The sequence below is a fragment of the Aulonocara sp. 'chitande type north' Nkhata Bay genome, linkage group LG7 (genome assembly GCF_057382095.1).
Source record: "Aulonocara sp. 'chitande type north' Nkhata Bay isolate Kocher_YH1m ecotype deep benthic linkage group LG7, A_spYH_male_GT1.1, whole genome shotgun sequence".
Taxonomy (NCBI): Eukaryota; Metazoa; Chordata; class Actinopteri; order Cichliformes; family Cichlidae; genus Aulonocara; species Aulonocara sp. 'chitande type north' Nkhata Bay.
Genome location: NC_141350.1, coordinates 53,565,975 through 53,673,704, shown reverse-complemented (window position 1 = coordinate 53,673,704; position 107,730 = coordinate 53,565,975). Strand labels below are relative to the sequence as shown.

Genomic DNA, 107,730 nt, shown 5'->3' with positions numbered 1-107,730 from the left:
TTGGTATCAGACTGATGGTTTGTTTCTGTGCTCCAAGTTCAATATTTAGCCCATTGAACTGTATTATATATTTTTTTATTCTTTTGGCAGTGAAAAAACCCCATCAAACACGCTATGAAAATTGTCTGAACCCTTTCGTGTTGATTGCCACATCTATTTTATTAAATCATGACACATTGCTCTCCTCTACATAAACTGCCTTTATAGACGGCAAGACTGTCCCTGTATGTACTTCGCATGAGATTGATAACAAACTTGCAGCATCGCACAGCATTTACGTGAGCAGTGCAGGTCAATTTAGAGACTTGGGGCTATTTAAGTTTTATTAGATGTCTTCTTTCATTGAGAACATTGTACTATAGTTTAAATGCAGTTATTCCATGTTACACACCTTGACTGAATAGCTTGTATAACCACTCTTAGCAGCAATAACTTGAAGCAATCTTTTTCTTATGACTTTATCATTCGCTCATGTTGTTGTGGAGGCATTTTGGCCCACTCTTCTTTACGACCTTGCTTCCGTTCAGCGAGATTTGTAGACATTTACTTACATTTATTCACAGTTCTCTTAACGCCTCTCAACAGCATCGCAGTCAGGTTGCGGTCTGGACTTTGACTGGGCCATTGCAGCACCTTGATTCTTTCCTGTTTCAATAATTGTACTGCTGAGCTTGGGATCATCATCTGGCTGCACAGCCTCACATATTACTCCAGAATACTTCAGTATTCAGGGATGTTCTTGGTCAACTCAATGACTGGAAGGTGCCCAGGTCCTGTGCTGAAAAACAGCCACAAGACCAGGGCACCTTGATAAAGAGTAAAGTGTGTCTTATTGGATAAAACACATATTGGCAAAGGAAGTGATAAATTGCAGTACACTTTACTGCAATACTATTATTGCTATTGCACAATAATGGTGCCATGTGATTTAAACATTTCAGAAACTCAAAATACCTAACCGGGAAAGTTTCATTTTGATAATAGTTGGGTTTCTTTTATTTTCTTAAAGACAGACACACACAGACACGAAAAGCAGCATAAAGCAGTTTAAAAAAAAAGGAAAAAAAGAAAAAAGGTTACAACTGTACTTGAGTACAGTACTTTATTAAATGCTTTACTCTGATCACCAGTAGCGCTGAGCTCACAGTACATAATGAACATACAAGTTTTTCAAAGAGTCAAGCCCACCTTTATTTGCCTTATAAACAGCATAAATCAATTCAGTAGCATTGAAAACCCCTACCAAGCCTTTATTTACAGACAATTCACCAATTACTTCAGTCGAGGAGGAAAAACCGTAGGCAACAGGCTATGTTTCGGGCATTTCATAAGGATGAGATGCTTGCAGGATGACCGATATTCTATTACATTTTCAGATATCTGGTGAGCAGTAACATTCATCATAATAAGCTAAGTAAGTTGGAAATGAGAAGATACTGAACAATCAAAACAAACAAGATTTTAATATCCAAAGAAAGGGAGAAGGAAGCAGCCTCTAAAAGGTATAAATGCACTCGTTTAACCAAAAACTATCACTCCATGCTTACTGAATCTTCCAAGACGTGTCTAACTCTCAGTATTTACACATGTGCGTTTATAAGTGTTATACCTCTGACAAATTTCAGATATAAAATATTCATGTCACCGTTCATTTTTTTTTTTTGTTTGTTTTTTTTAACTTAACCTGACAGAGAAGCACTTCTGTATGCATCCTTCACCCAAACAGAAGACCTATAAAGAAATCTCAATATTGGATATAAAGTATGAATGAGCCAACTGGCATCCCCTTTTAGTGTCGTGTCAATTATTGCATAGTCAAAAACTACACTTTGCGATTGGAGAAAGGTACATGAATCTCCTCTTCGAATCACCACAACAACAAACCAGTCAAGAAAGAAAGCAATAAGAAGTCTCACTTGTGCCTTTCAGCTGATTTAAGAGGGAGTTAAATGAAATAAACTATGGTCAGTCACATGGTACAGCTTCTCCCAAAGCACAGCCAATCCATGTGGGGGTGGGGCATGGGGCAAGGAGGAAGAAAACATTCAAAAAATAGAGATCAGAAACACTGTTCAAAGTGCTTTACAGCCAGTATGATAACAAGGGATTCTGCTGTATCCAATTCATAATGCTAGCATGTCTCAAACAGTGGAGTCTAAACACAGATTTCTACATCTATTTCCCTACAATTTCGGGTTTTTCATCCCTTCAAAGTTCTTCTAAAACCTGTTACTATTTCAAAGTTTTTGAAGGGGAAAAACTAGTACACAGGGACATGTTACTAGACCATGCTACAAGATTCGTCATTTCTTAGTCCCTGCTACAGCATAACATCATTCTAGCTTCACTTCTATGTCCTTCACAACACATTCATGTATCATAGCCTGCACATTATAAAACTTGGCCAAAAGACTTTATAACTAAATAAAGTCGACGAGGAGCAGAAGAAATAAAGAAATAATTCTGAGCCAAGTTACAGGACACATAGGAAAAAAAAAATAGGGGTGGGGGTGTAAGAAGCACAAACTTAAAAGGGACGTGGTGAGGAAAATTGAATGAATCAATCACATCAGTGTTATATGGCCTTTGATATACTAGGGCAATTATGAGCCATGCTAGGCACTTAGGATTCTTTTGTGACTGATGTTATGATATTACAGATGTGGACAGTAGCAAACCTAGATCAAATCAAATCAAGATCCTTCTATGTTAAAATAAACCAATAATATTCAGTTATTTATCACACCACCCTATGATACAGCATCTCTGCTTAATCGCTACTCTCTTCTATGATGGAGCTGGAACCTAATAGTATGTTATCTTAAATTCAAGTGGGACAAAAACAAAACATCTGTGCAGTCAGGTAGAAAATTAATAAACATATATCCATCTTATCTTAAAGTAAGCCGTGATAGAATATAAGGGAAATTTCTTTTTTTCCCCCCATACAGCTAATGTTAATCTGTGGTTTGCTCAATTAACTTAATCCCTGATAGCATTAGTCCTGGTGCCTTTAACCTAACAACACCCTTCCTTCTTCCTGGCCTTATTAAAAACATTTCCCCAAATGGAAATAGTACATACTGCATACATATAGCCAGGGTGGGGGTGGGTGGGTATCTGTGCAAAAACTAGAAGAGCAATAAAATAAGGATTACAGGGCTGTTTATCTATCCTTGGTTGTCAGTTTTTCAATCAGCTCCTGTAGTGGGACCAGCTCTTTCCTGTCAATGAGGTTGAACTCCTGTGAAAGACAAAAGAAAAAGGAGCAAGCATTACCCCATGACTCGACACGCTACAGCCCTTGTTAGCAACGTGCCGCATTAGTCAGATATCAGGGATTCTTTACCTGAACAAAAAAGATGAAGTGTTTGAATGATGTGTTGAGGTGGGCCTCCTCTTGCAGCTGCATGACGGAGTCAAAGTGCTGGTGGTAGATGTGGGCGTAGACCCTGAACAGACGCTTCAGAATGGTCTTCGCCACAGACATAAAATTACGCTTAAAGGGCACGCCTTGGGAACAAAAGAAAGAGAAGGAAAGTGTTTCGAAAAAACACCAGAGAGCTCGACATGCAGCTACATTACAGTCTGCCTGTGAAAATGCTGCAGTCTGCACAGGCAGGCCACAGCATGATCTTAGGGAAGCACAAAGAGTGATGAAAGCAACACAGCAACACCTCATGTTCACTGTGCCGAGGATTCATCTGCAGGAAAGAAAGTTTTAGTTTCAACAATAAACACTAAACTAAACTGCTGCAGAGCACAGAGGCTTCTACAGAGAGCCACCTACCGTACAAGTCAATATAGACACTAGGACGAGTAAATTAAAGCTTCAGATGCTGAACAAATGAATGCACGCTTATTGAGCCCCGAATTGATTTTAACATGTGTGCAATGGGTACTTCATCACAACACACACCTCCAAGGAACCTTGAAGATGCTGGCAGGTTTTGAGGTTATTTCTGGCCAAGTGAACAACAGATCATAGGCAATGGAGTGAATTGTGTACCTCCAGGGCAGCACACTCACCACTTCTACTAATATGTACTGGGTCTATCAGACTGCAGTTTATGCTGGCTGCCATTCAATAGCAATAAAACTCCACCTTAGACTGCACACGCCACAACTAGTTATGAGGCTGATAACTGTAGGTATGCAAATACTACCACTTAACAATCCTGTACACTGTCATCCAGGAAGATCTCTAAATGTGTTAGGTTATTACATAAAATTAAAAAAGACAAATGCACCGCTACATTTAAATAAGGAAAACTTGAAAAGTTCACATTTCTGCTAAGTTCATCATTTCTATTACTTGCATGCATTCATTTTGCGTGGGAGCTGGATTTCTCTGGTAATAAAAAAGGCTGTGCATGTATTCTGAATCTCCACACACCTTATTGTTTGATGTACGACATGTGCATTAAAACGATAACTGAAGGTGAAGGCTGGTAGAAACTACAAAGTGAATCATACCGATCTTTGAAGGGAAAAGCGTCTCATCGTCGAGCTGGTCTTGCACCCAAGTCATGAGGTAATCAATATACTTGGGAGCAGAGCATTTGATGGGCTTCTTGATGTTGGTTCCATCAGCCCAGTGGTACTCATACCTACAGGAAATAACAATGAAAAACACACTGAGCACATTTATACCAAGAGGAATTTTTGGCTGACTCAAAAGAGAAGGAAGAAAATCCCGAGTGTTATAACAAAAGCTTAATTGAGCATAATGAATATTCATGTTAATCAAATTCTCAGAAACAGGAGAAAAATGATTTCTGCACATCTAATGCACACATAATCGTGTGTTTTGTTTGTTAATAGGTGGATCTTTAAACGTAAACTTCTGTATATTAAATGAAAGGTATGTTATCATGCGATTGTTTTATTAGTATGGCCCAGCTGAGATCAAACTGGCCTGTGTGGCTCAGTAACTACAAGCACTAATCACGCTTATGCGAGCAGTCCCTAGCCAGAGGCCCATTCTGAGCAAGGAAAAACCCCGTTATGGTCTCCATCTGGACTTATTCAACACTGATGTAATCAACTGTAGCAAAGTGGTCTTTCTCAATAAGCAGATAATATACAAGTGGTCCTGGTTCGAGTAAGAGTTGATGCTAGTCACCAAACATTTTCTAATAGGCGTTTTTTCCTTTGTAGAATTAAATCTAAATTTTTATCAGCACATAAAAGACATCTGCTGCAAATCTACCGTGACAGCGGGAGTCCAAAACAAAAAGATCTATGTCACAGGGTGTATACGATTATGAAGACAAGTGCATTTTCCAAATCCTGACCCTGCTCAGTCTCGTCACACAACAAAGACTGAAGAATAGCCCATGGGCTAGTTTTATGAGTTTTAATCACTTACTTAGGACCAGCAGACATGACTGGACAGCTTTCCTCAGTGCAAAAATCTGTGATGGTGCCATACAGCATGTTGATCTGGTTGAAGAAGTCCACAGCTGGAAAAATGTGAAATAAAGAAAAACATTAAAATTGTGTTTAGGCAGCTTGTTTTCATTTCTAGTGCATCACACACTCCTGTGTTAGTGATTTGCAGAAGGCCTCCTTTCACCTCTACTCTGTAGTTATAATAGTGAACCAACCACTCACATGTGCACACTTGCTAAACAAACTTGATACCCCCAAATATAATTTTCAGAGTCTAAACTTAACCAGCATGTGAAAGTGGGAGGCAAAAAACTGAAAACAGAACAGAACACAAAACTCCCATTTGGACACAAACCATGGTCAAACAGTGTGGGGACTACCTCCTTGGTGTTAAGGCACAGACATGAAAGGACACTTTCACACCTCCTTCAGCAGTATACTGCTTGTACTACTCCCTTTCATTACTTTTAACTTTTGGCAATATATTTTTCTGTTCCCACAATGGTTCCAGCTTTTTGGTAATGGCACTATTATGATTATGATGATTATTATTATTGTGGGTGGAAAAATTTGCAGGACAAGTTATAAATTGGGCACCAATAGTGCGTCAGTGAAAAGGGTTACTTGAGGACATTTCTGCAAGGACAATATTTGCTAACAGAAAGGCAGTTTCTGGCCCTGGGGATGAAAAAGTGTTGCTATATGACACCAACTGTAGTGTTTGCCAGCACCGATTGCTGGCATCAGATTACCCCACAGCACTGTGCCTATCCCTATTTCACCACCCAGGCCAAAACTGTAGACCAGTGCACAGTCCAGTTATCTGGCACAAACTGTGCTACAACTCATTCCCAGTGGCATACAGCCAACTTTGGCTTCCCATCAGTTGGGGAGATCCATTTTAAGCACTGGCAGCATTTGGGTTGAGAGTGTAACTTAAAAATCCCATTGAAAAAACAAAACGCACACAAAAAAAAAAAACCCATACTGACCAGTTGTCATGGCATGTGGTTTGTCAGGTTCACTTTGAGATCCCTTTAAAAACAAAAAACTGTCCAATCATAGTTGACAGAATATTTTTGTATGCTGCTGTACAAAGCCAATAGTCCAAATTCCTGTTTATGCCACCAAACATACTGATGTGATTACAGCCTAGAAATGAATATTCCAGCGTAGAGCAGGGCGATATGACCATGCCCCGACAATCCATCAAGCGGTGCAGGTTTGTAGCTTAGCAAAGTCGTACTAAAACACCTGACAGATTTACGAGTGCCGTGTACCACATAAAATCTTTTCCAGGTCAGTAAACACAACCAGAATTCATACATAAGGCACACGGGATTATAAGGGGCATTGTTGATTTTCAGAAAAATCAAAGGATTGATTTTAAGTGTGCCATAGAGCTAGCATGCTCTACCAAAAATAGTGCTTTGTTGTTTATTGAACGGACGAAAGCTAAACCAGTTCAACACCACTGAAGTTGCAGCATTTTTACAAACCAATTCTGGTTCATCTGTTTCATTCGACGATCCGCTTTCGCCCTCCTCATTCTCCGTCGCAGCAATGCTTTTTCCGCCATGTACATATGAAAACAAAGGCACTGCGCATGCGCATTTTACCCATATTCTATCATGATATTTCATTCTCTTATCGTTGCCCAACATTATACTGGTATTACCGTGAACGATATGATATGATCCAGCCCTATACCAGTGAGAGAAAGCAGAATTATCTTAATGATATAAAATAGACTAAAAATTCAGGAGCCAAAATCCGTCTGGGGAATACCTGATGCTAAGCTCTAACAGATGAACCTCAAACCTTTTTTCTGTTTTCATTCATAAAGCTAATAAGAACCCTAAAATGATGTAACAGTCAGTGATAAAACGCTATCTCTTCCTGTGGTCCTTTATTTTCCTGTAATCTTGCTTCAGCCTCTTTATTTTCACCCACATTGCTTCACTGTGTCACGCATACCCAACAGCAATTTGAGGGGGAAATCCTAGCAAAGATTTCAATGTAATGCTTGGGCGAGGCAAAACTGCATTGCATTTCCTTGTCCCACTCAAAGACTCAAAGACACGACTTCACTGTCAACTCATTTCTCCATGCATGGTTCCACTTTCAGGGCTAATGTTAAGAGTTGCTGTAGCCAATGTTTGACCAACATTAGCGCTTTTCTGTCGACTGTGTTACTCACTGTTCCTCTTATGTTTGGAAAAGGTCTCAAAAGGATCACAATAACGCATTTCTAAGTGAAGACACTGGAGAAGAGAGGGTACTACCTCCAACAGTTACTATGAAATAGTTCCTAAAGGGAACAGATGGGTATCCAGCTAGGCAATTGGTTAAGATACTGGTCAGATTATTTCCCCATGTTCAATTGTACCTGGAGACCTTTTACTGCATGCCAGTAACTTCTCCTTCTACTGTCACTATCCATCCATTCATCCATCCATCCATCTGGGGTTGAACAGCTGCCACAGGACTGTGTTGCTATCCAGTACATGCAAAACAATCTTAAAAACATGAAGTGGACGGCTTCTCGTGAACACAGATCATGTGAAAAGTCATTTGTGCTTGGTGGTGGGAGAAGTTATTGCTCACAGCACTTTTATTCTGACTTCACTCATTGTGCAAGCTGCAACAGCTTGTGCAATACTAGCCAACCTTGCTTCTACCCCTCTGTGAATCTGGAGAGCACAAATATTAGGAGTGCAGCAGCGGTGGCGGCAGCAATTCAGAGGTGCAGTTAACAAAGCTAGAAATTGGGCACGCCTAAAATTTTTTCTTAAGAAAGCATCTGACAGACAATCACGTGTTAAAAGGCTGGGCTCATGATTGTCTCCAACCCTGAAGGCTTTTTGACGCATGAGGATTTAAGCATCCACTGACCATTTGTCTCCTTTTAGAGGAAAGTAAACAAGGCGCTCACAGCACAGACAATAAAGTCTATTTAACATTCACGGTGGCTGCTCTGGCATGAATGCACATGGTCTTTGGAAGCAATGCCAAGATCTTACAGCTTGATAGTTCGCTCGCAACTGACTCATGATTTGGACTAATTAAGAGTCAGGAACAAGACTTGAAGATATTAAATGTTTTTCAGAAGTGTGCTGAGCCCCTTTAGCCAGGAATCTAAACCTAAAATAAAAGGGTGTATCAAGAGAGAAGAAAAATAAATAAAACTCAGTGCTTACTGTTGACTGCGACCCACTCATTTAAGTCTTCACCCTCAGGCAACATGACTGCCATGCGCAGGTTTCCACTCCCCAGAGTAGCCTCTGCATGTTTCAGCAGCTCATACTGATGAGAACCCTCCGGGATGTTCTTCTTGGGCTTGAATGTTTTGGATGAACGATTTCCACTGTGTGAGTCACACATAAAACCGGAAGACAAAAGGTAGAATAAACAAAAAGACAGAAAGATATGATAAGAAATCATGAGGTCCCCGAACACTAATGTGAGGTGACCTTTCAAAAAAAAGTTGTGACTTTCTTAAAAAGATGTCAAAGGGAGCTTAAGCTCGTTTGAGTTTAGCAGAATGTAAGTGGGTGTGTGTGAACAGTGTGGCCCCTCTCTGTATAATGAGGCTATTTGTAGAGGTACTGTATTCAGTTGATCTCACTGCCCCATTAAACAAGAATTTGTGAGTCCTCACAGCATGGGTTGGACACACAAAATAAATGTTTAATTAGAGCATCCTCTAATGGCAAGATCCGACCCAAAATATCCTGTAGCATTTCTGTAATTCAAAATAAGTATGTGCCATTATCAGGATACTGTTGTTCTTCATTAGCCATTTCCTTCGAGCCTCCCCATATATACCAAGTACACAAAAATTAAGATGACAACAACAATAGTAAATCTAGACCTCATCTTCTTCAATCTAACTACAAACTATCAGAGTAGGTGTGTCTGACGTTTCTCAGCTTACCTCAAACAGACATTATTTTAATAGCTGGCTAAATATCGACGACATACTGTGGTGTTACTTTGCTGCGTTTAGCGGTAGCAGTGCTGTGTTAGATTAGCCGGTGGCATCAAAGTGTTTACACCAGCAAATATCCAAGTCACAATCAAAACCCTCCATCTCTCTCGAGGCAATTTGTCAGTGGACCTGTTCTAAGTAGGTGAAATTTCTCTTTTGGTCAACTGTAACCACTAGCCTTAAAGTACCGATGAATATGCGATTAGTATTGATTACAATTTGAAAGTGTAGTGAAAGCTACAGAAAATAAGGCGAATCAGTAGCAGTCCGAGGTACGTCCAGGAAATAGTCTAAGCCCTTGAAACGCTACGGCTAGCTAACTTTCTAGCTGTTGCAGCAAAGCTGGCATTTCCCAAACACGAAGCTAAATGGCGAGACAAAATAAGCGTGTATCGAAAGGTTGTAACTCACAAAAGAAAGCTCATGTTTCCTCGGGTCGCCGAAAAAAAATCCCTTCTTGGAAAACAGCCGATAATAAAAGCAGAGTAAAGGCAGCCCAAAAGGATTGCCAAAAACTCTAAAGCCTCGCACTTCCTCGGTTCTTCTCGGGCTTAGTCGTGTGGTCCTTGTTAAACATCCGAAAAAATATAAATATTAACAGAAATAACTACCCACTAGTTTTTAAAAAGGGGGGAAACAGATGTATTTTAAAGACAGACCAATCTACTAGCTGCTGTACGCTGGGAGGCAGCAGCGCACTGACTGCAATACTCACTTCTTCATCTAACCTTGAAGGCAGAGAAGACGCAGTTCTACTGTGTGCTGCCATCTAGTGGAACAAATGGTTCAGAACTACTGTTCTTTCCTTTGAATAGGAACATTTTAAGCAAACATGTAGGCTACTTTCTATATATTATATTGAAGAATAAAGTAATATATTTTACGAAACTGGCGTATGCTTCAGTATTTATGTTTTTTATGTTTTCTTCATTAATTATTAATTCACTGATATTTATAACGGCCTAGGCTACATGTCTTTGTTTGTTTTTTTATTTAACTGTGATTCAAAAATTATTATAACTGATGCTGCTAGCTAAGTTAAAATTACAGGGTAAATGCTGTTGAATTTGTTCGATAAAAAATATAGCCTGAAGATGGAGCTGTTTTCTTGAAATATAAAATGGAAATTTCATAGCCAGTGTCACGATCTGTGCTGCCTTCATGTCCGTTGGAAATCTAGGAAAAGCGTCGGCATTTCCCAGATTTTTCAGTATAGTTTCCCTCTTACAGCGTCTCTTTACCTTCTCTGAACAAAGGGCAACCTCGTATTGTCTTTAATGATAAGACTAAATAGATATATGTAAACATGTTTGGTCCTTCTAATTATCTTCCTCCTGTAAAAAAGCATCTTTAGTTAGACTATTTAGGCTTAAAAAAACTTGTGGCGCACTAGGACCCTCCAGCTCCGTGTCAGCTGACTATGTAGCCAGTTATATGCGACGCCAGACCGTAGCCCGAAGGTTTTTTTCAGCTTGGGTTGGGAGAAAACGGGTCGACTCGCCGTGTAAGGCCCATGTCTGAAAACCCAAACAGACGTTCACATTTCAGCAGAAAGTCGACTGCACAGCACGGCAAAGCCAGAACAGGTAAAAGCCTTTTTTCCCTATCCAAAATCACTCCGCCTCGTAGGGAGCAGCATTAGTGAGGCGTACGATGACAAGTCCTCTGTCTGAGCTTATGTTATTTCTTTATCCGCAGCAGCAAGATGGAGTGTGAGTGGAAACCAGACGAGCAAGGACTTCAACAAATTTTACAGCTGCTGAAGGAGTCTCAGTCGCCTGATACGTCCACACAGAGATCCGTCCAGCAAGTATCCTTTTTGAGCCAGATATGGATGATATAATCTGTTAGTGATTTAATAACAAAACAGACTCAACAGGCTAACGATAGCTAATACTAGCCTGGGTGGTTACAGTTACAAGCAGGTACGCTCGTGCCTTTTTTTTGTCTCGCTTGCACGCGCTACAAACGGAGCAGGTCGTGCTAACATCATTTGACATTAAAAATGCTATAAATTGTCTTGCTTGGTTAATACAATAACCAACGGTAGCTTCTAATTGCTCCTCCTGTACACCTTTACCTTGCATATTTCTTCGGCAGAACATCATAATAAAACATGTCTAAAGCCCCGGTATATCATCTGCAACTTAATCCTCAATTAAAGCTAAGCTTACCGGAAACATGCTACTAATTTAAGTTAACATTCGAATTAGAAATTCTGTGCATAATATAATGATGTAATGGTGATTGTGTTAATTGTGACAGTAGTGTATGCAATGCACGAAATTGCTGGATTTTACTAGTGCAACAGAATCTGAAATCTCCTGTTCTAAAACAGGAGTTAATGGAGTTAATGGAGTGGAATAAGAAGCCATCATTATTCAAGCATTTTCGCTGTGACATTTTACTCTGTCACTTTTCCAAAGGGTGCCAGGGATTATCAAACAAAACCGTATTAAGGTGACCTCTTCCGGCTAGATTAAATGGCAAGCACTAAAGGGTAGGTTTAACATGTAAGTGCTTTATTAGCTTTACTCTGTAGCTTGGGCACTGTATTGTCACACAACACTGTGCTAGTGTTGTGTGACAATGCAGTTGAGGAGCAATCATCTGCTGCTCAGAGCTGCTGGTCCTTATGTTTTTGTCTGGTTTCATGCAGGTCCTTAATAAATTTCTTATGTAACCCTTCATACAGACTGTCTCATTAACTCATAGACTAGCTGCTGTCATAGCCCTAAAGATGCCATCTGCCAGTACAGTCATGCCAAATGACACATTTATGACCCCCTTACAAGCATACATCCAGTCCACTCACACACACTGACATACGCTCCCATCATTATGCTGTTAGATTAGACCACTCCTCCTCTTTATATGGGGAGGAGGAAAAAAAACTCTTTTTGGCTTTATTGTTGTTATCAGATTACAGAATGCAGTGATGTTCTTTCAGCCTTTTAACATGCTCTTCGTACATTTGTAACCCTTAACCATTTCTCCCAGAGACTCGAGCAGCTGAATCAGTATCCAGACTTTAACAACTATTTGATATTTGTTTTGACAAAGTTGAAATCAGAAGGTAAGCTGTCCGCCCTTCTCCTTCGCTCTGTCATTTTGTGTCTGTGGTGTGTTCCTAGATCGTCTAATAGCACCTGGGCAGCTGTCGTTTTTATGTAACTGCTTATTGACAGGTCAGCCCGGCTGAGACTTGGGTGACCTGATGGCATCTTTGTTGCAAATGATGTGCCACACAGAATATGGGCCACTCTAATTTTAAAGCTAAATCCTGGCACTGCTCAACTTTTGGCTTGACTGTCTGCACAGCAGATGACCCAAATGTTAAGTGGTGTTAAGACCTTTTCGGTTGCATGACGACCTTAGCTCAGATGCAACAAGCCACAAGTGTTTAAACAAAAAAAATGACCGAATTTATTACTTACCCATTTTAAGCAAACAGTAAAATAGTTTCTGTCCACAATGTTAGTATAAATGTCTGAACATAATTTCTGTAATACTCTGCTTGTGAAAAATGAAAGGAAAGCAATTTAATGTCTGAGTCACCAGCCTTCATTTTGATCACAGCTAGAGTGGAATTTTCACATTTCCTTCCTTGGCCTTTTCTCTCCCAAGATGAACCGACCCGATCCTTGAGCGGGCTGATACTGAAGAACAATGTGAAAGCTCACTATCAGAACTTCCCTAATGGCGTGTCTGATTTCATCAAGAGTGAGTGCCTCCAAAACATCGGAGACTCATCTCCTCTGATTCGGGCCACTGTTGGTAAGTCCCCTCTCTGTCTTCTGATTGTAATGTTGTCCTTAGCATCCATGCATACCTTTTTATGTTTAAATGTTTTCTGTTGTTATGTACGTTGCTTTGTTGTTCCTGTAAATAACTTCCTTATTTGTTTAAACTACATGCTGAAATATAAAACCTACAGCTCACTATATTGGGAACATAATCAGCATTTGCAGACAAAGCAGGGAAATAAATGACAATGAATATTTACACAACACCTTATTATTGGTTGTGATGGTTGTATATTATTTACACTAATTAAACCGATGAAAGGGATTTGGGATAGTAGCTCATTTATTTTCTTATTTTTAGGGATATGTAGAGCTGGGCGATATGAGATTTTTTCATATCACGATATGTTTTTTTCATTTCAGGCGATAACGATATCTATCACGATATAAGCCAAATAACTTGTAAGAATTTGTAAGATTTAAATGTGCTGTTGCTCACAAGTAAAATGTGAAATAATCAGCAGCTTGTTTTTATTTAAATATTTATTTCCCATAATAAGTTCAACAGGGTAGATGTACTTAAGGAACATGAGACTTTTTCAGATAAATAAAGGCAAATATTGCAAACTACACAAAAGGCAGCCGCTAAAGCGTTTAAGTTTCAAAATAGAACAAACGAAACAGACTAAATTGTCAATTCCACTTAGAAACAAAATATTAATTCTAAAAATAAATCTTAGTTTGTTTTACAGAAGAACAGACAAAACTGACTAACTTTTGTCAATATCAAATAAACTGAGAACTAAAAGGAAATTCTCAATCTCTCCTTGTTGTATAGCTGAGCTTTTCAAACAGTTTTAACAGTTACTTTAGTCTGACAAAAGCCGAATGACGAATTAGCGCTTCCAGTCAGAGACTGAGGCTACGTCCACACGTACACGGGTATTTTTGAAAACAGAGATTTTCCGTTTTAAAAAATAATCCCGTCCACACATAAAGGCAGAAATGAAGGAAAACGCTGCTATGAACATGCCAAAGCAGCAGGTGGCGCTAGATTCCTAACCGTGCAGAAATGTTGGCCAATCAGAAGTCTAGAAGCCTCGGTGGGAAAAAGTAAACAAAGCTGGGGCATAGAAGCAGAACAGAGTCGTATGTGTGGAGGGACAGTAACTGTGTGTATATGTGAGCATTTAAACACTGCAGAGAGTAGAATTAACAGTAACAGTATTGTAGAAATTCATTTCACCGAAACAATAACGTGGCGCACAGTGTGACGCATGCACCAGTTTATTGTATTTCCAGACTTGTTTTCGGCACAATTTACAGTGCACGCTACTCTGTTTTTTGTCAGACTTGAAATAGTCGAAATACCTTCACACTACGGAACTTCTATGGCTCTTCCGTTCGACAATCTCTCCGGCATTGGAACCATCATCTGTTTTCTCTTCGGTCACACTCGGTTGATTTTTCTAGTCGGCACACTCATTTCCTCCATTACGCGCTGGCTCCATTACCCGCTGGCTGCTTCCCAAACAAACACACGTGCGGCTTGGCACTTGTGCTGTACTAACAAGTCACGCGACGTGACGCTGCGGCTGTGATTGGTTCAGCTCTGCGCTACTTAATTTGGATTGGCTGACCTTTTTTTTTTTTTTTAAGAGGACAAGAGCGGCGAGGTCTATCGCGATAGCTTAATTTCTCTATCGAGTAAAAGTTATATCGCGATACATATCGTTATCGTTCTATCGCCCAGCTCTAGGGATATGGTTATGTTTTTAGTAGAAAATGAGTCTGCTTTTCTGTGTTGTTTATATTTCTTTATTTATCTAGTGGGCAGAAATCTATGAAAAAACCCTTAGAAATAAAACTCCTGCAGTTCTCCTCTCTCCATTCTTAACCCCTCCCACCAGATTAGCGTGGACACATAGACTTGCTGTCAAAAGCGTGCTATTGCTGACTTTTGACTTCAGGCACTCAGAGTTTGCTCTCTCAGGTTTTCACCGCTGCTTGGCTAATCTGGCCTAACGGACCTGTAACTGGCTCAAGATTGTGAAGCCTGAAAACAGAGCTTAGAGGCGGTGCAGTTATCTCTCAGACCTTGTCAGTTACAGTATGATTGAAGGCTACTGTGAATTTCTTTTTAATCTATTTCTTTTTAATCCAGTGAGAGCAAAGCCCTACACTGGCTTTAAATGCCTCTAAATAGTCTTCCTTAACTCAATAGGCTACTGTATCAGAATGTTAAAGGCCAGCTTTTAAATGCTGGTTTGGTCTCCCAAGCATTCCCTGCTATTATTGCAGAATCTTGATATTAACATTTGCATAATTAGGGGTCATCCTGCTGTTTAAGCTAACTTGAAGCTATTTATGTGCTGCATTTCTGTTATTTCTATTCACATGGATTATAAACAGAAGCGCTTTATAATATTAAATGTCTGTTTCATTATATCCTGTGCATGATTTTGGTTTAATCAACTAACTCAACCCACTCTGACAACAGGCATCCTCATCACTACAATTGCCTCCAAGGGAGAACTACAAAACTGGCCGGAGCTGTTACCCAAACTCTGCCTGCTGCTGGATTCTGAGGATTATAACACATGTGAAGTGAGGACAAACAAATCAGAAGCTTATAAATTAATTTCTTTTAGGCACTAAGCTGATGTTTGCTGGTGGTGTCACAAATGTGTTGATACGGGTGAAAGATGTGAAAACTATTTCTTAAGGGTTCTACAGATGATGTTTCCTGTAATAATCCACTAACACCGTGTTTCCACAGAAATGTATGTACTAACCCAATTACAAATGAGCAAACTATATATGAACAGGAAATCACTTAGATCATTTCAAAAGTTCTTAAAAATCTAAAATTATCTTGTAACACACTGAACTGAAAATGCATCATACAAATACAATGTGGCTCTAAAATCTTCTGCAGTAATCAAAAATATGAGATTGATTTTAATAAAATGTCTTCTGACGAAACTGACTTGGTTAAGATGGACTCAAATGTTGCAGCTGAGTAGCCATGATGTATTCATGTTTCAGTCACTCTGTAGCACATGAATAGTGCTCCGCAGGAAAGTGTCAAAATTCGACATTTCATTACTAAAAAAAAATCACACAAAGAGTCCCGAACCAGCTTAAAGAATCCAACCTGAAATGCAGTGGGCTCAGCGTTAATATGGCAGCAGCCATTACTTTGCTTGATATGGACATGACGCTAATGTCATTTTGTAATATTATCATCTGCCAATGACTCAGATTTCTTCCTCTTTAATTACCGTGCTTTCAACTCATCAGAAGTTTAACAAAAGCGTGTGTGTGAGTATGAGAATGAGAGGCCGCTTTTTGCCATAGCTGTGTTGGAGATGGGTGGGGAGTGCTGAGATTAAGCGTGCACATATTTCTGACTGTATATTACAGCCCATGTGTGCTGTAATTAAGCATGTTTCCCTGTCTGGGCACACAGACAGTTGTGCGTGTACTGTTTATTTGTTTATTAATTAATTTATTGTGGAAAGAAAAGCTGGCTCAGCTATAAAGCAGCATCTGGATGGTATCCTGCTGGCCAGATGAGCTAAAGACATTCTCACAGCTGGAGCAGCCGCTGCAGACTGCAGATTATTCAGCTCTGACTCAATTATTCTCTCTTGTTTTTGATCATCGTCCAAATATGCTTTACTTTTCAAAACGCCGATAACTACATGCTGTTGGGTCATATTTCATCTTTACAGGCCACCATGATCCACTCTGTTTTTTTTTTTTTTTTTTTAATATCTTTAATTTTTCTGAATGTTCTGCAGAATAAAACTCAAGTGCTTGTTCTTCTAAATGCTCCATTGCAGCAGCCACGAAAATGACAGTACAGTTGTTTGTTGTGACTGTTAGATCATCTGATTTGTGTAACCATATTCAAGCTCATATAAACTCCCAGGTCATTAGTATTCTGTCAGCTGGATTTGCCCATGACATCAGAATTAATAAATTAAACAGCATGTTAAAGTGTCGTGGTAAATTCAGCTGTGTCTTAGGGCAATAAAAATACATGCTGACAGGATTATTACTTGTCGATGTGATTTAAAGTAATTTAAGGAATAGGTGTGACATAAAAAAATAAATCTTTGTGTAGCACCGCTGCTAGCCTCCTTTGTAAAGCTTGTTCAGAAGCTGAGATTTAGGTCAGGTAGTTACTGCAGACCATCTTGAAGTGTGTGTGCGTGCGTGCGTGCGTGCGTGCAAGAGGCTTAACACTCAAGCAACCAAATGTAGAAACTCCTTATAAGACCAGCTATGTTTTTTGAAAAGAAGCTTGAGGGTTGGAAAGCTTCTTAATGTTTCTTGTTGAAGATGGTCAAGTTGCTGCACTGTGAATAACTAGGAAGCAAACAAATAATCATTACTATATCTCTTTCCTCCCAAAGCACAACATTTGATGACCTCCCTTCTAACCTTGATGAGTTTTGACACCTCAGTATATATCAATGAAGATGTGGTTTGACAACCATTAGAATAGTTTCCAGGTTTTTCCAAGGTTAGCTGCATCAGAAGAGACCATCCCCACCAACTTCTAGTGCACACCCAGTTATTTTATGTTTATATAAGCAGGCCAAAGTTTGAAATAAAAACCTCAGTGTAGCCAGTCAGAAGAGATGCTGTCATACATATGTCAGGATGTCAGTGGGTAGTTTGAGCTCTCGTTGGCAGAGTTGAGGCCAATTTGAGGATAACTTCAGAGAACCGTGACCCAGAGCAGCATCTAGCTGTGTGTCTGAGGTAAAATACGATTATTTTACTATTTCAACGTCATTGTATATTTAGCTTAGTGCATTTTTTGAGCTACGAACGCAGTTGTTTCCAAATTAAGTGCTCTGAATGGTCAGATCTGTTTATTTCCATGCAAAATATCAGAAAAATCAAGCTTGATTCAGGGGGGGGGAATGAAGGTTTAAAATTTGTCCTGTGATATTACGCAGTTGGTTTGAAGGGCTGCATGTAAAAATAGGCAAGTTCAAAAAATATTAACACTAAATATTTGCCCGAATTGTATACATCTGGTGTGTAAAGAGTTTAAGTGTGAGATAGATGGGGGCTATTGGGAAAAGTGAATCAGCTAGTCTAGAGTCCAAGATTTAAATATTGAGCTGAAAATGAGTAAATAAGTACACTTTAAAGGGTCAGTATTTCTTCTTGTTGCTGATGTTGATGTTATTTTTTGTTGCTGTAGTATCTGGCACCTTCTTCACTTTAGGATAGAGCTGTTGGTAGTCTTGATTAGCCATATAGTACTCTTTAAGAACTGAGCATCCACTGCCTCCCCAAAATAATCCACTATTTCTATCAGCATGACTTTGATATCTATTTTGGGAGTATATTTAGTGACTGCCAGTGTACAGTTTCCGATCTGTAATCTACGCTTTGAGAAACGTGTAAATGCATGTTGGCCTTGGGCCATTTGATCAATATATGTTGTGCATGTACAGTATCTGTGCAAGATGATCCTCGTGACTCTCCCAGTGAATCATCCTCCCTCTGATTGCTCAACAGTCCCACGCTGAGACCTAATGTCTGCTGACGCTGTGTATAAAGACAAGCTTCTGTATATGGTGAAACTGCAGCATGCTGTTTTTAGCTTTAAATCATCTGTTCTCAAGTAATGATGTCATAGATTTTTTTTAAGCTTAGTATGAACATAACAAAACGCAGAAAAATCAAAACACATTTGTTTTGGTAACATAAGGAGCTGCTGCCTTACCAGTGAGTCCTGCCTTTTTTGTGGTTTAAGACTAGTGGTTGCTGGAAGAGCTCCTCGTGTCACCACGCTGTGCTCTTCTCTGCATGCTCTATATAAAGAAACAAGCAGGTGTGTCAGATGCCAAGTTTAATGCTGGTGGACGGCTTAATATAGGTTATGGCTATGTTTTGATTAATGGAGGTTGACAAGTGGCTATAACGGTGTTGATACCACTCGAAGGGGAAAACGATCACCTATGATAATGCTCTGCCACCTCAGTGCTCATTTGTAGCATTATTCACATTTCAAGGGCAGGATTCTGAAGGAGCCGTTTAGTCGACTACAGGTGTATTATTATTTTTCTTCTTTGCCGTGGCTCACAGCCATCTGCGTGAATTGCATTCTCACAGTGAACGACCTTCAGTAGCAGGACTTGAAAGGAAGATTACACTTTAGATACTTGCATATCATTGAAACACTTGCAGGCCACTCCCATTACTTTGCACTTCTCTCTTGACACACACAAATGCCTGTATTATGTTTTGACGTCACTGTGTGCAGCGCTGGAGCACAGTTGTGCGTAATATGAAATATTTGTTTGGGTTCCCACGCAGGTTCGCAACCAACAATTGCATTATCAGTTAGTCTGGTCATTATTCTTGATTAGTCGTGATGTGTGTTAACATATCATGCCATGCCAGCATTTAAACCCCAGTGATCTTGAATACATATGGATAGGAGGGGGAAAAAGGAAGTCTTTCTTCTAAATAGCTCATTAGTAACCCAGTCATGTTTTTCAACATTAAGATAAATCTGACATTTTGGGGGTTGTCATGAGATTTTTATATCATGGCTTATGTATATGACATCTGTTTACTTTTTTTTTTTTTTTTTTTTTGTTTGTTTGGATTTCCAATTCTTAGCTTAAACAGCAGCATGTCTTATACAATTAAAGGAACTGTCTCCTTTCGTCTGTTTCTAGGTGCCATTAGCAGTTCTCTCAATGTCATCTCCAAATTCCAAAAGGAAATTTCCACTGCTGTCTCCGATTACCTGCTGGCATCAAGATTCAGTCTGATGAAAGAAATGCCTTTTTCCCCCTTCATAAATTTCCTTTGTCCCTTCTTGTTTGTGACCTTGATTTAACCTTAGCCTCCTCGTCTTGTGTCACCCCTGTGGTTCTGAGCATATTTTCCCCTCTTTTTTTTTTTTTTCTCTTGTGGAGATGGCTCTGTATCTGTCCTCTAAAAGGAATGCCGACATGGGAGTGGTTTCCATAGAAACACATTTCAGACAGCGTTGGTGTCAGTGCTGTGCCGTTTCTTGTATCTGCCTCTCAGGCTGCAATGTTTTTATTTATTTATTTATTTTTGTGAGAGAGACTGAAGTCTGCAGCATATCGTGAGCATGCATACTAACCATCTGTCAAGCAGCTTGTGTGCGTGTGTGTGCGTGTGTATGTGTGCGCCAACTGTTTGAAGGTTATTAGAGCAGAAGTGGATGAATCCTATTGAACATCATGGATGAGAAGGTGGAATGTATTATTTAGTGCTTTCACTGTGCAAATACTAGCACTATGATCCTCCATGTCTCATATGTTACAGAGCTTATACACAGTATGTGGATTTATAGAACCAGGGTGATTTTTGTTTTGGGCTTGGGTTTAAATATGCGTGATTGTAATATGACTATAGTGTACCATACGGGCAATTTATTTATTTCACTGTGTGGCCTCTTACATTGTACCTGTCATATTTGGCTCTTAAGCATGTAAAGCCTTTGGCTCTTATGCGTGCTTCCGATTGCAGACTTTATTCTTACTATGCAATGAAGCAAATTATGTTATTATACAGTAAATTTTGCCTCAATGTTAGATGAGAATCAGGCAAATAAGACCAGTTCCAAATACGTTTTATTCCTACTGTCTACTTCAGTGTCTCAGTATTTTGGGGTTAACTTCCTGATAAATTAGCAGAAAAATTCAATCTTCCATCATGTCTCTTTCTTTCTCATTGTTTACTTTGCTGTCTTTTCCTTATGCCATTTTTTTCCTTTGTTTTCAGGGAGCTTTCGGAGCTCTTCAGAAGATCTGCGAGGACTCTGCTGAGATCCTGGACAGTGACATGCTGGACCGTCCTCTGAACATCATGATCCCCAAGTTCTTGCAGTTTTTCAAACACAGCAGTCCTAAGATTAGGTATCATAATACTTCTTTTTTTCCAATTTTGCTGACTGAAGTTGATTTTAAGTTACACTGTCCTTTGAACCTTTCACTTACACATGGATGTTTTATTATTTGAAATGACCTAGTCTGTTACACTCTTTTAGAATGTGCATGGCATTGCATTTAAATTGTCTGTGAATGCTGTTTATTATACCTGTTTAGTGACGGTGCATACTTTTCAGTTAAAACTACTTTAAGCAAATGAAGATGGTTCCTTTCCTCCTCAGTAATTTAAAATTGATGAAAAACTTCTACTGGGACTTACTTGACATTCCAGCTGATATCAGCTGGTGTACCAAAACTGTGACTTTGTGTCTTGCCTGAACTATTCTCCATTTGTTGGATACAATAAAATGTCTAGTCTAAATCTGAATACACAGCCAGTATGTACATTTTCAGTCTGTCTTATGTTTCTTAGAGACGACACACAACGAGTGTCTGTTGCAGTGTAAAACTCCTGTAGAGAGAGAGCTTTCTCATATTTGGAGGTTAGATTGGAGGAGATGGGGCAAATAATAATACAGAGGCTACATTCACAGTGTGCAACATGTGAGGAAAACATGTCGGTGTGACTCTAATGTGGTTGTTACTCTGTTGCAGGTCTCATGCCATCGCCTGCGTCAATCAGTTCATCATCAGCAGGACTCAGGCTCTTATGCTTCACATCGATCCTTTCATTGAGGCAAGTCAGACTCTAATGCTCCTTTATATTATCTATTATGCTTTGTTTTTTTTGTTTTTTAAGTGTATCTATATGCAAAACAAATCATTGGCCCCAAAAGAAAGAAACAGAAGCTACTAAAGGGTCACTTCAATAAGGCGAGCTATTCCTCTGACAGTTTGGGATTTACCTCTCCAGTTTGTGGCTTTCTGCAATCAGTCGCCGCATATGCCAAGCCTCATGCAAATTATTGCAAATTATATTATGTTTAGGGCTTGGGAGAAGAGATTAATAATAAGAAAATTGAAGTCAGATATTTGGCAGAGGCTGAAGCACAAAAAAAACTGAATAGTTAGTAGCAATTAATAGTTTAAAAGTGTAATAAATGAACTAAAGCCGTCATAAATCGAACAGCTATGACTTTATGTCCGAAACATTTGTGTACTGTGCTGAAGACAACTCAACTGAAGTCAAGCTGGGGCCTTTCTGTAATGCCAGTTTGTACCGTAAGATGGTGCAGCACCTCAATGTATGTCTTTCTTTGTTATGTCTTTTAAAGATATGGGGTATATATTTAACAGTTTTGATATAGTAAACTGGACATTTAAAGCAAATGGCTACAGATTATACATACAGCAAATCGCAGAACTGTGTACATTCACAAACATCTAAAACACTGGTACATTATCTGTAATGTTCTGCATTACTGTATTGACTATTCCCCTCTCAATCATATTTATTCTTATGTTATTGCCAACAGTGGTATTAACTTTAAGCTGTCGCCCTGCCCTCTGTAGAATCTCTTTGCACTGGCAACAGATGATGAGCCAGAAGTGAGGAAGAATGTTTGTAGAGCTCTTGTTATGTTGCTTGAGGTTCGCCTCGATCGTCTCCTGCCACACATGCATAACATCATAGAGGTGAGTGTATTGTAAAGATGAAGAATGACTATATTAACTAAAAGGGAGGCGCCTAAAAGCTGATAATCGGGGAATCGGTGCAGTATTGAAATGGGTTTTCAAGGTTTAGAGAGGTGGTATAGATTCTCCCTGTGTTCTGCAGTGTTTTTTCAATAGCATTTGGGGAAGGCAGGCACCTCAGACAAAATACTACTATGTGAGAGAGCAGGCCAACCTTAGCCTGCACCCGAATGCACACTCCTCCACACAGCTCCCTCTACAGTCTTTGAATTATATTAAGTCAGCATTTCAGATGGTCAAATGTCAAGCTTGACAGAACATTTTTGGATTATATAGTAACATAAATGGACTATCATTTATTTGGCACGTACTATAGTCCATTTAACCATTGAATGGGCATTGCAGCACAAGCCATGTTTACACACACACACACACACACACACACACACACACACACACACACACACACACACAGTACCTTTTATACATATACTTAAAACACTTTACCCAAAGCCCTTTTGGCATGCATACCTGAAGAGCCAGGATTGAATCACTTACATTAGTGAGTCAGCTAGTGGAGAAGCCACGACCACCCTAATGTATTCATGTAAAAAGGAAATGGGGGGGGATAACAGTGTGCTCTTCAAAATGAAACTTGCATGTTAGATACCTAAAAAATCATGTAGCTTGTTGTTAAATTCAGGGTCTTTTTTTCTTTTTTTTTTTCTCAATAAACCTCAGGAGTGTGGATAAATATGACATTTTGAAATGGAAAATGTGGATGAACCCTGAGTAAATATGACATATGACATAAACCTCTATTAATAACACAGCAGTAAGCAACTCTGTTGTACTGGAGGTCGTTTTATGTCATTCTGATGAACATGGCCGAATAAAGTAGGGCTGTGTTTTTTTTTTTTTTTTTGTTTGTTTGTTTGTTTGTTTGTTTTAATTTATTTTTCCCCCCAATTTTGCAAACATGACTTTGCTGAATAATTATTTGTTTGCCCACTAAATCTATAAAATGATAGTTTCTCATAAAGAGTTATTGCTTACTCTTTATCAGCCCATTTGCTTTTCTCTGATGGGTTTGGTTTAAACAATAGACATGCACGGGTAGCTTTTAGTTGTGTTACTGGCTTCACTTTCTTTACTCATGTATTAAAATACAAACACTTTTTGTGAATTTATCATTTTATTTTTATATTCATTATATCATAGTAGTCAGATGTTCAAAAGCACCAAACAAACAAATTAGAAATACTTTTTCTTTCTTCTTCTTCCTTGTGAGTTATTCATTATAGAAGACAAAGTAACCAGTTACAGTTACTCACATCACTGCTTGATTTAGACTCTTGCAAATCTTTGGCCCTTATAAAACATATATGCAACGTGTACTGAACTCATGAACGTTAAAGATGAGGACAATTCACAGGCACGCACTGATGTACTATAATGTTGTGGTTCGTTTTTAGATCAGCTTATACACTTATATTATCTGTGAGGTAAAAATTATTTCCAAAAGCTGTATAGATGTTGATGATCCTGGTACTATAAGAATTTATGTAGTAAGTTTGATATAGATTGTCTGTTCCCCAACTCCTCTTAGAGGCATTGATCAAACATACACCATGGTCATTATAATAAGACAAAAATGAAATGAACTATTCTCTGAACAGATTCATAGTAGTGCGTCGCAGGTTTTAGATTTGGTTGCATTCCTTCCTTTGGGATGAAATATTCAGATTTGTACGTGAAAATGTCTTTGTTTATTTGTATGTTTTGTTTTGTTTTTTAAATTCAGTACATGCTACAGAGGACTCAGGACCATGACGAGAATGTTGCCTTAGAGGCCTGTGAGTTCTGGCTGACACTGGCCGAGCAGCCGGTGTGTAAGGAAGTGCTGTGTGGCCACCTCTCCCAGTAAGAAAATACACACACACACACACACACACACACAGAGCCAGATGTAATGTACAGACTTATGCTGGTTTTGAAAGTAGCTGATTCATAGCAGCCTTGGCAGCAAGTCAGCGAAGACCTTGTACTAGGGTGTTATTTTTCCTCACCTCACGGTGGCTGATTAAGAGTTGACCTCAGGTTTAACATCTGTCACCAAATTGTCACATTAAACTGTGTCCACAGCAGGGACCAAATGTGAGTAATTGCCTGTGAGTTCTGCCCTAACCTTGCCCTTTGTTCTCATCATTTTTCCCGCCGCTGCTCCAGGCTCACTCCGGTGCTTGTCAACGGGATGAAGTACTCTGAGATTGACATCATTCTGCTCAAGGTCAGTTTGTACTGCCTAATATGTTTACGTGACGGTACAATGATAAACTGCTCCAGGAGTCAAGCTGACATGCAGTTAAGTTGTTTGTGATGTACAAACAAATTAGAGTTGTATACATTTTACAACACAAAATGCATAGCTAATTTCTGGTTTCAGCTGACTGAACTCTCATGCTAATGCCTACACGCTGAAGAATTTTTATACCATACGTTCATTTTCAGGGAGACATTGAAGAGGATGAGGCCATTCCAGACAACGAGCAAGACATCAGACCACGCTTCCATCGCTCCCGCACTGTTGCCCAACAGCATGAGGGTGATGGAATTGAGGATGAGGAGGATGAAGATGACGAACTAGATGATGATGATACTATCTCTGACTGGAACCTGCGTGAGTTCAGTGCATATCTAAATTGAACTGTCTAGATTGCTCTGTGATGGTTGTTTCAAAATAATTCATAGTGGCTCTTTATCCATGAACTCCACTGAAAGGAGCCCTGCATTGTCTTGTAGTCCAAACGGCTAATAGAGAAGAGGAAGATCTCATTTTTCTTAGGTTTTATGTAACTTTATAATCAGTAGAACAAACATGCCACATCGTGCACCTTTTTAACAGTCCCAAAAAGCAGATGGTGTACTAATTGTCTTCTGCTTGTTTGTATTATGCTTGTTACATCTGTATGATCTTTGTTTCTGTGTATGTGTGTGCTGTTAGGCAAGTGTTCAGCAGCAGCGCTCGACGTGTTGGCCAACGTGTTCAGGGAAGATCTGTTGATGCACATCCTGCCTCTTCTCAAAGAGCTGCTTTTCCATCCAGAGTGGGTAGTTAAAGAGTCTGGAATCCTAGTGCTGGGGGCTATAGCTGAAGGTAAGAAGGGGGAAATGAAGAGAAATTGAAGAGAGGGAGGTCCCTCTTTGAATATAAAATCAGAAGAAGTACCACTTTGAAACAATACTTTTGTTATCCTTTTTCTCCAGGCTGCATGCAAGGAATGATCCCATACCTGCCTGAGCTCATCCCTCATCTCATCCAGTGTTTGTCTGACACAAAAGCCCTGGTGCGTTCTATCACCTGTTGGACACTGAGCCGCTATGCACACTGGGTTGTCAGCCAGCCTCCGGATGTTTACCTGAAGCCTTTAATGACAGAGCTGCTCAAACGCATTTTGGATAGCAACAAGCGTGTGCAGGAGGCTGCTTGCAGGTGAGTGAGATGATAAAGCCATGTCTCTCATTTTACAGCACATTAACTCTGACTTTTTTTCTTCTTTTTTTTTTTTTGCATCTGTGTTTCCCACATATTCCCCTGAAGGATTCAGGTGCATCCAAATTTCAGAGTAGTTACTTTCACACATTGCTTTAACCCCCCATTTTTAATCTTTCCCTGCCAGTGCCTTTGCCACTTTGGAGGAGGAGGCTTGTACAGAGCTGGTGCCCTACCTGGCATTCATCCTGGACACACTGGTGTTTGCTTTCAGCAAGTACCAACATAAAAATCTGCTAATTCTTTATGATGCAATAGGAACACTTGCAGATTCAGTGGGCCACCATCTCAATAAACCGGTATGCAAAACAGAAGCATTTGCTGGATTTCACTTCACATTTCTATGCAAATCTAACATTAATACTGCTGTTGTCATGTACTTATTTTTGTAAAATATCAAAAAAGCTGTATTTGTTTGAATGTAAAATAGAATACATTGGCAGCCATTGTTATCGGTGCATTCAATGTGTGATATGTATTAGGAGTACATCCAGATGTTGATGCCACCCTTGATCCAGAAATGGAACCAACTAAAAGATGAAGACAAAGATCTTTTCCCTTTGTTAGAAGTGAGTTTCTCATGCACACTTAAAGGTGTCAAATTTTTGCATAATATCCATGATTTTTGTATCTAACCCACAATTCCTACCTTCCTCAGTGTCTGTCATCTGTAGCCACAGCACTGCAGAGTGGCTTCCTGCCCTACTGTGAGCCCGTGTACCAACGCTGTGTCAACCTCGTTCAAAAGACCCTTGCTCAGTCCATGGTGAGAATGTCTAGAATGGACAACTTAAAGACTTTCTGTGCATTTTCTATTATCTATTTATTCAAAATGAAAACATTTAAACCTGCTGGAGACTCTGGGTAGTCAAGTGGAACTCGATGTAAAGCAAAACAACAACAAAAATGGTGATTTTTATTGTGTTTTTTTTAAAGTTAACAATCTGTTAGTATTGTTTACAATTTGCTGCACTGGCCCCAAGTGGTAAACAAGGTATTTAGTGGACGTTTAACCACTACCACAGTGGGGTGGATCCATAGATGGAAGCCATATAACTTATTATTTAATATTTATTACTGTTAAATTAAGTCATGTTATATTTTCTAGCTTCATCAGTCCCAACCAGAACAGTATGAGGCCCCTGACAAAGACTTCATGATTGTGGCTTTGGATCTTCTTAGTGGACTGGCAGAAGGATTGGGAGGCACCATTGAGCAGCTGGTGGCTCGTAGCAATATCCTCACCCTCATGTACCAGTGCATGCAGGTAAGGCCCTGTAAAAGTATTTAACATGAAAAAAAACAAACAAACGTAAACTGACTTGCATGTCTCACCTTGTGCTCTCTTTTTTTTCTCTAACTGTTCAGGACAAAATGCCAGAAGTTCGTCAGAGTTCATTTGCTCTGCTAGGGGATCTCACCAAGGCTTGTTTCCAGCATGTCAAACCATGCATCGGTACGTTCGGTGTACTTGACTCTGAAGCACCAGTGACAATAAATTCCAAGTAATTTTCTAAGATATTAATTTTCCTCCTTTCAGCTGATTTCATGCCCATACTGGGTACAAATTTAAACCCAGAGTTAATATCAGTGTGCAACAATGCAACATGGGCAATTGGAGAGATATCTATACAAATGGGTGAGTGCCTTTCTTTTAAGACGATGTACAGTGACACATTTAAAATCTGAATTAACTTAAGTTCTTATACCTACACTCTTAGGGCCTGAAATGCAACCATACATTGCGATGGTGCTGCACCAACTGGTGGAGATCATTAACAGGCCCAATACCCCAAAGACACTACTGGAGAACACAGGTACCACTCGGTGGTAGTGCTGAGCCCGTCAGCCAGCCAGGTTGCCACACACACACACACAAACACAGAGAGAGGGAGGTGTATACACTTATACACACACTCACTCACTCAGGTCCACTTAGCCAGGATTAACTATACTTATTAGACTGCGTGTCTTTCCCTTTTAATTTCAGCCTTTCCCAAGGTATGAGCCTTACTAGTTTTGCTTGTTTCACCAAAGTATGCTGAATATTTCAGGTATTGATTTGCAGCCTGGCACAGTGGCCTGTAAGTTGAAATAAAATTAAAATGAAGCCTTGAGCAAGCCCTGGTGTGAAATTCTTAACACTCTTCAACTGAGCAAACCGTGTAAGAGCCCTGCCTTGGAATGAACTAATGTCGACTGACTTTGCTCTATGAGGTGAAGTACAATATTGTAATGAAACCAAATGCAAAGCTTACACAGAATTATAGATAGATGACTGCATAGCCTCACATAGTTACTGATCAGCTAAACAACTAATCCCAAATGACACCTAAACTGACTAAAAGTAGGGCACCTAGCTGAGATTATTTTTAGGTTGCACACTCTACTCTTGTTTGAACCAAATGCATTGGAGATTTGAATTGGATGAGTCAAGTGAACATTGCATCAAAATTATGCATGCAAGGGTGAAGTGTGACCTGCCAAAATAAAAGGAAATAAAACTAGGGACTCTATAGATGTGTTCCTGTTTGTTTGCTGTCAGTTTATTTGTTGCTTTTATTTACTGTTCTTTAAATGTGGATGCATATCTGCCAATAGATGTTAAATGTTGTTAAGAATGGCCAATGTTTGATGCAGGATACATGATAATCAATAACCATGTCTTAACAATTGGGCATCATACAACTTCAATTTTTGAAGTATCAGATCATTAACCTTTCCACTAACAGTTTCTTGCATGTTATCGATCTATAAATTGACAACGCCACAGTGAATCAAACCTTAGCAAACATAGCCATGTGTAAATTCCGTTAACATGGATGTTTCCACGAGAGCCAGCGTACCACTGGAACTATTTTTAAACTAGGTCACATAATACCACAGTTTAAGGTGGCTGTAAATTCTCGGCTCGCACAGCGGCACTCTTCAGTTTGCCTCTGATCAGCTGATCCTGCACTGAACTCTACTCTAATGAGCATACCATCTGCTTTCTGCATGTGTCATTGGACTGTTCATAAATGCCTGTTTGTTAATGAGAATGTTGCATAGTTTTGTGTCTTCTTAAACTTAGGTCCTCCCTCCTCTCTGCCTCATAAGAACCTGCTGTGCTGGATACTAGTCTCCCTCCATGTAGTTGGCTTGGAGTAATCTGTCATTTCTTTTCCAAAAGAAAAACAAAACAAAAAACATTTCTGTTTCTTATGAAAATTAACATTTGTGAGTTTAAGGGAGAAATCGCTAAGAGGGGGAAAAAAAATCCCACTGAACTGCTCTTGTTTTACGCCATACATGCTACACCTTTTATTAGCATGTGTCTTGGCACGTACAGTTTCATCAAATTGATCAATTTAAATAGCTTTTTTTTTTTTTTTTTTTTTTTAAATCCATGTAATTCCTGGAAGCAGATGCCATTGTTTGCCTTTTCTATGAATGTCCTGTCAGAGTTGTCAATGTGTTCTCCCTTAAACGTGTTGTATGTCTTTTTTTAGAGTGTCATATTTTTACATTCCTCCCTTTTGACTTGAAGGGGCAGTAATAATCAACGCTAGTGAAATCTTCTGTTTATTATCATACACAGATTCTGTTGATTTCTGTCTCTGAGTTGTTTGTTTTTTCTTTATTTTTTTCTCCTCCCCCCTCCTCATTGCTCATGTCTTGGTTGGCGTTTGGTGGTGTGTAACCGTGATTGCGTTACCTTAGCAATAACAATTGGTCGTCTTGGTTACGTTTGTCCTCAAGAGGTGGCACCCATGCTACAGCAGTTTATAAGACCCTGGTGTGTATTATTCAATCTTTTATTTAATTCATCTTCTCTCTGCTTTCCTCTGATCTTCTCGTCTGTCGCCTGTTCTTCCCTTTTTCTCCCCTGTAGCTCTCCTCCTCTTCCCCTTCTCACTCTCCTTTCTCAAAAGCGTTTTGGGTTTTTTTTTTTTTCTTTTCAGTTTTTTTGGTTTTTTGTTTGTTTTTTTCCTATCAGTTTGTAATCATTGCCAACCGTGTGACTAACCCTGTCCTCTTTTAGGTCCTACTTGTGATTTGTTTTTGCCTCAGTAGCACCTTCATGTGTTTTTTATACATTAATTTGTTTAATTTCTAGTTTTTTTTTGGTCATTGTAAACTGTCGCTAACAACCTAAAAGATGCATGGGATCAGATTTTTCTTTTTTTTGTCACATGCCTGCTGGTTCAACAACAGAGAAAGGATGCAGTCTTTTAATGAGAAAGAGCATTCTTAAATTCCTTTCTCATTTAGTAGTCACCCAGCTGCATGTGCCTGTCCCAAAACGACCCCAAACCTTCTTTAGTAGATCTTCGAAAACAAAACAAAAAAGTAATGTTATATTCAAGGTGCTATAGATGAGGTTTTGCTGAACACACTGCTCAAAGACATCAGTGAAGATATTAGAAGAGTTTCTGAGTTTTAAATATTTTAAAATGCTTGATTTGTTTTACTTGAATCTCTTTTGTGTGCATGCTTCATGTGTTGTAAATCGGGAAACAATTTCATATTTAGATAAATGTGCAAAGTGATCAAAAAGTTCTGTGGATTTAAAAAAACCCAAACAAATCATGGCAAACTTGACCAATCGCCTCTTTAGCATTGCTTCCTAGTGCACCTCTAGAAAGCTTTCAAGAGCTGCTGATCCTTTAAATCATTCCGTTTATGCTCTTTTTTTCTTTTCTTTTTTCACTTGCACACGTGCAATGACTCACAGATCTCCTTGGTGAAATGAAAAAAGTAGGGAAAGTTATTTTTTTTTAAAGAGATATATTTCAGTCATTATCAATTTCTTTTTAAACTCTTCCTGATCAGTCTGAGTGGAGAACCAACAGGCTTACAAAGGTTTTAAGCATCATTGCAACAGTTCCCAGGGACTTATGTGTATGGCAGCTGCACCGCGCTTCACTTTACCATACATTACTGTGCAAATGTCAGGAAAATATGCTAGCATTGATTAAAAGTGCAGGTTTGGAGGTGTCAGCAGTGTTACTGGAAGCAGTTCAGAGGCATACGAGGAGAAAACACTGAAGTTGAACCTTGATCAGATGCAAATTGGGAGTGGCTCTTCATTTTTGTGGGTTAGTTGTTGCAGGACATTTTGATCACATTTGAAAAATGTAATTTGTCTTTAGAGTATATGAAGAAAAGGATTGATAATGAAAACACATTTGTGTCAAAGGAGGTAATTGGCTTCATTCAAAGTTGGCATTATAAACATGCATGTCAGTTTAGTAACATGTACTGAATGCATCCGAGTTTCTGTACTAGTTATTCATAGTTGCAGATTTATGCTGGTTTCTGTTGTTGCTCAAGTATTCTTAAGATAAGCGTGGTGTTAAATGTGGCCGTCCCTGTTGTCAGGTGCACCTGTCTGCGAAATATAAGGGACAACGAGGAGAAGGATTCCGCATTCAGAGGAATTTGCACTATGATTAGTGTAAATCCAGGAGGTGTAGTGCAGGTGAGATGCAGTAGAGAGATGACTGTGTGGCCACTTTGTTTTTAATAACTCTGGAAGCTGAAGCATCGCCTTATTTATTTTCTCTGGAACAGGATTTTATATTCTTCTGTGATGCAGTGGCTTCCTGGGTCAATCCAAAGGATGACCTCAGAGACATGTTCTACAAGGTAAAAGCTGAAAAACACTAACAATAAAAATCGCTGAATAAATTCTGTCAGTTTTGCCTGGTTTCAGAGTTTGCACTCAGGCTTTAACCCATTTATTGCTTATCAACAGTTATTGCTGCTCCCTAGTGACCAAATTCAGGAATGGCAGCTTTTGCAGTTGACCCTTTAAAATGCACAGGATTTATTTTGAAAAGCACTCCTCAGTATAAACATCTCGTGGTGTTTAATTTCAGATCCTTCATGGGTTTAAGAACCAGGTGGGAGACGACAACTGGAGACGCTTCGCAGATCAGTTTCCAATGCCACTGAAGGAACGGTTGGCAACCTTTTATGGGGTGTAACTGTTTCCACAGCACGTGCCTCATCGTTGGGGTTGGTACCACTCTGAAAATAATTTTTATTATTTAACCCAAAATGTTGTATTCTAATCAGGGTTTTCTCTATATACAGGTCATTCACTATGGGAGACAATATCGGGAACCATCCCAGGGAGCATGTTACCCTTTACTGGGGGGAAGGATCTGCCTGCTGAGGGAAGGGGAAGGGGTGCTGACCCCCCTCCTTGACCTGGTGGATGGGGTGGGAGGGAGATGATAGCTACAGTTCTCAGTGCCCCTATGCACAGACAAAGGGGCAAAAGGGACTGGCAGGACAACCTTATCACTGGAGGAAAATTCATCTAATATCTGAATCAGAAGTTGTAGTTTGTTGGGGGGGGTTTTTTGTTGTTGTTTTTTTGTTTTTTGGGTTTTTTTTTGCTTTTTCCCTCTCCATTTATTCTCCAAACATCTTGTTTTCTGGACTACTGAGAAGAAATGAATGTGGAAAAAATTGAGAAATCTTTACAAAACCCTGTACTTTTTGTTAGACAAGGAGAAATGTAGGTCTTCTGCTCAGATATGCGTTTATAAGAGTAAACGAGAAGTATTATGAAGTAAAGCTGAAGGTTCTTTGAGACACATTTCCTGTAAGTACAGAGATGGTTTAAAGTTCCTACAGAAAAAGCTGTTTTGTCACAAGGGAGCACATAGTTTTTGTTTTTTAAATGAGCAGCTTTTCTGAAAATGGGTAGCATGTGTATATCATTGTGGAAAAGCTGTAGTGAAATGTGTTGACAGCTGTTGTTGAGCTTTGATAAGGTTCTTTTTTTTGGGTCTTGTATTTACAGTACTCATGTTTTCTTCTACTGGAGATTTACGGCAATCAGCTGTAATGTAGCATGACGGGCTTTACACACACTGACTTAGAAAAATGTGTAAAATCTTGGCTGTGGCGTGATGTCCGAGTGAATCATTGTTTGGTCTTGTGGCGTGAATGTGACATGGACATCTATCTGCAGGCATATCAAAGCTTTAGATGCTTACTTTATCCTTTTATATTGTCTGAGCCTCGGAAAGGACAAATGAAGGAGAAGCATGCAGGATAACAAGATCCTGTTTGCTGATTATTGTGTCATTGTGTTTTGGACGTAAATGTCACAATGGCACAAATACTGTCTCAGTGATTTGTTTTTTTTGCTTTTTTGCTTTTGCTTTTTTTTGTGACTTTGGTTGTCAGAACCATATAAACCATCAAATCAATGTTAACTATGTTAATTTCTCAATGTACTGATGTTTTTGTTATTGGTTGTTGGAATTTTTGTGCTAAAAGCATGATCTTGAGGATGACTTTCTAATGTTTTGGGTGGTTGTCACTGTGGGGTACTTTCATCTTTTGCATGTTGGTGGCCCCTTACACCCCAACTTAAAGTGGGAAGGTTGCAGGAGCTTCAATCAAGTTTTGGTTTTATTTATTTTTTTTGTATAGCAACCATTTATGTTCAGCATCACTGTGACTTTTAAAGACTTCACAGTAATCTTGCTAGAGTGTTCTCTTCTTCACCTTTCACCTATAGTTGGATATGTAGATTTTAAATACTGTGAAATTACATGTTGTCTTCTTGTGTTGCAGTGTTATTATTATTATTTTTTTTTTTTAAATCTATATGTTTAAGTTGCAGATGGCCTGAATGTATTCCATGATGGATTTTTATTTTATTTTTTTTTTATATTATTGTTTTGTTTAATTTTAATTTTTTACGCCCATCCATTCTTCCTCTGCTGGCCAGAGTAATAATTGCAGTATTTAAATCCTTTGTGATGCACCTAAAATGTACTTACTTACTTACCTACTTACTTAGCAAGTGCTTAAAATGAATGATGTAGCCAAACACTTTAGAATATGACCTGACAGGTCATTGAGCATTGCTGCTAAAATGTGTGGACCTTAATGCATTAAGCATCTTGATCCAATTGGGATATTAGAGTGTAGAAGTAGTTTAATGTGTTAGCTCAACTGCCACATTAAGAAATGTATTACTAATCTTAGATTAAACATTTTTTGAGGACATACACGGTGAATGCAGGTTATAATGCATCATGGAATACAGAGGCAAATACTCGTATGTGTCACATCATTATGTGTTTAGAAGTGATTTTTGTCTTGTCACATTCCAGCTCGCGGCTTGCAAAAATATGAAGTAATCGCAGCTTGACGGGGTGGATGTGCACACACTTCTGTTCTTTCTTCAAAAGATAGTAGTTCTACAAAACACACAACAATCCCAATTACTACTGTGCTATAATTTTGACGTAACTGCTGCTATACATTGTACTTGTTTCACTATATGAATATGTTTTTGTGTTTACCTCAGGGTGTGTGTGTGTGTGTGTGTGTGTGTGTTTCTGTGTTTGTGTTTCTATTTGTTTTGGGGGGTTTTTTTTTTGGTTTTTTTTGTTTGTTTGTTTGTTTTTTATCGATTTCCTCATGTCTCCACCTTTCCACATCTCTTCAAACAAGAAAGATTGGTTTAAAAAGCCACCCATCATCAGTGGGTGTTACTTCACATTAGCATTAATACATACAACACTGCTAGCTGAACAGTGGGATTACAGTTGGAAACCAGGAAGTAGGAACGATTCCTACTTCTACATCCTTATTGTCAAACGTGATTGTTATCAGGCTTAGGTAAATGGTGTAATCTCTGCACAATGCCTTTAATGCAAATACTTTGAGGATTTTTGCTGGGGTTTTGCAATAGAAGTACAGTACACTGTATGTAGAGATGCAGGTGAAAGCTGATTTAAAAGCAATTGCATATGTTGACAACTCTGCAAATATAGGTTTGACTTTATGAAGCTTTATTGAAAAATTTGTATTTTATAAAGCACCCATCAATATTAAGGAATGTCTAGTCAAGGAGCTCTAGTAGTCTAGTTTAATTAGCCTTTAAACTTGATTAGATTATCTGCCTTCATCCTTTTGCTAATGAAAGTGAAAACATCATTCTCATAGACATGTTTTGATTTTTCTTTTTTTTTTTTATAAGCTGCTGAATTTTAAAAATAAGTAATACTTTTGGGGCCACCAAATATTTTGGATCATGCAAAGACTCTATATTGTACTGTAGTAATTTTGTAATATTTGTAAGATGATATAGTGGGTGTGACTGGTTACCATAGCTTGAATCTGTACATTGTTCCAATAAATTGTTTACATTATTGTGGGCATTTATCATGTATTTTCTCCAAGTCTTTTTTTTTTTTTTTTTTTTTTTTTTGGCAATGTCACTGGTACTTTATCAGGCTTTGTGAAATTGGAATTACACAAATAGCAGACTCTGTCCACTGTGCCGACTGTAAATGGGCCTTTAAATACAATGTTTATTTATTTATAAAGCACTTTAAAACAGCCACAGCAGATGTAAAGTGGTTGTACACAAAAGTGAATAAGTAGAGTGAAAGCAATCATTTACAAAAACAACTATCGTACAACAAAAACAAGTAAGATCAATGTCTCACACTGGGTAGAAGGCCAGGCAGCATACAGGTGTTTAAGACAAGATTTAAAAATTAACAATGTAACTGTCTAACGTGGAAAGACGATTTATTCCAAAACCTAGATGCTTGTTGCCCAACAGATGATTAGTTGCAAAACCTTGAAAAGTGGCATACTGCTAAATCTATAAATCAGTTTAAATAAATGTAAAGGCTTATTCATAGACTTGGTGTTGGAAGACCTTTTCTTATGCTTTAAATAAACCACAACCGTAACAAGAGTATTTGCTTTTGCAATATTGGTAGAACGTGTGTTGACTAAACAATCCCACTGGGAAAAGGACGTTTAAACGGGTATGAATAATCTTTACCCACTAGTGCACAACAAATCGGCACATAGATTTATTAAACAGGGAGACATATCTGTAGATGCTGAATTCATAAGTAATGCTAACTAAAACAAACAGTGATATAGCTAATAATATCTTACTATTTATTTTTATATACTATTATTTTCACATAGCTGCGTTATGGTTTATCTGTATTTTAGTCAATCTCGGCCTTCTATGTGGGGAATTTTCGTAAAGCATGTGAAGGCAGCATTTCATCCGGCGACTGTAGTGTCTCTCTTCGCCATTGATAGCGCTGTTTCACCCACTGAACGTCTACATTTCTACGGGAATAAACCATAGGGGAGAGACGCCGGGTGGAGGTGGAGTCTGTAGGTGGGGAGGGAGAAGAAAGGGGAGAGGAGGAAAACGGGGAAAGGCAGATACAAGAGAAACGGGGGGAGGACGGTGGATGATATACGCTTCAAAAGTTGCATTACAACAAACTGAAGAGTTGTGGCGAAGAGTAATAAAGCAAGATGATAACGCCGTACTTCCTAGAGAATTTCTGGGTAGGTGGTGCTTTTTTATTCACGGTGTTTACACCGGTGCTATTATCATGCTATGTTCCCTCCTTATCATGTTCATGCCAATCAGGAATCAAGTGTTATTCGTTTTGCAGAGGAAGTCGTCTAGCTCACAAGCTTAGTTCCCTCTGAAGTCGCAGTGTCCTGGTCAGCAACCCCGCGGCCACCGCTAATTTCCTTCGGCAAATATTTTGCTACCCCGGGGTTTGGGCCTCTGTGAACCAATCTAACTTGAAACGTCGAAGCGTCCACCCCTGTTTTCTGTCAATTGGCTCGGTCAGGATCGCTTGGAACGTATATGGTCAGTTCCCTGAATGCTATTGGACGCCTCGGCTGTCAGTCATAGCCGTTGGTCGTACGCGTCATTTTCTTCCGTGACAAAGTTTCAGTGAGATACCAGATGTTAGTAAGTTAGAATAGATTTTAAAGCCTCAATACCAACCTAAATAGCGATACTTTATTTCGTACAGCGGGTGCCGCAGAGCACTGGCTGTGTTAAGCTGAGCTCAGCGCTTTCTGCGTACTGCCTAAAGGTCATTTTTCTCCCGATAATAATTTGACGTGGCTGTGTCAAAGCAGGTGGGAAAGTAGAAGTCTACCGTTACTACTTGTTGCACTACACTGAAGTCACAAAGATAGTGCCATTAGAAGTGAAACTCGAACAGTATTGGCCTTATTAGGGCTACTCCTCCATGTCAAGACGGTGTATGTATTGCACTATAACACTACGGCAAGTATTGGTTATGCGTCATAGCTAAAATGTTACAAATTCTTACAGCGACATAGTTTTGAATAAAACCCATGGGTAAATTTGTACCTAACTGTTGTAACTTCCCCCTTTCTTTTTCTGTTCTTTAAAAAAAAAAAAATCTGTTACTCATTTATATATAATACAACAGGACTCTCAGCTTGAAACAACCAATCAGAATCTGTTCTTGTCTTCTTTAAGGTGGACAAACACATCCTTAAGTTTTAGCCTTAGTTGAACTCTGGAGGTGATCCAGGGCTTATAAAGGGGCTGTAATGAATATTTGTGGAAAACTACATTAAGCTAAGTGCTTGAAGTAATTACCAATAACACTGCTGTTACCCACTAACGCCTTTTTTGTTCCTAAATGAGAGTTCATCAATATCTAAAAGGCAAAAAGAGGAGCAATCAGAGACACTCCTGACTCTTCAATCTGCCCTTTGTGCCCTGCTGTGAGCCACAAGAGAATCCAGTGATGGTCGCGATCAGCTGTGTGTTTAACATGCAGGACACACATGAGCGCACATACTTGGCACTGGGAGGAGATGCATCCATTTCCCTTTTGACTTGACTACAAATCATCATCATCTTTATCAGACGTATTGAGTTTTTCAGTTTGTTTGTTATATTGCTAAGCAGAGAGGCTTTCCCCATTCACATCCCATGCTCTTTCACTTTTTTTCGATGTTTTCATTGGGGGTTTTTTTCCTCCCTTTTTTGTCATCTATACAAAATGGATCTCCTCAGCTGAATATACAAGTTCTTTAGGAATTCAGGCAGTGCTGTTTATCTGTCATAGTTGCAGCACTGGACTGGTCACCAGCTGTAACATTTCTACTCCTTGGATTTATTTGCAGGCTTTGTTTCATTTCCTTTTTCTCTCTCTGTACGAAATCTAAGCAAGAGTTTGGTTTCTCGATGGAAGTTCTGGCGCAAAAGTGCAAGATGTGGCCTATGTGCTGAAATGCCTGAGTCATTGGATTGTTGTAGCAAAACTATGATGACCTTATGTTTAACATGGAGTCTCAACAGAGCACTAGCACTGACTAGGCAGTATAGAGACAGCTAATATGTTATCTTATATATTGTCCCACACTTCACACGCAGTGTCCCACTGACACGGCAAAGAGTGACGCTATTAAAGAGGTGGACAGGAGTGGCACACATCCTTTTGGCTACCTAATTTTCTTCAGCTGTCTCTGAAATCAAACCAGCATGGCTCTGCCTTCAGAGGAAGGGCTTGTTGAGGTTTTGTAACTGGATTGAATGGTGGTTCAACCCAACAGCCTTGAGAATCAGTAGCAATTTTCTAAGATTACCAGAGAGTGAAAACATTACACTAATTATGGTTTTTTTGTGAAACAAACATCCTGCCTCTTGCTGTTTGTTGTTCATTCTTCCCTTTATATTTAAACGAGTCGGTTTTAGTTGCATTAGACCAACCCGTTTTGGCGTTATCATCCCTAACAAGTTAAGTAATGGTCAAGTTTTCGTTTGTATCTACCACAAACAAAGCCCAGCCTCTGTGTGCATACCGCATACTAAAGCTGTGTGTGTTGTCTGTGATGAGCTGTGATAGCTCAGTGCACCGCTCCCAGACCTCTCTGGTCACATGACTGAGGCCAGACACTCTGATGTCAAGGCGCCGTCTGCGCAGCTTATGGCTGTGTGCTCTATAGGCTGTACCGGGCCACCGTTTACAGTCTGCGTTGGAGAGACACTGTGTTGTTTGGCTCTGTCTAAATTCCTCAGGGACAGCGTGCAATTCTTTCCACTGCTCTCACCTGAGCACACACCGGAACAGGAGAAGAAGTCATGTCAGCTGAGACACTTCTAATCCTGTGTATTGTTTCCCCCTTCCTAAAGCACAACATCAGTGCTGTAATAACAAGCATGGGAAACCTATGAAGTTTTTTCATAGGTTTCCCCTAGAGCTTAGGTAAACTGCTACACTGTACCACTTTCCTGCTTGCATACCATAGATTTACACACTTGGCACCTATGTGCTATAATTCTTTTGCCCATACTCCCATTTTCACACATTCAGCACATTAGAAATTTTTAAATTGTAATTTTTTACTCAAGCACATTTATTATATGTCCTACATATATGTTGTTTAACTGAAAAAGCATTGCACACAAACATCAGTGTTTACTGAGGCAGACAAACTTACAAATAAAAATAGTCTGAAATAATGTAAGCATTCATTTGCTCCCAGGCTTAGTTTTTTTTAGCGTTCTTTTGCAGTTTGGAAGGTATAGTATAACAATATGCAGCATGATAAACAACAATAGGCAACAACCACTTGATTCCCTACATAAACGATATTGAACCTTGCATTGTAGTCTGACTGCAGGAGAATGAATTCCTGTCCATCTCTGTGCAGCAGATGTTGCATGATAAACCATAGCACTGCGGTTTGGTTTATCTTTCCTTTTTAAGGTGGTAGTTAAGATTAAAGATGTCAGTTTCTTTTTGTGTTCAGTGCTCAGTATTGAATTGCTGTAAATATAAAGCATGGTTTTCAAAGATATGTTCTTACTGACTTAACAAATAGATTGTTTTTCTGGTGAGAAAGCCATGTACTCTGTCTAGTACATAAACTGTTATAATATGCAAAGAGTTTCTTTCACTCTATGTAATGACAGTTTTTTTTTCTTTATTGACCATTCGTCTTTACTTTCATAATTTACATCACTTTAAATTGCAAAAGTCTTGTGCCACCTCTTATTTCTTTATATTTTGCTAGAACGGTGGAAATATGTGCAGTGATTTTTTTGAAATATCTGCAAACATAAATGCGATTATAGTTTATAAAGCAAAAAAAATAAATAGTTTGTGCAGTTCTAAGACAATATTTGGTATGAACACCTTTATTTTTAAACACAGTGTGCACTCATGCTTTCTGGTACTTTCTTTAAGTGATCTTCAGGAATTGTTTTCTGGACTTCTTGAAGCTCTTCTTTGAATGTTGGGTGCTTTTTATTTTGTTCTCTGTTAAGATCCTACACTGCTTCAACAATGTTATGGTCCGGGCTTTGGGGAGGCCAGTCCATGACTGATTGTGTTCCATTGTGTATTTTTCTATCCAGGTATACTTTTACTCCATTGATATTGTGTTTGGGATCATTCCCATGTTGAAAAATGAAGCTGTCGCCAATCAGACACTTTCCAGGTAGTATTGCTTGGTGGGACAAAAGCTGATGGTGCTTTTCTGTATTCACAATACCACTCCAACACTGGGACACTGGGAAAACTGGACAAACTCTTAAGAACAGGACTTTGACATATTGTTCATCTGCCTGCCACTTCTTCTGCTGTTCTTAGCTAAAGCCTCTTTGGGAATTAGCTTATTGATACAAAATGCTTTTTTCTGTCTGTCAAACTGTGTGAGCTTTGGCATTTTTCATAGATTCAATTAAATAAATAGAATATCTGTTTTTGGGACAGGCTGCTAGAGCCAAAGTGCCTAAAGATTAAATTAAAATGGGTTATTTGCTAAGTTGTTACATGTGTATATACAACATTAGTTCATCCCTTTGAGTTTGGTGCCTTTTTATCATTGAACAATTCATAGGTCAGTGTAAAGTGACTTACCAAGCAAACAGAAAATTTCTCTGAAAGGTGTCAGTTACAAAACCTGAAGTGAAAATGAATGAAAACGGACACTGTCTAAAGAAAAACGTTCAAACTGTTGAGCAACAGTTTGAACCACTGAAGACCAAAAAATGACAAAGTCTGGTTGACTGGAATCAGAATATAAAGATATAAGTGGTGGCTAAAACAAAAACTGAATTTTATAAGCAATTAATGATAAATATGAAAATCAATTTGGCTGTTTGCTCTATGAGAAGTCAAAAATATTTAAAGCAGCCCACTTCTGAGTGAGATAAAATTTTATATGATTTCACAGACAGTAACCCCAAATAAAGATAAACTGGTGTTTCAAAATAAAAGCTTAAAATGTTGTGCAGGAAAGGTGTCACAGAACCATTAGTCACCAATGTTTGTATAATTATTCTCTTCTTGGGCAGTTGTTCCATCAGCCATCTGGCTCATTTCCACTGACTTTAGATTTAATTCCAGCTTTAATAGTTCTCTTTTCTTTCCCCTCATGGGTGAAACTAGTATTACCTATTTTTTTTGGCCTAAAGCATACAACTTTTTCTTTAGTTCCCCCTAGTCTGTGCAGTGTAGTGTATCACAATTTTCTCATTCTAGCACCTGTTTCTGTAATTATGGTACAACCAGCTGACACAGCTTGTTCTCTTCCCTTTTTTAATGAATTTGGTCAGTTCATAGGAAGCTGTCTCAGCTCGTCTGTACTGTTTGTCAAACACACCACAGTTGACGTATGCTAAATTCTCAGTAGGTTATCGTCCAGTTGGGGTGGGCACATTTAATGTGTGGTTGGAATATTAAACAAACAGTGTTTTCATTGATTACATCACAGACATGAGTGTAAAAAAAAAACTGCGTCACTCTGGTATCACTTATATTATATATTTATCTAAAATGTACATATTATTTATATATCTATATGTATTTTTACATTTCTCTCTACTGCTTTAGAAATTGATTCCAGCCTTAGCAATTGTGAGGAAAAAAAAACGCCCTTAGCTGTTTCCCGTGTTTCTTTTTCTTTTGTATTCATTGATATCAGGTACCAGTCGAACACAGGAGCTGAACAGAATGGGCTCTCTTCCTGTTGCCTTTCTGCTCTGTTTTCACTTACTTTCGTCACTTCCCTGTTTTGTAGTACGATTGGCCAGTTGTTAAATCTCTCACTTAGTTTGTGTTTTAAAGTGTTGCGTAACATGTGGTCTCATAAACTGTGCTTCTTATAGCTTTGACATCTAATGCATGCAGTAGTTTGCATGTCATGATTGCTGTTAAGTGGGGTAATAGCTAAACTTTTTTTTTTAGCTGTTTTCTTGTTACAGTAGGAAGCACACTTCAGTGGTCTGCTCACTGGGGTAAATGTTGGCCAGTGAGCCGTGACCTGGAGAACAACGCTTTCCTTTTAGTGTGTATTTTATTTGTATATAGTTATTTTTGGAGCTTCTTGACATAAACTTCCTGAAAATATGTGGAAAAAGAAAACTAAAGCCATTAGTTAATGCTTTAGCCTTTAGGCTAAACTGCTGACAGTGGATTGCTTCAGGAACTAGGAAATATCTGCGATGGCCTCGGCTCAAGGGGAAACTAAGCTGGACTGCAGATTAATACAAGACTGATGGTGAACTCTGGTGAACTGGAGTCTTCCCATATTGTGACATGCATTTTAGTTAAACTTTTCCTATTTGTATGTGACATCAGACAGCAGTTTCATCACCAACTGCGGGTTTATCAGCATTTATCGCTTTTACATTTCATTTCCCAAAATATCACAACAAATGTGCTAATAAAGTGTTCTTAGTCATGTTACCGTTATTGATTTTCCTTTGACATCTTTTGAGGCTTCTAGTAAGGCATGTGTCCTCCTGAGCTGAAGCAATCAAGAAGGCCAATGAGGAAGTAAAGCTGGAAAAAGAGGATATTTTTAAATCGAAAATAAATTTGATGACATTCTCTAGTCTGGATCTTTATCTTCTTTGTCTATGTGGCTAGGGGGGGGGGGGGTGAAATTATTCAACTTTGTCCTAAAGTGTGTGAATGTGTGTGTGAATGGGTGAATGACTGAATGTAGTGTGAAGCGCTTTGGGGTCCTTAGGGACTAGAAAAGCGCTATACAAATGCTGGCCATTTACCATTTAAAGATCTATCTTTACACTGTTTTCACATTTGTATGCCCAAGTTTAGCTTAAATATGTTAAAGAAGGTTATTACCAGTGTTGGACAGCTATTGCTTTAGAGTAGGGGTCAAAAGACTCACTTTTAATAGAAATTTTTGACCAAAGAACTGCTTGTGACACCCTAAAACAAATTTAAGCATCATACAGAATGACATGTCCTATTAAGTATAAATTAGCATGGCAACATTGCTAATAGGAGTGAAAAACTAAAATCTTTTGGCACGTGGACCAAATGTGAAGTCGAGGAAAAATCTGTCCTCCGCATGTTTTAATCAAATAAAAAGTAGACTCATTTGATAATAAATAAAAGCGGCCTAATAGCTTTTAAATTGGGAAAGATAAAAGAAATAAAGACATTGGCTAGTTTGAATTTCATTTTGATTGAAGTCCAAGTCAGTAGGAGCAGGTCTTCATTTTTTTTCTTTAGCTGCATATAGCAGTAAGTACTCAGACCTGCAAACCACAATAACAACAACCAAAACAAATTAAAATGCTAGAAATAGTTTATTTTCATATCATATTCTTGTTTATGCATCTGTAGCCATAGATTTGCAACCCCTGCACAGGGTTAGAAATCGGGACCAGATCTATTTTCCAAAGACCAGTCATGCAAACACAAACCCATCATAATCGGTTTTATTCCGCCACATCTGATGGCATCAGATGGATTATTGATTGATTGATTATGCTGCCTTTGCAGTGGTCTAAACAAGCCAACTTTTCTATCAGTTCAAGTGTTTAATATTTCATTTCTCGGTTTGCTCAAGCATATGTAAGACATTGGCCATGGCTGTCCCGTGCAGCTTTCTTTTGCTGTGAAGCTGCAAAAACACGTCATTGTCGTTTCCTATAAACTAGTTAACACAAGCCAATGTGAAATAAGTCATGTCAGACAACAGCAGTTTTATAAACATATAAAATCTACACTCCTAATGCAGATATCATGAGCTATATGAACTGTGTGCAGTAGCTCAGTTCAGTCCTCTTTGTCCCTGTTGCCACAAAGGGTTGTAAGGTTGTAATGCTCTCTACTGGAATCGCTCTCAGGCTGTCCAATTCACTTCAATCTCCCCCTCTTTAGTCGTTGGCTAATTGTATTAGCTTCAAAGAGCCACACATTTTCTTGTACAATCAAAGCTAGGTTTTGTAGTCAGTGTTGTGTTTCAAATGGTTTTGTAATGTGTAACAAGCCTTGGCTGATCTGGTGTTAACCTCTAACTGTCCCAGTTGCTCGTAAATTTCACACATTCCAGTTACCCTAAAGTGCCACTGCACTAAAATTTAGCAAACTATATTTACAAACAGAAATGTACAAGTATTGTCGACAACACTGTACATGTAGTGTACATTTAATGTCGTTGTTTGTTTTGAGATCAGCTACTGCACATAATATATGTAATTTGTAAGGATTTTAGGGTTATAAAAATAATTACCAAAAGATATATATATGTTGATAATACTGCTACCTGGGTAGTTGATATATCAGTTTTTATCCAGATTGATTAACGTGTCTTGGAGGGGATAGGAAACAGACATACATGCACTACAGCCATTATAGTACAAGTTCAATCTTTTTATTTTACCCCAGTCACTCACAGCTGCTCTGGCCAAAGGCATTATGTTTCCAGGTTGTTCATCCTATTCTCATGAATGTAATATCTCAGCATCACCTGGAGGGGCCTCATGTGCCACAATCATTCATTTTAACTCAGGGATGAACTGGCTCGACTTTGTTGGTCAAAGATCAAGTTCAGCTATAGAGTCTAGCTTGTCCCAGGCCCCATTTTTAAAATATCCTCTAGCAGCTGCGTGAACAAATCCATGTAAGATTTGCAGCCAGTAAGCTACAAAATGCAGCTTTCTCATGTGCTTCACACTGTATAAGGTGGTATTTTAATGCATGTTTTCCTGATCCTATTTCAGAAGGCATTTGTATTTGTACACTAAAGTGGAAACAGTACAAACAGTAATTTCAGAGACACTGAAGGTGTGACCAAAAGTTAGTGAAATTAATAACTAGGACAAGTCCCATGTTTAAACTTTATTCAACTTTAGTGTGAGCAATTGACGCAAGTCCCAGACAATTGACATTTGATAGGGTGGAGGTTGTCCAGACAGTCGGAGCCTGGAAGGTCAGCTAGTGACCAGCCATGAGCCGCAAAATAATATGCAATGAGCGCATCACTTCCTGTGTGGATGCCCTTTTAGACGAGTTATTTCAGACAACAAAAACTTAAGACTCATGAAGATAAAGAATTGTAGTGTGACCTCACTAAACATTTTTATGTCGTGAATTCTTATTTATTTGTTTACTTTTTATGCTTTTGGGAGAATTAGACACAGTAAGTTAGGTTCATCTTCTCTGTGACATCCTAATGTTTTACAGAACCTTTTTTCCGGGCATATTTTAATTCCATAAGTCTGCAATAGAAGTGGCAATGCGAACATAGTTTACATTTGATCAAAGACTGAACTTTTCTATTCCTGCAAAATGTTCTATAAGTATAACCGCCCGTACACATGCGGTGTGATGTGTGTTGACAGTTGTTATCTGTAATTTCAGTGGTTTAGGAATTATACAGAAAATAGAAGTAGGAATAAACAGACACCTGGCGATCCAATATTGTGAACATATGTTGTGATTTTTCCTCAACTGCAAATTATTCAAGATGTGTTGTGATGTGTGTTATGTCTTCAAAGTTAAACTCTGTCAGTATCTGTTTTATACAATAAGTTAAAGTTATCTCACTTAAGTTATTTTTTTGTTGCAAAATGAGATTGTCAATAAAACCTCCTGTTGGCATTAGATGAACCCTGATGAAGTCTTATATCATTTCAATGTCAATTAAATGAGTCAATTTGGTAATTAAATGCAATTGGTTTTTGATAATACAGCATTTAGCTGTGATAAATAGTTAAAAAAGATATTTGTTGCTGTCTGCATAGACAGAAAATCTACTATTAAGGTTGCACTCAGCAACCTTCCTGTTCTGTAGGAATGTAACCAGAACACAACCAGCTGGCAGCCACTTGAGTCAAGTTGTGCTCATTGACAAAGACTTATTCAGACCAATGGCAACATGTTGGCAATCTTGACTACATTTATAAAGTAGATAACAATTATTTGCAGACATTTGGCAATCTCTTTGAGAGTGATTGCATCCAGTCTAAGTCAGACTGCGAAAGGTTGCCTCTTATTAAGCAACCTTTGCAATCATTTAGCAATCAGAAGTGGTAATGAGTGTGCAACACCCTCAAGTTTTGGACAACCATCCTATTCTTACTCGTGTAACTGAGCCAGTTATGAGGTAGCTTTGTCAAGCTAAGTGTGTCCAGTGTTGGACGGTTCTTCGTTTGAGCTAATTTAATGTAAGTTTGCTGACTAATGTTGTCTCAGGATGGTGTTGTATGAGAGGGGCCCTCTTGTTCATAAGATTAAATTTTATTCAGTAAAATGTAGATATTTGGTGTGTTCCTGTATTGATACAAAATATCACAACGTTATGGGTTATCGATTGTTCCGCTACCCCTAGAAGACAATAATTCTGGTTAAAACAAAACTGCTGTTTTTCATCTAGATGAATTATTTAGAATGTCTTTGCATTTTTAAAGTGCAACTGGACACTGTTGCCCAGTGGCATGGTTACAGCAGCGCAGAAAGCTGTTCAGGTGTGTCTTTCATTGTAGGTTTTAGCCTTCGACCAGTCTTCTGTTGATTTGCTAATTTCTAAGTGTTGTTTCTCTTAAACATGGCCAAGATGAATATGGTCGACCAGAGTTTACTGCAGATGCAGATAGAAGCTATGCAAAAAATGAGAACGCTGCTGCTAGAAAAAGCCTTAACGGTAATGTGTAATCAATAACAGACTTTGTGTTGCTACACTTAATGGTTTTTGCAGTGACTGAGCATCAACTTCCACGTTTTTTTTTTTTGTTTCTGTCTGCCAAACAGGGGGAAAAAAATAATGGCTTTGATGTGCTCTACCATAACATGAAGCATGGCCAAATTTCCACTAAGGAGCTGACAGACTTCATCAGAGAAAGGTAAGACACAGTGTTCTGGTACGCATCAAGGGCACAATATGGTTAATCTAACACATTGAACACATTACTAATTAACTGGTTGCACTCTGTCTAGCTCTTCAATACATGTCTTTCCTGTCCATGTGGTTTTTTTGGTATTTAAAAGTCTTTCTAAGGCTATAACCTGCACGTCCAGTTCCTCATACTGTGCGTATAATAACACCCAGATTCTTTGCTGACACTTCCATGAATATCCACGTTGAATTTGCAAGTTTTTTACACACTGTAACCTTGAACCACACTGGGGTGTTAAAGGGCTTCGACTAATCATACAGAAATATCTATTAGGTCTTCATATGTCATAATCGATTGAGTGATTAAGTTCAGTGAGTTTTTTGGTTGGCGAAAGCAAATAAGAAAAATAAACCAGTGAAGGTGAAACCTCACAAAAAGCCATCTATATGACTATCATTTGAAAATGATTTAATTCTTGCCAACTGTTTCATTTGCCCATATTGCTGTAAACTTACACATCCTTTACCACCTCCACGATGACTCAGTTCTTTGTGGGAAGAGGTGTGAGTCTGTAACCTGCCACATGACGGATGAGCTGGCTCTGGAATTCAGCTGTGGATTCCACTGTCTGCTCCTCCTGTTGTTGAGGAATGCACTCAACTCGCTTTGAGTTGATCAGATTACTTTATTGAAGGATAAAAATAGAATTTGCGCCGTCGTGGTCAGATTCCCACTTCATGATTATTTTAATCAAAAAGTTTCACAGTAGAAACATTTCCAAATATCTCTAAAACAATCATGCTACCAGTCATATTCAACAACAATTAAGTAATTATTCACTTAGCCCAGTCATTTAACATGTTTATTTTTCCAATAATTCCACATCTTTTTATTATTCTTATTTCTTTGGTGGCAGGTTTACTGATAGGAAAACCACCACCTTCATATTTCTTGCCACAAGCTGTTCCAACAATTGTGACGCTCACCTGCACTTTTTAAAGCATCCAGTCACACTTTGATGTTTTTATTTATTTAACCTTTATTTATACAGCTAGTCCCATTGAGACTCAATGTCTCATTTACAACAAAGACCTGTAATAAACATAATAAATAATCTTTCAGATTTTTGACTTTGCTTAAATATTAACACTCCTCCTACTCTGCAGCTGTGCTATTCTTTAGTACACTAAAATTAATCAATGCATTATTCATGGAGGAGACAGAAGGTCAGTTAGTGTTTTACTTACTGTGTGGTTATGCTGCTTTGTGCCAGCTTCATAGTCAGCTTGGTCTTTTACATTTCACAGAGTGTTTCAAAATCTGCACTATGGCTTCCTCTGCTGGGGAAAGCAGCTATGTGCACTGTGTGTCTGTCAGTTAATGAAATCTTAAAGGGACACACACACACCACACACACACAACAGTGTCTGCTAATTAAACTTCACGTGGAGTAATGAGAGTGAGCCACACTTTGGCTTTCAAAAATACTACCAGTCCATTACTAGCAGCTGTTAGGTCCCAGTGCTTGAATATGGTGCCTATTTTCACGTTTGTTTGAGCTTAAAAAACTGAACGAGGGAAAGGAGAAAGAGGCGGCGTGGAGTCCGTTTCTCATTTTCAGCAGAAGAGGAAGTAAAGCGAGAAACAAAAAGCACCCTTGTTAACGTAAAAATGATCAATTATTAAGCTTATAGTTATTCACCATGAGAGAATGGATATCAAATATGGAAAAGAAAGTGTCTTTAAATTTAAATTCACTTCCCTGTCATGTGTGTCACACAATAAGCGTCAAACACTGTAGACTTATTCACAAATGTATGACACATTGTTTTAACAATTTATGCTCTACAGTTTCATTTGAAGGACTTAAAAGCAACCAACAGTCACTTTTAAAAATCCATTGACGTTGACGTTGTATGTCGTTGAATAAGAAGTTAAAAGGTATTCTGAGGTCTAATCTGGTGGAGGAGCTGTCCAGTAATAGTAATGGTTGTCAAACTTGTATGCGTCCACAATGTGTAAGCACAGAATTTAAATATTCAGAAGTACAACACGAACTTCCTTAGAGTTAATGTAAGGGCTGTAGTTATGCTTGGGAGCATTTATGACATGATAAAGTTTAAAAAACGAATTCCCAACCCAGGCTATCGAAAGATGCAGAAGAAGAAGTGCAGGCATCTCCACCGTGCTGCAGACAGTGTCACAATATCCTGTGCGTGATTATGTGTGTGCGCGTGTGCCTAGGCTGGGTGTGTGCATTTGCCTATGTGCACATTTGACCTGCTTCCCCCTGGCTGACCTCGTTCGGGAGACACAAATGCAAAATTCACGCTTTCACTACAACACCGCTGCAGTTTTTTCTCCCCACTACTGTCACTTTGTTACAGAATACAGGAATAAAAAGGGAAATTGAGAGAAGCATGCAGTTCAAACACTAGCTTTCATACTCTGTCATCTTCCGCATGAGGTTTATGACCAAATCCCAGGCCAAACCACATTTATTTGCCCACACACGGTGCATGTGGTCAAACATTTATGCTGCGAGTTCTAAGTGGGTGTTTCTGGCCTGGATGTGCAGATTCTTAGCGACGTGTCCCGTTTGAGCTGCAGCCTAGTTGCAAGTGAATTGGAAAAACTTTATCATACTCTACAACACTATCCTCTAGTTTTGAGAAGAATAATTGTTATTTTGACATTGTTGACATAACAGTATAAACTCATGGTTATTTGAACAGTTTATTTAAAGTCATGCTTATATATTGTGGTGTTGTGTTTAATTTCTTGTTCTTGCTCTCTTCTAGGAGTACTATTGAGGAGGCCTATGCCAGGTCAATGACCAAACTTGCCAAGTCAGCTGGCAACTTTTCTCAGCTTGGGTTAGTACTAGAGATGGCACATACCACTTTTTTATGTCCGATACCGATATCATAAATCTGGATATCTGCCGATACCGAAATGAATCCGATATAGTGTGTTTTTTAATCAATAAAACTGTTTTTTTTAAATATCTTGCTGCTTTTTGTATAAGTTCATACTCAAGTTAAAAAAACAAACAACAACAAACACTAAAGCTATTCTGTTATACCTGTATGCAAAAAATACACTGCACCCAAAATATTTCATAGTTCAGCAACACTGATCAATCTAATAAACTTAAACCTACTCCATCCTCCCTATTCTGGTATTTTAAAGAGTAAGCAACCTAACCAACAGGGTTCTAAAACTCCCAGCAAAAAAATAAATAAAAATAAAAAATAGGGAACCACCCACCCTCCACCTCGTGATGCTTAATCGACGTAATCAACTTTAATTTGATGCAGTGTGAAAAAAAATGCGCAGAAATAAATTATTTTTCAAGAATAATTAAATAGATTCAACATCTTTCTTCAACAGAATTGCAGACTGCACAGATGGTACCTTCCCAAAGGAAAAAGTAGTATAGCTTACTAGGGTATATTAGACTTAATAGTTACTATATACAGGGAGTGCAGAATTATTAGGCAAATGAGTATTTTGTCCACATCATCTTCTTCATGCATGTTGTCTAACTTCAAGCTGTATAGGCTCGAAAGCCTACTACCAATTAAGCATATTAGGTGATGTGCATCTCTGTAATGAGAAGGGGTGTGGTCTAATGACATCAACACCCTATATCAGGTGTGCATAATTATTAGGCAACGTCCTTTCCTTTGGCAAAATGGGTCAAAAGAAGGACTTGACAGGCTGAAAGTGGCATTGGTTTTGGTGCCATAAATAGTCAAAAATAGTGAGATATCTTGCAGAGGGATGCAGCAGTCTCAAAATTGCAAAGCTTCTGAAGCGTGATCATCGAACAATCAAGCGTTTCATTCAAAATAGTCAACAGGGTCGCAAGAAGCGTGTGGAAAAACCAAGGCGCCAAATAACTGCCCATGAACTGAGGAAAGTCAAGCGTGCAGCTGCCAAGATGCCACTTGCCACCAGTTTGGCCATATTTCAGAGCTGCAACATCACTGGAGTGCCCAAAAGCACAAGGTGTGCAATACTCAGAGACATGGCCAAGGTAAGAAAGGCTGAAAGACGACCACCACTGAACAAGACACACAAGCTGAAACGTCAAGACTGGGCCAAGAAATATCTCAAGACAGATTTTTCTAAGGTTTTATGGACTGATGAAATGAGAGTGAGTCTTGATGGGCCAGATGGATGGGCCCGTGGCTGGATTGGTAAAGGGCAGAGAGCTCCAGTCCGACTCAGACGCCAGCAAGGTGGAGGTGGAGTACTGGTTTGGGCTGGTATCATCAAAGATGAGCTTGTGGGGCCTTTTCGGGTTGAGGATGGAGTCAAGTTCAACTCCCAGTCCTACTGCCAGTTTCTGGAAGACACCTTCTTCAAGCAGTGGTACAGGAAGAAGTCTGCATCCTTCAAGAAAAACATAATTTTCATGCAGGACAATGCTCCATCACACGCGTCCAAGTACTCCACAGCGTGGCTGGCAAGAAAGGGTATAAAAGAAGAAAAACTAATGACATGGCCACCTTGTTCACCTGATCTGAACCCCATTGAGAACCTGTGGTCCATCATCAAATGTGAGATTTACAAGGAGGGAAAACAGTACACCTCTCTGAACAGTGTCTGGGAGGCTGTGGTTGCTGCTGCACGCAATGTTGATGGTGAACAGATCAAAACACTGACAGAATCCATGGATGGCAGGCTTTTGAGTGTCCTTGCAAAGAAAGGTGGCTATATTGGTCGCTGATTTGTTTTTGTTTTGTTTTTGAATGTCAGAAATGTATATTTGTGAAAGTGGAGATGTTATATTGGTTTCACTGGTAAAAAGAAATAATTGAAATGGGTATATATTTGTTTTTTGTTAAGTTGCCTAATAATTATGCACAGTAATAGTCACCTGCACACACAGATATCCCCCTAAAATAGCTCAAACTAAAAACAAACTAGAAACTACTTCCAAAAACATTCAGCTTTGATATTAATGAGTTTTTTGGGTTCATTGAGAACATGGTTGTTGTTCAATAATAAAATTATTCCTCAAAAATACAACTTGCCTAATAATTCTGCACTCCCTGTACAGTAATGGACTTCTATACATTTTACATCAGATTAAAACTTTGGGTGTAAGATTCAGATAATTATTTATTAAAAGCTAGACATTTTAAATGAGAATAAGAAAGAAAAGTATGTCTTTGTGCCCCCTTTTCCCTGTTAATGCCCTATCGGCCCCCCTGGCTAAACTTTGCTAGATCCGCCCCTGCACAGTTACCAGCCGTCAGCTGCATAGAAAAGGATCCTGGTGTAGAAAGTTATATTAAATAAATTCTAACAACACCTTATCAAGCTTAAACTTGCTGCTGTTGTTCAGCCGCTGGTTTCCTCTTTCTGGCGCGAAGTTGGCGATAAACAAAAGAGAGACGGACTCGCGACAGAAAAGCCGATCAGCTGATCATTGATCAGTTTCATGATTGAAGTAGAAACAGGAGAGGGAGGGAGAGAGAAGAGTCAGTCGCTCCATATATCAGTTGTTAAGCTTAACGCAGGAATGCTTTGCAAACATTCAAAATGAACTTACACATTTGCTTTACTTCTCCCTGGGATCACTTCCTCTGAGATGAAATGCCGGATTGGAGGCTACAAATACACACAGCCGCTCTATCACGTGAGCACACTGCTCCGACTACGGTTATGAGCCGAGTTATGTCACGTCGCAAGTTTTTTGAGGTGCTTTTTTGATATTTAATGGATCGGATTACATTTTTTATTTCCCTCCGATATTTCCCAGTAATTTAGGTCAGTATCGGACCGATTCCGATACGTAATATCGGATTGGTCCATCTCTAGTTAGTACCAGAGTTATTATCATTGTTTTGTGTTTTCTAGTTAGATTTCGTTTTTAATTTTTGTTTTTTAATGAGTTTAGTTTCAGTTCGTTTGCAAAGTAGCTTTGTTAGTTTCAGTTTAGTTTTTATTGTTTAAAAATGTTTTGTTTTTATTCATTTCAGTGTTAGTTTTATTCTGTTTTAATTATTATTGTATTTATGGCAAATGCCAGAGCCAGGATTTAGGAAATTCAGCAAAAAAATCAATCAGCTTTTTAAAAGCAGCTGACTCACATTCTTCTAGACAAAGCCTCAATAAACATGTCCATCAAAGCCTCATCAGGTAGTTTGTAAAAATAAATGTTACCAAATGATCCATTCTCAAAACTATATGTAGGATATTTTCTAGATTATTTTATTTTATTTAGTTTTACAATTTCTTTTCAATTAGTTTACTTTTTAATTTTTTTGGTTAAATATAATAAGCGCGATGCATATGACTTTCTAAAGAAGATGCTTGAATGAATTCATATGAATTTAATTATGTAAATATTCTTTTCTTTATCACAGGACATTTGCTCCGATGTGGGACGTGTTTAAAGGTTCAACAGAGAAGCTGGCCAGTTGTCACATGGAACTTGTGAGGAAACTACAGGAACTTATAAAAGAGGTTCAGAAATATGTGGAAGAGCAGTCCAAAGCACACAAAAAGGTAAGGACATTTGGTGTTGGAGAAACTGTGAACACAAAATACTGATACAGTGCAATATGATGAAGTCTGTCTTCTGATTTTCTATTTGCGTGCTTTTAAAGTTGAACATTAAAAATGACAAGTACAAAAAAAGTGTTTTTCTTCCTCAGATCACTTGTAGAAAACCTTTATAGTTGTTTCCAGTATTGCTTCAGATCCATTGTTGTCAGAATTCCTTATAATAATAACAACTTTTCACTTTCTGATTAATCTACACACCTCTGTACAGACAGCAAACAGAGACTGGAACCTGATGTGATATTAACTAATTCATTAACTAAAGATAGCTGAAAGTGACACACATTAAGCAGTTACAGTGAACTGTTAGCTAAAGTTTCTTAGCATCAACCCAATGATTACTTTTATGTGGCATTTTTTCTGTGTTTTTGTGTCACATTCAGCCAACTCTTGCATCAAAATATTCTCAAACTTTCCAAGTTGTTCTAAGCGTATTTTCCTATTACTCTGACACCGCATGAATGCCCAGTAAGAGAACATTTTGAACCATGCATTTTTGATACTTACATTCCTGTAAATACTAATTGAGGTTTGATTGCACCAATGCTGTTTTTCTTTCAGTTAGATTACAGTGGTTTTCTGCTCCACTTTTGACACAAACTCGTCTTCACTGAACAAAATGAACTATTTAAATTTAAACCCATTCTAACCTTCCACCATTACAAATTGTTTCACACTCTAGTGATTGTCCTCAGAGTCAAAGAAGCTGAAAGTAAGCCATGTACAAGAGAGGGGATATAGTTTTGGCGGATTCCATCTTGACAAAACCACAGTGATGTGCTCGTGGTGTCGTTCTGCGAGGCATTTCTTTACACCTCACTCTGCCACCTCGTTTTGTTGAGACGCAGGATGAACTCATATTTGATGCATGAAGCCACGGAGCACAATGTAAAATAGGAGCTCGGCATTAGGGGAGTTGTGTTTGTGCTTAGAGCATGACAAAAAGGCGGTCACAGTTTCTCTTGATCACTTCCCCACAACTCCCTGCTCCTCTCAGCTGTTTATGTTTCTTGGCTCTCTTGCTAAAACAATATAAGACTGTATTTAGATAAATGTGTTCATAACATAATATGATAAAATACTTAACATTTTTTCTTTTTTATCCAGTGATGTGCGCATTACAACATAATGGTGTCATAATGAGTACATGAGAGGGTTTAGGGATGATGCTAATTAGTAAAACAGATGATCAAGCAAGGTTTTTTATGTGGTTTTAGTGTTCATAAGCATTTACCCTCCATTAAAGACCTCTTTTTATATCCATGAGAATGACGAAAGGCTTTAAGAATGGATCAGATGCTTTGAGTTTATTAATTGCTAGTTGCTATACTGTGCCAAAGGCACATGCAGCCAGTTTGCACAGACACATTCAGACACATTCAAACTCGCATCTTAAACAAGGCGTGTTGTTATTAGGCTTACCCTATACGACATGTGTGTTTTCAGACAAAAGAAGAGGTGGCGTCTACCCTTGAGGCCGTCCAGAACATCCAGAGCATCTTCCAGGCTCTGCAGAAGTCCAAGGAGAACTATAATGCCAAAATTGTGGAGCAGGAACGCCTCCGCAAGGAGGGGGCCACCCAGAGAGATGTAGACAAGGTGGGAGGCCACACTCGCACGTACACACTCCCACATAATCATGGTCTGGTAATAAGGCATGATGAAGTGCTTTAATAGAGGAGTCTATACTGAAAGTTCAACCCCAAAGGCTTCAGATGTTAAGTGGAGATCGGTTTTCTTGCCATTTTGTCAGAGGAGCCTGAAAGACTGACAGTCATTGTCTCCAATATACAAACACTTGATAGTCATTTATCTGTTTGTTTATGCTCTGCAGGCTGGAGTGAAAGCCAAAAAAGCCACAGAGACCTACAAATCATACGTGGAGAAATATGCCACAGCTAAGTCTGAGTTTGAACAGAAGATGACAGAAACTGCACAGGTATTTATTAGCTGGTTCTCCCTCCTTCTTTGTGCATGTGCTTTAATCAAATGCATGCTCACAAACTCTGTTTGTTGTCTATCTCTGTGGTATGCAGCACTTTTGTTGGTAAATCTGTTAGTTCTGTGTGTGTGCGCACATGTGTGTGTCTGTTCCACGCTTTGAGCCCTGTATCATCTCCAGATTGTGTTTTTTCCCCCTTAACGTAATCATTGTGTAATTGAATCCATCTGAAGCGCTGATTAGATAAACTCCAAATTAAAATCAGATCAACAGAATTTGGTCTCAGTGTCCTCCTGAACCGCAGCAGCGCTGCCACCAGAGCTGGTTCCAGTTAGCCCAGTGGTTTTGTTTTCCCCTATAGAAGGCAGCATTGCCGCTTCCCCCGAATTACAGTCTACGGCTCATCTCCAGCGCAACACATGTAGACGTGTATTATAAACACTGAACACATGTGCTCTCTGACATCACCGTGTCGCCGACATGTGTGTTCCCTTTGACTGTCTGTGTGTGAGCCTGTGCGAGCTGTCATCATGGCAGAAGACAAAAGCGCAGTTTTATTTTGCATGCAAGTCTCTGAAGTGTAGATGCAGAGGCCGGATGCTCTTTATCCGGTGTTTTCGTGGTCAGAAAGGCTCAATCCCCCCGGTCCCCCTGCGATTTTCCAGTTTATGATTATTTATACTCATTCTCCTCGGTTTACCCTCAAAGCCCCGAGTCACACACAAATGGAAGTAAGTACCAGCATTTAAGTTTGTGGTCCACACCATACTTGAAATGAATCCTCATCACTATATGTCACGTCCAGAATTGAGTCTTGGTGGGAGGAGCTATATGTGCTCCTGAGCCAGAGACCACCCAGATATACACACACACACACCAAAAGAAAGTCACAGGAACCAAATACAGAAGCAAAGTCTCACATTTGGCCTTTGACTTGTACGTTTTTTTTATAAAGATTTTTTGGCATGCAATTAATTTGTTTTCAAGTTTGAAGCTTTTTTATTCGTTTTTCCTTTTTTTTTGCTGCATAGAGACAGATTGCTTCCTGTAAGAGACAAAAATATATATATATATATTTTGGTTCAACAGCTGGTTAGAAAGAACTAAATGTCCACAGATTTTTGTTAAATGACGTAGCACAAACCTATTTCCTTTAATGTATGCTGACCACATATTTGTATATACATAGTTACCCCCCCAAATACTAATTCTTAACCAGGTGAAGCCTTCTTAAAGTGACATCGCTGTGCCATTAATATTATAACCCTGTCTTACAGAAATTCCAAGACATCGAAGAAAACCACATTCTCCACATGAAGGAGATCATTCAGTCGTACTCGTTGTATGTGGATGAAACACACATTCAGATAGGAGAGGTGAGTATGTACACACACACGCACAGACATTCCTGTGGGTGGAGTAGGTGTCTCGCTGACCTGAGGCTGTGCTCACTGGGTTCACTGTGCGTCATATCAATTAGTGTCGTCTTTGATCTCGCTAATAATTTAACCGAGGAGCAGGAAATGGTCCATTCATCCTTTTATGCCAAGCAATTAGAAACTGATCAAAACTCCCTCTCAGATCAAAACTCCCTCTCAGTCTATCGAAAGCACCTCCACAAGGGCAGAGACTTTGCCAAATACTGTGTATGGTAGTAAAAAGTGCTGCACGGGCCTCTTTTTCCTCTCTGGAGCAGTGTGTTTGGGTTTGGCATCAAGCACAATTGTGAAGGCTTTCAAACATCATTCAGAACTACATCAATCAGTATTCAGCGTGAACCAGAGATTGCTTTTCATTTAGTTATTTAGCACTCATACTTAGCAGTGCCACACAGAATACCTAACTACAATCTGCTGCTCTGTTTCATTAATCTGTAGCTGCTTTGTGCTAACGCTGCTGCTGTAGTTCCCTTAAGATCTGTAGAGGGCGACGCAACTCCACCAAGAGAATCAGAGTCTAGCTGTGGACAGTCTAAAAAAGAAATCCTCTTCAGTGTACACGGCTGGGAATAACAGTTGTTAATAAAAGTTGTTTTAGTGCCCTTATTTTCTGTCGTTGGATGTCATTTTATTGACGTGTCATTGTAGCCCCAGGACAACTTGAAAAAAAAATGTTTACGCATTACGCACATATTTTTTTAAAAGTTACAAACCGAAATGTTTTCCCACATAAAAGCATTTCGGTTATTTGGAGCATTTTTTCTTAAAAGGCAATAATATTACTAATGACAGTGAAAAAAATTATATTTGTGGTTGAAAGTCAGCAGCTAAAGAACTGTTTCACATTTTCATTTAAATGATGACAAAAATCTGTGAGATGTGAACTCTCTGATTTTAAACAAGTGTTTCTTAGTTAGAAGTTCTAAAAATGTATTCTAAAGGGGGTGTAGCATTGAACCAAGACTCAAACATTTGTGAAAACCACAAAACTAAAGTCAAACGTTAGAAACTGTTTCCTCTTTAGGGTTCATCACGATGTAGATACAGAGGTGATGGGCAGAACCGCAGCATAGCACCTCCACTAATCTAACCCCTACCATGAGGCAACCTTTATGTTTATCAGTTCATCGGTTAGCCAGACACCTGCTTATGAGGGCAGGGATAGCTCAGTAGGTAGAGTGGTTGCCCCATGATCGGAAGGTCGGGGGTTCGATTCCCCTTAACAGCTACCCTGAGGTACCCCTGAGCAAGGTACTGTCCCTACACACTGCTCCCCGGGCGCCCAATGGCTGCCCACTGCTTCACTGAGTGAATGGGTTAAATGCAGAGAGCAATTTCCCCACGGGGCTCAATAAAGTACAATAATAATAATGTACAATAATGAATATAAACAGGTGTTTATAAATCTTTCATAAAGGATTTGATCAGTTGTTTATGTTAGTACACCACCAGTCATACTGCCATCAGGGGCCTGTTAAAGTCATCACCAGGTATACAACCCCACATACATGCTCACAAATATCTACAAGGCTTCTGCTAGTAGAAGAAGAGTGTGTAAAACTATTCAACATATGTACATATGACGTAAAAACTACTGCTTCTCAGGTTTTTTTGTTTTTGCACATTTTTTAGAATTAAATGTTTAAGATCACCAAACTAATTTTATTATTGGTCTAAGATAACCTGAGTAAATACAAAATATTAATTTAGTTATTAAATGGAAAAGGTTATCTAAATATACATGTGTGCAAAAGTAATTGACCCAACTGTTAAATCATGAAATAACTGTAATTACCGTAACCACATGTTTTAAAAAAAAAAAAAAAAAAAAAGCTGAGTTCAACTTCACTAAACCTCTAGGGTCAAGAAATGACTTAACTAGAACCTGTCTGACAAAGCGTGAAGTAAGATAAAAGCTCACAGAGAGCAACTCATTATGCCACTATCAAAAGAAACAGCCGAGAAACACTGTCAGCTGGGAAAGCCTTACAAAGCAATAGCGGTGAACCTTCCGAGGAGTGCCTGTTCTACCGAAATTACTCCAAGGGCACATCAGCGACTCAACGAGGAGGTCACAAAAGAGCCGAGAACCATATCTAAATAACTGCTGGCTTCACTTGTCTCAGTTAGGGTCAGAGTTCATGATTTAACAATAGGAAAGATAATGGGCAAAAATGGCATCCATGGGAGAGTTCAATTTGACACTGCTGACCAAAAGAACACAAAGGCCTCATATTTGCCAAAAAACATCTTGACGATCCCCAAGACTTTTGGGAAAATATTCTGTAGCCTGACGAGACAACAGCTGAACTTTTTGGAAGGTTCAAGTCCCGTTAGATCTGGTCTAAAGCTAACACAGCATTTCATAAAAAGTACATCATACCAGCAGTCAAGCATGGTGGTGGTAGTGCGATGGTCTGGGATGTTCTGGGGCTGCTTTGCTGCTTCGGGACTTTGATGGTTTTCCATAAGGGTTAGGGGTTAGGCTTGCCCTTTATGGAACCATGAATTCTGCTCTCTGCCAGGAAGTCATGAAGGAGTATTTCCACCCATCAGTTTGTGTCCTGAAGCTCAAGAGCACTTAAAAAAGACAGCAGCAAGTCCACCTCAAGTCCACTTTTTGAATGGTTCAAAAAGTGGCCTAATCAAGGTCTTTGACTCAAATCCAGTTCAGATTTTTTGGCATGACCTTAAACAGGCCATTCACACTTAAACCTTCCCAATGTGGCTGAATTAAAACAATTCTGCAAAGAAGAGTGAGCTAAAATTCCACAGCAGTATGAAAGACTCATTGCCAGGTATTGCAAACATATTATTCAAGTTCCTGCTGCCTAGGGTGAAACAAGGGTTCACAGGGGCTAATTTTCACATAGGGACAGGTAGGTTTGAATAGATTTTTTTCCCCTTAATAACTGAAATCATCATTCAAATACTGCATTTTGTGTTTACCCTGGTTATCTTTGACTAATATTGAAATTTGTTTGGTCAGAGGGCCCGGTGGCGCCAGTGTCCGGCAGTCTCACCTCTGTCAATGCACCCCAGGGCAGCTGTGGCTACAATGTAGCTTGCCATCACCAGTGTGTGAATGTGTGTGTGAATGTATTGTAAAGCGCTTTGGGGTCCTTAGGGACTAAGTAAAAGCGCTATACAAATGCAGGCCATTTACCATTTACCATTTGTTTGAGCTAAAAACAAAACAAAACAACAAAATCAGGCAAATACTTTTTCCACAACACTCCGTGTGTCTGTGTTTAACATACTTACTACAGTTGTTAGTGTTGTTGCCATTTTCTTTAAAATACAATTTTTATTGTTTGAGCTTTTTGTTTTTTACTTCTTTTTTTTTTTACCTGTCCTACATAAAAAAAGAAAAGAAGAAGAAGAAGAAAAAAAACAGTTGCCACCTGTTCATCATTGGACGCAGATGGTACAAGCCTGGTGAAGGGACCATTTTCTTTACCGGCACTACTATTGTATCATGCCAGCAAAGAGGCTAGCACACACAAACACACAAAAACCGCAGTGATAATATTAGACATACAAGTTTCTTCAGACAAGCTGGGTAGGCATGGGAGATTTGAAAGGTATGTTTGGTCCATATTTGAGTGTGGTTTGCTGTTCAGAGAGCTTTGAACTCACATAAGGGTAGTTGCGTCTGTCTGTGTGCGTGCTGTGTTTGTTTTGGTAAGTGAGCGTTTGTGTGCGAGCGAGGATACCTTTAAGGCAGATACATGTTTCGAGCATGTGGGCGAAAGACTCTCTGGGAGTTTTGTTGTTTGTCTGTGTGTGAGAGCGAGAGAGAGAGAGGGGGAGAGAGATAGAGATAGGGGGAGTGAGGGTTGATGACATTAGTAGCCTCCATCATGGCAGCAGCACCTGACAGATTGCGTGTACTGTACTGAGCACACTTCCTCACCACTGCAACCTCCCTGCCCCCACCTCCTCAACCCGACCCCCACCAACATCCTCTCCTGCCAGGGCACAGAAGGCTAATGCACTCCACCTCGCCACAGGGGCCCGGGGGGCAAACACATATGTGTGCGTATGCGTGTTTTCGATAGTGGAGCCACTCTGCGCTTACAGTATCACGCAAATCTAAATGGTTTTGTTGAGATGGCTCAGTCAGTCAGTTTCACTTCCCCCTCACTAAACACACAAGCACATACGCACATCCAAAACAAACAAGCAAACACTATCCTTCCTCTCACACTACCCAAAGGGTATCTCAGTGCCAGCAACAATGATGCAACCTGACACAAGAGAATGCCAGTAAAGTACAGTATTTCTCCGCATGCAAAATAAACAAAACAAATGGTTTTAAATGCCGACCAAAGGCAACACAGCTCATATTACTGAGGAACAGCAGGAAGCTCTCCGTTCCTGTATATCATAAAGCAAGTGGCAGCACTAACCTATTGCTAACCATTCCTATCATCTGGGGGGGGCAACGGTCAGTATTTTGGGGCTTTCAGTCGAGGCTTCTTGGTGTGTTCATACAGTACTTGTCAGTAGAAGTCGGACCACAAACAGACTACTGCTGAAACCCAGAAAATCTCCAGTCTCACAAATTTTGTTACTTGTGTCAGATATGTGTAGCGGTAGACTACCGTTCCCATAAGGCTGTGTGTGGGGGGGGCTTCCGGGTTACGAGTAAAGTTGGAACACATCACCCGAACACGCTGCGTCCAGTGTCATCATTTATACGTGGTGTCAGAAGTGCGAACGGCGGTCTCCACAGTTTTGTTTTTTTTTCTTCTTCTTCTTTTTCGAGTACAGTACGGTGCAGTTAACTGCGAGAGAAGTTTTCGCATCGATAACCCGAACAAGACCGGCAAGCAGGTGAAGCGTGGCCGAGGCTGTGACCGGCACTAGCAACAGGGCGCGTGCGCGCGTGCGGTCGAGCACGAGCTTCACATGTCGGAAGGAGGAGACGAGGTCGGCGCACCGGAAAGCTTGGATTCTGAACGCGAGGAAGCCAGGGATCCACACGTCACGATGGCGACCACGGTACAAATAACACCCCCAGAAACATTTGACTTTTCTCATCCTGCCGAATGGCCAAAGTGGATCAGAAGGTTCGAAAGATTTCGCATTGCAACTGCTCTTGATAACAAATCAGACGAGTATCAAGTTAATGCACTCCTGTACGCTATGGGAGACGCTGCTGATGATGTTTTGGCAGTTTTACCACTGTGCGATGCAGATAAAAAGAAATATGCAACTGTCAAAGAGGCATTTGACAAACATTACGTAGGAAAACACAACGTAATTTTTGAAAGAGCACAGTTTAACTCCAGACGGCAACAGGAAGGGGAAAGTACAGAGTCGTTCATCACTGCTGTGCACAAACTTGCAGAAAATTGTGCATTTGGAGCACTCAAAGACGAACTCATAAGGGACAGAATTGTAGTTGGCATAAAAGACAAAAGACTGTCCGAGCTGCTGCAAATGGACTCAGAGTTGACTCTTGCTAAAGCCATTGAGAAAGTTAGGCAGAGCGAAACGGTAAAGAAACAACAATCAATACTTCACAGCAGCGCGGCAGTGGAGAAAACACTGAACATGGACACAATACGGACAAATACAACACGCGGGAAAACGCAGACGTGGCAGAAGAAGGAACAAAAGCCAATCAAACAAAGTGGAAAGGAATGTGGCCGCTGTGGTCGCAAGAACAAACACTCATGGAAAGAATGTCCAGCCAAAGAGGTACAGTGTCGAAAATGTCAGAAAAAAGGGCACTTTGCTGCGGTCTGTCGCAGTAGTGAAGCTACAGCACTACGCGAAGTGACAGAAAATCAGAAAGATGCAGACAGCGAGGATTGTGTGTTCTTGGGTGAAGTAGAGACTGGGAGGTCACAGCCCTGGGTGCAAAAGGTCAAGTTAAATGGGGAAAATGTATATTTTAAACTTGACACAGGGGCGGATGTTACATCTATTCCAGAGGGTTTGTACAGTCCAGACAGGGATGGTAAGCTGCAGAGACCCAGAAAGAAGTTACTAGGGCCGGGCAGTAACCCACTTAATGTTAAAGGCTGCTTCGAGGCACAGCTAGCAGTGAAAGGGCGCAGTGTTTCTCAAGACGTCTACCTTGTGTCAGGTCTAGTACAGCCACTGCTAAGCAGGCCAGCGTGTGAGGCTCTGGGTCTTGTGTACAGAGTAAGCACAGTAGAGGAATCGGTGACAGACTTCAGGGCAGCATACCCAGACGTTTTTAAAGGTTTAGGCGTGCTGAGGGAGCCTTATCACATTGAGATAGAGCAAGGAGCTGTACCAATAGCCCTATCTGCCCCAAGACGTGTTCCTCTTCCCCTCAGAGATGCAGTGAGAAATGAGCTGCACAGAATGGAAGAAATGGGTGTTATCTCCAAAGTCACTGAGCCTACAGAGTGGTGTTCTGGCATGGTAGTGGTCCCCAGACCAGCAGGAAAGCCCCCCAGAATATGTGTGGACCTCACACCCCTGAACACAGTAGTCAAAAGAGAAAGACACATCCTCCCAGCAGTAGATCAAACACTAGCGATGATGAAAGATGCTAAAGTGTTCACAAAGCTCGACGCCCGGTCTGGATTCTGGCAAATTCCGCTCACGCCAGAGTCAAGGCCACTCACTACCTTCATCACGCCTTTTGGAAGGTTTCAGTTCAACCGCCTTCCTTTTGGCATTGCATCGGCGCCGGAACATTTCCAAAGGCGAATGTCACAGATGCTGGAAGATTTTGAAGGGGTGATTTGTCACGCCGATGATGTGCTTGTATACGGCAGAGACAGGCAGGAGCACGACCAGAGGTTGCACTGTGTGCTCCAAATGTTTCAGAAGGAGGGTCTCACTCTGAATGAGAAGTGTGAGTTTGCTAAAAGTCAAATAATCTTTGTGGGACACAAAGTGTCAGCAAAAGGCATTGAGGCTGATCCCAACAAGATAACAGCAATCCAGCAGCTGCCGCAGCCTCAGAGTGTGGAAGATGTGCGCCGTCTCATGGGCATGGCCAACTATCTTGCCAAGTTTATGCCACAATTAGCCACAATCACCACACCATTAAAGGAACTGCTAAAAGACAGAAATGACTGGATATGGGCGGAGCCACAGGAAACAGCATTTAGGAGACTAAAAGGGATATTAAGCTCTCCAGAAGTGCTCGCTCAGTACTCCAACTCAGCAGATACACGAGTCGCTGCAGATGCATCGCCATACGGTGTCGGGGCTGTTCTCACTCAGAAACAGTCTGACAACTCCTGGCGACCGGTCACATATATCTCAAGAGGTCTCACAGACACAGAGAAACGCTACGCGCAGATAGAAAAGGAGGCACTAGCTGTAACGTGGGCGTGTGAACGACTGTCATCTTACCTCATGGGCTTACAGTTCACTCTAATCACAGATCACAAACCCCTGGTCCCTCTTCTGAGCACAAGAGGCCTGGATGACCTGCCTCCACGCATCCTGAGATTCCGCCTCAGGCTGCTGCGCTTTACTTTCACCATTGTCCATGTTCCAGGGAAAAACCTTGTCACTGCTGATGCTCTCTCACGAGCACCGCTGGCAGGGCCTCCTTCTGCTGGGGATCTTCAGCTGGAAAAAGAGGTGGAGGTTTTCGTGGACGGTGTAGTTTCCCATCTCCCAGCAACAGATAAAAGGCTGGAGGAGATTAAGTTGGCGCAGGAAATGGATGACCTGTGTAGAAAGGTGGTGTATCAATGTGGGACAGGCTGGCCAGAAAAAGGTAAACTAGATCCAGAGTTAAAGGGATACTGGCAATACAGAATGGACTTCAATCTAGTCCATGGTCTTCTCATGAAAGGGGAGAGACTTGTGATACCACCTCAAATGAGAGCGGAGGTTTTGTCACGTTTGCATGAAGGCCACCAGGGCGTTTCAAAATGCAGGGCCAGAGCAAAAGAGTCTGTGTGGTGGCCGGGCATCTCAACCCAAATACGTCAAATGGTAGACAGGTGCGAAACATGTCAAAAACATAGGTTACAGTGCCGTGAACCAATGCTGGCAACTCCTGTTCCCGACCGCCCATGGCAAAAAGTCGGCATGGATCTGTTCGAGTGGTCAAAGAAACACTTCCTGCTGATTATTGATTTTTTCTCAAGGTACATTGAGATAGCTGAACTGAGACACACAACTGCAGAGGTCACTATTAATGCTGTAAAAGAAGCCTTTGCAAGACATGGTGTTGCCGAGACTGTGGTATCGGATAACAGGCCACAATTTTCATCAGAACAGTTCAAGCACTTTGCCAAAGAGTACCAGTTCGCACATGAAACGAGCAGCCCTAGGTACCCCCAAGCCAACGGGGAGGCAGAACGCGCTGTTCGTACCATTAAAGACTTGTGGAAAAAGGACTGTGACTACACCAGAGCACTGCTAGCGTACAGGGCCACCCCACTGGAACATGGGCTCTCGCCGGCGCAGTTGCTTATGGGGAGACACCTGCGGACCACGCTGCCACAGGCTGTGGCAAAGCTGGTGCCAAGGTGGCCTGACCTACAGGCTTTTCGAAAAAAAGATGAGGAGGGGAGGCGTGAGCAGGCAAAACACTACAACCGCAGACATAGAGTCAGACCACTTCCGGAACTATCGTCAGGACAGAAAGTGTGGATTACCACGGAAGGAACTACTGGAGCAGTAGTTGGACCTGCCAGTGCTCCCAGATCCTATGTGGTAGAGACAGACAGGGGTTTTCTGAGGAGAAATAGGAGCCACCTCAGACCAACAGGGACTATTACCAGATCTGGTCGAGTGGTGAGACCTCCTGAAAGACTGGATGTGTAATTCTCTGAAGTTATCCATTCATGCCCTATTCAAAGCTGGGTTAAGCTGTCAGAGATGTTTACAATAATGTGTTTTGTTTAAATGTAAGTGAACAAATGAGGGATGTGTATAATTTTCATGTTTCATGATGTTCCCCATTTCTGTTCTAGTGAGCTGTTTGAGACGTTATGAAGTATGTCTTTAGCTAGAAGGAGGAGGTGTAGCGGTAGACTACCGTTCCCATAAGGCTGTGTGTGGGGGGGGCTTCCGGGTTACGAGTAAAGTTGGAACACATCACCCGAACACGCTGCGTCCAGTGTCATCATTTATACGATATGTGCTCATAAAGATTATTAAGCGAATGACACTGGTTTCTGTCATGTTATAATCAAACATATTGACATTAAAAGCAGTCATTAAGTTTAATGTGCCTCATTATAAATGACCTATCAAACAGAGCAGTTTCTCCTTGTTTAATTGATTCAGTTATGCAGAGAAAATGTTTAACAAGAGGAGTCCAAAATTGCATACGTCTGCCAAGGCAGTAAATTAACCTTCATGGCATGCATCAGTTGAGCCTCTGGATCCAAAAGGATGTCCCCTCTGTGATATTTACTTGTCTCTCCCATTTTTTTTTCTCTATTAAATATATTTGTCTGCAAAGTTATGATTTGAAAAGCAACAAATGCTTTCTGGATTCCTGCATTCTGATGGGCTCCAAAAGTCACTTCTGACTTGGGCCAAGCCCCGGGTCAAAACTTTTTGAATAATTGTGCCCACAAACAAACAGACAAAGCAAACTGCTCACACCCCCCTCATTTTGCATGGAGGTAATAACGTGAATCACTGAGTTGAGGGGGGGTTCTAACAGCGCTGTAGCTACACTAAAGATCAATGCTTGGCTTGTGATACTGAGGTTTTTTTCATTTGTGTAGGTATTTGCTTGCAGAGGGTAAAGACCTTTTTTTTTCAACTTTTAAGTACATTGTAACTGAGCTGTATAGCTACTGCACAGTGAAAAAACAGGCCAGATTTTAGAGGAAAATATAATCTGGCTTTGCAGGCAGCACTTAAATATGCACATCATCTTCTTATCACACTTTAAGAGAAATGTTACCTGGCAAGTGGTCCCAAATGACCTCTTTTATACAAGTAACAAACAAACTCTACCATTAGTTGACCAACTCGCTCTAAGCACTACATCAGTTAAAAATCACCACAACCTCATTTAAAGAAGACTATAAATTTTAAGATCATGGGTAAATCTGATTTCTTTTTGAACCTTTCCAGGTCCACCATGAATTTGTGAGGAACATCGAGAACACATCAGTTGAGAGCTTAATCCAGAAACTGGCTGAAAGCAAAGGAACGGGCAAAGAGAGACCAGGTAAGCCGCCGGGGTCCTGTATGTTTTATTTAGAGTAATTAATATTTTTCACTGTCTGTACTGTGTGTTAAGAAATTGTTGCCAGGGGGTATGGGGGGCTTCTTTCTGACCCAGGCTTGTGGAGAGGGGAGGGGTATATAGAGAGGGGCAATTAGTGGTAGGAGAGAGGGCCATCAGAGTCAATCACAGTAATCTGCTGTAAAGGTAGGCAGGCTTGGCATTCCAGTAAGCATGTGACACACCGGGGGCTTTGCTGTGTTCACAGGCTAAGCAGGCATAACCAACTTCTTCAGGAGGTCAGGGCTCAACAATAACTCTTGTGTAAACTTTGCCATGCCACAATAATCAAGGGAAAACTCCACAGACACTTTTGGCTCCACTCCCTTACCTCCCTCTCATTCACGCACACGCACTCATTCCCTTATCTCCTTGGTCGATATTTTCCTTCTTTTACAGCGTCTCTGACGTATTGTTTTTTTTTCTGGCATTAGCCTCTGTAGTCTCATCATGCAACATAGCTCAAAACCCAGTCTGCAATATTACAAGCTGCCCTTGTGCACTTGTACTACATCACGTCAGGTCACGGGCGCAGAGGGGTCACCTCTGCTGTGTTTGTGTGTACACAAACGGTGACCCCCTGTGTCCAGACGCTGCATCTAAGAAGTGGTGGCCTTCATTTGTTTGGACAGCAGTATTAATTGACGCTTAAAAAAAACGGTCAGAAAATTCCTTCCCCGTATCAAACGCGTTCATTAGGAATTGCTCACCAGCCCTGGCCCTGTCAGAAAAATAACCCGTCTGTCCCCGTGATGAAATAGCTGAACGGATGGCCGGTCTGGAGCCTTTAGAGAGAGAGAGAGAGAGGTTGAATAAACTTTCTATTGCGGAAACAATCCCAAAGTGACACGCTGCGAGGCAGGGGGGGTCGGCGTGTTCAACGATATCCAGCTGAGCTGTCAACTGGCGGCGGGCCAGACACGCAAACCACTCCACCCCTCTCTCTGGCTCCCAGTTGCCATGTGAAGCATATGCAATTTGAAAAAAAAAAAAATCCATCTTCCTCTCATGCGTGACTGCATGCTTCCCTCACAGAGAGTAGAAAGAAAAGAAACATCTTCCCCTGTATAAACAAAGACGTCTGTCTGTTTAGGAGATGCTTAAACAGTTCCTAATGTCTGTCCAGATTTAGGTAATATTCATGCATCTGGTGTTTAGACATTTTCGGCTGTTTGTGTGGATAAATATTGTCAGATGGGATCGCAGGATGCCGGTGGCAAAGAATTCCTGCTCTGCTTGGGTCTCATGCAGATTCCTACAGCCTTTTTTTTTTTAAACATCCCGATGGCACAGGGTAATCTTTCAACCCCGTCCACTACTTTTGTTTGACTATTTTTACCACTGATGGGTAAATAAACACTGATGTCATAAGTTAATGATGTGTTTCTTCTTCTTCTCCTTATAAAAAACACCCAAAAAAGCAACACTCGACATATATTCACATGTTCTTAAAGCTGATTGAACAGGGATGATGAAATTATCTCTCGCCTCCTTCTGTGAGTCTTCTTGAATGAGCACGCCAGGGCTGCTTTGATTGGCACGAAGCTCTCACTCACTCAAAACCCACAACAGCCCTCCGTGCCGCCGCTGTGTGTTTGCCAGCAGTGCTGAAGCCCGATATTGCATAGTAGAGTAGATCGGTCATCGGTGAGCTTTATCCACTCCACTTGCTCGCATGCCTCTCGTGACTCGCCGCTTCCCTGCACTTCAGTCGGCATCGCACACTCAGAACAATGCGTCGATTCTGCTCGTGACTGGCCTCTTCTTGGTGGTGGTGGGGGGCAGGGGACTGCATTGGACTGCTGCTGTGTATATTTTGAGTTAAAATATCATTAGCTTTGTTGTTTTCAGGTCAAGCCCTGTTAGTGTATTGCAGATTTCGCCGGAGGGTCCTGCCCCATCTTTCTTTCTCTGTATATCTTTCTGTGCCTCCTGTTAATCTTGTGTACACTCTTAAGCTTTCTAGGTACGTGCAGTATATCACCCATTTCTTTCATGTCACGCATTTTAAGAGCTAATAGTCATAGTCACATTGCCATTTAAAACCATTAATTAACCACTGTTTGTTTAATTGTGTACCTAAGAAGGCGTGAGTCTTTTAAATGGATTGTAACTACACACGAATACAGAGGCACGCACCGCCTGATCTAGTGGATTTGGCTGATTGACACGTACACGCATTGCATGCCTTACTTCTCATTTGTGTGTGTGTGAGTGCCTACTCGGCGTGACAATCAAAGTGCAGGGCGTTAGAGGCAAATATGCATAATTGACGAGGAGTAAATTAGGCGTAAACGTTGTTGTTTTTTGTTTTCTCATCATTTAAATGACGTGTCCAAATAGCCAAAAACTATTTGGTTTTTTGTTGCTGTTGTTTTTGTCCATATAAATTCATGGCTGGTTTCACTCCAAATGATGCACTGATCAATTGCTGGAACCGATTTAAGGATTTGCCTGTTAGCCAAGGATGTTTCAGCGATTTCAGTCGATCATGTTTGTTTGTTTATGGTTTGTTCTTTCTCTCGCCGTTTTCTACATGTGGGAGTGAAGGAGAAAAGGGCGTTACTTAAAGCTCAAGAGCAGATTTGTCTGAGTGTCTTTAAACACTTCAGCGCATGTAATCTTGCACTCGCTTGTCTTTTTCGTAGTAGGGTTTAGTAACTGTGCGTGTGTCACGCGGCCGGGTTTAGTTTCACCGCAGTTTAGCCTTCACACCTGCCGCTTGCTGAAAATACCCGAGCTCCTGCAAGGATTTGGAATTGGTTCATGGTTGCGGTGAGGTTTTGTGCTTAGAAGCGTCTCTCTGTGAGGAAGATTATGTGACGGTGTAGAGTGGGGCTTCGTGTCAACCAGGAGGGATTGTGCCATCTCTGTAAGGGCCACCAGACACACAGTTGACTCTGCTATTGACCCTGTCTGCCCTCTGGGAGCAGCCTAGCTTTGTTTGTATACACTCGCTGCATTGCACGACAGACTGCGTGTGTGTGTGTGTGTCTGTGTGATCATTGCGTGATTCACATTCACAACGTTCACAGCAGTGGGTCATTGACCCTTTGTATGTCAAATGAACCTAAATGATTTTTTTTTTTTAGGACCCATTGAGTTTGAGGAGTGCAATGTAGCTATTGCTGCTGAAGGTAAGCCTTTTTGTAAAAGAAGAAACACATTTGAGGGACACAAATACTAAATATGTCTGAAAACTGATGCTTTTTAAATAAATCTGTGGTTAAAGCTCTTCATTTTTTAAATATGTATTAAGGAGCCAAACCCAGAAGAAGAAAACTATTAATCCCAGGTCGGAGGAAAGACAAGGACACAGACTCTACGTGAGTAGAGACTCGTATTTCCAGTCCACAGCACAATTTATGCATCTTCACTCATCTTCACTTCTTAGTCATGATCACGTGACCATTTGTGTCTTCCAGGGAGTCGACAGAAGTCGAGGCTGCTGTGAGTATAACTTTCACCGACGCAGACCGCGACTATAATCTTTGAGTTTCACCCTGTTGTGTTATCTTGATTTCAGACAGCAGGAGGTGGAAAACATCTTCGTTCGTTTATCGCCATGTTCTGTTTTAATGATTTTCCGGTCACTTTCTCCATCTCTCTGTTCCCGTTCGTTTCGGTTTTTTGTGGATGTGCTTGTTCACGTATTCACGTATTCATCCCTCTCTGTGCTTGTAGAACACCGCCAATGGTGCTCCGCCTGGATACTTTGCAGACATCCAGAATGCTGTAAGCAAGCTATTAACGTCACTCTTACACATAGTGTCTCTTTCTAACACATGCGCAGCAAATATTCATACTGACATAGATAATGCATTTCATTAAAAATCTTAATATCCTACAAAACGTGTCCCTAATGGTATAAGGTGTTGTGTGATTCCGCTGAATTTACAGGGCTCTCAAATTTGGTTGTGTAGGATGAGATAGTGAAAAATCACCATAATATCACCCCTTTAACCCGGTCTTTATTTGTTTTAGGTTGTTTTATGTATCTATAAATATGTGTACTGATTTTTAATTGTAGTATATTTTTTATTATTTAAAGCCTCAACATGAATGATTGTACCCATTCATTTACAACAAATTTATATCTAAGCAAAAACACCATTTTAGACTTAATTGGAATTTTTTGCCTTTTGAAGTTAGGTATTAATCAACCTTCTTTTTAAAATGTATCATTTACAATTTAACATGAAGTTTTAGCAATTTTCTGAACAAATTGACAAAATAAAGTTATTTTTATCTAGTTTGAAATGAGCAGCATAAAGAAAAGATGCGTTAACAAAGGATTTCATCCTGTAAAATTAACTTTGTGTTAACTCAAAATAAATTGTGGAAGAAAGGAAAATCGTATCCTGCTTGTGTTTTTGCAGAATGTTCCTCAAGTTGATGAAGAGGGTTTCTGCATCAGACCAGAAGTAAATGAAAACGATATCCTTTTTTGTTTGTCTCAGCGCCAGGCTCGCTTGTTAGGCACGTTGGAGTTGTTGAGGTTTTTTTTAAACAAGGCTAAATGAAACTCAGATTTATGCCCATGTTTCTGATCTGAGGTTGTTGCCATTATCCTCCTTAACTTCTCTGCTCACATGCCAAAGAGAATTCCTTCTACTCGTCCAGCGACTCGGAGGATGAAGACGAACCCAGGAAGTTCCACGTGCAGATCAAGCCCGTTCAGCCAAACAACGGCGTTCATCAGAACCAAGCCAACATCGATGAGCTCAAGGCCTCCATTGGAAACATCATCCTGTCGCCTTCAACCTCGGTACGGCTCGTGACACTGATAGCACACCAAATAGTAAAATCCTCAAAGATAAACTTGTTGCTACCTTGCCCTGCTGCAGAAGGAGGCTGCTCTGCTTGTGTAACACTAGAGGGCATCACGAGAATGTAAAAACGTCCCCTCGTAGGGCAGATTAAACTGCCATTTATCAAAGGTGTTTCCCATTGGTTACTCTTTCTTGAAGCTATTATTTTTTACATTGAAAAGCTTTATGTTTATTTTACATGCTATATTGTTTTCTTATTCATTGAGGTTCATGTTTGTGCAATTTTTTCTTTTTCTTTTTTTCTTAGAATTTAGATTAATATCAAGCAACATTAGGATCACTTATTCTTTCATCTTCTTTTTTCAAATATTAAGAACTCAGAAACAATTTTTGAGTTAAGTGTGTGATGTTGCTGTTTCTTACTCTCGCGCGCACACACACACACACTCTCAGCTCTTTAGGGAATGTTTTACAGCAATGCTCTGCAGTCTGCACACATACACACGATCTGTGACCTCAGTCATGGAGCTCCATTCAAGTCCTTGTCCCTCATCATCTCTCAGTCTCTGAATCACTCTCTGGCGCTCCATGAAAATAGCCACTGTCGTTAAACTTTAAAACCACTACGGCTTGTGTGCAAACGCACAGCCTGTGTGCACTGAGCTGCTGTTGTTAATAGTGTTGTGGAGCGGCCAAGAGGGGCACGCTCAGTGTTGCTAAGGGGGTCTAGTGGGTTTCACCCGCCTCGCTCCCTGGCTGCACCATTAACCGATTGTCACGGCATCCTCTTTCCCAACTTTGGCCGTCTCTCTCAGCCTCAGCTCTCATTGCTTTTCCTCCTCGCCATTTGCGTCGTATCTCACTCTGTTTTTCCCCCCTCTCGTTTCTTTCTTTGGTTTTAGTCTTTGGGTTTTATTAAAGCCCATTTATTCTAGACAGGACTCTGTTGTGGTTATTTATGAATACTTTATGGGGTTCGTTACGTAGTTTTGACAAATGTTCCCCCCCCCCACCGACATTAATTATAAAGATAACTTTCAAGCTTACAGAGATGTTTTTTCTATTAAGTGCAAAAAAATAAATAATTTCGATTGGGAGTTTTAACCTCAAACCTTGTCTGTCACCGATTTGTAGTTAAACCCACCCTTACATTCTCGTCTCTGTCACTACTGATTTGAATTGAAATACCAGCGTAGTCTCTAGATTGTATATGCCCTCCTTTTGTTTATTTTCTGCTCCCTCTGCCTATTTTATATTTACACAAAGCTGAAAACATATACTCCATCCAAGATGATGACAAACATTGCATCATCTGGTGTGAATTATTGATAGATTTTCTTCCCCCATCAGTGCTCATTTTTCTGTCTTTTTTTTTTTCATTTCTCCTCCTGTTTCGTTTCCCCTCCACGGTGTTCCCTTTATTGAAATAGCAATGGAAGTCGTGTGTGTGTGTGTGTGTGGCCAGCAATAGCCATAATTGAACCCATTTGCCGCTTAGCGCCTGTGGGACTAAACCCTGGCCTCGCAGCTCAACGGCAGTTAAATGCTTTTGCTATGTTCCTTAAACCCATTTTGTTTCTTTTTTTTGTCTCCCCCCGTCTCCAACCTGACCTTTATTCTTGTAAGAAATAAATTCTTCGCCGAAAGTGTTGGACCTGAAGAGTGCATCTCACATAGGTTGTGTTAACGCAGTTGGACCCGGGAAGATTTATGTCGCAGGAAAAGGAGAAAAAAAAAGAATCTGTAAAGGAAGCTGGTGAAGAGTTTGAGGCACGCTCTGTGCTGTCTCTGACTGATCGTTATATGGGATTACGTACACGGTTTTGTGCTGCTGAATTTTTCACCCTAGGTTTAATGTCTGGTATGTGTGAGTCGAGAGTAGTCCTGTGATTTACTGTCTTGAACTCTAAGTGGAAAAAATTCCCTTTGCCATTGGGAATAATTAATAATACAATTTTGACCAGTGTTAACACGTATTTTAATAGGTATTTGCTTTTTTTTTTTTTAATCCCCAGAGAAAGTTAGGGATCCATTCAGCATCGCATTGCACTTTGTAGATCAATTCTCCCTTCGTGAAGTCCAGTTTGAAGAGCGCGAACACCTCTTTCTTGTCCTTTTTGTCCTTTTGTTAACAAGTAAACAAAGTTCTGACATGTATCGGTTAGTAATTGGCTTTGGGATATATGCATCTTTGATTAATCATTGTCTGTTTTTGCTTTCAGGGACAGATGCGGAGGAACCAGTCCAGTGAGTATTTTTTTTCTTCCAGACCTTTTCTTTATCTGTGTTGCTACATGACTGTGAAGGATGAAGTGGAGGGGGGCTCGACTGCACAACTCCTCGACCACGTTTTTCCTGGCCCGGGTTGTTTTTAAAGGGGTTGTCTTTAAGAGGGAAAATCCAGAAATCTAGCCAAAACCAACACATCCCAAGAAAAAGTAAATAACTGTTCCCTTCTATAAATCTGAGCTCGGGGGATATTTCCCTCCAATGGTACAAATAAGATTAATTGCTTAATTAACTGTTTATGTTTGGACATGTCAGAAATTATCTTTTCCCTTCTGCAAGCTGGCACAGTTGTGGGAGTTTTGCTGAATTTGTGTATGTCCCCAAGAGCTTATGAAAACGTGTTTGTTGTACTCCACGAGGTCTTTGATAAAAGAAGCGTAAAAGCACTGATTATTCACCCAGAAAGTTTTTTTTAATCTTCTTTTTATCTTGTTTTTCTTTTTATTACTTTGTTTTTATAGTCAGTGTTTGTATGAGACTTAATGATAATCCCATTCGCTTTCTGCAACCCACACACTGATTGCATTTACATCAATTTGCAAAAATTAGTAGCATTGATAGATGTATACTTTACATGCGCTCAGGGATCACAGGAGTGTCTACAGTAAGGTCTAAGACTAAGGGCTTCGGTGAGTATTTTTTCACTACAGTAGTTGGCCTGCAACCCTTCCTTCCCCTCCACTTTTAAAATGTCTTCCACAGCCCTCATCGCTGTCCCTTCCTGGGAGCCTTTCATACAGCTTCTGAAGCCAGCTGACCCCCCAGCTAACATCACTGACTCACTGAAAACTTTCAGTTTCTGAATTTGAAGGACTTAAATACACGTGTGGTTTTAAATCTGGGTCCTCTCAGCAGTACCTTTTTACTTCTAGTGCTTGAAGTGCTGCTTCAGGTCGCTTATATGGATCTTTTCAATGTAAGGCAGCGCTTTAAAGCAGGGGAACAAAAGAACAGGGCATTTCCTGATTAGTTGCTTCATCCCTTGTTTTAAAGTGGTACCACCATATTGAACATACAGCATAACCTCCTGTGTTAACTCTTTTGCAGTATTTGGATGAAAGTTCAAAAAAACATTTCACAAAGCAGAAATAAGAAAATTAAACACCTGTATCTAACCTTACTGCAAATATATATATTTTCAGTGGTACTGTAGGTGGTGGTTTAATTTTTTTTTTTAATGGGGAAAAAATCTGGTTTAAGGTTTAATTATCAAATATCTTTTTTTAAATTTGATTTTGAGTAACTTGCTGTGTATTTGCTGTCACCACTCTGTTAAGAACTGCGGGCCTGACTTTTCTGTTTGTTTTTCTCTTGCTTCAGGTGATGAGCTAGGAAAACCCAGAGTGCCAACATCATTCGAGTGAGTACTGGAGTAAAACATCAAACCTTTGCCTGCTCAGTGCCAATGATCATATTTTTCTTTATGTTTGCGCCGTCTGTGAACATTTCAGTTATTATTATTATTATTATTATTATTACCTCTGCCAAGGAGGTTATGTTTTTGGTAGCATTTATGTCTGTGTCATTCTGTCTGTAAACACAATAGGTCGAAAAGTGTTAAAGGAACTATTGTAAAACTTTTTAACAGTGTAGAGTGGAGTGATGTTAACCATCCACTGAAAGTTGGCTTACATACACCAAAAGGTCAACTTGACAAAAAGAAACTATGCTTCTTACAAGTGTAGTGTGCAAATAGAAAGTACCATGCAAAGATTTAAAATATCATGTCACAATTGACCTCTAACCTCTCCTTCAAGGTCAGTAGATTGTGATCTGAAGATCAAAGTGATAAATAATGCTATATAGACCTATTTAAAATCTGTCATGCTGCCCTTATCTGATTTTTACCGCACTACAAAAGAACAAAGAAAACAAAATGAACATATCCAAAATAAAATACTATTCCCTTAAAAGTAAACACTGCCCAGAGAGAGAGCTGCATTGGTGGAGGTTTCGCGCTCTCTGAGTGCTTCTTGTTTTATACTGAATCCAAATGTGCTGCTTTATATTAGAAAGGTGACGTCCGTTTATTTGACTTTCTCTTTCTCTCGTAACTACGGCAGGCTGACTAACAACGACCTTCTGTCTCTGGATCCTTTAAGTCCAGCTCAGGCCATCAGATCTTCCTCCGCTGTGTCATCATCGGCAGGTAACCCACAGACAGTTTGTGTTTGAAATGATTTGTTACAGCAGAAGCATATAATTAAAGTTGATCACTTCCTGCAAATATTAAATTACAGAAACTGGGTAATAGTGAGTGGCAAACGAGTAGTGATGGAACAGTTGTTCCAGTGGTTGACTGTCCAGCGGGCACCGTGTGGGGTGGGATCTGGCTTCATATGACTATCACTGCCTTATTTCCATAATAAAAAATAAAACATATTATCCATTTATTTATAACAAAGGTAAAAAAGTTGCAGTTGACTGTTATTTCAATTAGAGAAATGCCAATCCTCTTAGTAAAACTGCATGCAATTAACCCAGGGCCTGCTGCAGACTGAGAATGCTTTTCAAATATTACCTCTGGTTACATGAAAATCTGAGTAGTCTAACTTCAACAAGCAGCTATGCTACAACAGTTCAGGTTTTTACTCATTAACTTGTCACTCAGTTTTTTCTTCCGAGCTACTTAATTTGAAGCCTCTCCTTTAGTTTAGTCCGGAAACAGAAGCCTAAAATTACCAAATTATTAGAGTTTGTAGGCTTTTTCCCCACTTTGCATTTTCCCGGTGTAATTTTTCACCATTTTCTACAAATCAAACAGTCACTCCACCCTCCCGCAAGAAATTTGAGTGCATTTAACATCACCACATTCACCAGCATTTAGCTTGTTTCTCATGGATTTACATGTGCAACACCAATGTTTAAAGAGAGTGACATTGTCATTGACCCATTGCCTAGGTTAAGCATAATCCACAGTTAATTGGCACCTAGTTGGGGTCAAAGGGTCAGCTATAAAGCTCGCTGGCACGTATGTTGTCAAACAGAATCTTGTTACTGTCAAAGGTCTTGGCTTTAAAGTCAAAATAGCATCAAAAAGTGCCCTGATTAAGATACACTGACGGGAATTAAATCCCAGCTTTCAGCATGTTAAATCTCAGTTTATACACTGCAGTGGTATTACCAACCCCATATGCACACATCACACATCAAACAAGTGTAATCTGAGAAGTGTTTAAAGGGTTTTATTTTATTTATTTTTTTTATGTAAATATATATGGCACGTGTCTGTTTATTTTGTGGTCATGGATTTTATTGTGTTTTTAGTTTTTGTCCATTTACTTTCTCCTTTTATTGTTTCATTATAATGTTATTCTTTACATTTTTTCTTTTAAATGACTTGCTTTATTGTTGGCTTGATTATTTTCACCTGTTCTTGTCAGACCTTGCCTCTATCTTCTTTTCAAACCCTCCATCTCCACCTTTTCTGGTGAATGACTCAGACTCAGATGTCTTTCTGCCAGAGACATCAGGTAAAGTTTGTTTGCCCTGTTCATCAGAGAGAAGCTGAAATTAATTTTTTTTTCAAACAGCACCAGACATCAACCGCTTTTCTTTTTCTTTTTTCTTTTTGCATGGCATATATCTTTATATAAGGGTTTTTTTTTTCCATTTCATCTTAACTAAACCTTGGAGTGCATTCTACTTCACATGTGACTCATGCTGCCTATGATAATCAGGATGTGTTTCCATAAGGTTATCTAAAATCAGGGTCACCACCTGGCACATTTATTGCTAATAAGAGGATATGTTTTAGTTTCAAATATGTGTGGTATTTCTGTAAGAATGCGACAACAGGCTAGGCTACAGACTGTGGATACACAGAGTTTCTGTGTAACTAAAGCTCTTTGATAGCTATAGTGAATATTCACAGTCCTGTTAGTGCTACACTGAAGTGAATGTAACAATAGCCAGTAGATTGTCTTCTCGTAATTGAAATTTACTCAGATTTTAAGCAACTGTAAATAGATGTACAGTGGCTTGCAAAAGTATTCGGCCCTCTTGAACTTTTCCACATTTTGTCACATTACAGCCACAAACATGAATCAATTTTATTGGAATTCCACGTGAAAGACCAACACAAAGTGGTGTACACTTGAGAAGTGGAACGAAAATCAGACATGATTCCAAACATTTTCTACAAATAAATAACTGCAAAGTGGGGTGTGTGTAATTATTCAGCCCCCTTTGGTCTGAGTGCAGTCAGTTGCCCAGTTGACATTGCCTGATGAGTGCTAATGACTAAATAGAGTGCACCTGTGTGTAATCTAATGTCAGTACAAATACAGCTGCTCTGTGACGGCCTCAGAGGTTGTCTAAGAGCAACAGCACCATGAAGGCCAAAGAACACAGCAGACAGGTCAGGGATAAAGTTATTGAGAAATTTAAAGCAGGCTTAGGCTACAAAAAGATTTCCCAAGCCTTGAACATCCCACGGAGCACTGTTCAAGCGATCATTCAGAAATGGAAGGAGTATGGCACAACTGTGAACCTACCAAGACAAGGCCGTCCACCTAAACTCACAGGCCGAACAAGGAGAGCGCTGATCAGAAATGCAGCCAAGAGGCCCATGGTGACTCTGGACGAGCTGCAGAGATCTACAGCTCAGGTGGGGGAATCTGTCCATAGGACAACTATTAGTCGTGCACTGCACAAAGTTGGCCTTTATGGAAGAGTGGCAAGAAGAAAGCCATTGTTAACAGAAAACCATAAGAAGTCCCGTTTGCAGTTTGCCACAAGCCATGTGGGGGACACAGCAAACATGTGGAAGAAGGTGCTCTGGTCAGATGAGACCAGAATGGAACTTTTTGTCCAAAATGCAAAACGCTATGTGTGGTGGAAAACTAACACTGCACATCACTCTGAACACACCATCCCCACTGTCAAATATGGTGGTGGCAGCATCACGCTCTGGGGGTGCTTCTCTTCAGCAGGGACAGGGAAGCTGGTCAGAGTTGATGGGAAGATGGATGGAGCCAAATAAAGGGCAATCTTGGAAGAAAACCTCTTGGGGTCTGCAAAAGACTTGAGACTGGGGCGGAGGTTGCAACTTCCAGCAGGACAATGACCCTAAACATAAAGCCAGGGCAACAATGGAATGATTTAAAACAAAACATGTCCATGTGTTAGTCAAAGTCCAGATCTAAATCCAATCAAGAATCTGTGGCAAGATCTAAAAACTGCTGTTCACAAATGCTGTCCATCTAATCTGACTGAGCTGGAGCTGTTTTGCAAAGAAGAATGGGCAAAGATTTCAGTCTCTAGATGTGCAAAGCTGGTAGAGACATACCCTACAAGACTGGCAGCTGTAACTGCAGCAAAAGGTGGTTCTACAAAGTATTGACTCAGGGGGCTGAATAATTACGCACACCCCACTTTTCAGTTATTTATTTGTAGAAAATGTTTGGAATCATGTCTGATTTTCGTTCCACTTCTCACGTGTACCCCACTTTGTATTTGTCTTTCACGTGGAATTCCAATAAAATTGATTCATGTTTGTGGCTGTAATGTGACAAAATGTGGCAAAGTTCAAGGGGGCCGAATACTTTTGCAAGCCACTGTAATTCTTTTTTTTTTCTCCAGACTTTCTTTACTTTAATTAAAAGCTGGATGCAAAAAAAAAGACATTGGAGTCATAAAAAACAGCTTTCATATATTCTCACATTTACAATTTACAGTCCTCAAAAAATAGACATTTTACTGCCTGCTTGTTCTTCCACTGTAATTCTTAATATCAATTGTAGATGCTTTTCATGTCAACAAAAAGTCATGTATTAACTTGTGAAAGCAGATGAATCACTTCTTTTGTGGAGAAGAAAAGATATGCATTAACTTTCACAAGTTAATACGTTATGTGTCAAAAGATCATTGAATTTAGAGACAGCATAAATTTAAATTGGTTACACTTTAAAATTAGTTTTTCATTTTGGATCATTAAAGTCTTGGTATACCCACCACTTTGTCGGCAGCAGCACATCATGCCAGGCTAGAAAAATCGAGAGTTGTGCAACCAGCTGAAATGGTAGCTTGTGAAAGCCGGAGTAACATTATTTAATGTTAACTTAACTGTTGTATGGTGCAACTCGCCAGGGACCACACAGCAGGCATAAAAGCGTCGTTGTGCTACAGTCACACTATGGAAAACAGTGATAGGAGGCTGTGGCATGACCAAAATTTATGGCAAGATGACACAGGAGCTTTGCAACCTTACTTTTATATAAGAATGTAACCAGAATACAACTAACTATCAGCCGGTTAAGCGGAGTCCCCCATTCCAATGAGACAGGCAACAGCAACAAAAACCTCAATGAAATTGCTGTGCAACCCCCGATTTTTGCTTGTTGCAAGAAAGTTGTTTTTCTTCTTACTCCTGGGTGTCTGAGCCGTTACACAAAATAAGTCTCTCCGTATTCTTTGCTGTATGGTTAAACAATCATATACAGGTACAATGACAGTGCCAAAGTGGTCTCATTAACATGATGCAAAGTTAAGATTTATTTCAGGAACAAGATTGCATCACAAAACAGCCAAATGTTCAGTCAGGGCCTCTATAGTCAAAACAACCTACTTATTTCCACCAGCAGTAATTTATTTGGTGTTTGACTCTGTCCTGAGACCTCCCCACACATCCAGGCACTTACATCTGAAGTTGGAGGTGAAGAGAGCAGCAAGGCTACAGTACAGCACAGAAAAGGAGACAATGACATCAGAGCTTGACACTGATGAAGTCAGACACAGCATGAAAGGAGGAGCTGGGGTCAGGGTGGGTTGCAAAGCAGCTCGGAGTGTGCATCATGGTAAAGCAGCTTATACAGAGTGTCGTAAATGAGATTTGCCAGTTGGATGCTGATTGGTATCAGCTGAGCCATCAGCTGATGTGGGCCGGGATTGTGGTCAGCTAAGCCTGACTTAATGTCCAACGTGAACTAATGATATGCTCAGTGTGTCTGATTAGTCAGTCGACAGAAAAAACAGTTAAAAAAACGTTTAAAATTTGCTCAATTTCAAGTTATTGTTCAGATTGCAATGCATAGATAATGTCCCCATTCTCAGCTGATTGACTTGATGCTACTTTGAACACATACTAAATCATGCTGGTATGTTTTGTGTGTGTGTGTGTGTGTGTGTGTGTGTGTCCTATTCTCACATTTTTTCTAACTATAAGAATAATAATACAAATACCTGTTAACGGTAACATTTTATATTTGATTTTTGTTAAAATATTTATAAAATATAAATAGTAAGTAATAAAATATGCAGTTTATTACTGTTAACTGTGCATTAGAGTATATCTGCTGTCTGTCCGTCTAAACCCAACCACTTTGCATTTGTCATGTTTACCCTCCCACTGTCAATCACGTTGCCCCCTTCAGCTGAGACAGTGCCACAACGGGAGCGCTACCCTCCCTTGGCAGAGAGCCAGCAGTCCAAAGATGTTTACTCTTTCTCGTCATCTACGTCCTCTCCCTGGGATTCACCAGAAAACCCTTTTCAAGCACTTAAGCCCGTACCGGCGAGGGCCCAGAGTGCCCCCATCACCCGGCCAACTGAGCCAGTCGACCCCATCAAAAACTCAGACACACCCAGCCCTCCAAAGAGCGCAGACACCTTCTCCTCTGTTTCCTGGGCCCAGAGCCAGTGGATTGCCTTCAGTGATAATTTTGCTCCACCTCCACCTCGCTGTCAGAGCTCTGGGTCATCTGTGAAGGAGCTTCAAAAAAAACAGTCAGGTTCCAGTAGGTCAGGTCACTTCCTGTCCGATGAGTCTGCTGATGCCTTCTACAAAGCAGCGAGCAGCCGAGATGACAGCAGCCTCTCTTTCACTGATGTCTTCTCTGGGATTACAGATAGGGCTGCAGCTCCAACAAGCAAAATATTCAATGGTAACTGCTGCTAGAAACTGCTGCCTTTTGCCTGAGGTTTGCTAGATTATTTTGATATTTTCTTTTTATTTAAATGTAAGTTCTTATTTATTTTATGATTAAGTGTGGAGGTTACATGTTATTTGCAAATGTTTTCTGTTTTTTTGTGTTATTTTGTGTAACTCATGACTCCGTTTGCTTGTTTGTCTTTGGGTTTATTTTTGTGCCATTTATTTTGGAATGTCTTTTACTTGTTTTCTGTTGTTTTTGCTATTTAATTTTAATTTTTTTGCACTTGTGTGTTAAAAAAAAAAAAAAAAAGAGGTCATGCTGCATGAGTTTGCTGTATCTAACTGTATGAATTTCATGCAGTATAAAGATGTTTTTTCATACCCAGTTTTCATGCAGTTTAAGTAGCACTGACCAGAACAAATATGTGTTTCTGTGTTTAGTGCCAGTACCAAACCGACCTACAACCCCTCTGGCACCTGGAGCCTTGGTGCCTCCTCCACGACCCTCCTCCAGGCCCAAACTCCCGGCTGGAAAACTCACAGGAATCAATGAAATTGTAATGGAAACATATGTGTTGCATACATTTATTGCTGTTCAAATTATATCCATATATTCTAAAAGGCATCTATCTGAATCCCTTTAACGCAGGTAAGGCCATTCAGTCCACCTAAAGCATCTAGCCCTACTCCGACTGCACCCCTCGCCCGGGCAGAGAGCTCTTCCTCTTTGTCCTCCAACGCCTCACTCAGTGCTGGCAACACCCCCACTGTCGGTAGGAACGCTCCCTCAGTATACACGTATTTAAAGGCTCTTTCTTGTAATAATTTTTCTTTTATCCTCCTTTTCTTCAGCTCCTCACCAGTCTGTCACATCCTTTTGTCTTTGCAGTACAGTGTACACTGTCATCCCCCCGCCCTCGCTTTCCTTCATTCACTCCTCTCCTTACAGGAGCTGAGCACACCTTTGCTCTCCCCCTCTCCTCCCCAGAGCCAGAGTTGCTCTCCCTCTCTCCTTTCTTTCCACTAAACCAAAGTGAGTCTTCCTTTTTTTTTCCTGCCTCCTACCACTGTGGGTTTACTCTACATGCATTACACTGACTTTTATCATCTTTATATGCAGTTATATCAGACTGATCAGCTCAGGGCTCACCTGCCATCATCACATATATAGGAACTGTGCTTTGCATCACTTCCTCACATTTCTTCTCTCTGGGTTTTGTGTATCTCCTCTTTTCCCTCTTTTATGCCTTTAATTCGGCATAAAGAGGATGATATGTTCATAGCGAAGCTGCCTACCTTTGAGAAGCGGTGTGAAACTCCAGCAGGTATGGTTGAAGTTCATATTAGCGGGCTCTTAGCTAAAACTAACACCAGTCTGCTGAATGGGCCGGATGGATGGACAGTCCAATCTCTTGCTTTGCCGTGGTTGCAGTTTTCTGTCTTGTTTGTGAGTTTTGTTTTTGACATTTTAAACCTGATTCTCACATTTGTCAGGATCAGCTCCTAACCTGATAAATATTTGTTTGTTAAAGTGATATAGCGAGGAATAACTTGACTGCTGTCTAAGATTGTCCTGACTGCCTAATAGTACTTATTACTTATAGTATTTTAACGTAAGCACCACAAGCATCTAAACAATCTCCCATCCTCTTACTGAAAAATAACTAAATATACTGATTTGCAGTGTATGATGGCTGACCTTATGAAATGCAATAATTATATAGTGCACCTTTGCATGATCAAAAATTCCTAATTCTGATGTGAGCTTTGGGACTCTTGTGTAAGTCTGATCTGCAGCTGAGTCAACAGACCTCTAACTCTGTGCCTTTCTCGTTCTCAGGGACGTCTCGCGGTCCCAGCCCTGTGACCCTGGCATCCCAAGATGCTTTGCCCATTGCTGTGGCCTTCACAGAATCGGTTAATGCTTACTTCAAAGGAGCTGATCCCACTAAGTGAGTCTCACATGACCTCCTGCTGCTCCAAGACCCGGACTTGGACCTGCGGTCATACAGACATTGTTTTTATTTGAAGTTGAACAATAACATGTTCAAGTTGGTGCTGTGAGTTATACAGTACACAGTGGTATACATGGTTGTACCTAGCCAAATGTGCAGTACACACTCCATGAGCCTTTGGACTTGCGTTTTGCTGAGTGTTATCTCCCGTTGGCTCTGCATGTGTGGAATGTTTTGCGTTAGTCTGACACCATTCTTTCAGAGTGGATAACCTCCGTGGAGCAGATTATAGTCTGGGGCAGAGAAAACATACAGCCTTTTATTGGTTAACTGCTGTTAAATTGCTGCTGTGCAGAAGGCTTATTTTTGCAGGGATTAGCAAATGGAACATTTCATAAGCAATGGAGCAGAGATGGAGTACAAGGTTGAGACCTACTGTGGGCCATTACCACCACAACTTAGGCCAGACTTCTGCTAAAAGTATACACCTCTCACCCCTACACTGGCTCTACATTAGAGCCTCAAAGTATATAGAATTTCTGAAACACAAATCTCCAACAGGAATATACATTAAAGAGAAAAATATTCTTTTAACAAGCCGTGACATGGTTTTACACAAAAAAATGTTTGCAAGCTATTCCTGTCTTTGATAGAGCTTTCGTTGTTGTGGTTATTTAAAACATGAATTACTAGTGCTAAAGAAAGACCTGCAACTGGACTAAATTTGTCATTTGTAGATTTTTTTTATATTAAAGAAATGATTAGATAATTGAATACATTTGCTAATTCCAGGTTCTCAAAGGTGTATCTTTAAATTTTATATTATTAGATTAAAATAAATAGAAAATCTTTGGCTGGTGTACAAAACCAGGGGGCTGCTCGTTTTGAAGTTTTCTAGCTTTTTGGTGACTCGTAGAATAATCAAAAAACTAACAGATGAACTCTGTGTTAAAGATGTTCCTCAAGGACTTCTACACAGCTTGTAACTCATTTTGGGCTGTCTGTAATGTTATGTACCAGAAAGTTAAAATGATAATTGTTATGATGGCGTGTTGGTGATGGTTGTATAAATCATAATCTGTTTGCAGTGATGTGCGGTCCATTTTTGTGGATTTATTTAAAGAACTAAGCAAAAACAGTAATAGTAACTAACAGTAATGGATGAGCAATAAATAGTAGTGGCCAAGAAGAATTATTTAGGAGGATGTGATGATGTAGTGGAAAAAATCTGAATGAATGATTTAAATAGTTCACAAAGAATTTAGCCAACCTTTTAATTGTTAGCCAATAGTGTGCTTTCACAGATATAAATACTGACATTTTGACGTGCAATTTCACTGCAAAATGACATGGCTTTTTGGCAGCTTTTCTGTAGGAATAGAGCCAGAATTTAACTATTTGGCAACTAATTGAGTTGAGTCCCTTTATTGAGTTGCAGTCATTACTGCATACTGGCTCCAATGTAACATGTCAGCAGTCTGTAAGCATTTATTAAATTGATAGACTGCAATTATTAGCAAACCTTTGCCAGTTTTTCTGAGAGTGATTGCAGTCGGCCACATTTGTTTGGTGACAGATTTTTGCAGTCAGTCTCTGACAGCAAAAAATTCAGTTCATCTACCAATATATATATTATTTTTATAGTCGCAAGTTGCGGGACTTGCTACTCTAGTGTTAGGCATCAACAGTTAGCCAAAATTATGAGTAAAAAGAATATATTGTTTAAAAAAAAAGTGTGCGTGTTAGTCCCCATAGGGAAATAGTTCCTCTGCATTTAACCCATTCACCCAGTGAAGCAGTGGGCAGCCACCAGTGCAGCGCCCGGGGAGCGGTGTGTAGGGGCGGTACCTTGCTCAGGGGTACCTCAGGGTAGCCGTTCAGTGGAGTCGAAACCCCGACCTTCCGATCATGAGGCCACCACTCTACCTACTGAGCTATCCCTGCCCTAGTTAGTTAAACTTGATGGATAAAAAGCTAATTTTTCAGCTGCTCCACTGTTGCAAAGGGTCACCACAGTGGGTCGCTCCATGTTTTATTTGGTAGACTTAAGTCATTTAATAGCTAGCTTAAATTTTAATATATGAAATTGAGTACATTTGTTTTTTGGAGTTTTTAAACAAAAATTCCCCCCAAAAATTAAATGTGGTTAGCATTTAAATTGTTAGCTAAGTGTACAAATTAAACAGTTTGCTAAACCTAATGGATAAACAATGTAAATTAGCTAGCTGAAATTATGAATAAAATTACTTTTTAATTAAAAGTAAAACTACCATTACAAAACAAGTTGTTAGCTTAAAATAATTAAATATTAAAGACAATAGTAGTATTTGATGAAAAAAGTTAGGAGCCATGTTGGTCCTACTGGTTTTACATGCGACTGTTGTGCACTTTGGGAAAAAGTCTCTATTAAAAAGTTCACTTCAGCTTAACATGCTAAACCATTGGTGGTTTTCTACAGGTGCATTGTGAAGATCACTGGAGACATGACACTGTCGTTTCCAATGGGCATCATCAAGGTGTTCACTACCAACCCCTCCCCAGCCGTCCTCACCTTCAAGCTGAAGAACACCAGCAGGCTGGAGCAGATCCTACCCAACCAACAGCTGTTATACAGGTGAGGTATCGAGAAAAAGCTAAAGTACAACCCGGTTTTGTTTTGCTTTATAATTAACCATCTTAGCTGAGCTGTTGAATCGATAACTTGACAGTGATAGAGTGAAAGAGGACCTTGGACTCGGTGATATGAGCGAGAATCACGGAAATGCAGTCTGCGTCAGTGAGAGGAAATTCAATTAGTAATCTGACATGAACCTAGTATTAAGCTGTCAGGGAAGTATTTTCCACCAGACAGCCAGGTTCTCAGCAGCCTGTGTCTCTTCAAAAAGATGCCTTAAATGGCAAAGGACAAAAAAAAGGTCACAGACAGTGCTCATTCAACACTTTATTTGTTCAACATCTTATTCCACATCTTACTTCTTCAGTCTCAGGCAAAGCTTTTTAATTAAAGCTTCAATAAGGTACCAAATTAGTTGCTTCTATTTTAAAAGTGTATTGTTCCCGAAAATTAATGAAGAACCACATCTTTTTTCTGTTTATTTGAACATTTCCCGCTCTGGTTCCTCTCGGTTATCCTCAGACCACATGGCAGGACTAATTGAATCAAATGGAATTCATGATTTAGTAGCTGGTTGGATATAACAGGGTCATTTTTTCCAAGCTGTTGGAGCTCTACACACAAAGCCAAGAAGCGCAATGAATAATTGAGCCTGTGATTATTATTACTTGTGTGTATGTGTGTGTATTCATCTTTCTGACTGTTTTGCTTTTTTCTAGTGATCCCTCTCAAAGTGACTCAGATTCCAAGGATTTCTGGTTCAACATGCAAGCACTGACGTCCTACCTCAGAAAAGCCTCAGAACAGAGTCCTTCAGCTTCCTACTATAATGTAGACATCCTGAAATACCAGGTCAGTCAGCAAGAACTGCATGAAAAAAATAAACCAGATATGATAATTGTATTTCAGGCTAAGACTTTTCTTTCTGAAAGAGAAGAAAAAGACTTCAGAATCCAACATTTCTCAGCAAAGCATTGCATCATCACGACACGATCAGTGTTAATCCACTGAACCTGTCGGTGGTGGTCACCCTGGTGTGGGTTACTGTGGTCATAGAACATTGCATACCAATACTTAGAGCATTTTTAAAAACACTTCCTTAAAAACTAGCATCATAGCAGTCCAACAAATGGATAACACACAGAGATGTAATATTGTGGAAAAATTGCTACATATTCTTTATTGATGTGTCCAGGTGATGTCTGATGGGATCCATTCCACCCCGCTAAACCTGGCCGTATACTGGAAATGTACAGCAAGTACAACGGACCTGCGGATAGACTACCGCTACAACCCCGAGTCCATGGACTCACCCAGTCCACTCACCAACGTACAGATCTTAGTGCCTGTTGATGGAGGAGTCACCAACATGCAGTCTCTGCCTAACTCCATATGGTGAGACGTAGTGCCTCTTGGCACCGTTAGCAGGAGAGCAACATGTAATTGTTATGGGCCAGCAGTATTGATTGACTTGCACCCCCCTCCTGTTGTTGCTATGATACTGCCGCCGTTGTGGCACTTTAGTCATGCAATGGCACAGAAGTCTTACATGGATTGTCAGATGGGATATTTTGTCAGAATATAAATATGTAATATGAAAAATGAATCAAAATAATGTAAATATTATTGTAAAATTAACGATAAATCATCAATATAGATGATTAGAAGATTAAAAATTTGCATTGTCTGTGAAAATACGATGTGGAAGAAACATAGACCATCCACAAACTAAATAAAGGTAGCACGCACACACTAAAAGTCGACAAACAAACAATGTACAAATATACACAATAGTTTGATTTGTATAAAATATTTGTATATACCATATAGATGATGCCACTTTCAATGCTCCGGGCAGTGTTTATGCAAAGTTTCATCAAGATTGGTCTGCTTATCTAGGAGGAGAAAGACGCACACAAATATACATACATACGCTACAATCATTAAAGCGTGATGTTATAGGGTGTTATTTCCTTATTCCATTTTTAGGAATTCAGAGCAGAGTAAGTGTCTGTGGAGGCTGACTGACATCTCAGAAAAGTCTGAAAACGATGGTAAGAAATCTTTTTTTGAGTTTATGAATGTTTTGCATCAAAGTTTGTGCAAAATCCTGCAGCAAGCACTAGAACTGGATCAGTCCCTTGTAAGTGAGCCTACTCGTTTGTGTTTGATTCTAGGTGCCGGGTCCCTGAGGGCCAAGTTTGAACTGTCAAATGGCCCATCGCACCCCTCCACTCTGGCAGTGCAGTTTATGAATGAGGGGAGCACCCTGTCAGGAGTGGACATGGAGCTGCAGGGGGCCGGATACAGACTTTCCCTCAGCAAGAAGAGATTTGCCACAGGTGTGTAAAAAGCTTGATGGTCTACATGTACTAGGTGGCACTATTTAATGACTCAAATTTCACATCTTTTGTCCACAGGGCGTTATATGGCAGATTGCTGAGGTGACCCATCATCGCGGTCGCCAAGAAACCCAAGAGCAAAACCTGCCGACTCACTCGCAAAGGCCCCCTGAACCTCTGGATCACCTCCTGTCACACCCAGGAAGCGAGACTCTCACTACAAAACTAAACAGCACTGAGTATTGAACACTGTTAAAAAGAAAAGAAAACTAAGATGAGATTTCAGGAAATGTGTAGATAAGTCTAATAATTCTTTCCGATCAAATCCTTTTTTGTATAGTCAGAAACAGTTTATGGCTCTATGTTGTATTTGAAATCATAAAAAACAGAAAAAAAGTGCACTAACAACCTTTCAGATGCTCTTTTTGCTCTTATATATAATTTCCAAGAACCTGTAAGGAATATAAAAGAAAACAATTTCTCTCTTTCTCTGTCCAAACTGTAAATAATAATGCTGAATATTCTGCTCGACCACCTTTGACTCGGCTCACAAATCAGCTTCTTCACTTTCACTTTTTTTTTTTAAACTGGTGCAATGAAGGTAAAATCTGAACTCGCAGACTTGCAGCACAGGCTTAATCTTTATAAAATATTTTGCTTTCGGAAAATGCAAAAAAAAAAAGAAAGAAGCAAAACCAATAATGATCTGACCTCAGTGCCTCCTCTTATACTGTGGAACAACAGGCAAAAAAATTCTGTTAGTGTTTGGGGTTTGAAGCTGCATTTCTCTGTGGTTGAATACCAGAGTCCTTTTGAACAATCACCCTTACCGCTGTCAGTGTGCTTATTTAAAATTTTTTAACATTTTCCTTTGTAAACCCCCCTTTTAGTCATGCCTTGTGTTTTTAAGCCTTTTAATTGACTGTAAAACATTGTGTCAAAAGTCATATGTTTTATCTATCTATATATAGATAGATATAAAAAAGAATCAAGGGACATTTCTCTAAATTGAAGTTGGCAGCTTTTGTAAGAGCTGCCAGTGATTTATTTTTTAACATACTTCTGTGTTAGTATTGAAATGTGCCTGAATCTAACTTTTATCTGTTCCTTTCATTTCCTGTCATTGAGAATAGCACCAACAACGTGCCATTTATGTCTTTGTTTGTTTTTTTTACTCTTTTATTTGGATATCGAAGGGAAAACGTCTCCGCTTTGTAACGTGTCTTCCAGAAACGAATGATCATTTGGACTGAGTTTAGTCATTGTACTCTTTTATCAATTTTTAGCCTTTGAAGCTCATCCGATCTCTTACTCTCACCACACAGCAGACGATGTTGGTGAAAAGTAGCACCTTGAGGCCAAATTAATGATTGAAATGCCTTATCATGATTACTTAATACCAAGTAATCTAGTGATACTGTCACACAGCACTGCCGTTGCCTCTGTCGCACATCACTGGCCTGTCCTGCTTCTTACCCAGAGTGAGCTGGGGGGAAAGTACAGCGTCTTGTAGCTGTGAACAACACGTGGATGTGTGGGGAAATGGCCACAACTGACTCTTGGTGCTTCTTTCTTGTCTTTTACTAATGGAGGAATAGTGCTGTAGAGGCTGTTTTACTTCTTAACTGAATATTTTGCCCTTTGTTCTTCTTGTTTTTCCCCCCTCCCCTGTCGACTTCATCCTTGGCATGGTCCTGAAATTGGTTAATGTGTTGGAATGTGATATGTTTGGAGGAATGAATGATAAATTGCCTGAAAGCTGTGATTGAAAATTATTGAAACCTTTAATGAGAGGAGATTGATACACTGTGCAACACGTGGCCAACTGACCTCTCAGATACGACTGTGTCCTCAGTGCTAATGAACCGGGTTCATTGTAGATTTTGACTGGTTTACAGGTGTTTTAGGCTCATGATGATACTTGATTTAAGTGTCTCGCAACTTGTAGAAATAGAAGGATTATTTTATTTCAGTCATCATATCTGGCCAGGGTGATTCATGTAATCATCTTTTTTTTTAGTTTTGACTCTTAATGCCTTTAAGATTAACTTCCTAAATAGATTAGGAAAACTCATTTAAGTGTTTGTAGAAATAAATTTTGTACCTGACTCTTTAATAAGCCAAATATTTTGAAGGCATTTGAAATGAGTTTACACAAAGTCCTGGAATTGTACTATCGCGTGTCACACTGTGTTCCCTCTGAATTAGTTGTATCATTGGTTTAAAAAAAAAAAAAAAAGAGTAGGGAGATTCTGCATTCAGTGTCAGCAAGCTGGTTCTTGCTGTCCCTAAAACACTCAAATTGTACCCCCAAAGCTCCTTTTATGGTCACTTTCCACTCTTTTTCTTTATTTGTTGTATCAGACAGAGTTTAAAAAGAGCAAGATTGTGTAAATGATTCTCATATGTTTTTACCAATATTTCTGCCACTTTTTGTCTCTATTTTATGATTTCTTATTGTGCCTGTATTAAATGTATAATATATGAACATATACAAATATATGAAAATGACTACTTTAAATGTGTCCCGTGCGACTTCTTGATTATTGTATTTACTCAAACTGACACGTGTGAATGTAGGGTTTTGCAGTGCATTTAGTTAGCATAGTTAGTTTTAGTTATTTTTACTCTCCTTTTTTAAAATTATTGTCATGCATTGGTATTTGTGAGGGATAAGATATAAAGGAGTTCAGTCCATCGATGCCTCATGAGACAGATTGTGCTGTTCAATCTGACCAAAGTCTTGACAGAACGTCGTCAGGGAGGAAATGCAGCATTTGGTGATGTTAATAGATTCTATTCAATTCAATTTTATTTATATAGCGCCAAATCACAACAACAGTCTCCTCAAGGCACTTTAAATTGTAAGGTAGAACCTACAATAATACATACAGAGAAAAACCCAACAATCATATAACCCCCTATGAGCAAGCACTTTGGCGACAGTGGGAAGGAAAAACTCTGTTTTAACAGGAAGAAACCTCCGGCAGAACCAGGCTCAGGGAGGGGCGGGGCCATCTGCTGCGACCGGTTGGGTCTTCTCTCTAGGCTTGTGTAGTCATTGACTGCAATGAATGCAGTCAAGTATTAGAAATGTACTGTTATATGAAAATTATTTTTGTTTGTTCATTATAAAAAATATATATATATATATATGTATAGATAGATAGATAGATAGATAGATAGATAGATAGATATAGAGATATAAATGTAATTCAGTACTTTTGATAAACTCCTGGAATTAAAACAGAAAATCTTAATAATCTTATGTTTAAATTTGCATGCCTCTATTTGGCAAATGTACTTACTTTAGATAATTACTGCAACTTCACTACCATACAATGTCAAACCATTAAACTATCGAAAAATCCCATTTTAATGCCAAATAGAAACACCTCTTTTGAGACGAGTATGATCTGTTCTCACAGTAATAAGCAAACCTCCTGTGAACATTTTATTCTTTGGTGCTGAGACAGATGGGTGTGCTTTAGTGGAAATTTGAGCTCAGTATGAAGGCTGAAAGATGTGAAAATGACACTGCATTGACTTGAACTGATAAATACAGTGCCCGGGGGGAGGAGGTAGTCTTTGACTGAAATGGCTCTGTAAAGCCTGCAACCCTTACCCCATCTATCTAGCATTGCAAGAGAAAAACCAAAATCCATGTCAAAAAGTTTATATTAAAACTATCAGGATGCAAGATGAGCATGAGATAAAGGACATGGTTACATGCGTTATTACTTCCTTATGCAGTGCTTAGAAGGATGCAGGCATGACTGTACGCACACACTCGACACTACATCAACACCTTGTGCGTATTTACACACTCAGTCATCCCTTGTGTCTCTCTGCCTGAAGACCTCCTCCTTGCTGTTTGAAATACAGCCTCTGAGCTGCCTGTTTCACAGCCACATGTGCGAGCCATCAGTGTTGACTCTGCCTCCCCCTGTCCGCCTCACTCAGACACAGAGGAAAAGATCTTAGGGTCTCTTGTGTATGATGTTATTTTCTGAAGGGCCAAAGTAAGATATGTGATCTGAAATTATATCCAAAAAGTGTGTTGGTCCATATGTAGACTCTTGTGTGTGGCCAGACGATGTATACAGCAAGAGTGGATCAGCGGATCTCTCTGTGGGGGTGTGTGTGTGTGTGTGTGTGTGTGTGTGTGTGTGTGTGTGTGTGTGTGTGTGTGTGTGTGTGTGTGTGTGTGTGTGTGTGTGTGTGTGTGCGGGCTGTAACAGGTAGGAAGACTAATAATGTGAGAGGGAGAGCACTTTGGAACAGCTTGATGTCTTCAGGGAGAAAGAAAATGTCTATTTGTGGCAACCAAATGAAAAAGGAAGCCAGTCTGTCCCAGAAACTGTAGGTCTCCATCAATGTTTGGGTGACTCAATCGCTTTTTTTTTTTCGGTCTTTTTTTTTTATGATTTATTTAATTTCTATTGAAGTTTAAAATATGCAAAATAAAAGGCACTGCAGCTTTGACTGAAAAGTGGGCACTATCCTGTTCAGCAATTGTTTATGGCAAATCTCCGGAAATAGATATGAATAAGCTATGTTGACATTGTGTTACATGAAACTTTACCTGAAGCTTTCTGGTTTGCCTTTGCAGTGCGCTTGTAGTCCAAATGCTATTGACCGTTGGAGCAGGCTTTGGTTGCATGCAAGAACATAGTCCATGTGGACTGTAATACATGGAAAACATTTGTTGTAATGCAAATTCTCTGATGACATTTTTATGCTTTTAAAAAGATCTTTATTCATAAACATGCTTGCAGGATAAAAATGTAAATCTTAGCCTTGAGATGTCCTGGCTTCACTGAAATCCCAGAAAACAGCCATTCGCAGAAGCCAAGTCATCAGACTATCTGATCAGTTCAAACATGGACACATTAACACATCGCTCACTTATAAAGTGGTTAGCTTATTACACATTACTTTGTGTCTGGTGGTGCCTAGAGGACTTTCCAGGTTGTGATTTATATAAACTTCCTGACCCCCAAAAAATCACCACCTGGATTTAACTAGGCAAATAGTTCATTACTGATTAATATATTTAGGCTGGCAAACATAACTGAAGCTGTGAATAGAAGATTGGGTCAACTGACTGCCTGAGTATATTGACTGACCAAGTTTTTCCATCAGTGGATTTTTTCTTCCCTGATGACATGGGAATATTCCCAGATGTCAATGCTGGGATTCAGCGGGTTCAAACAGTGAAAAAGTGGTTCAGGGAGCAGGAGCTGTTGCATACATTTCTATACACAGATTGAGCACCAGAGAGTTGAGATCTTAACCCCGCTGAGAACTGTTGGGAGTTGCTGGGGAAGGGTACGCAATAGTCCGACTCTCCCATCGCTAATGTGGAAAAATGAATGCAACTCTGGATGGAAATAAATGTTGCTACATTGTATAAAATGAGTGTTTGACCAGTTTTTTTGGTAGTGTATTTACCCTGCCCATGTTCATGAACAGTATCTTCAGCCTGATGTAGCGAAATTCGCCAACGAGTCAGGGAGTAGACATATTTCCCTAGTGACCGTACGCTGTATTATGTCCAACATGGTGGGTAACTCGATCAAGTGCGCGTGAAATCACGTGAGAAACTACTCACTTTTCCAGATATGGTCACATCTGGCTTAAAATGCTAACCAAAGTAGCAGCAGTGGAAATGCCAAACTGAAGCCTTTGAAACAATGGTCCAAAAATAAATGGGTAACAGCAGAGTGGAAATATGCTCTCTTACCAAGAGCTGGATGGGAAGATTGATAGTGTTCTCAATTGCATTTGACCAGTGCTACTCAAACACTGTCGGCACCATATTATATCTCGATAGCAAAAATAAGAAGGAAGGAAAAGAAAGAAGACAAGCGTATACAAGGATTTATATTCTGGGCTGCCTCTTGGTCAAAGGAATGGAGAACATTTTTTGCTCTGGACAGTCGAGCTGTCTGCGTCTGGTATCGGTTGTGAGAAACTTAACGTCACAACAGCCCCGTGCAACCATCAGACCAGAGGGAGCATTTAGTTTTTGCTGTCCACCATCACACTTCTGTTTGTCCAAAGGCCCACTGGAGCCATAGAGCTGAGTTATTCTAGTATCCCGAAAAGCAAGAGCCACATCAGTAACATTTATGCACAATTTATAATTGATGTGCCTATTTGATCTCCCTCTTCACCATGAGAAAAGCCATCTGAATAAACAAGGATGGTGTAAGTTTACGGCATCAATATGCATTCCTTCCCTCTTCTTCTCGTGCTCGTACCAAAATCCAGGAGACCTTTAAGAATAACTCAAACCCTGAATGTGTCGTACTCACATTCGAGGCCACCTGTCACATTTTCCACTGAGCAAGCAGAACTCTGTCGACTGCTTCCCCCTCTCAAAGAAAATATTGAATGTAACTTGATAACAGATCTGACAGGAAACTAAAAACAAAGAATTTTCAATTTTTGTCTAGCTAACAGTAACAGACAATTACCTTTTTTTTAGTCTGAGCCTGTAGAGCTACAATAGGAATCTAGTATCTCAATTATGTATCTCGCACGGATGCATTCTTTCACAAACAAAACCTGAATGTGAGATGGAAGTAATATAATTGAGCTTTGTAATTGGTCGATTTCAGAATTCCAATCAACCAATTGTGAGTCCTTTTCCTTTCTGCTTCTTTGCACATTTAGATGTTGAGTCATGCAAACCGGTGGGCCTGGGGGATCAGGAAAACATAATGAAGTGCACTTATTGTGTTTCTGCTACCTGGCGACTGCAAACACTAACAGAAATAAAGGCGTCGTTTCGCATGAGACTTTTCCTTTATTGGTAGTAAAATTTGGATTCAGCAGGGAGATCTGCCCAGGAGCAGACTGCAGTGCCTTATTAGCCCTGGGGAAAGGGAGTGGGCCCTTTCGTGCCATGTTCACAGAGGCACGTCACAGGCTATTTGTCATTTTACGCATGTGTGTCTTAGTGTGTGTATGTGGGGGAGGGGAAAACTGAAAAATAGTCACATCTCTATTCCTATTGCAGTTCTTCTCGTGCTTCTTTAGCGGCCTAGGACAATCACAGTTTCGTTGCTTTTTTTTTTTTATAAGATTTTAAAAATGATATTGGAGCACTTTGTCCCTTTAGATTAAATAAACTCATTTAGTTTACATAGAGAAATATCACAAATTATAAATTTCACTCAATGGCTAGTGGTTAGAAAATTGGTGGATGAATGAATGAGCTCTACAAAATGTCCCTTTTGGTACACCCTTAATTTGGATTAGAAAAACTCTCCCAAAAAGCCCTGTAACTGGGATGAGGATATAAGAGACAACCAACACATTGCAAATATGTATGAAAAATACAGGTCCTGATAAATAACTCAACAAACTTGAAGACTTAAAGGTACAGTCAGCTGTTTTTTTCATTTATTATTAAAAGAAGAAAACAATACTGTACTCATAAATGTACTTTAATTAGTGTAAATAAACTTACGTATTATTCAAGGTATTGTCAAAATGACTTATTGTCAGTAGATTAGGCATACGAACCTCACGTCTTCAAACAGTTTACAGCGAGCTAGCTAAACAACAGCAGCTAGTTATAAGCACATTATGCCAGCTAACATTAGGCTTGAGTGTCATACGTTTCCTCTCATAAACCTCTCTATATTCTCTGCGTTCTCAGATCGTGTCATAGTCCAACAGTGTTAGATCTATTTCAAAGAAGGTTTTGCTAACATTGGCTAACAGCAGCTGACAACATCAAAAAACAGCAGCGCTTTCCAACAGAAAAGTTCAGGATATCCTCAAAATCTCACCTCAGTATCGCTGTCATTGGACATAGGTGACTGCCACTGACTTATTAAAATTTTACACATTGTAACTTTAGGATCATGTATTATTAGGAGTGGTAGGTGTCAACTCATCGTATCCAAGTCACCAAACTGGACCTCTTGACCATGTTTGCCATGTTAGCGCCATTTGGAAGACACAATTAGTACAAAATGAAAGACCCAAGAGGTGAAATGAATCAGTTTTCTACCCTATAAAGTGTTTTAGACTTCAGACAGGAAATGATGGAAGGATGGATGAATTAGGGCTATTTATATCTGTGGGCATATAATCCATTGCATGGGCGTGGCATCATTTCTTACCTCTTTTCTCTGGATAGCCTTTTGGAATATTGCCGCTTTGTGACTATTTCTGATAGAAAGTGACAGTCTAAATGCTGCAAAGATATGCTTTTGAAGGATGATGGCAGAGCTGAAGTGAAATGAAGCATAAGCCCTGGGGATCAATACACCCCAGAGTGAGTCAACAGGAGACAGACACACACACAAAACTTTCCTTCCTTCCAGAGAGGAAATGTTCACTCCATAAATATTTGGAGTTTGCTAATTGAAAGAATCTGCGCAGCTTAAATTCTGGGAGGTTCTTTAAACACTGCGCTCATATGGATCCTTTGTATCTGTGAAATGAGCTGAGGCTATGGTAAACAGACAGACGCACATTCGAGGACACAGATACACACACAGGTTAGATTTAATCAGCTATTGGTATTGTGTGTTTGATAGTCCGTTGTTATCCAACTGAAGACCCTTTGTTTTGCTTTGCCATCAGTGGCGCATTATCCTCGCATTGTGACTGACAGGCTGGTTACACGCAACACAGCGTAGATGCGCTCAGAGTAGGCAAATTCAAGCTGCCCTCTGGGGGAAAGGACTGCTTGAAATTCTAAAAACATGTTTGCATGTGACTGTGTTTGCATTCCGAATGAAAATTTTATGAACAAAGGTGTGTTTTTTTTTTTTTTTTATTACTGTAGTACACACAGACACAGACCTGCTAAAGCTTATGGACACCTAAAGTAGAGTATGGAGGAGCAGCTGGAGCAGTTACTCTCAGTAGTTAGACAACTAGCTCATCTTTGTACTACAGGGTGATGTTGTTGTAAGCCTTTCCACTTAAGATGCAAGACTTCAGCACAAGCCATTGTTGATTATCAGCAATGCATTACAGCAGAGCCAGTTTCACATGAGTCTGTGTGAAATGATATGTGGCGGGGTTGGATGATTTTCTATGCAGGAATCTCTCTTTGTGTTAATAAGTCATGGTCTCTAGAGGCTGGTGTCAGGGTCAGTAGTTAATTTGTAACCTGTCCCCTATAAGAGTCTTCACTGTTATCCAGTTTCCAGCCAGTATACCTCTGCATTCACAGCATGGTCCCGTTTAGAGAACGGTGGTGGGGAAGTGGGCTGCAACAAGGCTGGAGAATGCCTGATGAACACTGGAAGCATAATGCTAATAGTGGCTATCCTGTACACTTGCATTGATTGGTGGATTCACTTCAAAGATCCCCAAGAAGAGCTGAAACAACTGATTGGCCCTTTCCTGGCCATAGTCGCACTTGGTTTCCTATTCCTAGGTTTCTTCTTGCATGTGAAGGCTCACGACGATGGAACACCTATGGTGCACACCTTCCGAGTTTTACCATTTTTGCCAATTACATCACCGACGCCAGTACTAGTTAAGTCAACTGGTAAAACTCAAGAAGCACGCCAGGCCAATGGGTCCCAGACTGACAACTCCGTGAACGACATTGATGGAGCACTGCCTCCATATGATGCGGTGTATCGTGCAAACAGGTAGGAAACCATGCTTATTGTGAGGAATATAACCCGAAGAAGAACAGCTGTAGTCCCGCTGGGGTTCACCATTATTTAAACATGCTGTTATTTTAGAGGTCTGGCTTTGGAAGATGGGTACATATGCAACGTGTCGAGGCTAGAGTGGATAAAACCAACAAAAGGCAGAGCGAATCTTATGTCAGAATTTCAGTGCGTTACAACTTGCAGCTCCTCGCTGAGCTCATTAAAGCAGACACTGTGTGCCAGGGTTCATTTCATACTAGCCACAAGATCACTTTTCTCTCAGCCCAAAGTGGTTCTTGGCCGTCACTGCACTCCCAAGTCAATTATGGCGTAATTAAGGTCTCTCTGATAGTCGACACCTCAGTGTTGATTACCGCTGAAATTACTAAGCAATGTGGCACATGAGTGCTGGTTTTTGTAACTCTGAAAAAGTGACTAAATGATGGATTTTTTTCAGCTTGTTTCCACAAAGTAAACTTAGTACTGTCTTAGTGAAATTGGAATGATTAATTCAATTCAATTCAATTTTATTTATATAGCGCCAAATCACAACAAAAGTCGCCTCAAGGTGCTTCATAGATACAGAGAAAAACCCAACAATCATATGACCCCCTATGAGCAAGCACTTTGGTGACAGTGGGAAGGAAAAACTCCCTTTTAACAGGAAGAAACCTCCAGCAGAACCAGGCTCAGGGAGGGGCGGGGCCATCTGCTGCGACCGGTTGGGATGAGAGAAGGAAGACAGGATAAAAGACATGCTGTGGAAGAGAGACAGAAGTTAATAACAGACATGATTCGATGCAGAGAGGTCTGTTAATACATAGTGAGTGAGGAAGGTGACTGGAAAGGAAAAACTCAATGTATCATGGGAATCCGTGGCAGCCTACATCTATTGCAGCATAACTAAGGGAGGATTTAGGGTCACCTGGTCCAGCCCTAACTATATGCTTTAGAAAAAAGGAAAGTTTTAAGCCTAATCTTAAAAGTAGAGATAGTGTCTGTCTCCCGAATCCAAACTAGAAGCTGGTTCCACAGAAGAGGGGCCTGAAAACTGAAGGCTCTCCCTCCCATTCTACTTTTAAATACTCTAGGAACAACAAGTAGTTCTGCAGAGCAAAGTGCTCTAATAGGGTGATATGGTACTACAAGATCATTACGATAAGATGGGGCCTGATTATTTAAGACCTTCTATGTGAGGAGCAGGATTTTGAATTCAATTCTGGATTTAACAGGAAGCCAATGAAGGGAAGCCAAAACAGGAGAAATATGCTCTCTCTTTCTAGTCCCTGTCAGCACTCTTGCTGCAGCATTTTGGATTAACTGAAGGCTTTTTAGCGAGTTTTTTGGACATCCTGATAATAATGAGTTACAGTAGTCCAGCCTGGAAGTAATAAATACATGAACTAGTTTTTCAGCGTCACTCTGAGACAGGATATTTCTAACTTTAGAGATGTTGTGCAAATGGAAGAACGCAGTCTTACATATTTGTTTAATATGTGCGTTGAAGGACATGTCCTGGTCGAGGATATGTCCTCACAGCAACATATCCTCGACCAGCGTTCCTCACAGTGTTACTGGAGGCCAAGGTAATGCCATCCAGAGTAACAATCTGGTTAGATACCATATTTCTAAGATTTTCAGGGCCGAGTACAATAACCTCAGTTTTATCTGAATTAAGAAGCAGAAAGTTAGCGGCCATCCAGGTCTTTATGTCTTTAAGACATTCCTGCAGTTTAACTAATTGGTGTGTGTTATCTGGCTTCATGGACAGATAGAGCTGGGTGTCATCTGCATAGCAGTGAAAATGTATGCTATGTCTTCTAATGATGCTGCCTAAGGGAAGCATGTATAATGTAAACAGAATTGGTCCTAGCACTGAACCCTGTGGAACTCCATAATTAACCTCAGTGTGTGAAGAGGACTCTCCATTTACATGCACAAATTGGAGTCTATTAGATAGATATGATACAAACCACTGCAGCGCAGTACCTGTAATACCTACAGCATGTTCTAATCGCTCTAATAGGATATTATGGTCAACAGTATCTAACGCTGCACTAAGGTCTAGCAGGACAAGCACAGAGATGAGTCCACTGTCAGAGGCCAGAAGAAGATCATTTGTAACCTTCACTAAAGCTGTTTCTGTGCTGTGATGAGCTCTGAAACCGGACTGAAACTCTTCAAATACAACTAAACCCCCAAATAACTACTCATCCTTTAATATAACCGTCCTGCTGCCCCATCCGATTAAAAGACACTTTTACAGCATGCATGGGTAATTTTGTCATGTGAAAATTTTTAGGTCAGCATATTTGCCCAGTTTAAAAATACATATGTCATACATTTTTTTTTTTAAGAAAAAGAAAACTAACTGCAGGATCCCAGCAGCATGCAGTAACCACCAGGTGACCTTCCATTCCCGAAAGGTCGCCTGAAGGTTAAGGCTTGCGGGGAAGTTACAAGTTTTCACTTTCTTTCATTGTTTTAGAACAATTACTCCCAGCAGGCTTCCAGAAAAGCAATTTAGTCAAATAAAAAAAAAGACAGCAGGCAAAATACATTTAACCTAGGAAAACCATAAAGTGTTGCCTTGCTCATATGAACCCCCAACTTTAATGTCAAACAGAGGAACGATCAAGGGACAAGCTAAAGAAAGCGCTGAGGTTTTTCTTTGAGCGTCATCATTTGGGCCTGTAAACATTTGTAAACTACTACTTCACTTCCTTTCAATCTGCCTATAATGTTCTGTGTGATATTTTACCCCCACACACACACTTTCCCCCTCTCTCATAGCCCACAGAAGACAAGAGACGAAAAGGGGAGCAGTGATGAGACCTGCTCCACCTGTTCATATCCACCTGCGTACCAAGACGTCAACCCTTCCTCTGGCAAACGCAGCCGAGTATAAACCTCTCCAGAAACTCATCTGTCTTTGATTTTTCTTTTCCTCACTGATCCATTAGATGATTCGTTAAAGCGATTGATTTGATCATGTCCTGTGAAATAACCCCCACACCCCTGCCACCCCCAGTATCTGTGGCGCTTCATTCCTCAGCAAAATAAGTACAGCTGGGCTTATGGCACATGTGTTATCGTGGAGCTTTCACATAATGATTATGTTTGAAATCACAAGCTCCACTAAGACGAGGCTCCCTGGAAGAAAACCTCATTCAGATTGAGATTTATGGACAGCCCTCCGTCTGAGGGCTCGAAGGTTTTGGAAACACACATTTATATTCGGCACAGAACACACACATACCACTCATCGTGTGCTTGGTTCTCACTGTACATGCCCTGTAAATGTTAGCAGAGGAAATGCAAACTATTGCCTGAAACAAACACGGGGATAGTTTATCAGAGTATACTTTAGAAGAGTTCTGTTTCTTCAGGCTCTTTGCTGGGGTAAATTAACATCAAAAGAAGAAGAAGAAGAAGAAAAACAGGACTTTACAAGTATGTTCCGAATTCTGCACAAATCCCATATCTGTGTGGCGTTCACCAACACAGTTACCTCAGCAGCAATTACCTCAGAAACAGTTACCTCAGAACCCAGACTGTAGATTTGACACATCTGTGGCAAAATGTGACTGGCGCAAAATAAATTGATCCAAACAAATTGTGTCCCCTCCTCTTCTACTGCTAAATAAAAGAATCATAAAATATTCGACTTTGACGTCTTTCGTGTTTTCCTGTGTGCACTGAAGTTGTCCAAGAGTTTATGTCTGTTGTTTGCAGCATAAACACAAGAGTCACTGCACCACACGGGGGCAGAAAGGGTGAGGAAATCAAATACACCTTCACCGGGTCAGGTCACTCAATTTATTTATTTTAACCGCAGATAGCCTATTGTGTCTACTACTGCTATTATTTTAGGCTGTATTACATTAATATTTATATTTATTTATATATGTTGCCACTTAAATTTATTTAGTGTGATATGCAGCACTTACCTTTATTTTTAAATCATTTTTCCCACTTCTATGTTTTTTAATATGTTAAATATTATTTAAATATCTAATTTCTTGTGCCATATTGCAGTAAACTATATGCAACACTTTCGGTTCTCTTATCATGAAAGTATATAAGGTCCCCCACGAAGAAAGCGTAACGATCTCCGGGTGTTCATCTTATTCGGACAAGTTAATGATATAATAAATAAATAAATACGTGCATAAAAGAGGAAACACCGCTCAGTAAAGTTTCTGTAAAGATGAGGCAGATTCTCTAAAGATGAGGCAGTACCGTCTCCCACACAGGGAGTTCAGCGAATGATTGCATTAAAGATCTTTATTTGTACAAGCCTTCATTTAATTGTTTACTTAATTTAGAAGACTTATTTAGAAGGAGTTTTTAAAAACTTCAAAAACAAATAAAAAGTTGAGATCATTTATTAGTGTATCCCTATGAACACTGTATTTGTCTCTCACGGCTTTTAGTTATTTCGGCTTCAGGAATCACAAACTGAATCTCGGCAGCGGTGATAACTGAACTGAATTACCTACTTCTTCTGTTTTTTCCTCCCCATTGGAGGCTCAGCTCGGGAAATATGGAGTTGATAAGTACAAATATAATTATTCCAACTCTTGCTAAACATCTCCTTACGTTTACACTCGGCTTTGCTCCAAAAAAGCGCGCACACAGCAAAGCAGCTCTCCAAAAACTGTCTCAAAAATGAAAATTCATAGCAATTTAGAAAAAAAAGAAAAGGAAAAAATCTCGGGACCTCCTTCAAACTTGTGCCGTTTGCCTGTGCAGATCTGTAACCGCAGCGCAATATGACTTTCATTATTTTTACAGCACAGTAAAATGCGGGTGGCCGACAAGAGCCATTATTTCACCATTCTGGAGAATTGGAGACGATTTATGAAAGTATTACGGAACATGCTGAACGATAACAAGTCCGCAATAAAAAAAAAATTAAAACCAAAGAAAAAGAAGAGGCGAAAAAAAGGGGCTATATTTGCCAACAAAATCCCCCAGGATGACTTCTGATATGAGTTTTGAAGGTTATGAATGGGTTATTAGCAGTGATTTTGTGGTTAATAATAAGGAGGACCGCTTTATTAATTCCAGCTGGAGGTCTTTAAAAAGGAAAGCAGCAACAATCAATTATTTACAATCACGAGTTTGAAAAAATGAAATTGTTTGGCAGCCTGCAAAATCTCATAATACGTGATGATTTCTGTAACTTTTCTCCAAATGAAACAGCTGATTGTCTCAGTCTGGAATATGCAGAGCTCTCTCTGAAGGCAACAGGTGCTTTTCTTTTCCTTTCTGTTTCTTTTCTTTCTTTCTTTTTCAAAAAAACTATCTCCTCTGGACTGGACAAACTCCTACTCAGTCGGATTGTTTTTACATTTGAATTTGTGTGTGTGTGTGTGTGTGTGTGTGTGTGTGTGTGTGTGTGTGTGTGTGTGTGTGTGTCACGTGATGTTTTCGGCCCCCTAAAGTGGTCTGATAATGCTTGAGGAGGCCTGAGCTGGAGGCCTTCTCTCTTAAACCACATGCGCTCCCAGCTAAACATTTGTGGACAGATTTGGAAACTACAGCTATCTGAGATAGATTTTTTTTTTAACCTTTTGAAATAAAAAAAATACCAAAGGCTCAGATAATCCCTGGAAATCATCATTAGACTAGTGTAATTAGCACTGACCTGGCTTTGGACGCTGGCAGTGAGTGGACGGAGATATTGTCTTTGCATTGTTACAACACCATGCTCCCATATGGGGCGCGCTAATAAGAGTAAAGAAGGCTTGCTCTGTGCTGCTCACACACAGCTGAAGCTGGTGCTCAAGCTGTAACTGGAGATCAGTTCCTTATACAAACTCTCTTATGTCACTGAATTATTAAAAACTATAGCGCACATGACAGACTGTAGAAAAATATACATAACATATTTATAGTCTGTTTTTATAGCCTGAATGTGGCCTTTTATATATATATATATATGTATGTATATATATATATATATATGATTATTATTATGTATATAATAAAAAAAGTAAATAAATAAATAAGATTTGACATAATAAATTATGTCAAATCTTGAGAAGGGAGGAAGACCCCCCACTTTCTATCTATACAAACTTATTTTCTATGTTTTTGTAAAAAACAAACAAAAAAAACCCCTGATACCTTAATTTGTAATTTTTTTGACATTTCAATTATTTTACTTGCAACACATACAAAAATGATTTTGACTGTGTTTTAAAAACATGGATGGATAATTTCAAATTCATGGATCCAGGTAAAAACCCAGGATAATGGCATTAAGTAAGTAAATGATTAAATCATTAAATTACATTGGTGCTGAGCTGTGGGGGCTTTTAATAGCACGTGGGAGATTCTTCTACTTTTTTTGTTTTTGTTTTTTGTTCAGTTCTTTCCTTAATTAATTAATTTATTTATTTATTTATTTTACCTCCAATTCTCTTCTCAACAGAATACAACAACGTTTTGGGTAAAAATAAAACATCAACATCTATCAAAAATACTTTTTTTTCTTTATAATTTCCCGCCCACCACCAAAATGGTTTTTCTCAGCTCTGTGCAGAAAAACAGCTGAAATGGAAATTGTCTCAGTGCAGGACACACAAGGAACTCGTTTGTAGAGTGGAGGCTTTTTACCCCAGCAGGAGCTGTGTGTCTTACCCCCAGTCATTTTAACACTTTCCCTTTTTTGTTCCATCTTGTGGCTAACAGTAGGGCAGTGATATAGCTTTGTTAGAGATCATATTTTCAAACAGTTTAAAAAATCCCCAACATTCATGCCTTTCTTTTTACCTGCACGGTCAGCAAAAAATATCTTGATATCATGTGCAAGATTTTACGTACATACTCCCAAACAACATCCTGATGCACTATAATCGTTACAAATGAAAGTAATGTTTGAATTACATGCTCCAGCAGTAACAAGTTTTTAACTTCTATATCCTAATTCACTCATTAACTATATTCAGATTGTTTTGGTGGTTTTTATTTATGTGTTGACATCTTTGCAATCTTATACAAGTCTTAGTTTCTATTACAGCAGGCGTGTGAAACATAAGCATCGGCCCGGCAAAGACTTTGATTCAGCCCATTGCAATGGCTTTAGAACTTATGAATGAAGGAAGAAATGTTGGAGATTTAACTGTATTTTCACAAGTTTTACAGCAAGTTTGACTTTTCCCACTAATAAAGACGTAGCAATTCATACTACACAGAGGCCATTAAGTAACTGATTAACAATTCAGTGACATAAAAGTTCCTGTTTTTCACTATGTAGTATAGATTTTTCAGTTTTTTACAATGGGACTACAGTAGAAAAAAAAACAGGAGGTTTTCTGTGATTTAACAAAAACTTCCTGTTTTATAATTACAGGACCATCTGGGCAATGAGCTGGCAGAACTCTTCCTGTAATTTTACACATTTATTTCTATTTCAGTCCAAAGAGTTGTCCTTTCTTTACTACAGCAGCATTTCTTTATCATGTAGAAAAGCTGAGACGTACTTTTGAAATCGCACTTTTTACACACTTTTTTTTTTTTAAATATCAGCATATCTCATGGATTAAATGTTTACTTATTACTTACACTGAAACAAAGAGGAGTTTTGCTAGTTTGGCCTATTTAAGATCAAAGTGATCACTACAATGTAAAATGAGTTTTACACCCCTGTATTACAGATGTATTTCCCCTATTTTTCATATTATAGCTGAACATGGCTACTGACACTTTTCAGCATATTTTTTATGTGTATGAGAGCTCCAAAAGCAAATCTCGCAATTTGATTCAATTTTAAAGAAATCCAAACCCCTCTGTAACGGTTTTACTCCTGAAGTAAATTAAAAGTATGTTTCCTTGTATTTTAGTGGACGTTCCCTTTAAAATGTCACTCACAAAGAAGTGCAGAAACTGGATGCATTCAAGCAAGCTTTTTCACTAACATGGCACTAAAGTACACAAGCGTCCGACAGATCATTTCTTATTATTTTGACTGGAGAGCAAGAGCTGGCAAACCTCATTCACATTTTCATCTCAGAGTCCCCCGTGATTATTTTTAGCAGTTGAAAGTGGCTGTTTTCAAAATAAGTTCCTGACAGTATATCAAAAGATTCCAGTGCCACAGTGGTGGGCTGACTCTGTGCCTGCTTTCATTTCACTCTGAGCATGTTTCATGTGTGTGTGTGTGTCTGTGTGTATGTTTGTGCGCGTGTGTGCGTAAGAGCCTGGGCAACTACAGGGCATGGAGACGGAGGGACAAATGGATTCCATGTTTGCAGGAAAAAAACACGCTGGAGGCGCAGGAAAAAACTTTTGTTGTTTATGAAGAACACGTGAAACCAATCAAATCTGAATTATCTTCCTGTTGTTCCAGCTCTTGTCGTTTGCAGTTTTTAGTTCGCTCGCCAGCAGTGTCACCACCCGGCGAGCAGATCTGTGTCTGTGCATGAAGTTTACAGACACACATGCAGTGAACTCACATGCACCCACAGAGACAGAAGGACTGCACAGGTCTGACTGTTTCATCAGTTTCAGCTACATTTTCGTGGTGATGGAGATGAAAAATGCAAAGCTACAGCTAATTGTATCTCTTACTCGTATTCATTCACACACACACACACACACACACACACACACACACACACACACACACACACACACACACACACACACACACACACACACATATGCACACACAAGTTTACATGGGGATGAGCCTCAAGGAGATCCGATAAACAGTCTGCCCACAGGAAATCATCTGCAGATCTCCTCAGCATAATAACCCATTTTTACTTACTCATCCTTGTGTGGAGCTGGGCTCAGAAACACACAGTCCACTTTTAAGCTGCACCATATGAACACACAAACGAGCTGTACAGGTATCTCCAGTTATACTGGAGGTATGAAAAAAACCAGCTAAATTGCTAA

General features: G+C 39.8%; 4 protein-coding genes across 10 annotated transcripts; 3 read left to right on the top strand and 1 right to left on the bottom strand.

Moving 5' to 3' along the window:
* Positions 1 to 1,168: 1,168 nt before the first annotated feature.
* LOC147326227 (MOB kinase activator 1B) lies at positions 1,169 to 10,103 on the bottom strand. The gene is made up of 6 exons (XM_086301313.1): positions 9,797 to 10,103; positions 8,595 to 8,761; positions 5,372 to 5,465; positions 4,477 to 4,610; positions 3,350 to 3,513; positions 1,169 to 3,244 (listed from the first exon to the last, which is right to left on the bottom strand). Exons 1-6 carry the CDS (start codon positions 9,808 to 9,810, stop codon positions 3,167 to 3,169), a joined length of 651 nt encoding a protein of 216 aa, XP_086157439.1. The 5' UTR covers positions 9,811 to 10,103; the 3' UTR covers positions 1,169 to 3,166.
* Positions 10,104 to 10,815: 712 nt separating this feature from the next.
* On the top strand, positions 10,816 to 35,393 carry tnpo1 (transportin 1). Of its 3 annotated transcripts, XM_086301312.1 has the most exons (25): positions 10,816 to 10,971; positions 11,084 to 11,195; positions 12,386 to 12,461; positions 13,013 to 13,162; positions 15,632 to 15,738; positions 20,929 to 21,062; positions 21,690 to 21,771; positions 22,548 to 22,670; positions 24,475 to 24,593; positions 24,900 to 24,960; positions 25,182 to 25,350; positions 25,675 to 25,827; positions 25,938 to 26,163; positions 26,351 to 26,522; positions 26,706 to 26,792; positions 26,882 to 26,989; positions 27,332 to 27,490; positions 27,592 to 27,679; positions 27,764 to 27,862; positions 27,945 to 28,040; positions 29,926 to 30,001; positions 31,588 to 31,687; positions 31,780 to 31,854; positions 32,088 to 32,226; positions 32,305 to 35,393. In XM_086301312.1, exons 2-24 carry the CDS (start codon positions 11,091 to 11,093, stop codon positions 32,193 to 32,195), a joined length of 2,673 nt encoding a protein of 890 aa, XP_086157438.1. In that variant the 5' UTR covers positions 10,816 to 10,971; positions 11,084 to 11,090; the 3' UTR covers positions 32,196 to 32,226; positions 32,305 to 35,393. The 3 variants fall into 3 exon arrangements, 1 of the variants encoding a protein (XP_086157438.1); XR_015130426.1 differs by lacking the exons at positions 29,926 to 30,001; positions 32,088 to 32,226; positions 32,305 to 35,393; XR_015130425.1 differs by lacking the exons at positions 31,780 to 31,854; positions 32,088 to 32,226; positions 32,305 to 35,393 and having other exon boundaries at positions 29,926 to 31,304; positions 31,588 to 31,688.
* Positions 35,394 to 36,420: 1,027 nt separating this feature from the next.
* On the top strand, positions 36,421 to 91,692 carry fcho2 (FCH and mu domain containing endocytic adaptor 2). 5 transcript variants are annotated; one of them, XM_086301308.1, is made up of 31 exons: positions 36,421 to 36,570; positions 47,082 to 47,173; positions 49,969 to 50,043; positions 53,551 to 53,692; positions 55,196 to 55,348; positions 55,584 to 55,688; positions 56,969 to 57,067; positions 67,181 to 67,277; positions 70,427 to 70,471; positions 70,594 to 70,660; positions 70,760 to 70,784; positions 71,019 to 71,069; positions 71,714 to 71,773; positions 71,929 to 72,102; positions 74,329 to 74,353; positions 74,980 to 75,024; positions 75,716 to 75,755; positions 76,459 to 76,544; positions 77,779 to 77,868; positions 81,769 to 82,278; positions 82,710 to 82,825; positions 82,918 to 83,041; positions 83,158 to 83,301; positions 83,534 to 83,593; positions 84,109 to 84,220; positions 86,682 to 86,837; positions 87,557 to 87,689; positions 88,033 to 88,232; positions 88,827 to 88,891; positions 89,015 to 89,179; positions 89,258 to 91,692. In XM_086301308.1, the coding sequence occupies exons 1-31, from the start codon at positions 36,538 to 36,540 to the stop codon at positions 89,278 to 89,280; spliced, it is 3,312 nt and encodes a 1,103-aa protein (XP_086157434.1). In that variant the 5' UTR covers positions 36,421 to 36,537; the 3' UTR covers positions 89,281 to 91,692. The 5 variants fall into 5 exon arrangements, with proteins under 5 accessions (XP_086157434.1, XP_086157432.1, XP_086157436.1 ...); XM_086301306.1 differs by lacking the exon at positions 36,421 to 36,570 and adding an exon at positions 46,864 to 46,974; XM_086301310.1 differs by lacking the exons at positions 36,421 to 36,570; positions 77,779 to 77,868; positions 81,769 to 82,278 and adding an exon at positions 46,864 to 46,974.
* A 6,584-nt stretch (positions 91,693 to 98,276) lies between these two features.
* On the top strand, positions 98,277 to 102,452 carry LOC147326224 (uncharacterized). Its single transcript, XM_086297777.1, has 3 exons — positions 98,277 to 98,301; positions 98,355 to 98,811; positions 101,611 to 102,452. Exons 1-3 carry the CDS (start codon positions 98,277 to 98,279, stop codon positions 101,723 to 101,725), a joined length of 597 nt encoding a protein of 198 aa, XP_086153903.1. The 3' UTR covers positions 101,726 to 102,452.
* Positions 102,453 to 107,730: the final 5,278 nt, after the last annotated feature.

Excerpts from the sequence above, each read along its gene's own strand:
- LOC147326227 (XM_086301313.1), bottom strand. Across the intron at positions 4,611-5,371 it reads GTCATGTCTGCTGGTCCTAA|GTATGAGTACCACTGGGCTG; the intron begins GTAAGTGATTAA and ends TATTTCCTGTAG. Across the intron at positions 3,514-4,476 it reads GCTTTTCCCTTCAAAGATCG|GCGTGCCCTTTAAGCGTAAT; the intron begins GTATGATTCACT and ends TTTGTTCCCAAG.
- tnpo1 (XM_086301312.1), top strand. The coding sequence starts at position 11,091 with ATGGAGTGTGAGTGGAAACCAGACGAGCAAGGACTTCAACAAATTTTA. Across the intron at positions 13,163-15,631 it reads TCTGATTCGGGCCACTGTTG|GCATCCTCATCACTACAATT; the intron begins GTAAGTCCCCTC and ends CTCTGACAACAG. Across the intron at positions 26,990-27,331 it reads AGACCCTTGCTCAGTCCATG|CTTCATCAGTCCCAACCAGA; the intron begins GTGAGAATGTCT and ends TATATTTTCTAG.
- fcho2 (XM_086301306.1), top strand. The coding sequence starts at position 46,879 with ATGGCCAAGATGAATATGGTCGACCAGAGTTTACTGCAGATGCAGATA. Across the intron at positions 84,221-86,681 it reads AAAGGAGCTGATCCCACTAA|GTGCATTGTGAAGATCACTG; the intron begins GTGAGTCTCACA and ends GGTTTTCTACAG. Across the intron at positions 88,892-89,014 it reads AGAAAAGTCTGAAAACGATG|GTGCCGGGTCCCTGAGGGCC; the intron begins GTAAGAAATCTT and ends GTTTGATTCTAG.
- LOC147326224 (XM_086297777.1), top strand. The coding sequence starts at position 98,277 with ATGGTCTCTAGAGGCTGGTGTCAGG. Across the intron at positions 98,302-98,354 it reads CTCTAGAGGCTGGTGTCAGG|TTTCCAGCCAGTATACCTCT; the intron begins GTCAGTAGTTAA and ends ACTGTTATCCAG. Across the intron at positions 98,812-101,610 it reads GCGGTGTATCGTGCAAACAG|CCCACAGAAGACAAGAGACG; the intron begins GTAGGAAACCAT and ends CCTCTCTCATAG.